This window comes from Synchiropus splendidus, chromosome 14, assembly GCF_027744825.2.
Source record: "Synchiropus splendidus isolate RoL2022-P1 chromosome 14, RoL_Sspl_1.0, whole genome shotgun sequence".
Taxonomy (NCBI): domain Eukaryota; kingdom Metazoa; phylum Chordata; class Actinopteri; order Syngnathiformes; family Callionymidae; genus Synchiropus; species Synchiropus splendidus.
The window spans coordinates 6902729-7016171 of NC_071347.1; the positions used below are offsets into that span (position 1 = coordinate 6902729).

The window sequence follows — 113443 nt, forward strand, 5'->3', positions numbered from 1 at the left end:
TGTAAATCCACCAATCAGAAGTTTCCGTCCAGAAAGTTGTCACTCTTGGAGAATTGAATTGAAAGTATAGCAAAATATGTGGGTTCATTTTTCTGTGTTACTTAGTGAGTAACTTCACTTTAAAAGCCCCCGATATGCCACTGGCTGATCTTGGTAAAACTAGCAAAATAACGGAGGAGTGCGTGTAGTGTAAGGAAAGAGTGAGAGGGAGGTCTGTGCCTTCTGGAAAACAGCATCTTTCCCTCCCGTCTGCTCCTCCCCTCCTCCCTCTCGGCATCTCTCCCACGCCGCGCGGCTCAGCCCTCAGCTCCCAGGATCCTCCCCAATCCTCTCGAGGTACAGCCTGTTTGTGTATGCGAATACTTGACGCTGGACTTTCCGTGTGTTTGTCTCTCTCTACTCCTCTCTCTCTCCATGCAGCTGAGGTGGGCGTGTGGAGCCTCTGACCCTCTCTCGCCCACTCTCTTCCTCCGTCTCTGCCTCTCTGCTGCAGCTCCAGGGGGTTTATTATGGACGGACTGCGTTTACCTCCACTCATCGAGGAGGCTTTGGACTCCACAGGTCTGTGCAGATGTTGTGATCCGGGCGCTTGAGCAGATTGATGTTGTGCGGCTATTTATAGCTCCCACTAGTGATCAGATAAGAGCAGGTAGAGAGAGTCTTTACACCTCAACTGAGGGATGGGTGGTGAACTCAGCAGGGAGGAGGGAGATTGAAGATGATTGTAGAAGCTTTTGTTGATGAGTTTTACTGACAAAGCGTCTGACAAGGGGACATTTCTGCCGGCGATGGCTTCTGTGGACATCTGATGGAGGAGACTCTGCCAGGTAACGGATGATCAGCAGTCAGGGCAGGCAACAGTCAAGCCATTAGTGCTGGATATCTTCTGTTCTTCTCACCCTAGTTGAAATTTAATGAAGCCATGCAGCATGATACTCGCACAGCGTTGATCAATATTTAAGTCTTTGTCTGTGGAGTCTTTTATGATGTGTTCTCCAGCTGAACAGAAGGTTGTTTGGCAACTTCATTCCTCCGAATGTCATCGACACAATTGTGACTCTCACACAGTGATAGCTCTGTGTTGGCAGGAATCTGAGGAATGTTTGTATGACTGAATGAGACAGACATGTTTAGGACGCCCGCGTAGACACAAACGCGCTTGTGAGGATGTTTGTCGGAGAGGAGAGGCGTTGAAAAAAAAAAAACCCTGGGGGTCAGCAGGCTGCTGAACATGCTCCAAGGGTCCAGCTTCCTCTTCCCGTGTGGCGCTGTCCTGAAGCTGAACTTCCAGTCATTTATCAGGACGTCGGGTGAAGCCGCTATGACTTTGACATGCTGCTTTAGATGACTATTGTCAAAGAGAGCGTCATGGGTTGGCGAAACCCAAATATCTGTCAGTCAAAGGAGAATCGTTTCATGAAAATAACATGTTTTAACCGTAGAGGAGAACAAGAATTATTTAAAATAGTTTCATCTCCCGCAGCTTTCTGGCTTCAGACTCATGAGTGTTTACATGTACCGTCTTGGTAACAACTGTAACACGCAGATCTGCTGCATGTCGCTGAACTCCAGCATCTTCTCTATCACCTACGCTTTGTGTGCTGTAATGCTCCAGAGGACTGGATTTTCTCGCAAGAAGATTGGTAAACGTTTCGGTTGCTTCATCTTATATAACCTTGAAACATTGCTGGGGTCAAACTCAAGGCACGGGGGCCAAATACGGACCAAGTGATATAAACACCTATTGCTAGCTTGACATTAAATGTAGAAGTACTTTAATGTTGCGCAACACTAGACCACCCACCTACAGTTCACCAGGGTGGTGGTTATAAATTATAAATGTTGGTCGGATGGAATTTGTTTAAAGCATATGGTTATGAGGAGTATCGTATATGCCTATGTATTTCTCTGTGTTTCCACAAGAAGCACGCCGAACCTTAAATGTGTCATTACATCCTGTTTAAACTGTTACGCACTGTTCAATGTACATCTTGTTCGGCTTTGACATTTCAGCCATATGAGTGATTCAGTTTGACGCCCCAGGCTCACGCGATGCAAACACCAGCTCTTTTATCTGTCTCATTGTGGATAGCAGTGCCTCTTAATGTTCACATAAACTCATGATTCTCATCTGAGGAAAGCTGATTACAACAGTGAGCTCGCTTGATGATTTTATGGTACTGTTTTCATGGTAAATATTCTAGATCTATTTCCATAGAATTGACAGACAAGCAGCTCTTGCATGACGGCATATTAATAAGGTGACTCATATCTCAGTATATAGTTTGCGAGTATGTTTGGCTGACATTTTTTTTTTAAATACTTAGCTCAGCAATATTTGTTTTACACTTCAGGTTAAAACAGCCTTATTTCCAGCAGCACTATGCTGTATGACTCCATTGCTTTTACACTCCTTTAGAATTCTTCATATGCATCAGTCTTTTGCTATGTGAAAAAAACGAGGGTTGTTCTGAGGTTTTAACCATCTCTCACATTTAAGCGTGCAGTACAGAAGCCTTTCTCTCAGGTGCTATGTTTGTGTCATGGTTGAGAGTAGTGAGCTCCATCACAGCTGGCACTGTTAAAAAGAAGTGGCTGCTGATGACATGCTTCACCACCTAGCTAAGCTTGTAGCGCATGATATACTGAAATGGAATTATATATTAAAAAGAAAATATCGAGTGACAATAGATAAAGTGCTTAAGATGCATCCAACATGGATGTTTTCCCAATGGCCCGTAGGATGAGGTGCTGTACCAGACAGGAAGAACAGTAGGAGCCTGTTGGCCCATATGAGAGGTCGATGTGTGTGGAAAACGGCCATTCAATGGATCGATAATGTCAGTATCACAACTGTATCATTTTTTTTTCATATTTAATTTCAGCACACCTATCTCTAAATCATTCATTTGCCAAAGACCTGCTTTGATCTCATTCAGCAACATCTAAAAAGGCAATTAAAGTGTAACCATTGCCATTAAAACCCTTTCACTCTGTCGATCACAACACAGGCAAGCCTTCGCAAAGCTGTCAAGCAAGTTAGTTCCTGCTGTCTGAACTCGGGTCACCTCTAAAAGCAGCCTCATGCGTCAGTATAGAGAGCAGCTAATTTATTGTCAGGAGACATTGTGTGACTTCATTTGCCACAAAGTCCCGACTGTGATAACAAACCTGGGAGCGGAGGGCTGAGCGGAGGGCTGGGCGGAGGCTGCGGTGAGCTCATGGAGTCCAGAGTCATGTCATTTTATTGGATTAAAAAGCATGTATTCTGCTCTGGTGGAGCCCACGTCTGAGGACACAGAGGGATTGTTCAATCGTTCCTGAAACACCAGTATATTTTTCAAATAATCTTTTCACAGGAAATAGTTTACTGATGAGAGTCCAATTGAGAAATCTGTGCAAAGCTGTTCTGCATTATGAACAGATGGATCACGGTGACATCACAGCTGTTGAATGCTCAGTTGAAGTGTAGACATATGTCTTTACACATATTTCATCCTCCTTATGGACGTTTGATATTCATTCATTTTCTTCACTTTTATTCTCTTTTGACGGGGTCATAGGAGCGACAGGTCTGCACTGTATTGGAGGCAGGGGACTCCCTGGACTGGCTCTCTGTCCATCACAGACAACGTTTTGAGAAACATGGGCATTTTTTTCGAGACTGTAGGAGGAAATCAGAGTGCCTAGTGAAAGTCAAAGAGGAGTAGGGAGAAGATGTAATGCAACGCAGAGAGGAGAACTCTCTTCAGAGTTGCCTCAGAGATATATTCATCCTCTCAGTACCACTGTTGATAGGTTGTTCTCCATTGCCCGTCCACTTATTTCCTCTGCTACAGTATGAGGCTGAGGAACCAGCCCATTAAAAACAAGAGCAAATGGCTCCCATTGGTCCCACAACAGAACCCTGCTGATACTACTACTACTACTCTGTAGCAAGCAGGACGATGCTGCCACATCCAAACGCTGCAGGCACAAAAAACCAATATGTCCGTGGAGAAGACAGGTTTCAATAAAAGACAGCTCTTGACCCTCTTCCCAACAGTGACTGAGGGAGTGTGCAACTGAAGAATGACATTATTTGGACGGAGATCTTCTAGTCTGTACGTGCTTATTGGCTTCATTCTTTGGCAGGACTGACAGGAAAGAGGGCAGGGGGTACTCTCTCTGAAGAGCAGTCGTATCTCAGCACTCCTAAACCTAACTCCTTTGTTTTTTTTTACATCGTGGATTGACCTTCGACTTGGTTCAACAATCTGGGTTCTTCAGCATTGCCTTGCTGGGTTGATGGAATTTGTACACTTCAAACAGTTCTCAGTGTGGACAAATATTTCCACCTCTGTTTACATCTGAGCAACTGAGGTGGCTTCCATCTCTCCCGGACCCTGCCAACAACATCAACAGCACGTTTGTGAACATCCAGCATTATTAGTTCTGGCTGGACTCCTAGTCAACATGTAGCACGAAGCTACCTCCTCCTGTCCCGCGCTACTCAAACTGCAGGCTCCAGTTTGAGGCAAACTTTTAGCTTTTAATACATACTTATTTCTACAGGTATTTCCTAAGCATGACATTCATCTGCATACATAGTGCCTAAAAAACATTTCTTATCCCATACTTTTGTTTGTGTTTCACCAATAGATGGCACACCCTCTGACCACTGCTGGGGTGCGTTGTGAACAAAAATAGTATTTCATAACACGAAAGATATATTTTGTCATTACTCTAATTTCTGCTCTGTACTCTACTCTTTTTATACTCTGGATCCTCAGCTATAATATAATGGTTACAGCGGTTCGGCCCCATGGTGGGCCACTTGCAGCTCACCAACCCCTGGACCTCACAAAAGTTCCCTTTCAATCTGGATTGATATTCACCGACATCTTCATAGTGAGCCTGTTTATGCGACACATAATTTTGAAAACAAAAGAAATCACTTAAGATCAAACAAACTTTTGCTTCAAAAGGAGGATGAAACATCAGTCGTGTCTGCACTGGTTCCGTGCCGTAAGCCTTTCACTGAAAACACAACTTTTTGAAATCAGGTTTCAGAGTGGATGGATTTGAAAACACCAGTTTTGCAGCTGCACAACCAAACCGCAAGTTTTTGAAAACAATGTCATAGTCGCATCTGTCCATTATATACAATACGTTATACCATACGATACTTTGTACGATACGTTATTGGACGATTCCAGGTTGCCATTCTCTAATGCCTGTTATTATAGCATTAAATCTGCTGTTGCTGTACACAAATATATCATTGCAGTTCTCATTTTAATGTTCTTCTTCTGGGGTTTTTATACAGCCAGTATCTGCTATAGCACTACAACAGTGAGAGATGATTTGGTGTCAATGAAATGCTTATTTAAAAACAGCAGGGGAAAAATAGGCTTAAGACTTAAAAACATGTCGAAAATATACTGTATATTACTGTAATATAACCCCAGACGTAGTACGTTACTTGGGGGACTGATGTGCTATAATATGGAGTCGAGGTCCACAGGTTGGTAGATTTTATGGTGATGTTTGCAGACAGGGAAAATTCAACACTAAGAAAAGCAGCAAAAAGGAACTAGAAAGTCTAACATGATAGAGTCTTCTTTGTCATGGCTCGACTTCTCCCTGCAGGTTTGATGTTGAAGATATAAATACTACAGTTATTTGACGATGAAACACGATGAAAGTGTGAACGTTTTGACCGCAGCCTGTGGTGCGTCTTCAAAGGAGTCAAGTAACACTTTGATGAACAGAGATAAGACTGCTGAGACCAACCAATCAAAATGGACCTCAATGCATCAAAAAAGAGTGTTTGTCATGTGCTAGGACGTGTGATGCTGCTGGAGACGACTTGTTGTTTCACCGTCCCAGCTTTCCTGGGCGTTCTGTGTGGCTCCCCAAAGGCACAACATTGGAAGTAGAAGCTGCCAAGATGAATTTGGAAAAGCGGCTCAACTCCAGTTAATATCAGAGAGGATGTTCTCACCATCACAAATATGTGTAGCAACAGATCAAGAGCTCTGACTCGCAGGCTTATCTCGGGTCTGGGAAAAAAAAAGTTGGTGACTGAGAGCTGTCCAAGAATTGTTTTCATTTGACTCCAAGTTAAACACCCAGACGAGGATGTTGTTTTTCTCAGAGACTTCTGCAGGTCGCACCAAGTTTGTCTGGGGCGGCGACTCGTCTGTTTATTAGTTCCACGGAGCCGAGAGAAATCCTGTTTGTGCACCCGAGGGGGCTGGCTTCGGTGCTGATGTGAATTTTACAGCAGGAGTCAGTGGAGGGCAGGAAAGGGGGAGCAGGAGAGGCAATATGGTGTAGGATGCTGGGGTGAAAAAGGTGTGCTGGCTCATTACTGTGTGTCAGGTGTGTGCTGGAAGAGCGGGGGCGCTGAGGAGATGAGTAGGACTGATATGTGCAGGGGAAGAGATGCTCAGCGGTAAGAGATACTCTGGTGACTGGTGCATGTGGGAGGGAAAATATGGTGACAGAAAAGACAGCTTGAAAATGTGGCATTCCAACAAGTAATTCAAAATTAGATCGCTTGACGAAATAGTGGCGACTGAAACGGAAACTTGCTGTTGATGAACACGCTTCGCTCCGTCTCTAGTTCAGATGCTTTTCACCTGAATAAACAAGTTTCTAGTTCGGTCATATCCCCGAGCCGCTGCCGGCAACACTGCTCAATCAAAAGTTGTCATGGTGTCGACTGAGAAGGGAAAAAAGTTTTGCAGCTTGTGGTTTGAATAGGGAACAGGAAGCTGAGTGTGAAGGAAGGTCAAGCCTGTCTTTAAGAAGAATTTATATATATCTATATCTATATCTATATCTATCTATCTATCTATCTATCTATCTATCTATCTATCTATCTATATATATATATATATATATATATATATATATATATATATATATATAAAGGTAAACATTAGCTTGCACAAACATATTGTACTGTGCAATCTCTGCAGTGAAACTCAGCAGTTTTAGCACTTTTGTATCATTTAGATAAAGCTAGGAAGTTAAAGCGAGTAATTCCAGACAAAAAATATTTTTCTAATAGCATCCAAAACATCGATGGTGAAGGGGAGTAAATGAAAATGCCAATGGATGGAAATATCAAGTTTAAAATGTTGTGGTAAAAAGTGTTCTGGGCAAAAAGTGTAAAAAGTTGTTGTGATGTTTGCGCTCATGTGTGAAAATTCAACTTCAGTTACATCATTCTGGTATCATTGAAACAAACGCATAACACATCATGGAGGTGGACATTTGCGGAAAGATTACGAAAGAAACATTATAATGACTGAAGTCTGTTGCTCACAGACCTCAAGTTGCGCGTATATGAAGAGTGTGTGTGAGGGCGGCTTGGATTGGAGGCAGATTTACTGCTTGGGTTTTGGCTTTCACCAGTTCAGCAAATGATAAAATGTCCTCTGTTTCTCTGTCAGAGCTTGATCGGCTGACTTCCGTTTTTTTAAAATTTTTTTTGAGGCCCACAGTTTAAAAACAATCCTGGCAGAAACCCTGTTATATAAGCAAACCAAGACATCCTCAATGACTAGCATGCTCACCATGATGTACAATAATGAGAAAATGATTTTAGTTGCTGACTGGAGGACAAGAAAAACATCACAATAATACTTTAATATTCTCTGCATCTGTTCTGTAAGTCACCTGTACAGCGCACAGGAAATCCTATTACAGGCCCTCAAATGATCCATTAACAGCAGTCGTTGATAAGGGGAGAAGAGTGGCGCTTTGCTAACACGGGGACACTTCATATCCTCAGTGGCAGAAGCCAGTGCCGCGAGAGGCTTTTAATTTCATTACAAATGGCCCACTAATCACTTCACCTTTTTCCAGAGTTCTACTTCAAGTCCAGCTACGTGTGGCGCTTCAAGGGAGACAAATTGAAAGTCCTCTCCTCCCGTGAATACTAGATAAGAGTCTCAGTGCTGCATTGTGATTCCTCACAGCCCCACATTTGTCTCCTGTAAGACCTTGAGAAGCCATTGCTTTCAGGTGGGAGCCGCTGATTTGTGATCAAATGGATTATTACACCAGCGCTGGTTTTCGTGCTGCTGCTCCTCACATCCTGCAGCACCACACACATCCCCTCATGAAACACATTCATCCCCGTCAGGATGCGAACAGTGACACAGTTTTTGTGCCTGCTCATTTAATGAGGGGAAATTATACCATGCTGCGATGCATATCCAGCTGACCCACTTTCTCACATTTCCCACAGAATATTACAAACATAGAATTTCCATTTAAATACCAGAGCGCTGCGTTCAGTCAAGCCAAGTCGCTGGTGCTTGTGGTTCCAGTTCTTTTTTCGTCCCCGGCTGCTGTCGTTCATGGCTCCCTTTGGATCCTTCTCGCTGGATAAATGCGAATTAGAGCTCTGAATTCACCAGTGTGATGTAAGAATGGCGCATCATCGGCGCAGGCCAGCAATTCAATCTGCTTCTGCAGTACACAAATTAAAATGGCATTTTTGCCGGATGACTATTTCAATCCAGGAAAACAGGTACAGTGGCACCTCGGTTCTCGACCACAATCCGTTCCAGACGGCCATTCAAGAAGTGATTTGTTCGAAATCGGAATAAATTTTTCCCATTACAATGAATGGAAAAAGAAATAATGCGTTCCAAGCCTTAAAATACGCTTTTGTAGAGTGTAGAGTGTCTGCTGCAGGTGCGCTGTTCCTCTATGTGTGTGGCCGCTGCATGTGGGAGGGGTTGCCGAGTGAGTGACGTCTCTCCAGAAGTGAAGAGGTGCCCGGTGCGTGTCCAGCTCTGAATGTGCGCTTCTGTGCAGTTTGGCTGTGACAAAGTCATAAACCAAGTCACGCTCTGTCCCAGACTCGCCTCATCCCTGTCCCAGCTCCAGCCCACAACAGGACATCAAACCCTGGAGTGAGCTCCAGCCTCGGAGGTGTGGAGAGCGAGCACCTCCCCTGTGACACTCTACCACGGTCCAGTGTGGAGACAGCAAAGGTATTACACCTCAATATGAAGAAAAAAACAGTCAGTAAATGTAGCTAACAGGACACATCTGCATACAGACGCTGCGTTATACACAATAAGGTGGATAAGAGGTACCACTGTATTCATATTGACGGTTGCCAGGTTCCAATGCAGGTTTTGCAAACTCCCGGTGTCACACATGAGGCCCTGGGGCCAAATAACAGTTGAAATGTATATATATACATAAATATATATATATATATATATAGAGAGAGAGAGAGGGAGAGAGAGAGAGAGAGAATTAATATACAATGTACGAGGGAAATCTCCAAAAGACAGGAAAACAGATGAATGTTGGTGACTGAAGAAGAAAACCAGACTGCCTCTTGGCTTGTGAGTCAGTGATGAAGGAAGGCAAGTTGTGTGTTTTGAAACTCACCGCAAGCTTGATGCCAAAATTAGCCTCAGTGATCAAAAGTGACACTGATCCCTGAATCGACTACTTTTTCATCTTGAGGAATTCCATTTACAGACTGTTGAATGAGTATAAATCACCTTCTAGCCTCCTCTGACTTTCAGGCTTCTTTAACAAAACACTTTCACCAGAGTTGAAAAAGACCTCCCCTTGAAGTGCTCAGCACTGTCTAGACCATAGCCGGCAGCCTGATGACGGCAGCACCTCAGTCAAGTGTTGGGTTTGGATGTGCGGAGTGGCAGGAGGCCAGGGTGATCGCATTTGAGGAAGTTGAGGCACAACTACTGTAGCAGATGAACCAGGAAGTGGCAGTAACCTGCAGTATCTGGGACAGAAGCAATGCCACCTTTCGGTTACAACTGTACAGTATGTTTCCGTCTGATCCTCACCAACTCAGAGCAACATGGGCCATTTTAAGGAGAGAGGAATAATGATGGAGGAAGCATCAACTGACCTATGGGTAGACGTTAGTCTGCACACATTTCATTTTAAACCTGGAGACAAATGTTTGTCCAATCTGCACCGTATGATACTCTCTGCCGTGCGTATGCTTCCAGTTATTTATTGCAATGACTGAGTGTTTTTTCATTTGATCTAAGAATACTAAATTAAAGACTGACGATTCAACATACTTGATGGTTTTGTTTCATAGTCCTGAAGATGTTAAGGGTCACTTATCAAGAACGTGCTTGGCTGACAGTCCACGACACAAATGGTGCCAGAAACAGGATGGGTTAAACCTCCATGTAAAGCCATGCTAAAGATACAAGATTCATTTTCCCTCACATTTCATCCAAAGCAGCCAAGTCGTTTTTTACACTCGTTCCACACACTTTGCCCCAGTATTTAAAATAAATAAATAAATCACATGCATTTACAGTCTTGGCTGTTTTGAAGCACCTGAGGAAGAAATTACACTTTTGAATCTTTTTTTGTGATCTTTCACCCTCTATTTGTTGTAGTACCTCTCCAGCACCACCAGTCTGGAGGCATTAGTGTTTTTATATCTCTCCAAAGGATGTTGTGTTGGACGCAGGTTTGGGCACCACCTGGAACACTGGAGTTTGATATCTTGGCTGTGGTTTAGGATTATGTTTCTGTTGGAACAGGAACTGCCACTCGGTTTCATCCAGCATTTGTCTTTCCTTCAGTTGGTTCCTGTCGTTGAAGAAACCTGGGGGGTAGATGCTGGATCCACCATGTCTGAATGGTAGTGGCTGAGAAAAGTTTGTTCAGACTGAGAGTGTGTGAGGAGCCCTTCAGACGAGCAAGGGTTCCTTGTGTTGTCATTTGCGGATGATGCGATTTTTTCTCTGACAACTACAACAATCCCTTGACTTCATGCTTGGTTTGTGCTCAAAGCGAGGGCTTGGAAACCCCATGTCAAAGAAGCACACGCTGTATTGTGTGTAGAATATTGAGGAAAAATGACATGAGTGAGGATGTAGCATAATGAAATGTGGATCAAGTGAAGCACTCACGATGGACTGAATGCTTGTCTGTGTTTTTATACAGACCTCTTTTCATACTGACAAATGATACACAAAACAAATCTGCCTTCACCCCATCATTTTCAAACCGGTCGTCCTAAATCTTTTCTTCTCTCCTCCCTCTCCAGCACATTTCTTTTTTTCCACCCCTGCCCCCCTCCCTGCTCCGTCTGATGTGTTCGAGAGGAAGTGTGTCAGTGTAGAGGAATAGCTACATCAGTTTCGGGCCAGCTTCAAAGCGGGAGAAGGAGCAAACGTGCTGCATTATTCATGATCTCCTACGCAACTCGAGAGATCAGTGGTGTACATGCACATTCTGAACTTCCGGCAGTGTAAACACGACATCAGGCTTGTCAGCGAGCAGATACATATTTACACGGGACCAGCGGTAAAAGCACTATCATTCGAGCCATGCTCGGTGAGGACATGCAGGACATATGAATGCGCACTTTGTTTTATTTGTGGAAACAAAAATACAATAATAAAACAAAAGCATCTGAATTATTTTGCAATTGAAAAGAACTCGAGGCAGAGCAGATCGCCACCAACTGCGTGTGTTTTTCCCACCCAGAATTATTGCCCTACATTTAAAAGGTTTGATACCGTTTTGATGGTGAGGAGCTCAATGGGACTGCAGGTGGAACTAGCTTGCACGCACCTTGGTTGCGAATAATACTGGGAGGTCATGCAGCAGCCTCTTAGTGAGGTCAGCAGGCGGTGCTCTACCTTTTTTACGGCAATCAGTCATTAGCGGAAGCCTAACTTTTCCGTTGCAACTTAGATTGGGAAACATACAGTATATTAATTTCAATAAATAACCAGTAATTATGGTGATATTTTGAGTGTTTTGGTGTATGTTTTAGATTGTTCTGGGCTCAGGCTTAACAAAACCCTGATCAATACTTGGTAATGATGATGATGGTTACTGGCTAATATGCTGATAATACGCATATAAAGTAGGAGTTTACTCTCGGTAGAGTAATATAGTGTATGTCATCTAATCTACTGTGCAACCAGTTTTTCTTCTCTTTGTTCAACGCTTTATTTAACACATTTCTTTCTCTCAGTCCACAACTTGATTTAAATTGCAAAATTGCCAATAATCTCACGTGACATTAGCATCTACTGACGTAACATAAGCGTAACATGACAAAAAAAAGCAGGAGCTTATTGCATCATGTGAGCAACAATTCCGCAAATCATTTCAAATTTCTTCATCTAATTTTTGTCCCATTTGCAACAAGTTGTGCTGACATGTGTTATCCATGTTGCTAGCCGTCAAGCTAATGCTGGGAACCTCAGTGGTGGAGGTGATGAACTTGAAAGGCAGTGACATCATTTATAGTAGTAAAGTCAGATACTATGCTGAAAGTTTGGTTCAACATTTCATAAATACAGCTGCAAAGCTTTGAGGAAAAGAAAAAAATGAAAAATATCACTCATTTACAGACAACTGCTGCATAATAATAGGATCTTAGGATTCAGATAGTGAATGAAACTTTTGCCATTAATGGACTTTAAGTAGTTAAAAAGCACGGATAAACGGATAGTCAGGAGAGTCAAACCAAATAACTAGACTCAAACAGGGCAGACCTATGCTGAACCGTTCATTTACTGCCAGATTTGCTTATTTTAAGCAATACAGTTTCATACCTTCTTTAGCAAATACCACCAAAACAAATGAGCTCAATGGATGCAGTACTGCACAACACACACACACCAAACCAGTAAACCACTGTGTCCGACTTAAGAGAGACAAATACTCTCAAAGATGTCCAGATGGTAAATTGAAGAGAACAAAATGTTTACATTTCTTAAAAATTTAAATTAGCTGATCGGGTTTATGCAAATCTGGTGACAGACTGATAAACAACCTCATTGGGTGATGAGTCCATAAAGTATACTCCTCTTGGACAATAGTGTCATTGTACATTTTACTGACACACATCAGGTGGCTATAACTTGTGGCGGACACCATGGACGACAACAAAACCCAACGTCATGCAACAGGCTTTTTCTAAAGACTGCTGCTCTATAGCCTCGTGACTCCCCCCACTGCAGTGTGATGCTTTCAAAGTCGTTTCGGAGGCCAGAGTCACACATCCTTCCATGCCACCGCTGCTTTGTGTTTGGTTAAAATTTGCAATATGAAAATATCATCTGGCTGCTCTCACCCCACCACTGACACAGAAGTCTCAACAAAGCGCTCGTCGCACCACATTAGCGCTTCAAATTAATTTCAGACAGCTATTCTGAGACACAGAACACTCCAATTCCTGCTGTTGGCTCTGTTCTGCAGTAGCACATTGGCATTGACAATGTGTTCCTCCGCCGTGCCATTACAAAGGCATGTGCTTGGGAGAGATAAAGGCAGTCTGTCCCCTGAGCTGTTACGCTGCTCCCCAAATGACTTTCCCCGCTTCCACCGCTGCTCCCGCATGCCATCGGCGTCCGTGTCGACGGAAGTCAGCGTGACTGAAGAGACGCGCTCCGTGGAGGATTGATCACAGGTGTCTCTGCAGATTTTCTGCCGCACAATTACTTTGACATTCACTCACAAGGTGAGCTGATAATTCAGGGCGACGATTAACAAGCTGCTGAGATGCACACGGGCGAGCAAACAAGGAGAGGAGTTGGGATTGGAGCTGAAGAAAAGGGGCAACAGTGTTTCACTTTATTGTTCCTCCATTGACGCCTAATCTCAAGTCAGGTTAAGAAGCATCCTACTCATCGGGCGGTGGGACTAAGCTACGTCCTTGTGTGAGCACAGTACAAGAAGCATCACCTCAGACGGCTCACGGTGGCTCTTCTTTCTGAGACCAGGAAAGGGATTTCGTCTGATCTTCTCTTCTGCGTATCATTCTTCCAAAGAGCAGTAGTTCTCCAGAACAAGATGCAAATGAAATTCATGTGACTTTCAAGAGGCTGCCTTGAGAAAATAGCAAGTGCTTGAATTACAGCTGGAACACTTGGCATTCACATCAGGGTGTGGAGCTCGTGACATTTCAATGGCATCATTGATTTTTATCGCTTCAAACTGGAAGATCCACCTAACAGTTTCCCACCCAAGATAATGAGCAGACTGAGGCCTGCTCTGGTGCCATGTTTCCATACGGACCATAAAAGATCACAATTATCCGGAATATGAATGTAAATCTCTTTGACTGTCATAGACAACGCAATGCTTTTGATCCCTGACCAATTCTGTCATGTTTTACGTCATTTAGAAGAAGAAATAAAGCCGGGATAGTAAGGAAATGTTCTGTTCTGGTTCTCAATTGATCTGGCTCTGGGAGCCACCGTCACCTTTTAATGACTTCAGAAAGAGATAGAAGGAAAATAAAACTCAGTTCAAACCGCTCACACAGTACAGTGGAACAGTTTTTCCATTGAACTATCAGGAGGTTTTTTCAGAAGATTTTTCAGAAATCTCGTACAACTTACGACCTACTCGACTTACGCCCACCCGTTCTTACGACCACGGGCAGCAGAAGCATATTTTGTTATTCAATGCCTGGCACCGCAGCACGTAGCAGCAAAGCGTACGACAGTTACGGCAGCACAGTATCCCAGCATCTCACTCTCACGCAGTGATCTACCACTACAGTAGCATCTAGAACCCTCGCGTCTGCTATTTTGAACATCATTCGACCCACGTCTGGGTTCCACCCCACCAGTTGAGAACCACTCATCTAAACAAATTTTTGCCAAGTTCAATACATAATCTTCTGTCGGACCTGAATGGTGCCGAAAAAGCACGAGTGGTCCAAAGGATTTTGCAGTGTATTCTAATGTGTTTTCTAAAAGACTAGCTAAGTTTTCATGACACTCCACAATAGCTGATACTTTGTGATGAGAAACAGCCAATAGTCACTCTTCTCTCTTATGATTCTTAAAAATAACATGCAGGATTTGTGGCGGGTGGCAGCCACGTCCCACCAACCATGAGGTTCCATCTAGCCTGTTTTTTTTTTTTTTTACATATGTTTTTAAGGATCACTTATTACGTCTTTCGGCCTTTTTCCTGTGGAGGATTCTGGGCAGCAGGGATGAGATCATGGGCAAGACCCAGACGGAGAAGTGAATGTCATGTTATGTTTTAGTCAGAGAGGAAGTTACTTTGTAAAGAACCCGTGGAAGACGGTGCGATTTGTTTCCACGCTGTTTATTAAAGACAAACATTCCTGGTCGCGAATGGACTTTCACAGTTTGAATTTCCTGCATTCTGCATTAGCCAAGTAAAACTGTTTGTCAAGGGTCAATCGTGGGCCATCTGGAAGGATTAGCTCCTCAGTGGTGTAACGTGGGAAGACTCCTGGAGCAGCTGCTGGCTCTTCTCTGCGTCACACAAGAGCAGCTCATGCGAAGACAAAGTGGCTCCCGCAGGGGCCACGCTTGTCTAATTGAACATTATTATGGGCCCGGAAGCAGCAGAGCTGCGGCCTCGCTGCAAATGTCAGGCATGTATGATGCAAACATGTTGCTGGAGTCTAATTGTGGTGGAAGCAGAGCGGAGAGGGAACGGTGGAGAAATAATTAAGAGCCAGAGCTGGAGACTTCCCCCGAGCCACCATTACACCGGAGAGTGTCACTTTTAATTAGACGCGTCTTTAGTTAATGCTTGACTCCGTTCGCGGGTTCACATCTCCACGGCTTTATCTCACCACCAGCCCTCTCATCTCCCATCACAAGGAGCATCTGAGAAGCCACTGCAGCTGGACTGAAGGGTGCTGATCCTCGTGATAGATAAGTGTTTCCAAAGCTGGGATCCTTGTAGCTCTGACAGAAGACAGGAAGCAGAGGTGAAGAGGGACAGCTCACGCTGAGAGGTTTGGGGACCTGACGCCGATGGAGAGGAGACACTGTGGACGAAGAGTGTTATAAATATATGCTGCAGAGGCAGAGGAGGAAGACCACCGATGGACGTAGTCTATGAAGTTAAAGTGAGTAGAGAGGTTAATGAAAACAGGTTAAAGTGGATAATGTGCAGTGGCAATCCTTGACAGGAAGGAAGAAGATATAGCATACACTTCACTGTAATAGTGGGGTTCAAGTGGGCGCGCAATGAACCACGAGATCTACTAGCACTTCTGAGAGCTTCAGATAAAACGCTAGCCACAAACTTGAATGCATGTTTTGGTTTTTGTCGTCCCTCGTCTTGGCCTATCAGGGTTCAGGTTGTCTGGAATGACTGTGGACTTCAGTGATTCATTCCAATGGTGCTGTGTAATTCACACTAGTTTCAGCTTTGATTTTGATCTCTTTGAGTCACAAGGAACGCCAAGTCTCAGCAAGTACCCCACATATTTAAACAGTTTAAAAGTCAATATAAATCAAAAATAAATAACAGCTTTGTTACTTTTATTATACATTTGATCTTGTTCTTTTAATGATCTATGTGAAGCTCAACAATTGAAATTGCATTTGTCAAGCTAATGATGTGGTTCCATGGGTAGTCATCGTCATACTTGCTTGAATGGTTCATTCAAAGCGATGAATGAATGATGTGAAATGGATTCTTGTACTGTTGGAGACATCGACTGGCTAAATGTGACCAAATTGGAGTCTTTACAAAAAAAAGCAGAGCCAGAATCCAAGTTTCAAATATTCTTTTATTCTGAAGGTTTAACTAGATCGCTGGTAAACTCAATATTTATTCTTTCATTGTACTGCAGAGCACATACCTCTGCCAACCAGTTTACTTATAGAAGAAAGGAGTTTTACCCTGGTATATAAGTAGTACAGGTATATAAGTCCCCTTTCCAAAATATGAAAAAAAAAAAAAAAAAACATAACGTGAGCGGGCCGATCAGCTGACCTACCACGCGCTTTGTTATTGTGTATAATGCAGCCTCTGTATGGAGACGTGTCCCGTTAGCTACATTTACTGACTGTTTCTTCTTCATATTAAGGTGTAAAACCTTCCCTGTCTCCGCACTGGACCATGATAGAGTGACACAGGGCAGGTGCTCACTCGCCACACCTCCCAGGCTGAATGTCCTGTTGTGGGCTGGAGCTGGGACAGGGATGAGGCGAGTCTGGGACAGAGCGATACTTGGTTTATGACTTTGTCACAGCCAAACTGCACAGAAGCGCACATTCAGAGCTGGACACGCACCGGGCACCTCTTCACTTCTGGAGAGACGTCACTCACTCAGCAACCCCTCCCACATGCAGCGGCCACACACATAGAGGAACAGCGCACCTGCAGCAGACTCTACATTCACTCCTACAAAAGCCTATTTTAAGGCTTGGAATGCATTATTTCTTTTTCCATTCATTGTAATGGGAAAAATCGATTCAGATTTGGAACAAATCGCTTCTCAAACGGCCGTCTGGAACGGATTGTGGTCGAGAACCGAGGTGCCACTGTGAATAATAAAATAAAATAGCTTTCATTAGCAACACGAGTTTTCAGTGTATACTGTCTTTTATTAGGTCTTATTTTCTTTCTTTCTTTCTTTTTTTTTTTTTTTAATAAAATTGACCTAAGCGGAGAATAGCGCTTCCCTCATTTAAATCGGGTCTTAACATAACCAGTTAAACCAGACAGATTTTATCAAACACAACACATAACTATGTTGACAAGATGTGGATTTACCTACGTTTTGAAGGTTTTCTCTTCAGCTCCTGCCGAGGAGCCTCTTCTTCACGTCTGTAATAAGTGCGTGAAAGCAACTCTGTGGTGCCACTGCCATCTGCTGCCCGTCTGTTTATGGGGGGGTAAAAATCTGTGGATGCAAATGATTGTTGACAGAAGCCTCCGTTCATCTGACATATTCTAGTGATCTGAGGTGCAATGTTAGGATGTGACAGAAGGACTTGTAACAGCACAAGGGAAATGATATCCTACATTACGCTGGGAGCTAATTACACCTGACTAGTGAGGGAAAAGATTTTCCTCTCAGTCGAAGGTGTTTATCATCCTGGTGAATTACATCTCCCCCTGGTCCACGTTGCCGCAGGCGGCCTGTCACTTGGTGCTGATCTGCAGAGTTCAGAGTCGAAGACAGTCAGTCATCAGGTTCCTACATGATGGTCTTTAGTCCAAACCTGAGCTTGTGTCTTCAGATCCCCAGCAGCTGTGTTATTTGTTACAGGCCCAAGTATGTCACTTTGCTCTTCATTCTTGCTGGTGTTGTTCAGCAGATGCATTACTGGCTGGTGAGTCACAGTGGTTGTTCTTCTACTGTCAGCTCTCTTGCTTCGCCTGCAGGACAGACGTGGAACACCACACAGACAGAATCACTGCAGCTTGGGTCCCATATCACTAAGGTGACGTCCAACTGCAGGATGTAAACAAACAAACAAACAGAAACCAAAAACACAACCACAGGTCCACTTCAATCTAGTCGGTTGCCTGGCTTCATGTTATTGTTGGACAAGTATGGAACTTTATATTAACATAATATTGAGGTTTTTTTTTAGCTCCTCATTTCACGAAACAAGCTCATGGTTTATCGTCATGCTTTATGTATTGGTATTCAAGAAATATCACAGTCAAAGTTATCAATCAACTCAACTGTGGCGTCATGAAGTGAACAGCAGGACATAAATAATACACAGAAAATTTTGACAGTTAGTGAGAAGTCAGCAGATATTTGCTAAATACAGTTTGAATCACAATCAGAATAGAATTTATTGGTCAGTGGTCAGTGCGGGTTCCACCAACTAGGAAAGTGCTTCGAAATAAAATAAAATGAAATAAAATAAAATAACCCACAAACAAAAAGGTGTCAGACAAAAAAAAAAGTATTATTTTCACCAAGTCTCGGAGCGACTTCAGTTCAACAACAAACTATATCGGCGCAAGTGACGTCAAAAAGACAGTACACCGGTCTCAACACTGGAGGGTGCTGTTGAATAAATTTGAAGCTTGACTGACTGTGAGCAACGTCATGAAGGAAGGCCATGAAAGAAAAAGATCACTTTGCGCTGGAGTTGAGAGAAATCAGGTTAAAATGTTGCCTTTTAATCTTGCTTATGTGGTTTACTTTTGAAATTGAGGATAATCCTTTCTGGATTTAGGACAAATGTCTTTGTGCGACCTTTCACCTCCACCTGACATCAGATGGATTTGGTCCACTCCTCACATGACTCAGTTCAGTCCTTGTTGCTGCCTCTTTCTAACTTGGAAATGGATGTGAAACACATGTCTTTACAGTCCACAAAATAACTGCTGAAGTCGGTATGAAGAGGGTGTTTCATGTTCCTCCAGATGAACTGTGCGATCTGAAAGCGGACAGTGGCCCCGGCATGGACGAGATCACAGCCAAAGAGAGAGGAGTCCTGGAGGAGAACAACGAGAAGGAGGAAATGGACCAGGAGAGAGCTCGAGAGGAGGAGGAGAATGAGCTGAAGGAAGAGGAGAAGAGGAAGGAGGAGGAGCCTCTGACGGAGGAGCAGGAACTGGAGGAGCTGAAGGCCCAGGTGCTGCAGCTGCTGCTGGAGCTGGACGACGCCAGAGAGATGTCAAACAAACACCAGGAGACGTTTCATGAGCTTCAAGGTGAGACCTTCGCGTCAATGCTGCATTTCCTTTACAAAGACAAAAACACACTGAAGGTCACTGTGGACACACTCACAGCAGACCTGCTGATGGACAGTCCTCACCTGACCTGATCGATCAGGGGTCAACTCTAGGATGTGTGTGTGTGGTCTCAGGGAGAGTCTGTGTCAAACCCACACAACAGAGACTCACATTGATTTTACAATTTTGGATCTTATAGATCATGATGCGTGTTGAAGCACATTAAAAAAAGACACAGCAGTAAAAGGAGCAGCAGTCGTGCTGTGGAACAGTGACTCACTCTCCTCCATCTGACATCTATAATCCAGTATTGACTTTAAAGTAATGCTTCCATATGTTTCATTCGTTCAGTACAATATCAGCCTTTACATTCACCATGTTTACTCATTCACTCACACACGCGGCTCTGTCTCTATAAGATTAATGTGTGGTTGCGGTGTATCTGCTGCCGGGAAAAACAGTATAATCTCAGATTTATCATCTCATCTTGCTAATAAGGTTAGCATGCTCGGGATGCATACGTCTTGCTTTATGGCTTCCAACTGGAATTCCAACGATTTACTGTGGCACCCGTGACGTCACGCTTCATACGGCTCACACTCATATGTTTGTGAAGTGACGGCAAGCTTCACTTCTTACCCTCCAACTCCCCTGAAAACAGAGGGTTATTTGATCACGCAAAGACGCAGAATTAAGAGAACTCCATATCTGTTATCTGGAAAAGCAGGCGCTTCGGCTTTCATTAATTAGTGGCTTTCCGGGAAGGTTCGCTGCTGCTGTTCAACAAACAGCAAAACTGCGGTGTTTTGGCAGCGTGATTCATGAACGGCAGTGATCTGCTCAGTGTGCGACTTATCATCGTAATTGTCTGTGAAGACGACAGCGAGTGAGAAGCAGCAGGTTGATGAAGGACCGGGGTTTGTTCCTGCATTTAAATGACCTGAATATATAAAAAAAAAGTCTGGGGTCAGATTGTTTCATTTGGATTCAAATGAATCTACACCGGCCTCCGATTAACCCTGTCAGCTCAACACCCGGCAGGAGTTATAACACCGCTCATTTGTAGTCACAGAGTCTCGTCCTTTTTTTCTGTCAGACACTCGTGGTCGTCGCGCTGCATTAGTTCCTGTGCTACGCTCTGGAAGTACAAACAGTTCTCTTCCCTTTCTTATTAACATTTATCCACAAATCCCCGATTTGCACACTACTAAGGCTGAGATTCATCTCATAGTATCACATCAGGTCGACCAGATGTCATGGATTTGGTGATAATGTGGATGGGTGATCTGGTTTGTCCTACAGCAGTCAGTCAACAGCAACTGAACCTCATTGTTTGTTGCTCATTGTACATAAGACGACATTTTGGATCAGACCATCGCTTTGTCCAGGACGATGATCCAAAACACACTACTGCTGGAGCATGCGTGGCATCCGAAGGGATCAACTGGGTCAAAACTCCACCAGCGTCACCAGACTTTAATGAGTGGATCTATTAAAATAAAAATATAAAAATAGAATAATGAAGAAGTCGTCTCATGAACCCAAGGTCGCCACAGACGGCCTCCTCAAGTAACCTATTCCTGAGACATGGGACTCTTTACTGAGTGGAGGGATGATGTGTGGAGCCCTAATCACACTCTGGAGTTGTCTCAAAACACAGTGAAAGTTGGTGTGAGACCAGCTTTCATGAGCCACTCTGGGCTTTGTGTATGAAGAGAAAGCGCCACCTTCAGTTCACACCCCCTAGCGCAATGAGTTGGTGGGGTTTACATCATTCAAAGACACTCCCTCAAGAAGAGGGCGGTCACTCCAGTGGCAGGAACTGTGCTGGAACTGTGCTGGAAGTCGGCTGGAACTGTGCTGGGAGGGAAACTACTGAACTGCTCCTACTGTAGCTTTCCTACTATCCAACTAAGACTCTGCAAATCAGGTCGGAAAACAATCCAAAAATGATCATATTTAGAGAACATGATATTTCGAATAATATAGATAAACAACTACACTTCCTTAGACACTGACAGCTCCGCCTCTCTGAAAGTGAATTTCTTTTTGAGTCAACCTAAGATTGAAGAGCTCTTTATGAAGCAAAAAGAAATATGTCACAATTTTATTAATGCAGATAAGAAAATGAATATTGTTATTTTAACAATAAAATTGTGAGCATTTGGAGAGACTCTGTGGACAATTGTGGCTAATTTAGAGAGTCAGAACAGAGGTCATTTTATTCCATTGCTAAGCTAAAAATAATTGCTCTTGAATTAAAAAAACAAAACACAATTGACGTCAAAATTATGAGCAAAGAAAATACTGAAATTCAGTTGAGTTTCTGTCCAAGAGGAAATTGAGAAAAAGCAGTATTTAAAAGTTACTATCATCTCCACAGTAGCAAAGGAAACCTAACCCAGACAGACATTTACTGCAGAGGGCACGAGCCCATTGTGACACCATTAACTAACCTGCGCTGCAGGTTTGTGCACGTCAGTCTCCAAAAACTGTGGAAAGTGAGTGGAGTCCTCAGGGACCTTAAACAGAGCATCACATCACACCTCAGAAATGATGAGCTTAATGTTCAGGGACACAAGCGGTGACTAAGCCTTTGGGCATGAGGCTGCAGTGAGCTCAGTGTGTGCGTTCGTTTTTACAAGCGTGTGTGTCACAGAAACATGGCGGCGTGAGATCGGTTGTTTGTCTGGCTTCGCTGGAGGAATTCCTCAGTCAGCTGCCTGCGTGCGGAGAGAAACTTCCAGACTCCCGGATCACAGAGAAGTCCCTGGGCCGATCAGCTGTTCACTTTGGCAGGCGAGGGTGGGGGCACTGAAACTACAGTGGGTTAAGGCGAAGGGTCGTCCCTTTGAGTCCGGATGAGATCAGAATTACCAGACCATTCTAGTAAACTGAGACCCGGGGATCTCGGGCCAGTCATAGCCAGAAGACCCGTTCACACTGTGACGGTTCTAAACTTTTTCATGATGACAAACAAGACAGATGACTAGGCATAGCATTCCCTCTACTGGTAACTGGACCCCCAGACCGTGCCAGAGGGAACCTCTAACAAATAGATGACTAAATGCTCTGCCAATGTTCCCGGGTTGTTTGGGGCTCAAGTTAGTCTGTTGTTAACAACTGTCACTCAGAGAACCTTCTTCTGGTAAAAGCTTGCCACCCATGACCCTAAGAGCTCGTATGGTTTCCCAGTTTCCTCCTTAACGCCATGCTTTCCACCCGATTAGTGATCTATATATATATCTATACAGTGACTGTAGACAATAAAACCGTTACATATTCCCCCAACAGAAAGGCTACACTCCCTAGAGCCTTCTGGCATAAGCGTTGAGCTGATTCATTGCGCCACTTTGAGAGTGGAACCTGCCAGAATGCTCTACATGAGGCTCTGTCCATCACCCCCTTTACAGCCGGGTCACATACTGAACTTTACCTTCATTGCTACACAACATTCTTTGTAAAGGCAAGGATTCGATTGTTCAGGTTTTCTCAGTGTTAGGGAGACATAAACAATGTGTTGAACTGTTGTAACTTGTTTAACAACATTTTTACTTCCTGATGCTTTATGTACCTTGGGCTTTTTTAATGTGAAGCTTTTTATTTTAGTTAGTATAGTATGGTTAGTAATATTTTTCCTAAAAGAGAGTAACCATGAAGAAGAGAATGATAAACTCACATTATGAAATACGTTCCTTAAGTCACACTTATTGCACGTGTGACACTCTCCACTATAGTGTAGTGAACTAGGTTCCTCCTTCATCTAGTGCCAACTACAGAAGCCTCAGGGGGACATAAAGCAAATCTCACCAAGCTCTCCGAGGTCTCCAAGCACCACTCTGAATGTACCTATTGCAACCCCATCCATTGCCAGATTTGAGGCCGTACATTATGTTGGATATAGATGCATGGACAAACACCACCTTCACGTGTTCATCACTTCACGTGATTTTTTTTGTCGTGTATTATAGACTAAGAATGTCCATCATTTTCAGAGTAGAAACTGGACTTTTCAAGTAATACAGTAAGAAACGGTAGTTGCTCACTAAAAGTAACTTTTTAAAGCTCTAGTTTTCCAAGAATTTGTCTAGGGGAATAATGTTGTTTGTTAAAGCAAATATCAGACTGAACTGCACATGGTTTTATAAGTTACTCTTGCAAAGTAGCTTCCCCAAGTTTGGCTCTCATCTATTATAAGGTGATGAAATGTTCTTGATACTGCTGATGGATACTTCAAAAGGAGCAACTGCAGATGGAAATCTCAGCAGAATGTTCCTGTTCACAGTTGAAGCCATCACAAATGAATGAACTTGTTACTGAAGCACCAGAAGGGCAGCGACACATTATTATAGACATGTACCTGAGATTCAACTTGAGATTTCCTTCATGTTTGCTCGACAAACCTACTCTCAAATATAAGGCATCAAGTTTGCACTTCTTCTGAAACCAGTTTAATGTTTGATTAAAGCTGCTTTCAGCAGCACTTCTGGATCAAAATGTAAATACATATTATCGCCATCAAATTTGAATTGGAGCAATTTTACTAGCATCCTTTATTCCGCAGCATTTAACATGCAACTGAGCCGTTTCATTTTGGCCGGGTGATTTATGAAAGTCAGCAAGCTGTTTAATGAGCGGCGTATCATTTTAATTGTCTGTGAAGGCGACAGCGAGTGAGAAACAGCAGGTTGATGAAGGAGTGAATTTCACTCTTCAATGCTAATAACAACTGAGAACCCTTAGTAGATAATAGGCCATTTCCATCCACTCTCTCCCCAAATCCTCTTTGCATTGGATTCTTCTATTTAAAGTTCTATTTAGTTTTTGAATTTTTCCCCACACTTTATTTGCCAGTTCACTTTCCACATTACAAAAGGTTGTCAGCTAAGCTTCATTCGGCAAATTCAAAATCTGTCCGGCATCACGATGGCAAGGTTCGCTATCAACAAGTGGTGTAAGAAATGGAATAGCAAGACAATGATGATGATGCAGAAGTGGCATGAAGGTCAACACATTGTTCTACTAACTACTAGTGTAGTCAAGACAGCACCAACCAATGATAATACTGAGGCTAGAGTCTTGAGACCAAGACCAAACCAACACTGCATGTATCAGCGAAACATCATCACAAAATTGTACTCACAGCAAGTATCTTTCTTTTGTCAATTTTTTTATACCCGTTTTTTACATTTTACCTTTACATAGTTTTTATTATCTTAAAATGTGGTAGGCGCCCGCCTACAGATCTGAACCTGTTTCTTTGTCACATATATATATATATATATATATATATATATATATATATATATATATATATATATATATATATATATATATATATATATATATATATATATATATATATATATATATATATAGATAGATAGATAGATAGATATATATAGATATAAAAAAATTGTAAAAAAATTTGCAAAAAACAAACAAAGAGCTTAATTCATGGATAAACTCTGAATATTTTTCGAAACCAAATTTAACAATTGTGATTTTTTTATGACATTTTTCCACCAGGAAGCCAGCTGCCATTTTCTCTTTTAGTCTCGATCAGAAATCCTGAGTCCATCCATTCAGAGACGATGACTAAGTGAAAATGGATTCAATGCCAAGACAAGACAAGAGGTGCTGAGGCCAATCTGGAGACAGTTCTACAACACCACTGCAAAAGTACTTATCTTTAGCATGCAGATAAGCAGGGTGGTGTAGTGGACGAGCACCATATTTAGCCAATAACCATCCAAAGGCGACATCATGCATAAGCACTGGTTGGGTCACTGGATGGCTGCTTGAAGTCTCAAAGGTTGTCATCTAACCATCACTCTTCTAAACTGCGCTGCTCTCCTCTTCTTTTTCCGTGACTTCAGGTCTGTTGGAAGATGAACGTCTGGCCAGCGCTCACCAAGCTGAGGCCTTTACGCGCCAGATCCAAAACCTCCAAGGTATTTCCTCAATGACAACTATGAACATGACTTTACTTTTTGGTCTTTATTGACCGGATATAACCACCTGATGGATCCTTGATGGTGCAGTACAGTATAAAGACGGGATATCGATAATAAGTACACCTTTTTTCTACGATTATTTCGTAAAACCTGAGTGTGGTTTATACTGAAGGGATAGAATGATGACTGAGGGGTGCCAGATGGCAGCGCACGAGCCACATGAGAGGTTCGGCATGTCAGCAGATGGCAACATTTGTTTCATGATTTGTTGAGGAGCTGTTACCTCACACTGATTGCTATTATTAAATGTAAAATAAATGTATGTAAAGTGGAATGTGCTGTGTGCAATGTTTGCATAGTGAAGTAACACACACACACACAGATGTTTGCATTTATTTCATGAGTATGGGTTTTCTAATCCCCTCAAACTAGATTAGGTCGGCGGTTTAAATGATGTATTTTTTTTGTGGCGGCACAGTGAGGACAACGGGAGGAAGTGACTTACAATCTAAACACTAATGAGCGTCAGCGGTGTTCTCAATAAAGGACCAATTACTGGACTGGTGCTGCATCCATCTCACCCCGGCCTCTGCTCTCCACCGCGACAGCCCAGCTGCGCTCGGTGCAGGAGGAGATGGACAGCCTGGAGGAGGAGAAGGAGAGCGAGCTGCTGGAGGCTCAGGAGGACCTGCGAGCGGCTCAGGAAGAGGTTCTCCTTCTGCAGCAGGCGGCTGAGGAGGCGGCAGCGGAGAGGGAGAACGACATCGCCTCCCTGCAGGAGGAGCTGTGTCGCCGGCGAGCCGAGCTCCAGCGTCTGAGCCAGGAGACGCAGGAGTACGAGCTGGAGATCACCACGCTGAGGGCCGAGATCAACATGAAGAGCCAGCGCAGGGAGGTGGAGAGGCGAGAGGGTGAGGCGGGTGGTCGACGGGGGGGACTCACAGGAGCCCTGTTTGACATGCTCACGCTCATATTTATTTATTAAGCCTCATCAATATTTCATCCGGATCAGATCCTCTGCCAACCCTATTGTGTTGACCTCCAGGAACTTTTGACATGCCTGTTGATATTTATCCCACATTGGGATTCCCCCTACAACAGAGGAGACATAGTTCTCAATGAACGTGAAACAAAATAGCAGCTCATGAAAGGTGTGTGGAGCTGTAAGGCCTTAAAGTAAATCCGATTAAAGAAGAAAGAAGATTTCTTTACATCTGCGATGCAAAGCTATTCATTTTCTTCATAACTCAGGCCAAATTTCTCACTTTAGGCTTCAACGTAGATATGTGTATCATCTTTGTTCTGCTTAAATGAGATGTACATTTTATTTCCACGCTCTCTTTGGAACGTGTCCAGAAACCTCAGTCAGAGATAGAGTGGGGAAGTCTGGGAGCACAAGATGAGACTGGAGCAACCTGTGCCTCAATGAATCATACATGCCCGCGCCGTCTAGCGCCATCCTCGTGGGGGCCAATAAGAAAAATGCCAGCCTTGGTTTCAGTCGGTTTGATTCTGGCCGTAACACCAATGACTGCTGCAGCACATACTGGGACGTGTGGTGTGAGTGGTGGGAAGCCAGTAATAAATGACTTTGAAATGATACTGAGGGCCTTTAAAATTAAATATCTTAAAGATGAGACCTAAAGATGAGACACATTTTTATAGTACACCAATATACACCTGCTGTAACTTGTGCTACTACTGCCACTAAATATGCACTTACAGTACCAACGACTGTTTATTATGATTCTATACAAGTCTGTTTGTGTGAGGTGGACTGGTATGGTGTCCAGCTCCACGACACATCAACTATGACAACCACTACTACTGTGTTACAACTGCTGCCAACGCCATTACTAATGTTTCTAGCATGGTAAATTCTTCTATCCTACATGATGGTTTGTTTGCTTAGAAAGTGCTCTTGCTTAGTGACTCATCGACACCCCAACATTCTAGCTAAGCTAGAGACAAAAGTAGTACTATACTGCTGTTACTACTTCCACTAAAAGAACTCGGGCCCTTACAACTTCTTCAACACAACTAGTACTGGTGATACTACCCTTTATCATGTCACCCTACACCTATCTTTGTGAAAAACAACTACAAATAATAATAATAATAATAATAATAATAATAATAATAATAATAATAATAATAATAATAATAATAATAATGCCATTACTTCGACTACAAATTCATCCACTGGAAGTACAAGTATTATGACAACTACAGTACCAATTCTTCTTTGTCTGCTACTACTAAAGTTAAGTTGCTAGAGGGTCGTAATTTTGCCATCACTCTGAGGGATGGTCCCAGATCCCTATCTCCAAAACACTTCTCGGTTACTTCATGTTGGCATCCCAGGCTTGCAGGAGTAAACCATTTGTGGGCCCAATAAATCTCATAAATGTCAGAGGAGTTTTGTGAGTGTGTAGATACCAGGGACATGGAGTCATGAGGGGGGAGGAGCACACACTTATAACGCATGATATCACTCCTGGACGCTGCAGCTGGGGCTCTGGTGGGACTTTGGAACTCCAGCAGACGTCACACCTTGCTTGTTTATTGAGAGAAAAAAAGGCATTTTTATTTAACCCTGAGCCTTCATCAAAAAGCTCTTCTCCATCATTTTCGCTCTCGACTTGTCTGGTCAGGTGACGTGGACCTGCTGAAGGAGGAGTGTCGCCTCCTGAGGGAGGAGTGTCAGACCCTCAAGGAGGACAACCAGCGTCTCTCCGAGAGGCTGCAGCTGCTTCAGAGACAGCGGACATGGTGAGAGGTCAATGGCTGCTCACTCATCAGTTGAAGGGGGACGCCGCCTGGGGGGACACTTACCCTGGTTATGCTCACAGACGTGACTAAGAAAGCACGGCCACCTGTTTAATCACGAGTGTGTCCTGTCATAACGCTGCAGGATTAAAAGATAAGACTGAAAATCAGCCTCCTTCGAGTGAAAGTAGAAGTTTGCTTCTGCCTTTAGTTCTGAGTGACGGTCGATTCTTTCATTCATCTTCTTGTCAGTGTGAACGTGATTTAAAATAGGTGAGAATCCAGGAGGCAAACTCACCTGTCACCCAACGTGTTTTTCACATATCGCTTGTCGTGGAGAGGTGATGAGAGAAGAGTACCATGTCTGTAACAAAAAAAATTAATCAAACATTTAATCTATAAAACACAACACGCAGTCATATCTGTAAAACAACTTTCATGTTGAACAGAAAGAACCTCAACTTTGACCTTAAGAGATGAATGCCCTTGCAATGAAATGCAAAAGTTTCAAATGCATTAAAAAAAAGAAATCATTATTAAACATTAAAATAAATAAAGGATGTCTTTTTTTGGGGGGGATCAGAATGTATGATTTAGTTTACATGAGTGACATATTCAGAATTATTTGAAGCTTCAAAATCCCGAGCCAAAGTCGACTTTGAAATGAGATCTCAAAATCTGTTTGTGTTTTTAGCACAGTATAAAGACAGGTCCAAAATCCGTGTAATGTGAGACAGTGACCAAATTGGAGGTCCTAAATAGACATGCGAATTAAAGATAACAATAGCCACCACGAGACCTCCACCACCAGAGGGGATGAATATTGGAGGCTCCGACACGGACAAGAGAACACAGCCCATATTAGGTATAAATCTCTCGTGGCACCACTTTAGAAGTTGCCCTTCTTTTGTTGTCTCTGTGCCAATTGAAATTTTGGGATAAACGGTGGAGCCTACTCAACATCAGGTAGTCTCCCTTGGAGGTTATTTCTGTGTTCTGAAAGTCACGGCTGAAATATTTACACGATGAAAATGTTCTTCAACTGTAAGGTAACATCAAGGATAAACCTCCATGGAACTTTTTGTGGCAGCGGGAAGCATTTTAATGGAATGCCTCTCCTTCCTCGAGACAGTGAGAATATAAACACTCCGATTTGGTCGTGTTTCTGACAGCTCCAGCGTCTACCTGTCGCTCAAAGAGGAAGACACAGAGGAGAGTGGGGACGTGAAAGAGACGGGAGCGGATGATGTCATGACAGAAAGCTACATGACCATGGACAACCGCCACCTGGTGGACGCCTCAATCCAGAAGAACATCTCGTTCGATGGCAAGCCCATGACCCCGACTAGCTGGAACGGAGGTGTCAGCGAGATCTTTTCACTCAGGGATCAGCTGAAAAAGGCGGAGGAGAAGGCGTCGCAGGTTCAGAGAGAGGTGACATGTTCTGTGAAGCCCTTTATCGAAGACTTTCTGACATAGTGGATTGAAGAGATGAAGCAAAATGATAAGTCTTATGACTTGCAGCGAACGATAGGAAGCATCTTGGAAGTTGTGGTGGCACACTTTACCAGCAGGTTATTGATCACGATGCATACCTTGTGTCATTACCCTTTCAAGTATGAAAAGTATCCCGAAATGTGAGGCATTGTGACTCACTGATGTGAGGGACTCTTAGTTTAGATGAAAGATCCTCCATGCGGCACTTCATCTTTGAAATTTCTATCCCAAAGCAGTGGGATGTGACAGAGGCAATGCTTCCAAGACAATTGTAGTTTCAGATTCCATTTCATCGCGTGGTATTCTCTGCATCCTCCAGTGTGACGGTCTGAAGATGGAGCTGCAGGAGCTGCAGGTTCTGTACGACAGCAGTCAGAGGGAGCGGGCTGAACTGGAGGAAGAGCTGCTGCGCTGCAAGGCGGAGCTGGAGAAGCTGACAGGAGGGTCTCAGGTGAGGTGCTGGAGACTGAAAACAGCAAAGATTTTTTATCTGTTTCTCACAAATATCGAGGACATGATATTGTTGCACTTTGCTTACACGTCACACCCCCTGTACTCTCTGTCCTACTACTGACTTGTCCTGTCAGAACATGTCTGTAAGTGGTCTGTGATCCAGCTTCGATTGTCCCATCCTGGCCTCTCTGTGGAGCTTATGGTTAACTGTTAAAGAGTTAGGGGGGTTGCTTTTGAATAGCAATGCTAGCCACTGGTTACACAAACAGTTATGCACAATTCAGTCATACCTGAAGACAAAATCAGAAAACTTAATTTCTCAATTTTACAAACAAAACACATACTTATGTCTGCGTGTAACAGCTGTGGTTCGATCGTCTCTGCGTTGTGTCCAACTGTCTGCCCGTGCCTGTCTCTCACACCGTCCCTCCATGACCCCTCAGCCTGTGTGGTGACAGAGAAACTCAAAGTTACCAGTGAGGATAGACAGGACTATCACAGCAACTCCCTGTACAGCCTATTTTTGTTGACATTACATCGCGCACAGCTCGTAAATGTCGCACACCACCTCTCGCATTCTCACACTCTTTGTCACTGTCAAGGCCTGACGTTTGTCAGCGGTCCTCCAGCTCATCCTCCGTGATCACATGAGTTTGAGTTCATTTGTGCAGCTTGTGATGGATTCGTGTCTCTATTTGAGTGTTTATGATTTAACTTCATCCATCCATTCATTCCATTCATCCCCACTCTGTGTGCGTGTCTTTGTTTATTCCCTCTTCAGAGACTCATCCATCCATCTGAGCACCCTGTTCTCTCCATCCCCTTCATAGGAATGATTGTGATTGTGGCAGTGGTCTGGTGCTGGTTGTCGGAGCTGGCGTCCCAGAGAGCAAGGTATGGGAGGAGCTTATCTCTTTCATCCACCTCTTCTCCTCATTTACTGCAATATCAGACTATAAACGTCATTGCTTCAAACACGCTGAGTATGAATTATGAGTTCAAGAGTCACATGGATTATTCATCATCACGAAAGTCTAACAGTGGTGGACAGAGCGCTCAACTTTCTTCCTTGACTCGAAGTAAAGATATGAATTCTACTCTACGGAAAGTAAAATAAAGCAAATATTTGAGTGAGAATCAACTCTATTCACTCCTGTAGCCATCATTACTGCTGTTAATCTACTGTAACTACTTAAAGTTCTCCCTGGGCCTTATGTTTTATGGACCGGTACAAGAGTGAAAGTAAAATGAAAGTACTCTGGTTCAGTACTTGTGCACATAGACTTCATTACAGTCCACCACTGCACGACACATTGGTTTAATCTCTTATGCAAGGGTAGCCACAGCAGTACAAGTATCAGCAATACAAGTATCATCCGAGTTACGACTAGTATCGGTTCTGACCAACCGGTCGTAAGTCATATTGGACGTAAGTCAAATGCCATTCAAAATAGCCGACGCAAGGGTTCTAGGTACGACTGTAGTGGTAGATCACTGTGTGAGAGTGAGATGCTGGGATACTGTGCTGCCGTAACTGTTGCACACGTTGTCGGGCTGCTACGTGCTGCGGTGCCAGACATTGACTAAAAAGAAATAAGCATCTGCTGGCTGTGGTCGTACAGGTGGACGTTAGTCGAGCAGGTCGTAAGTCGGGTGTTACTTGTATTTTAGTATTTAAACACACACACCCATTGTATACACCAGTAAACTTGAACCATGAATCTGTATAAATGGTTTTGAAATGCTTAGGGTTCTGTCCGAAAACATATAAGAAGTTCAATGTTCTTGTGGATGAAGACTGTTGACGTGCATTGATGGCGTTCTGCCTCAAGTTTGTTAATTTAAAAAAAGAAAAAGAAATAAATGGTCGACATTATTAGCTTTCAAATTCAGATGTGACAGTAAAAATGTGCTGACTAATGCTTTGCATTACCTTTCCTGGGAATCATAGCATGCAATGTTTCCAGCCTTTAAGTATAAACTTTCATTTTGAAAATCAACCCAGACTCCTCATTGCAAAGCGGAACGTGAAGCACCATTTTGATGATTTCAAATAGAACACAAGGACGGGAACAAAAATAAATGCGTGAAGCGTTGTTAGCATTAGCATTTCCGAGCCATGCTAATCTTCCCACCTTCAAGTAAAAACTATTATTTACTGTAATTCTGGCGATCAACCCTGACTCATCGTCGCAAACTGGAATGTGAAGCACCTTTTTGTTGACGTCTAAGACAGCAGCCTTGGTTTGAGTGACCAAGAGGCGAGTGGTCTCCGTATCTGAATCACCTGAGGCTAGCGTGACATAATCGCAGTTCAATTTCTAATTCCATAACGGAGCCCATCGAGCCCATTAAAAGCTAATCCAAGTGACCGTGCGCTGGATTGGCTCTGATGTCAATGGGTTTATTACGGAGGGAGCTGACTCTTCTGTGTCCGTGTGTTCCCTCAGGGGAGTGAGGTAGATTGGAACTCCGTTTTGACTGTCGCTGCCGCTGCGGCGCTGCTTCTAATGATGACCAGCTTGTTGAGAGCGCTCGTCCGATGCTGACTGGATGGCAACATCTGTAACAGCCAGAGAGAGACATCTGCTTCAGACCAGCCCTGGATCTCTGCTGTCACTTCTGAACTGGGATCATCTAATAACTGAGCAGACATCTGTGTTGGGAACGCCACGTCTCTACGGGGAACAGTACGAGGAGCACGCGGGACCACGGCGGCGCTCCACCGCGTCGAGAGATAATCTGCACACGAGGACGGACCTCGCTTCTCTACACGCCTGCTTGTGTTGTGTTGTTGCTTGTGAATATGATTTCTATTTAATTTAGTGATGCAATTATGTTTTCTTTCTAATTGTTCTGAGGTTCATTTATTTATGAAGTTGAATTGTGTGTTGACTCATGTTTGCGTCATCGCTGAAAAACGAACAATAGCATCAGAACATGAGCTATGACTTCCTTCTTAATTGTTGAGGCACATTTCTTCACGCTTGCTTTGTGTGTAAAACAAAAAAAATGAACATCACCCACGTTGTTTTTCACTTGTCAGCATGGCTGCAGGCTCTGTCACCTCCGCCTGCCACTCAGTGACATGGTTGCATTCGACTCTAAAAAAAATCTGATGACTTCCACCCCGCTCTGTGATCATCACTTCATCAACATGCCAGAAAAAACAAACAAACAAACAAACAAAAAATTCTGTATTTGATGTCCTTTCGTCAAGCCTTGTGTCTGGGAAGAAGAAACTTTTCCACTTAAAACCACTTAAACACAGTTATCCATTGCATGACTCCCCAAGACCTTTTCATTGTGTCGAACGTATTCTGTGAAATAATGAAAAATAAAATATTATTATTAGTACTCTAAAAAAGGTGGGAACACATTAGATTGGGGAACACATGTTAAGTATCAAAGGAATTATTAGCTGTTTATTTATGGTAATGATGGCGTTGTTTAGAGTGAACATTTGCTGATTATTCCAGGGTAAAATCTATCCAGGCTTAACCAGACACTATACATTGACACTTTATCATGATTCATTACTGCTAATTCAGATACAAATATGTCATTTTTTTATGGTAATATATGTTCCCTAATCTAAAGTGTGACCAAAAAAGTTTCAACACCAAACATTAGACTCTCTATATCCTCCATATACAGCTCAAGCTAATGATATTTCAATAATATTTAATCATCCCAGTAAATATTGTTTAAGAAAAAGGTAAACTCTCAACTTCAGATTTATATTTGTTACATCTGTTAAGTAAAAAGTAAAAACAACTTAAACCAAAATGGTTTAAATGTCAAATAACAAATATTTTAAACACTTAAATAAGGCACTTTACAAATAAGCCAAAACCAAAATATGTGATGCAGCTACTTTTAGGCTGTTCAGAATCAAATTTATTGCCATGGTCAATAAAATAAAATAAAATAAAATAAAATAAAATAAAATAAAGGCTTGTTAAGCTTAGCATTAGCATTTCCAAGGTCAAGTCATTCTGAATGGAATATTAAATAAAATAAAAAACAGTTAATAAAAAGGCACTAAAATGAGTAATATTTCTATATATTTGTGAAAACCTGCAGATGCTCATTACTATTTACTGGCGACAGTCAGACTGTTGTTGTTGATTTACTCCTTCGGTCACATGACAAGACATTATGTTGTTGCTAACCCAAAACATGTTTCATATCTACCTTCATCCTTTTAAAGTAGTAAACTCCTCAGTGAAGTGGGATGACTGTAAATACTGTTCGCACTCATAAAACCTCTTTAGGAGAATTAGGTCACTGCTGAGTCAGCATGCTGCACAACGTTACGCTTCCACTTGCGAGTCCTGTACATAGAGTTGACAGACAGTGCTATGGAAAAGTGATTTCTTAAATTCCATTTGTACCAGATTTGTAGAAAGTTTATTCTATTTTGAAAGAGCCTTGTATATTTGATAGCTAAATAAATCTCAGTAAATGTTTATTTAAGGCGAAACTAACCATTGGCTAACGGGTGTGTTGTCTTTGCATGCGTTTCGTTTTTGGCTTTTTTTAAGTGTTAAGAGGTGAACTACAGAGGACTAACAGGTTAATAACAAAGAACAAAGATTCAAACGTCATATATGTTACAGTAGAATCTGTTTGCAATAGACTTTCACTGCCAATGACTGCAAATGAATGTTGAGCAAGATTAGAATGGATTTTGCACATTGTCACTCCACTGCTTCTGTATTGCTCTCTTCTCGGAATATGGATGTTTCATGTTGCTTTTGACAGTTGTGGCTATTTTGTTTACTGGAGGTCTATTTTGTACCGTCAATGACTCAAGGAAATAAATATACTCTCATGATGTCTGAGCGCTGCCCTGGACCTGGGGTTTAAAGTGTCGCACATCCCATTCATGAATCTGGAGCTGAGTGAGAGGTGGCTGTCTGCTGGCGTCGCATTACTGGAGTTGTATAGATATTAATAACTGCTAGGAGTCACACTAACTCTGACTCTGACAGGAAGTGGTGAGACGTTTGCACCGATTTGTGTGATGATCTAAATGGCTTCACTTCTTTCGGAGAAAAATGTGCAGCTCCAAATATCCAAATTAATGTGAAGACGATGAGATCAGTGAATCCTCATGAACTGACTCCGAGCTCCAGGCCATCCTGTCTCAGTGAACCCTCCTCAAATCCCTATTTAAATATTAAAGATATCAAACTGACAGGCTAAAAGGAGAAGGCAATTAAAAAGTTAGGAAGCTGTTCACCAGGACGACGGCTTCTCCTGGGATCTGATGCCAAGTGGATCATTTCCAGGTTAACGGTCAGCCGTTGCCATCCACAGCAAAAACATACTCTTTTTTTAATTCCCAATCGAATTCACCTTCCACATTTCATCCACTACAAAAAAAAAGATGGCGAGCACACACATCTAACTACAGTATATTGGTCTTTCAGGTCATTTATATTATAAATATAAATATTTATTAATAAATAAACCCTGCTCCAGTGCTGCTCCCTGTTGTGTTGCCAAAAGTCCTAACAAGATCACAGAAGGGGTTCAAGCAAGAAATCCTATCTGCACCCCAATATCCACTGAGCACGGAGGCAACAAGGAGGCAGAGTGGAGCAGAGCCACCGTGGGTGGCACCCGACCCGAAGTTTTCTCATTCAGTGGATCATGACAGGACTGACACGTCACATGAAGTATGGTGCATTTAAAGACACCAATAACCTCATCACAGGTGATAGGAGATCACACCACAACAAATCAGAGATCAGCGGTGCGTATGTGTGTGTTGCTACCAAGACATCATGGATATTGGTTATGGATGATCATCACAATACATCACACTGTATACCTGCAGTTAAGATCATGATAATGAGAAACGCTATCTAGCTTGATATGATCCAACTCAGACAAGTGCGTCTGAAAACACATTTGGACCGATGCAAATCTGAGTTCCAGTAGATGCAAATACTACTGTAGCGCTTTATAGAGAGTATAGAACTATGATCAAGAACAGGCATTCAGTCTCTGTGCTGCTTTCTTCTGGCATTAGCTTTCACATGCAGCAGAGCTGGAGACTTTCACAGTAAAATGCAAATCAAGTATCAATGTAGTTTTCTGTTTTCCAGGGCCCCATCACTTTTGTCAGAGTGGCTTCCTGTCTGAATCATCCTCTACAGACCAACTTGAAGTGGTAACATTATGGAGAGCATGGAAAATAGAACGGCGGTATATACAGTACTGTATGTAGCAGAATGATGGGAAACTTTCCTCGAGGAAAACAGCAGTAACTATAAACGTCTTGTGGGCCAGATCTTTGACAACAATGAGGCAGTGTATCAGCAAACCAGTTGGATTGAAATATACTCAGAAATCATGTTGACTTTAAATGACATTGAACTTGAGAATAACTAGCTCCTGTGCTAACTTAATAGCCCCAGTTTGTAACCTACTTTCATTTATCTCAAGTACTGTATGTGCTTTAAATGTTAAGATGCAACTTGATTATCATATCATATTATATATATATATATATACATATATATAGGTGCGCTGTTCGTCTATGTGTGTGGCCGCTGCATGTGGGAGGGGTTGCCGAGTGAGTGACGTCTCTCCAGAAGTGAAGAGGTGCCCGGTGCGTGTCCAGCTCTGAAGTAACGCTCTGTTCCAGACTCGCCTCATCCCTGTCCCAGCTCCAGCCGACAACAGGACATCAAACCCTGGAGTGCGCGGTCGAGACCGACACCTCTCCTGTGACACTCTACCACGGTCCAGTGCGGAGACAGGAAAGGTTTTACACCTCAATATGAAGAAAAAACAGTCAGTAAATGTAGCTAACGGGACACGTCTGCATACAGAGGCTGCGTTATACACAATAACAAAGTGCGTCGTGGGTCAGCTGGTTGGTCCGCGCACGTTATGTTTTTTCCAGCTATTTTCGGGGGCGTTCAAGTTCTGGATTTTCATTCGAAATCAGAAGCAAAAAAATCTCAAAATTTTTCTACCAACTCCGATTCGTTCAAAGTCCGGGACGTTCGAGAACCGAGGTACCACTGTACCTATCTATCTATCTATCTATCTATCTATCTCTCTCTCTCTCTCTCTCTATATATATATATATATATATATATATATATATATATATATATATATATATATATATATACACATACATATATATATATATATATAGATATATACATATACCGATAATAGATATAAATTGAGTCAAGAGCAACAGCTTAAAAAATAATAATAATAATGAATCATCTTACATCTTGCGGTACATACTAAATGACCCCGAACGGGGTTCAGGCGAAAAGAAGTGTGGTATGAATGCTTCCTGTTGTGTCACAGTTATTTTTACATTCTACTACTTCATCATGGCTGCCGCTCCTCAGGCATGCAGTGTCAGAGCTGCTGAGTCACAAGCGACTGGTCAGTGACAAACGAAAAGTACGCACAGATTCTTTTTCAGTCAGGAGTGACAGGTGATTAAAGATATCGATCATCGAGTGTAAAGGTATCTTGGCCATCTCTATATCTATAGTGGCTTTACAGTCTTTCCAAAAGGGTTGCTAACTATTTATTGAACTTAACACAAAGTCTTTTTAGAAGTCAAGTTGGCTCAGGAGTATTTTTTAAAAGCCATTGGAGACAAAGTATATCTCACCGTCTTTTCTTAGCGCAGTTGTTCAGATGCAGGAGTGACACACATTCACAACAATCAGTAAGCCCCCGCCTCTGTCCCCCCCTTGCTCCCAAAAAGGAGCTCCTAAAAAAGGAGCCTGCAGCAACTGTTGCGCCTGCTGCTCTCTGACCAATCGCAGGCCCGTAAACTGACTCCCAGTGTTCTGGTACTTGAGCAAATAGATGATGATCACAGAGGCCGAGTGACGCGTCCCCCAGTCCTTTATAAACCCATCTCTGTCCTCTCCCCACATTCAAGCCAAACTCCGGCAGCAGCTAAACCACAAGAGCCTACGACTTGTCAAGAGGGTGCCAATTAAAAAAGTGCTGCCTCGCACATCGTCCGTCGGAGAGCTTAATCCATCACGAATTGTCTTCTTCACAAGTGCATCTGAAAGTTTTCAAGGCGGCTTGTAAAAGTCCAGCGCCACTCTCCACCAACCTGCCAAAGTTTTTGTGGAGCTCCATTCAACACACCAGTGTCACCGAGGTATAAAAGCAGCCACGGAGAAAACTGTCATGATGAGCAACAACTACAGCGAAGACCAGCCGCCTCCTCAGTACTACCAGGCCACTGACTTTGGAGAAGAAGAGGACGAGGAGATGCCGGCCACAGAGAAGGATCTGGCGGAGGACGCTCCGTGGAAGAAGATCCAGCAGAACACCTTCACCAGGTGGTGCAATGAGCATCTCAAGTGCGTCAACAAGACCATCACCGACCTGCAGAGGGATTTTACCGACGGCCTCAAGCTCATTTCGCTGCTGGAGGTCTTGAGCCAGAAGAAAATGTACCGGAAGCATCACAACAGGCCCAACTTCCGTCAGATGAAACTGGAAAACGTGTCGGTTGCTCTGGAGTTCCTGGACAGGGAGCATATCAAACTTGTCTCTATAGGTAAGTCGCAAAAGTTTGGCATTTCTCAACCCTATCCAAACAAAGCAGCTGTTCTTTTATCCCATTGTGACGCATGGAAACATGGCACTTCAGAAGTGAGGTGTCGGAAAAAGGGCTCCCTGCCATCCGTTCATTATGCTACGATATAAATGGCTCCATGTTAGGTAACACAAACCAGTGTTTTTAATTTACGCACCAGCAGAAGGTCAGATTTGTCAGCACAAAGAGCAACACTTCCACATCCTTGCTAAGCAAACACACTCTACAGCTGTCATGTTGGTATGTTATCAGTCTGAGTGGCAGCCAGCAGTGAGGCATGACTTTCACAAGTACGTGGAGATCGGTGAGCAGTCAGGATCCAGCGGCTCATCGGAAACTTACTGCGCCGGTGCCACCCAGGTCACCAAGTGGCCCTCGAGCCAAAGTCATGTGTAGTGTGCCTTTGCTTCTGAAACAACTTGGCTGGACGTACACCAGGATTTTGCTAATGAGGCCGACACAGTTCAAGTCTGTGGTAGAGGTCACACGGACACGCGTATGCTATAATGTCAAAGGTCACTGGGGTCAATCGCCACCCAGACCTCTCATCAACACCTCTGAGGCGAGAAGGAGAAGCTGCACAGTGATTTGTGAGATGCAGACAAAAACCTTTACAGTACACATCAAATCATTTGAATGTTCTTCGTGGTTTGAACGCATATGCTAATGTAACAGTTCAATGAAACATATTCTGTGATCAAAAAAGCTGCTCATATTCCTCCCCGAATGTGAATGTCCGATCCATTTTAAGCATTTCAAATTCCATTGATAGTAATGGACACGAGCAGACAGCTGGTGGCAGTAGCATTATGAGACTCACTCACAGAGAGAGGGATGAAACTGTCGAAGGTTTTGCTAAAATCTGTCTTTAAAAATCATTCATTAAAATAAAATAAAATAAAATAAAATAAAATAAATCACAAAGGCTTATTACAAATTTAATAGTAATTATCAGTAATTATGGTGTTGTTACGAGTGAGCCATTCAGGGGAAAATATAGTCTGACTTGACATGACGTGCATCACTACGTTATAACAGTTAATAATCGTTGAAATCTGTACGTTGTTTCTTTTTTCGTTACTTATGAACAGACACATTCGTTTAATGGGGTTAACAGGAAATCCAGCCAGCAAAAATGCCATCCGCAAAAACTATTATTACCAATACAGCTCTGTTGTCTTTGGACAAAAGGCAAAGCTACGACTCCATCGTTCTCCAGACTGATACCAGAGCTACCCTTGATGAAGAAACTGGAGAATAAGAGGACGGTGACTCACCCCAGTGCATTCCTCCTGAGGCCGAGGTGTTACTGTCGCGGTGCGGTGACCTGGACATGGAGTGTGTGTCGGCGTGAGTGATGACACTTGTGGAAACACGATCCACAGGAGGTCTGATCATCATAAGGGTCACACTCCTCAGAGGTTGCACAGGTTGCGTCACTATGTTTTAAACTCACCAATATGTATGCAGCCCGCTGCCCACTGCAAGCTGATAATAGATTTATTCAGTCCAAAGACCTTCTCTCTCAACACAGATCGGTGTCATTACAACAGCCAGCAACAATAAAGGCACCACGGGCTCAGTCTGACACGTCTGAGTCCGTTTGATGGATGTCTCTTTGACGGCACAGTTGCCCTTACAGCCTGACACGCCGGGATCAAAACCACGCTGCGACTCTCCCTGCCACCTGCCTGCACCAGTCAAACGCTGACACATCAAACATCCACCTGTGATAAGGGCCGCTGATCAGCGCATCTTAATGGAGCTGCATTGCACTTCAGGGTGTTGTGCATATGATGAGATTAACGTCAAGTGCGCTTCAGAGATGGACTTCTGGATGATAAAACATACTCAGAAGAGGTGATTTGATGAACCTCACCTCTGAGAGCTGCAGGAAATCAACTGCACGCTCGGTGGTGATGAATCTCATCTCCCTGCTTCTGATTTATCTCAGACTGCTGCGACAAGATTTGGAAGTAATTGAAAACCAAGTGGCATTTATGCAGAGAGGCATCTAGTTCTACATATCCTCAGCTGTCACTGTCCTCACAGTACCATTGTGACTGGATGACAGATTGTCAGGGGTCCTCAGCCAGACAGCTGTCTGGTGGAAAGGGGGCACATGGGCGGGAGGCAGCGAGCGGCATGAAATTCCTGTCTCCTCAGCAGTCAATCATGACTGTTTACATCCCTTCTTAGAATAGAAAAAAAAAAAACAAAAACAGGTTTATATGCTTGTGTCTTCTGCGTTATTGGATCAGGATGCAATTTCTAATTTCAAGCCTAGAAGAAGGTCTTCAGGAACCTCAAGAAACTTTGGGATTTCCTGATGAGACAGTGTTGTAACGCGAGAAAAATTTGATGGCATCTGAATCCAGCGATGCCAGTAACGCGGTACTTCGTAACTTAGTAAGTAGCAGAAATCACCGGTTAAAGAGAGCGAAATAAAGTAGCCTCGCAAACGTGTCAAAAGTGGGGACTCAAAAAACAATGTAACATTTTCTTTTTAATTCAACATTGATGATAGATCTGTAGACTTTTATTGATTATTTTTTCTTTGGTGCAGGAAGAAACGGTACTGATGCGAAGTATTGATGTTGCATTTTCTCGGAGTGTAAAGGCGAGTAACAGAAACCACTTAAGTGCAACTACTGCTTCCAGGTGGCCAACAGGAGACGTGACACACTGACACTTAAACTTCTGCCTTGTAGTTAAAAACAGCAAAAAAGTAAAGTAGTAATAAAAATAATGGGGCATTCCCTACATTTTATGATATAAATGACAATATATCACTTTAGTTTTTCATACTTTTTCATACTTACTTTTGTGCGTGCTTTTCGCTCCAATGGGTTTGAGTGTGTCGAGGCAAAACATTGACTGTACATTCATATAACTGAGATTGTGCAAAAAAATGACGCCAAACTTGGAAAAACGCTGGACCCCCAAGATCTCCAACCTAAAAATTGACAAAATATACTGTTCAGGCAATGAGAGCTGTAGTCGGCTGCCAAATGTAACTTGACAAGTAACTTGTGATGTAACTTAGTTACTTTTGAATTCAAGTCATGAGTAAAGTAACTACGTTACTTTTTGAGGGAGAAATCAGTAGTCAGTAGTCAGATTACTTTTTCAAAGTAACTGTGGCAACACTGTATGAATCACACTGCCACAGATCATGTGACTCAGTATAAGAAGGTCCATTTCAAAATGTATGAAGAACCTGAAAAACTGGTGAAAGCATTCAAACTATATGTCAACGGTGTGTTGCAAATAAACTTGATTTGCCTCTCCACAGACAGCAAAGCCATTGTGGATGGGAATCTCAAGCTGATTTTGGGTCTCATCTGGACTCTCATCCTCCACTACTCCATCTCCATGCCAATGTGGGACGACGAAGATGACGAGGAGGCAAAGAAAATGACACCAAAACAGCGCTTGCTGGGCTGGATCCAAAACAAGGTGCCTCAGCTTCCGATCAACAACTTCAATAAGGACTGGAGGGACGGCAAAGCCCTCGGAGCTCTGGTGGACAACTGCGCTCCAGGTAAGTGCTAGCATGCTGTGGCTTTTTTTAAGCTTTGTTGGTTGTTGTTTTTAGTTGCCATGGACGCGTTGTGTGTCAGGGAACGGTATCACCCTCTCCAGAGAAGTTGTCTCCTTTGCTACTCATTTAGAGATGAGAGATATATTTGCGTCTTACTCTCACACGTCCAGAATCAGAATCCGACGTCAGCCAATGTAATCTGTCTCTGGAGAGCAGGTAGTGTCCGTGGGCCGCTGCAGGCTGGAAGACATGCGTGCCAGCTGTCCTACATTGACTGAAGCTTTCACTGACACTGCTTCGAGCCCCCAGGCCTGAGGCTGGCTTCGATGCTCGGTGCCTTTCTGCTACACGGCACATCCAAATTTGGCCACCATTCCAACCCTGCCGTCAAAGAGCTGCTTGGCGGCAAAACAAAAATACAAAGTGTTCTAAATTTCAAGGTGCTTAAGCCACAGATCTGCAAGGTTTGAGGAGCTGCCAGTCTGAGCTTCTGCGTGATAGGGATTCCGCCCCAGGCTAAAAGGTGGAGGAGTAGCCAGGGGAGAATAGAACACCGTGTTCAACTGTGTTTATGTGAGTCATTGATCTGGGCAGGCACATCTTTCAAACACAGCTGCACAACTGTCCTTAGAAGGTTGTGTTGCGGCTGCCAGAGAGCAGCCGGAAAAAAATCTCAATATCAAATGTCAAGATTAAGAATAAATGAATGTCTCAGACGAAAGATCAAACCTACATAATTTAGTGTGCCGTGATGTAAGTGGCTGCAACGTCTGCCACCGTTAATGCGGAATAAACTCCAGGTTCAAGGTGGTTCCAGTGGAAATGTTTGACCTCACACTACAGCAGTGGCAGAAAGTTTTTGCGGCATTGAAAAATCATTGAAATACAAAATGTAAATTCTTTAAAAGAACCCGCCATTGCTTTAGGCGGTGACTTACTGGGGATGCCTTCGGCTGTTTTAGCTCACTAGAATGTGAAGTAAATGATAATTTATAGATCATATAAATAAAACTTCTGCCTCGATCTATTTCAATCATATCCAGTATTCTATTAATATTGAGCATATAATTGTCTAATTTTGTCCAGCATGGGCCTCATACAGAAGCTTGTTAGTGGCCCACCCCACCGCCATCGGTAATCCAATTAACGTATTAGCAGCGTCAGGCTAGTGTTAGCACGTGCATCTATTAAGCTTGTTTTCTAGAGAAGAACTTTCTTGTCACAGATATTCTGCTCCATGGACACTGTTGGCGGTGAGGTCATGTGATGCAGTTGGAATCATAAATAGAGTCTTTTTTTATAGCAATTGTAGCGTAACACAACGTGAGCTAACAGACTCTCTGCATTGCTTCAGGTCTGTGTCCAGACTGGGCGGAGTGGGACCCAAACCAGCCCGTGGAGAATGCCAGAGAAGCCATGCAGCAAGCTGACGACTGGCTGGGTGTGCCTCAGGTAAGAGGATACCTTCACTAAACATGCTTCCCCCCAAAAAGTAACCCAAAACTGTTATCACTCATGCTAACATGCAAGGCAAGTTCACTTCTATAAACACTTAAACAGCATTGGAAAAAATGACAGACTGAGACAGGCATGCGCTCAGACTTTTTGGGCGGCTGGTGCTCAAGCCAGAATATCGCACCATTTCCCTGCACCATCGCAAAAACGATTGTTGTTCTTTCACCAGGGCATGTAGTGTGTTTTTTTCTAACCAGTAAGCAATCCAAAAGGTGGGGAGGATACAAACTCGAATAGATGTCCTGACAGATATGAAACATGCATTTGGGCGGAACTGTAGAAAGATAATAATAAATAAATAAATACTGAACTGAAGAAAGATAATAAAAAATAAGTAAATAAAAAGCTTACAGTTCCCTTGTAAGGATAAATGGCTTGTGTCTGAGCACCACTAGGGGTCGATCATCTTTATATAAACATTATACCATAAACGTTGCCATGCATGACACATGGCCCCTTTCCAACTAAACTATATAGTTGCCTTTAGCAGGAGATATTTCATCATTTGTTTCAGTGATGAAGCATATGGTTTTTAGCGGTGAAGTTTTTGGTACCCAAGAGTTTTATTTGCAAGTAAGGAGTGAGCTCTTATACCTGCATTGTTGTGATGCCAAAAGCACATTTGGAGTCTTTTTTGGTTTCCGCTCATAGACCATTTATTTCACCCCGGACAATAGACCTTTATCACACACCTGATAGCTTAAACTTCACCATCTTCAAATAAGGCAACGAGAAACCCTCATTCGTGCCACCTGAATAAAATAGAGTTTTGTTTTCCAATTGTTTTTAGGCAGGAGATATAAGTATAATACTTACTAGGTTAAGGTGTGGAGATGCGAGTTCATCAATCCGCAAGTTGCTGCTGCCTCCACAGAACATGCAAGTTTCATTTCTCTGGTCGAAAGGCTGCTGGATTTTCCATTTGTACACCTGAATTCTAAGATTTAATAAAACTGTAATGATAGTTTTACAAAAAACAACGTCAGGCCACGATGAACTTCAGTCCGCTATTGACTGCTGATATGGAGGTATGTGTTTTTCAAAGACGTAATGCTGGAGGGTGCCATGGAATATTTATGACCAGACTCACTTCTAATATTGCTTTTTGTCTAATTTGTAGCTCTCAGTAAGTGTGTGTGTGTGGGTGTTTTATTCGTGCATTTGTGGAGGTGTGCGATATCTTAACACCATTGGACCCAGCCATTGGAACAGAGTTGTAAATATGCCACATTAGAATAACAGCGAGAGTGCGGCTATATTTTCAGCGCCATTTGCGAGATACTGCGGTGGTTTGGTAATGAACCCTTTGCTGGTTGTTTACTTGCTTATTGAAGACATACGCAGGTTTTGCTCCATGAGGCTTAGCATTGGCGAGATAGCCCGGGGCTGTATGTCATCTCCCTGTTGGCTCAGGGCGGCTGGATTCCTGCATGGTGGTGCTAAGGAGATGTGGGAGAGGTCGGGCTCAGGCTTAATCCCGCTGGCTGGCTTATTGAGTGCAACAATCCTTAACCTCCCTGTCCCGGGGTTATATATAACCCACCCGCCGCATGGCTTTGTGCCTCTGTGTGATAGATAGTCAAATACATGCTGGGAGGCGGGGAAATGTCATGGCTGGAGATAATAGATTTGTTTCAATCTGTGCACAATTCCGCTGCAATAAGCTTCATGCGGGAACAATTGCAAACGAAATGACATTCATTCATTTGATATTCCAGCAGAAGCAGGCAGATTCTGCCTCAGTGTCCTGGAATCGCTTTTGCTCTACATACTTTAATCATTATTTTTATCTCCTCACGGGAGGAAGGAGCTGTGTTTAACACTTTTTTTTAAAAAGAGTTATGAATCAAGCAATTGATCATCAAGAATCATTTGGAATAGTGCAGACAGGTGAATGTTCCCGGTGAGATATCGTTTCTTACATCATGGTAGCCCCATTCCTCATATGGTGATGACTCATGGTGAGACTTCAGCCTTCCTGAAAAGGTTTCATTCTGACTAGCAGAATTGTTTGTCTTCATTTTGCCTGGTGATAACGGATTAATCCTGCAACATTATGCACCCAAACAATGACACCACCAGATGAATACACTGCAAACCACCATACACCGGGTCAATCCACCAATGGATTTCTTTTTGATCAATCCAGAGCTAGTTCACCTTCAATTGATTCTGTTCAATACAGTAATGAGAACAACCTTCTTTCAACACATGCTTTCTGTCGTTTGTGAGTAGGTTTATCAAATATGATTTATGATCTGAAAAAAAGCAGTGATTTTTATGTTAATGTAATGTAATGACTTTGTCATTGGTTTAATATTCCAAGTATCCGCAACACTACTTCACTACATGACTTTTGTGGGTGTGAAACTCCGTCATGGATGTTTGCTAAAACTTGGCTAACACTACACTCAAGCAACTCAACAGAAGACGTTACAAAGAGGGACACACATTTGCTTGCATCCATCATGAGGTACGCATTCTAAATTTTAACTTTCCAAGGTTAAATATCAATCCAGCCCAATGGGATTAAATCAGCAGTATTGTCTGGAGAGGGGAAGGATTGTCGCCATGCCTTTGCTATGATGTGATGTGATGTTCCCGCTCTGGCTCTGACATTAAACAAATGTTTCAGTGAAAGTCACCAGCCTTCACTTTATTCCTCTTTTAGCTTTACTTTACCTTCATAACGCCTGATGTCCTGTTGAAGCTTGTGCCTCTCTGTCTGTGCTCAAGGTGATCGCACCTGAGGAGATTGTGGACCCTGATGTGGACGAGCACTCGGTGATGACATACCTGTCTCAGTTTCCCAAAGCAAAGTTGAAACCTGGCGCCCCTCTCAGGCCAAAACAGCTTTTCCCAAACAAAGCCAAAGCCTACGGACCTGGTAGGTGGTGCGGCTGTAACAATGCACCACATGTTTTTACGACTATTGTGATGAATGTTTAATGCTGTTCTTTGGATTTAACAGAAACACACAAATACATACTGTTTTTCATTAGTGCAGCAGCAGCCAAATGTTTTATGGTTTCCATCAAGAAGTGGAAAACATCGGGATTTACAAATACTGCCTCATGCATTATTAATCCACATTGTGAATGCATGATGATGAGAGTCAAACAGCAAGTATCCGCGACGTATGTCTCATTATTTACACCATAGGTATCGAGCCCCATGGAAACAAGGTGCTGCACCCAGCTGTGTTCACCGTGGAGACTCTGGAGGCAGGAAGTGGGGAGGTTCTGGTCTATGTGGAGGATCCAGAGGGGCACACAGAAGAGGCAAGTCGCAAATAAAACATTTTTAGTGAAAATCTTAAAGCTAATCCATTGACCTCACTTTTCCGACCAGGCCAAAGTCAAACCCAACAAAGACAAAAGCCGAAGCTACACCGTAACTTATGTCCCGAAGGTTGCTGGTCTGCATAAGGTGGAGTTTTTTTGTTTTTATTCCTGATATCACTCATTTTATTTAGCAATGATATATGAACGGAAGACAATAGAAACCATGCATTTCTAATAGACATGTATGGTATGTAGCAGACTAGCATCACCAAACATGGCAAGTAAAAGTACTTGTTTATAAATTCTTAATAAGCGAATGAATATACTGTTTTACTAACTGATTTTTCAAGGCTACATTTGTAATAAATTAGTAATTACATTTCACCCCCTTCCTCAGGTGAAAGTGCTGTTTGCTGGTCAAGACATTGACAAGAGTCCTTACATGGTCAACGTTGCAAAGGATGTGGGTGACCCGAGCAAAGTCCATGCCAGAGGCCCAGGTTTAGAACCCACAGGAAACGTGGCCAACAAACCCACCTACTTTGACATCTATACCGCCGGTATGTACCTGAGTAAAATGAAATGAGTGAAAAAGCTGAACGTTTGCGACTGTCACGCTCAGGTGCTGGTAATGGCGACGTCAGCGTGGTCATCGTGGACCCACAGGGCAAGAAGGACACGGTGGAACTCATCCTGGAGAACAAGGGCGACAGCGTTTTCCGCTGCACCTACCGTCCTGTGATGGAGGGGCCACACACCATCCACGTTCTGTTCGCAGGCCAGGAGATCCCCAAGAGTCCTTTCGCTGTCAACATCGCGGAGGGTGAGCCATCTGTCTGTGCCCTAAATTACTGTCAGGCAATTTGATTTCTTAACGCGCCGCGTCTGGGTGATCTATTCATCACAATCCACAGTGCTGTTTTTTTTTTTTCTTGTGTAGAAAGCAGCTCTTTGGAGATAATAAACCTTCCTGTCTGTCATCTCTAGCTCCTTCCAATGTTGCTCACGCAGCAACCCCCCCGCAGATAGTCCCTCAATCAGTCCGCACCCCGCCAGCAACTAAGGGTGGACAGGGGGTTCCACCTCAAACACCGGGTCGCCCAAGTTAGTATAGTCTGACTGGAGCATATACCCTTTGCTCAGTCGGATCGTCCAGATTCGTGTCCTGCCGATGACTCTTCGTGCCTTTCTGTGCTTTTGTTCGATTTGAGAAAAGCGGATTTCATGCAGAGCTTGTTGGTGTGCTTGATACTGGCTATGCGCAGCTGGTGGTTTCCCTGTGTCGGTAATTGTTGTCCAGTTTGATTCTCTCAATTTTGTCAATTCGACAACCACACTACTGCGTTTTTGGAGGCGACCCTGTCTTGCAATAGCATCCTCTGGTCATGGTCGACCATTTGAGATATTTTGAAAGAAATCAGAGTGAAGAGTTGAATTCTTCATTTTACCAAGCAGCATTCAGCACAAAAATCTCCGCTCACTTTTCCAAGTTAAAATCAAAAATGTGGTAGTGTGGTTTCCTTGTTTACTTGCTTGCACCGTTGACATGTTTTGTTTCTGTCTCGCATATATTTGCATCGGAAAACATTCAATATGTGCCTGTTGTCAACGTTTCTGAGTGACTGACTCAAACCAAAAAGCTGGATTCGCTGATAAATGTGTCCCTTTCTGTTGTCCATTCTGTGTGATACGGACTGCGATTGCCATCATTCTCAATTCCGGGTCTTGTCGGCTCAACTTTATCGGAGCTCATTTGAATTGAATATCTACTAACGTTGCTGTCGACTGCTGGCTTCTCTGCGTTTCCTCTTGCTAGTCAAAAGCCTCTCTGATTCATGCTGGTTGGTATTCCTTTCAGCTATGAACCCGAACGCCTGCAGAGCTACCGGCAGAGGCCTGCAGCCTAAAGGCGTGAGAGTAAAGGAGGTTGCAGACTTCAAAGTTTTCACCAAGGGAGCTGGCAGCGGAGCGCTGAGCGTCTCAGTCAAAGGACCAAGTGAGTCAGACAGCAAGCGATCGTCTCGCTTATCCCTGCACACTTTTTCAATCATTTCGCCTGTTTATGGTTTTCTCTGAAGGTTTTGCTTGCACACAGGAGGACGATAAATTGAAAATTAGGATGCAGAAAGTGTCTGCTCATACTTGCATCACTTAGGTGTACAGGGTGGCTGAGAAAAAGACTTATAAGTGGCAATTTCCCCTTGCAGCTGGAGCACAGGAGCAGGTGAAAGTAAAGGATGCAGGAAACGGCGTGTACGAATGTGAATATTATCCACTCAAGCCTGGCAAATACATCGTCACCATCACTTGGGGAGGTCAACCAATCCCTCGCAGGTAAGACTTTAATTCACTTTTTTTTTTTTTAATCACCCTCAACTCCAACTTTCTCACGACTTTCTGCAGCCCATTTGAAGTGGAGGTGGGTAAAGAGGCAGGTTTCCAGAAGGTGCGAGCCTGGGGTCCGGGTCTGAAAACTGGCATGGTGGGGAAATCGGCCGACTTTGTCGTGGAGGCCATTGGCACCGATGTAGGGACTCTGGGTAAGTCCAGGCCATGGCTCCTGATCATCCCATCAGATTTTTATTCCTGTACTGACTGACACGTCTCCCAGGATTCTCCATCGAGGGCCCATCCCAAGCTAAAATAGAGTGTGATGACAAAGGGGACGGCTCCTGTGATGTGCGCTATTGGCCCACTGAGCCTGGCGACTACGCAGTCCATGTCATTTGTGATGATGAGGACATCAAGGACAGTCCATTCATGGCTCACATCCTCCCAGCAGCCAATGACGTCTTCCCTGAGAAGGTGATTTGACACAAGCATCTCATGATAGTCCTGTATCTCCTGTTAGTGAGCCGTACCGGAGGTATCAAGAAAAAGAGTAAAGATTATAAGACACATTCAACAATATGTACATTGGACCTTGATAAATTAAGCGCTAAAGGAAGAAGTAGATTTGGCTTCACGCTAGTTTGTGTTTTCCATTTATTGTCAAAAAAATAAAAAACAACCAACACAACAGATATAAACACGAAAAAACAAAAAGTCTAGTAAAGCATTCACCTAAACTATTGTCCAAAAAGGTTTATAAAAAATCAATGAGTCATTCCAAGACGAATTCAAATGAGCTCAGAGGGAACCTAACAGGTGGTTTTACACACACACACACACACACACACACACACACACACACACACACACACACACACACACACACACACACACACACACACACACACACACACACACACACACACACACACAGTGAAGCAAAGAGTAACACTGGACCTCTCCACAGAGGACCTGAGGGTTCAGATGGTTTTCTGGAACATTTTATTGTCTATCCCTTGTCCCATTATCAATGAGAAAAAGGCCAACACATGACCTTCTTGGTGCATTTAATAAATGAACTGGTAGAATAACAACAAAAGTTTTAAAATAAGTGTTGCGTTAAAATATGAAAATAAAGAAGGGGGTCATGACTGTAAACAGAGGGGAAGATTTTTATTTTTTATTTTAAAAAGTTTTATTACTGGTAGCTATGAAATGAAAAGAAAGTATAGTAGTTTATTTCAATCCCATATCAAACGTAGTTTTCATCTCAACTAGAAAACATTAGACATATATATTCAAATATAATATTTGAAATATTGAAAACTGAGGGTTATGGATTAAAGCCATGGGGAAAACATTACTAAAATACACTTTTCCGTCTGCAGGTGAAAGCCTTCGGTCCAGGACTGCAGCCAACAGGCGTCACCGTCAACAAACCCACTGAGTTCACCATCGATGCTCGCATGGCTGGGAAGGGCCACCTGAAGATCTACGCGCAGGTAAATGCCACCCTCAAGGAACGCACAAAAGAAATCCCAAACCTAACAAACAAGCCCTTGTCTGTACTCACTCAGGATGCTGAAGGCGGCATCATCGACATTAGAATCACCGACAAGGGAGACGGCACATTCCTGTGCGTCTACACCCCTGCCAAGCCTATTAAACACACTATCATCATCACCTGGGGAGACGTCAACGTGCCTAACAGTCCCTTTAGGGTGAGCCACAAGGAAATAAACACACACACGAGCAATGACACTTTTCAAGCTCTTCATTAATCTGCCTTCATAATCATGTTAGGCGACAGTCAGTGCAGCAGCTGCCTCCGCCTCATGTGTTCTCTGAATTCATTTCAGGTCCTGGTTGGAGAGGGATGTCATCCAGACAAAGTCAAGGTCTACGGGCCTGGAGTGGAGAAGACGGGGCTAAAGGCTAATGAGCCCACGTACTTCACTGTGGACTGCAGCGAGGCCGGTCAAGGTGAGTCGATGGCCTGCGCGGCTTTATCTGAATGCCAACGCATAGAAGGCACCTGGTGTTTATTGCAGCTAAAAGGCTTATTTACTAGTGAAAGCAAATTTAACATGCAGCCTGATCTGACCTTCAACTGCGATCATTGCTATCCACTATAAGGCGACATCAGCATTGGGATCAAGTGCGCCCCAGGGGTGGTGGGCCCTGCTGAGGCAGACATTGACTTTGACATCATTAAGAACGACAACGACACCTTCACTGTCAAGTACACGCCGCCCGCTGCAGGACGTTACACCATCATGGTGCTGTTTGCTGACCAGGTGAGAGGCAGGAAAAGACACCGCGAGTGAAAAGCGGTTCAATATAAAGATGTTTTTATTCGCATTGTGTTAGGAAATTCCCACCAGTCCCTTCAAAGTCAAAGTGGACCCCTCCCACGATGCTGGCAAAGTCAGAGCAGAAGGTCCTGGACTCAACAAGACAGGTGAGACTTTAGGTTAATCTTTGTGAAGAAATATATTCTTTGGGATTTCAAAGTCTTATTTACTGAATGTGGTTATACAAGAAAAGCAGAATGTGTCTGTGTCTGTGGTGACAGAGGAAACCGTGTGCTATAATACGTTGTGGGAGCATCATTCCACACATTTTACCAAAAATAATAGCATTTTTTTGCATGTCAAAATGAAGCTTTTCTTCTTCTTTGATGTGTATTTCTCTTTATAAGAGTGAAAACGGCAGGACGCCGTGCAAAAACTAACGTTCAGTGTTCAGTCGGACTGATGAAATGTTGTCTTTCAGGAGTGGAGGTGGGAACACCAACCCACTTCACCATCTACACAAAGGGAGCAGGCAAGGCCAAGCCTGACGTGCATTTCGCAGCACCAGGGCCAGGAGAGGCAGTTCGTGACTTTGAGATCATCGATAACCACGACTACTCCTACACGGTCAAATACACTGCGCTCAAGCAGGTGACAACCTCTGTTGCGAGGCTGCATGGCAAATACGGCATCCCTTGTGTAACCATTAGGATTATCTTGGTCTCGCCAGGGTAACATGGCTATTTCAGTCACCCATGGAGGAGATCCGATTCCCAAAAGCCCCTTCCATATTACTGTGGCCCCTCCTCTGGATCTTGGAAAAGTGAAAGTAGAAGGTTTAGACACAAGTAAGTTCAACACATCCCAAACTGCTCGCTGCGTATGATCTCATCTCATCTTTGTTTATTCTTCTTGAAGAGGTGGAGGTTGGAAAGGACCAGGAGTTCACAGTGAACGCCAAGGGTGCAGGTGGACTCGGGAACGTAGGTGTAAAAATGACATCACCCTCTGGTCGACCAATCCCATGCAAGATGGAATCAGACAAAGCCAAAGGAGTTCACAATGTGAAGTATATTCCACCCGAGGAGGGACAGTACAAGGTTGATGTCAGCTATGATGGCAATCCAGTGAAAGGAAGCCCCTTCGGGTTGGAAGCTGTGATGCCAGCTGATCCATCAAAGGTTTGTCTAAGACTCAATCCACTACTAGGTATGACAACAAGACATTGGTGTTAATGTGGTCCAATTGTAGGTTCGTGCCTATGGCCCCGGCCTGAAGGGCGGCGTTGTTGGCAAACCTGCTCCATTCACCATTGACACAAAGGGAGCTGGTGCTGGAGGGCTGGGTCTGACTGTGGAAGGTCCATGTGAAGCTAAAATCGAGTGCCAAGACAACGGCGATGGCACCTGCTCAGTGGCCTACCTGCCCACCGAGCCTGGCGACTACGACATTAACATCCTGTTTGCAGAGAAGCACATCCCTGGCTCGCCCTTCAAAGCCGCAGTACGCCCCGCCTTTGACCCCAGCAAGGTCACAGCAAGCGGTCCTGGCCTCGAGAGGGCCAAAGCGGGTGAGCCAGCCACGTTCACCGTGGACTGCACCCGAGCAGGCGACGGTGAGCTCTCGATCGAGATCGTCTCGGAGACCGGAGCAAAGGCTGAAGTGCACATCCAGAAAACTGCAGAGGGAACTTTCTCTGTCACCTACATCCCCCCTTTTCATGGCACCCACACCATCACTATCAAGTACGGTGGGCACATGATCCCACATTTCCCAAAGGTCCTGCAGGTCGATCCGGCATTGGACACCAGTGGAGTGCACGTTTATGGCCCGGGAGTGGAACCAAGAGGTACAACGAATAAAATACTAATAAAATTAGCGTAAATCGATGCTGAGCTAATGCAAACCATATTGTTTTCAGGAGTGAAATACATTTAAACTCTGCATTCATGAAAAACTCTCTGCTTTGCTGTCTTTGACGGGGGAATTGTGTAGTTGCACAAATAAACTCTATTACGCCTTAATAGCAGTGGTAAAAGATAGGGCCCATAATTGTCTGGTATAGCCTCTCATTAAGGAGTCAAATCCATTCAGCGCACATTCAGTTCTAACAAAGTCACTGGAGTTTCCTCTATTTTGATGGCTCACCATGGGGCTAATTGTGTTTTTCTCTTTTCAAGGTGTGCTGAGAGAAGTCACAACCCACTTCATCGTTGACGCTCGTGCGCTCAACAAGGTGGGAGGTAGTCATGTGAAGGTTCACATCATCAACCCCTCTGGCAGCAACACAGACGCCTACATCACTGACAAGGGTGACGGCACCTACCGAGTGGAGTACACCGCATTCGAGGACGGTAGGAATGAAAGCAAGCGCTGGAGCGACATCAATGGCTAAACTAGTATTTATAAACTTGATAAAAACATTTTTGTGGGGGTGAATGTAACAGGTGACGGCGGAAAAGCAGGAAGAAATCCAGAGAAAGAATAGGGTATAAATACAGGCTGATGCAGTGGAGCAATGATGTGCAGGGCAGAGAGCAGCCGGCAGACAGGCTGTGTTTTATAAATAGTCTGTTCTGGAAGCTCTTAACCAGGCAGGTATGTGTGCTGAAGGCTGCAAGCACACACTAATACAGCAGCAGAATGACAGTGGATATTAATAGAGATCTATAACACAAAGCAAAGAGATCAGAGAGCACTTCTCCACCACCAGGCAGGCTCGGATATCAGAGCCGAGCGGCTGGGAATCTGACACCAAGCCTGATTGAGAGGGAAAATGTTGTAACAGAATAATGAATAGCGAACAGATGTATCGTCTTGTATGCATCAGTCGAGCGTCTGCTCTTTAGATGCTGTCTTTTGGTAAATAAGCAGCTGTTCATTGCCCCAAAAGGCAGTTTGATAGCAACGATAAGCAAGAGGCATTGACAATGCATTGTTGATGACTTTAAAAGGGCATTGCTGAAATGCGCCTCACATAAGAATGGCTTTCACCTCCAAAGTTAGCCATCATCTGACATGCATAAAAGCTAGAGAAACTTTTCTGAGGGATCTAAAGCATGGACACTGACTCAGCCCTTATTGTATCGCCTGCGCCTCTGTCATGACAAAAATAATAGAGGAAGCTCTTTCGTGGCGCTGGGATGCCAACCTCCAAAATATTTATTCCCTGCAGGGATGCATCTGATTGAGGCGTTGTACGATGATGTTCCCGTACCCAAGAGTCCCTTCAGAGTGTCAGTGGTGGAGGGATGTGATCCCACCCGAGTCCGAGCATACGGCCCCGGCCTGGAGGGAGGAATCACCAACAAACCCAATTGCTTTACAGTGGAGACCAGGTAACAGGACACTCGAAGCCTTTAAATTTTTCTTTCTTAAACAAGCATAATCGCATGCTTTATTCCTTGCCAAGGGGTGCCGGTACTGGTGGACTAGGTCTGACTATAGAGGGAGCCTCTGAGTCCAAAATATTTTGCAAAGACAACAAAGATGGCAGTTGCAGCGTGGAGTACGTCCCCTTCACTCCCGGAGACTACGATGTAAACATTAATTACGGGGGTCACCCGATTCCGGGGAGTCCATTCCGGGTGCCGGTGAAGGACCCGGTAGACCCCAGCAAGGTGAAGTGTTCTGGTCCAGGACTTGGCTCTGGAGTGAGAGCACATGTTCCCCAGGCCTTCACCGTTGATTGCAAGCAAGCTGGGCAGGCGCCGCTGGACGTCAAACTGTTTGGACCCACAGGTGACAAGAACAAAGACAATTCCAGCACATTCTCTGATTCAGTACATGGATTAAATGTATGTGTACACTTTGAAGGTAATGTGGAGCCAGTTGGTGTTAAAAATAATGGGGATGGAACACACACGGTTCACTACACCCCAGCACAGGAAGGACCTTACACAGTGGCTGTTAAATATGCCGACCAGCAGGTCCCTCACAGGTAAACCAGCGAGACAATTTGCAACTTCAGAATGTTTGTTTGACTCACATTTAAATTTCTCATCCTGGGTTACAGTCCATTCAAGGTGATGTCCCAGCCCGGGCATGATGCCAGCAAAGTGCGTGCCAGTGGCCCTGGTCTGGACACTAAAGGTGTCCCTGCGAGTCTTCCTGTTGAGTTCACCATAGATGCCCGGGACGCTGGGGAGGGGCTGCTGACAGTGCAGATCCTGGTGGGTGTTCATGTTCATCCATTCACATCAAATACAAAGCTGCAAATCTAAATCACAAGGAATGGTTCCATTGCAGGATCCAGAGGGAAAGCCAAAAAACGCAACCATCCAGGACAACAGGGACGGTACCTACACGGTCTCCTATGTCCCTGACTCAACCGGACCTTACACAATCACCATTAAATATGGAGGAGATGAGATCCCTTATTCTCCCTATCGTATCCAGTCTGTGCCCACGGGAGATGCCAGCAAATGTCAAGTAACAGGTAAGACATCAGCAGGTTATCAGTCACTTCCCATTAGAATAAACATTTTCACAAACTGTTTCTCTCTGTGACTTGCTCCAGTGTCCATCGGCGGCCATGGTGTCTGTAAGTAGCATACTGTTTGAAGGAACGGCAAATGACTATATTTGTATCAAATGCTTCATGGTTTCTTACGTCACAGCAAATCTCCAGAAGCTGCAAACCTCAGAGGACACAGTCATCACAGTGGATGCCAAAGCTGCAGGGAAAGGAAAGGTGACCTGTAAGGTCCTGACCCCACAGGGGATGGAGGTGGACATGGATGTGGTGGAGAATCATGATGGAACTTTTGACATTTACTACACGGCCCCTGAACCCGGGAAGTATGTTATTACCATCCGCTTTGGAGGACAGAACATCCCCAAGAGCCCCTTCCATGTGGTGGTGAGAATTCTGCTGCAGTCGTGGCAATAATAGCCAGTTCAGCTGAAAAGCAAACCAATATGTGTTTATATTTGAAGGCCTCTAATGAACCAGTCGTCCCGAGGGACACCGTGGACCCACTGTTTCGTCCTGTCAACTTCCTCGTCCCATTCACCCCTCAGCAGGGAGAGATTACAGGTAACGCTACACAGACTTTTATACTGCGATTCCAAAAAACAAGATTTGTTCATATATTGTTCAATTGAAAACTTCTCATTTATAAACAACCGAGTGGCTTGTTTAGGACAATGAAACACACAATGAGGAAAGATAAATTTTGCATATTTTAAGGCTAAAATACACTATTTACACATACACACACAAAGAGACACCATTTCAAAGATGGCATTCATTGATAAAATGTTGCGACTGTAATTTAGCAAAACTCTGTTTCATAATCAGTAATGTTAATATTTATGTTTTAAACCTAAAAGATGATTATGTGATCAATGTTGATCCGTGCAGTATTTAAAATATCATTGTTGGCAAAACATGTAACCCACCACTGTGCGTTGTTGACCAGAATTATAGAAAAAAAAAAGAAAACAGAAAATATTCCTTAGCTTAGCTAAACATAAGTATTGCATATAAGTCTAGAATTCACATTCACTTCATGAAGAATATAATTAAATGAGAAAATATAAAAAAATAGATATATAAACTGGACACCAACCGCTGCGATAGCTGATCTTGAATGGCAGTGAGGGATGATGTTATTGTCATTACCAGGTGAGGTGCGCATGCCCTCCGGCAAGACTGCCCGCCCTCATATCACTGACAACAAGGACGGCACCATCACCATCAAGTACCAGCCCACTGAGAGAGGCCTGCATGAGATGGACATCAAATATGACGGAAACCACATTCCAGGTAACAATAACGGAGAGGTCGGAAAATATGTTGCCGTTTACTTGTTTTATACGCCACTTGGTCCATATATTATATTACAAAGACGAAAGCTCAGATTTCATATCCTCTTCCAGGAAGCCCACTGCAGTTTTATGTTGACGCAGTCAACAGCGGAGTGGTAACCGCCTACGGTCCTGGTCTGAGCTACGGCACAGTTAACAAGGCTGCAACTTTCACTGTGGTCACGAAGAATGCAGGAGAAGGTAAAAGATAGTCATTTATTTCTCCTGAATTTGGTTAGTTGACCGAGACTGTGATCTCTCCAAATGCAGGTGGTCTGTCCTTGGCAGTGGAGGGTCCCTCTAAAGCAGAGATCACCTGCAAAGACAACAAAGACGGGACCTGCACCGTGTCCTACCTGCCCACGGCACCAGGAGACTACAACGTTATTGTCAGGTTTGACAACAAGCACATCGCAGGAAGTCCATTCACTGCGAAAATCACTGGTGAGGTGATCAGTTATTTTGCCCTGGCTTTATAGCAGGGATGAAGGCCAACAGTTGCTTTGTTTTTGCGTCAAGGCGATGACGCCATCACCAGGACGTCCCAGCTGAATGTCGGAACAGCAGCTGACGTGTCCCTCAAGATCGCAGAGACTGACCTAAGCTCTTTAACGGCCAGTATCAGAGCTCCGTCTGGCAACGAAGAGCCCTGTTTGCTCAAGAGGCTTCCCAACAGACATCTTGGTGAGAGATTCAAAAAAAACGTTGGAAGGATTTTTTAACAACAGAAACGAACTGCAACTGAGGTCTGTTTTTTTTTAGGTATCTCCTTCACTCCCAAAGAGGTCGGTGAGCATGAAGTGAGTGTCAGGAAGAACGGCATACATGTGGCGAACAGTCCTTTCAAAATAATGGTGGGACAGTCCGAGATTGGAGAGGCCAGCAGAGTCAAGGCATTCGGGAAAGGACTGGTGGAGGCACATACTTTTGAAATGGCCGAATTCTTTGTTGACACAAGAAACGCAGGTACGGTGGGGAGATATTTCCAGAGATTAAGACAATTTGATTTTATTGACTTACATTTTGGACACAATTTCCACAGGATATGGAGGATTAGCTCTGTCAATTGAAGGTCCGAGCAAGGTTGACATCAACTGTGAGGATATGGAGGACGGAACTTGCCGGGTCACCTATTGCCCAACAGAACCTGGAAACTACAACGTGAACATAAAGTTTGCTGAAAAGCACATTCCAGGTTTGATTGTTACACTCATAAATGTTTCCCTAAACTTCAGTCTTCATCCATTTTTCTTTGCATTTTCTCCAGGAAGTCCTTTCACGGTGAAGGTGACTGGAGAAGGAAGAATCAAAGAAAGCATTACTAGAAAGAGGCAGGCGTCTTCAATTGCATCTGTGGGCAGCACATGTGGACTTAACCTCAAAATTCCAGGTCAGTGAATAAGATTTCATTGGCCCTAAAATAAGGTTGAGCACAGCAAGGCCGGCTTTATGACTTATTATTTTTCCTCACTGCAGGAAACTGGTTTCAGATGGTGTCCGCTCAGGAGAGGCTGACTCGGACATTTACCCGCAGCAGCCACACGTACACCCGAACTGAGCGCACAGAGATTAGCAAAACGCGGGGAGGAGAGACAAAAAGGGAGGTGCGGGTGGAAGAGAGCACCCAGGTGGGAGGGAGGGGAAGCCCCTTCAGGGACGTCTTTGGTGACTTTCTGGGAAGGGAGAGCTTGAGCAGCTTTGCAGGGATCACTGCCAGACCTGAAGGTTTGATCCCACTCTGAAAGTTCACACAATTAACAATTTTATCTTGACCGATCTGTGCTCTGCACTCGCAGGTGAGGCTGGCTCTCAGGCCATGACCGCTCAAGTGACCAGTCCTGGAGGGAAGACGGTGGATGCTGACATCGTTGATGGAGGGAACAGCACCTACAGTGTGCGCTTTATCCCTCAGGAAATGGGGCCCCATACTGTTAATGTGAAGTACAGAGGGCAGCATGTCCCAGGCAGCCCCTTCCAGTTTACAGTGGGTCCTATGGGAGAAGGAGGAGCACACAAAGTCAGAGCAGGAGGTCCTGGTTTGGCGAGAGGTGTTGCTGGGGCTCCAAGTAAGTATGCTCTCATTTAGATGGGAGAAGTGCTTGTGATACAGCAGCTACAGTAGCTAAATATTGTCTTCTACTCTCAGCTGAATTTAGCATATGGACTAGAGAAGCTGGTGCTGGTGGGCTGTCCATCGCAGTCGAGGGGCCAAGCAAGGCTGAAATCTCATTTGAGGACAGAAAAGATGGCTCCTGTGGCGTCTCCTACATCGTGAAAGAGCCAGGTAGAAGTTCTGTTACAGCCTTCTGCTCATCTTCTTGGACATTCGTGTCTGTGCCAGCTAACGTCATGCTTCCTCAGGTGACTACGAGGTGTCCATCAAGTTCAACAACGAACACATCCCTGACAGCCCGTTCATTGTTCCGATCGCGACGCTGTCCGACGAGGCCCGCAGGCTCACCGTCACGAGCCTTCAGGTGAGATCACAGAGAAATGGACGACCGTGACTCGGAGTGACTCTGAGCAACTGGACATGTTTGTTGTGTCAAATTGCCCTTGGAGCGTAATCGAATGCCAGTCCTGGACCGCTTTTGTGAGAGGCCACAGAGAAGCTGGCCGGCGCTGAGGAGCTGGATTAACTGTCCTTTACTCATGTTGGCCGCCCTGAGTCGTGGACAATTAATCAATGTGGTCGTGTTGCTGTCTGTGAGAAGATAAAAACTTGTTAGAGGATAAATCTGACATCTAGCCATATTGGCTGCTCACTCTACAAGTGCTAGCTGGATTGGCTCTGGCGCTTTCCATTATAACGGCAGACAACACACAAATGTGTTTTTCTGTTTTAGAAACGGCAGCTCCGTGCGATTTTAGTGGTTGTACGACAAGTCAAGTGTTCACAGAAAATAACATCTTTTACGTGGAGTACCAAATCCCTCTTGATGATAGAAAAACAACGTTTTCACAAAGCAGCTGCGTTAGCACTGTAGTGCTTTCAGCAGCATGCAAATGTTGTGAGACAGTGAGGAAGTACACGACCACCAGGGCCTTTCCTTTCCACCTGCGTCAACCCTTACTACATATAAAATATACCTATATATATATAATCATATAAGAATATTTGCCACCAGAAGCCACATTTTTCAATTTGAATGAACTTGGTATATTACTGAATCAAATGATGGACCCATAAATACATTTAAACAACAAAATATTGTTTATTTTGCATCAGTTTGACAATAGCACAATAAATCACAATGGTGGCTATATTCAAGTTTTATATCACCTCATTTAAACTAAAGCGCATTTAATGTCTTGAAAATATTTGTGTAAGAATTTAAATGTTATAAGAGTTTCAAGTACATTCAGAGTAGTGGAAACCCTGGCCATCGTGTAGTGAAAAACATCCCTGAACAAAAGCAAACAGGTGCTTTTGTTTGCTTTTGTTCAGGGCTTCCTCCATGTTTGTTGTTGTTGTTATCATCCTAGCTGCCACGTGTCTTGTGCATCAGTGTGATCAGTGGACCAGGAACTCTTGCACTTACAAAGGTTCCCTGTTGTCTGGAGAGGAAACTATATAAATTAATTAAAATTAAATTAAATTAAAATGATTAAATGCAATTAAAATATTTTAAAGTCCCTAATATATATATATATATATATATATATATATATATATATATATATATATATATATATATATATATATAAACTGAATGATTCTGTGTGACATATAATACATCAGATTGATCTTATCTCTAACCCTAGCTACCATTGCTATATTAGCATTACAGCTAAATTAGCATTCAATGTTTGGAATGTTTGATTTAGATACGAATGCGTGGATTAAGATGAAATTAACGAAAACATGATGAAGTCATCTTTCCTTAAACAAGTCCATTACTCGTCCAGAACAGCTTTTCACTTGCTGTCTCGAACCCCTGGTCTGAATTTGAACATTATAAATAGGTCAAGAGTCCAATCATTCTGACATTTATGATGGCACACCATCTCTTCATCTCTGAAAGGACATGTCTCCCACCTGCAGGGTAAAAACTTTAACTACTTAACAGTAAACTCTGACCTTTTCTCCCAGCTCATGCGCTCTCCTTCAGGCATGATGAATGACACTCTTTATGAGCACGCAACACGTGCATATATTCTGATCACACCTGTCTTTTCAGGAGAAGGATTTGAAAGTGAGCCAAGAAGCGTCCTTCATGGTGCAGAGGAACGGAGCTCGCGGTGTGGTGGATGCCAAAGTCCACACACCGTCGGGCTCTTCTGAGGAGTGCTACGTCACCGACCTCGACAGTGGTAGGAAAACTCACAGACTGTAACTCTCTAGCTTCCTAATGCTGCTCACCCCTCCACTGTGCTCCTCCAGATAAAAGTTCCATCCGCTTCATCCCCCGGGAGAATGGAGTTCACTCAATAGATGTCAAGTTCAATGGCTGCCATATTCCAGGAAGCCCCTTTAATGTGCGAGTCGGGGACCCGGGACTTATTGGTGACCCAGGCATGGTGACTGCACATGGTCCGGGTCTGAAAGGAGGAACTACAGGTTTGTCCACCTCATGATAAATATTCATGTGTGGCAACAACACCCGCAACAAAAAAGGCAGTTTTATCTCTGATGTCTGACTGTCACACATCTTTCTTTCAGGGATAGCCTTGGAATTTGTAGTCAACACTTGCAACGCAGGCTCTGGCACCTTATCTGTAAACATCGACGGCCCATCGAAGGTCAAGATGGATTGTTGCGAGTCTCCCGAAGGCTACAAAATCACCTACATGCCCATGGCGCCCGGAAACTATCTCATCGCCATCAAATATGGCGGGCCGCAGCACATCGTGGGCAGTCCTTTCAAAGCCAAAGTCACAGGTTTGTCCTCCTGTATGATCGCAGATGACAAGCGTCTCGATTATAAAACAAAAATGTTCCACTGAAAAGACCCAAAACCCAAAGTCTGATGTCATTCTTGTGCTCAGTGAACTTCCTACATAAAACTCTTTTCTGGCTGTATGGCTCTGTCACAATCGTTTTCTCTTTATTAATGTAACTTAGGAATAGTCTCTGAATAAAAGAGCACTCTCCTGAGTGCTCACTGGCAGACTGTCTCAAAATATTTGAAGTTTAAGCTCAGGCCACTTAATAGCTCTCAGTAGAACTAAGTTCTCTCCACGCAGAAGCATCTCATTCTTGTCCCCGTCGACCTTAGTTATGTAGCACTTAGATAACCTGTCTCTCTCTCTCTCTCAGGTGCCCGGCTCTCAGGTGGACACAGCCTCCATGAGACATCCTCAGTTTTGGTCGAGACGGTGACCAAGTCCTCTAAGGTGGGGGGCGCCTACAGCTCCACCTCTTCAGCCTCAAGCGCTTCCACCAAACTGGCATCAGATGCCAGCAAGGTGGTCTGCCGTGGACTGGGACTGAGCAAGGCTTCTGTGGGACAGAAAAACAATTTCACGGTGGACTGCAGCAAAGCAGGTGAGATGGAGTGGTCATCACATCTCAGTGCAGCTAATACATAACTGGTTCTACATATCTGTCCACTTTTAAAGTGCTGATGATGTCAGACTTCATGTGTACTTGAGCGCAAAGTTGAATTCTGTATATTAGCACATGTCTAGTTAGCATAGTTAGCACAGAACAGAGTGAGTTGCTATAAAAAATACACTACAAAAATGACTTGTTTGCATTGATAAGTTCAAATATGTATCTAAATAATCTTGTCAAACCAATACTATTTGAGAAAAAAAACCATTCTTTTATTAAGAAAATTCATCTTTTCTTTCGCAACAAGATATGACAGCTAATGCTAAGCACCATTTGCTTCAAGCAAACCGCAACAAGAGTTTCTGTCAGAACCCAGCTGTACGAAATGACTTGTCTAGTTTTAAATAAATGTTTGAATAATTCCATCCAAGCAAAATACGCTTCCCCTATTGGCACACTTTCTTTACTCAAATCACACCAAGTTTATGAGCTGTATATGGCTTGTTTCTCGAACTGTGTGGATAACAGGTACACTACTTGGGTAGTGTACCTGTTATCCACACAGTTCTTCCACTACTTGTCTGCTCATCGTACAGTAAAAGCAAGGTTATACTCAAAAGCTGAACTTTCAAAGAGTCAAAAAGGCAAAATTTGAATAAAAAAGCAAGCGCGACTTTGCAAGGTTACTATATAAACTTCACCCAGAGGAAGATTCAGTGAACTTAAACAGAGTCTGTGAACTTACAAAAAGGTATGTTACGCAACAGAACACAATGGGGCTGCGAAGAAGAGTGTAAAGAGGAGAATACACTGTTTTGTTGAGGTGAGCTTTGCACAGAGAACCAACTGGTCTCCATCCTTCCCAGGTACCAACATGCTGATGGTGGGCGTGCACGGGCCTCACGCCCCCTGTGAGGAAGTGTACGTGAAGCACATGGGCAACAAGCTCTACAACGTCACCTACACGGTCAAGGACAAGGGCAGCTACACGGTCATTGTTAAATGGGGTGATGACAATGTCCCTGGAAGCCCCTACAAAGTGTCCGCGCCCTGAGATAAACTGCACCAGAGATCCACCTCATTCTCCTCTGCTGACCCCTGTCATTTGCGCGCACCAGCCAAAGTCCATAACTCACTGAGTTAACAGATTACAATTCACCCATGCACTAATTCCTGAAACTGAATAACCATAGAATGTGCCAACGCTGTGTATTAACTGGTATTTCAGCACTGGTGTCACCCACCAGCGCTGAAATACGTTCTCAGACGATAACATTTTTTGGTGTCACCAAATATGTGAATGTTAAAACGGCTTAATGAAGTGTTCTGAATGGTTTTGTATGCTTTGACTTTCTTTCTTATATTAACCTATTTTGGTAAGTCTTTGCTTAATAAAGATTTCATTGCTAACTTTCCGAAATGAAGAATGTTGCTTTATTTAAGGCGCTAAGAGGCACGCGCTTCTTAGAGGAGGAAGGGTGTCTTATTTTTTAAGGTTGTTTCATCATGCGGGTGCTGCTGGTTCTTCCTACTGAGCGGCTGTCAAGATGATATCGCAGATGCCGCAGTCGTGAATGACAAGAGTGGCCAGAAGATAGAGCTGTCATCTGTAGCAAATTGCAAAAACGTATTAGAATATTCACTGACATGGTGCTGAAACACTGGGAAAGTAGGTTTTCAGCACCAACTAGGTTTTGTAAAATTAAGGAGGGACTGAGTCAAAGGTAGTCAGGTATTATTACAGCCCTCTCAGTAGACAAACTACGTTGCTGAGTTTCAGCTTCTTACGCACAATGGACAGGCGCTTCTGAACTAAAACTGTTTTTCGGGTAAAATGACAAGACAAAACTAAATGGACAAACACCTAGACCAGTGTTTTTTTTACCTTTTTAAAGCCACAGTACGCATGGCTCAGCAACAAAGGAACCTCTGCCAAAGCACCATTGTGCTGAGTCGAGTCCTGTAGAAAATCCCTTCAAATTTTTGAAATATTGTTGCTATTCACACTCGGCTAATTTGGCATGATATATGCAGAAACAAATTGCAGAAAATGTATTTGTTTAAAAATGTCTCCTTAAAGAGGTGGGCATGATAGGAAAAATATATCATGATTTATTGATACATTCGTTTTCAATAACAATTTCGATGTCATCACAATCTCTTCTGCATGGTTTTGTTCGACTCCGGATCATTTCCAGACAAATCTTAAACTTGAGTAAAAGTGCATTTATTTGGTCCTGCATAGCCAACTTTTAGACCACGAAGCAAACATTGATGGAGACGTCATGTTAGCCACGAGCTGTGTTGGCTGTCTGGTGCAGACAGGCTTTTGGCGTCCGACAAGGAACAATCCATCATTCTGTCGTGAGGGTGTGTGGTCAAGTTAGAGGCGCATAAGGTTTAAAAACTACTGAGATTTGTGCCAGAGTTTGACCAGCTTTTGTGCATTGTTAGAACAATTATCACAGGGCTGCATTGGTCAACCCAGAGAGCCATGATGTTTTTTTTTTTAACAAGCAAAACGACGATTTAATCTGCATAAGGATTTTAATACACTATTAGACTTGGGTCACGATTCACAGCGGATGAATGAGAAGCAGCGCCAGCACAAACAAGCGCTGATGTTCAACATTATTTCAAACAATGCTTTCTTTTATGATTTCAATTCTTAAATTCTTTTTTATTTTCAAAAGTTTTATTTAATCTTGAAAACATGGAGGGGTGAGTGAATGGTATTGCAGTGACAAGTAATCCTACTTCAAAACACACATATCATACTCCCTGAAAACATCAACATTCTGAGGAGTTTTTTTCTTTTTTCCAGTGTAGATTCTTACGCTACTAAAAATACCTTTAGATAAGGGAGTCAGCGCCACACCAGCGGCATTTCATGACCTTGTTTCCAATCCACTTGCAGCACATTTCTTGACGTCAACATGTCTACCTGGATGATGTTGCCACACACAATAAATCCCTGTCACCAGCCCATCGTGCAGTTGAGCTCCTCAGCTTGCCTTCACACACAAACCTTGTTGTGAGCTGATTTGTTCACCCATATTAATGTTTATTATTGTGTTGTTTGAGTCATTGTATTTCATGAAACAACTTAAACATGGCCCCGGGCACAACTCCAAACAAACCTTGCCGTGAAATGTGTATTTTTTGCATCCATTAGCATCCTGTACAGGTCTTGATACAATCACAAGATGGCAGCATACTCAAGCTGTGCTGGACTAAATCCATTGTTCCCAGTTGAAAGAATGACATTCACCACAGCAGGTTTAAAAGCCATCACCTTTTTTTATTCACGCCATTGTGTCTATAATTAACGTGGATTAATTCGGCAGGTGCAGACTTTTGTGTGTGCGGCTCACCTGTGGCGTCCGTCTGTGCTCTCCATGCCCTCGGCGTCGTCTGCAGGCCTGGTCCCACTGTGAGTCAACCACCCAGCCTCCGCATGCTGACACACACACACACACACACACACACCATTCTTCACCGAGAGGAGCCTATAATTAGGAGCTAATCTTCTCTGGTTCCACTGTGACACGGTGCTGGGGGCCAAGGCGGCGCAAGACAGGATGAGTGGGTGCATCTGATGAACAGCGACCAGAGATCCACCCTGGACCATCTGCCCATGTAGCTGACGTTAGCATGCGGGTGGAGGGACCCATGTCAGTCTGTCCTGACTGACCGGGACCTGCCCACCTCAACATGTCTATCTGGAGCTGTTGCCAAGTGAATGGCAGCCGTGAGGAAGCTCCGGCTCCTGCAGGCTGCGGTGATCCCGCAAGAGAATAAGAGAAAGGCAGGCAATAAAAGAGGAGTGTGGGAGGATGACAGGGGAGAAAGGTGGATTAGAGAATGGGATTAAAATAATCCCGATAGAATAAGAGACAAACAGCAACACAGAGAAGGAGCACAGCGTTTGAGAGCGAATCTGAAGAAAAGAGCAGTGCATGTGGATGTAAGTCTTTGAATTCATTAGGCGCATGCTAATGCAGCGTGCAGCTTAACCTTCAAAGCATTCATACATGTTGGACTTGCTGCATTGGTTGTAGAGTTATTAATTCAACTCTCAAGTGGATCCGTTGTTGAGTGGCGGAGAGACACAAGTCTCATTGCTCTTTCTCACCTACTTTTGCTTCAACTTCAATATTTCTGTTTTTGCTAGTGATGCAAACCCATTAAAATACAGTCCCTCCCTTCAGTGAATACATATTTTAACAAGCACTGTGGCACCAAATGCTGTAGAAACATCAGTCTTCCTGTATATTTTGAGTGTTTGATGCCTCTTGTTGCTGGCCACATTCATCACGCTTCTCAGTGTTTGTATCAAATAGCACAAGAGGTTCCCCACTTTGGAGCGCAACATACATTGTTTTTCCTTCTTCATTTCAAACGGATATTTTTCTCTTTCAGGATATTTTGGGATTGTATTCATAACCCTCTAAAGCCAGAGGCAGCAACTAGTGGATCAAGGATGTCACTTCTCTAAAGACTGAACTGACTTTAAGTCACATGCTGATCTTCTGAACAACACCTCCACATGGCTGATCTCACTGGATTTTCTCCTCTCAAGCTCAATTAGCGCCTTAGTCTTTTTGAAAACAATGCTTATGTCGAAGCACAAGCTCACTGTTACTTGAATATAGCGCTTTCTTTTTCTTGCAGCTAGTAAAGTGTGACGTTTAAATCTGTCAGTCACAGCAATTCCACTGAAAATACCCACGTCAATCTAACTAAACCAATATGTATCTTTCCTGAGGCTTGTAAGAAACATATTTTTAAATTCTGCTAGGATTTCAGGCTTGGTGAGCAGTAGCCCCACCCACTCTCTCAAGCCTCTCTTTCCAGATCAATGCATCAGAGACATTCTAGTATTAAGAATCCATACCATACCATATATTGTGGTTATTGCTGAGCTGAATGCTGAAAGCAATACATGTAATTCATACAAATATAATTCTAGACACTGTCTGAAAGCCTTGTTCCATCTGGCTGTGTCACGTTGGTGTTGTCAAACCAACCGTTGGCACATAGTTAAAACTGAATACAAGTCAGAAAAAAAGATGGAAATGCAGGATTCGCCTAATAATAAACTTTGATCAGAGGCCATACAACAATTACGAAATAAAATGAAAACATTTTTTTAAACCCATAGTTATTGGTGTTCATTTAGAGTATCTATATGCAGTTCTGTATTCCTATTTAGCATTTGACATATCATTGATCACAGTGACACCAAGTGCCAGTATCATTCTGAAACACGTTCACTTGATAATCGAACGAAAGGAACTTGTCCCACAACTAGTGATGGGTAGATGAAGTTTCACTACACAGTATTGAAAGGTCGATGAGGTTTCATGAAACAGTGTCCCGATTCTCAGAAGCCACCAGATGGCACGGTCGGCTGTAAAATGTTTGGACTTAAATAACTAATTTGATGAAACTTCACATCTTTTCTAAACCAAGAGCGCCATCTAGTGCCAACAATTACACTGTGTCATCAACCCTACAAGTAGTGATGGCATGATGAGGCTTCATGAAACAGTGTCCTCATTTTTTTGCGCAGTAGATGACGACGTTGGTTTAAAATTATGTGAGGTTGCATAGAAGTGGTTGTTAAAACATGACAATTTTAAAGCAGAGAATCCCCTCAAGTGGGCTCTGAAAATGAGGACACTGTTTCATGAAGCTTCATAAGCACATCACTACTTGCAATACTGCTTCATCACCCATCACTAGCCGCAATTACTACTGAACAACATCTGAAATGATTCATAGATTCAGATGGCAGTTTTCTAAACCTCCAAAATTCCCTTGTTCTATTATGAACATTACATGGAAATTCCATTGAAGTGTGTACTTGCAAGCAAAGGCACCAAGAGTCACAGAGCAGCACGTTGCATGTGATAGCCAGCGATGATCAACGGTTGCATCTTGTGGAGGTTTAAAGGAAATAAAGGAAGAATCTGAGCAACACAAACTTGAGCCGTCTGTTGTTCACACATCAGTCTATGTTCAAAAAGGGCCCATATTTTTCTTCATTCCTTTTTGTGTTGTTGTACATTACAAATGAAACATTGGCGATCACTGAAAGTTTGAGTCTATGGGGGCAGTGACATTATTTTACACAACAAATCTACAGTAAGGACACAACTGAAGGAAACACGTTGATATTAAAGGTTGAGAGGAAGGATTAATGCAAATAAACATGGAAAGGAATGGTGTGTTTCCATCATCATAAACCGATGAAAGCATTACAACCCAAGGACTGGAATGTTTAAGCTCAGGTAACAATCGTGGAATTGTTTATTTTTCCTCCTCTTCCTCTAAATCCCTATCAGTCTCGGTCACTTCACATTCCGCACTTTATTACTTGTCTGTCTTCCTCTGTCACCCCAATCTGTGTCCCGGAGCCTGCCTTCACATTTGACCTTTGCTTATCAATGCAGCCAGTCTCTTCAACTCCGCATCCATAAAGGTTTCAGCCGATGCCATTGAATGAAGAAGAGGGAGTGCGCTGCCATGGCTGAGCGAGCGCGCAAAACAACAGCTAAACGAATGTTTGCACAAATAAATGGTTGCCCAGCTAGATTAATGAATGGACACATAAAGTGGAGGGGGGATTGTATCCAGTCGGGTAGCATCCCAGCCCCCGGGCCTGGCTGTGTAATTGCTTCATGCATAGTTGATACACTGCATAATCAAGCAAATCCAGTTTATGTAGACAAATGCATTTGCCGGCCCATTATGAAGTTGAAATTTATGGGACATTTCATTGGAACTGCTCATTCATATCTGAGTGCTTATCTTCCCTTTTGAATGGCCACGTACACAGGGGAGCACTGAAAGGTACTCTGGTGTCGAGTCAGGGCCACGTTGTGTTTTATTCATATAGAAGCTGATGAAATATTAATATGTTTGCGTTGCTGTGCTGTCGTCTGTGTATCTCACCCCTTGTATACAAATGAAGCGTGATTAGACCGGGCTGGACGCTGGCTGCCGATTGGCTGCCTGCGCCTGAGAGTGGTAAAACAATGGAAATGGGTGGAAGGAGTTCCCACTAGGCGTCAACAGATTGTGTTCATGCGGCATGCAAATGCAGAAGGCATGACGCGTTCCAAGCCATCTCAATTCCGTACAGATGAGTGCAACATGCTGCTCTGGTGAGACGGATAGAAGCCTTGGATGAGGGATGAATGCCAAAGGCGAGTCGTGATAGTGTTTCCGTGCGAGCCGCAAAAAAAAAAAAATCACACACTTCCTTTGACAAACATCAGCGGAGCCAGACACCGAGGCTGGAATCGCACACTTGAAAGGCAACAGCGGGAGCGGAGTGATTCGGCTTTACAAGGTGAATGAAGAGCAACAGCCCAGGGCAGCGGAGACGGCAGGTAAAGCTGTATGAGCGGAGTGTGCCGGCGCTCCTTTTGTGGAACAGCGGGGACATGTCAGGGGCAAAGTCCCCATGTCTCCATCTCTAATTGGAGCATATCCCTCTGCCCTACCCCTCTCACACAATGATGGAGGCAGACTGCGCTGCTAATGGACAGGCCTCCTGCGGAGGGCTCGTCCTTGATGTGCACGGCTGACGGTGGCCCACGCTGAGCTTAGACTACAGATTAGAGGCAAATCACAAGATTTGTTTGTCCCCTCTATGCGGGGCGGGACATTCAAGGAGAGGAACCAGGCAGAGCCATGATGGAGTGGGTGGCAACTAGGCAGCAGATGTACGTTAATGTGACGGATGGATTCTGGGTGAGCGAGCGGTAACGGGTCGGCAACACCTGGTGGAAGAACACCAAGGAACGGCCGAGTCCACCGCTGCCCTATTTGTTTTCATCAGCCTCCAGGTGAATAAACAGTGCAGGGGTAGATTTTGGAGGTGAGGATTTAGGAGCTAATGACAATGTTGTAATTATCCAGGCTAAATTGGCGCCATGAATGCTCAATGAGCTATAAACAAGGTTACTCTGCCCCCCTCGGGGAATCGTTTCAAAAGCCTGCGCGAGCCCGGTCCAGTGATGGCGAAATTGGAAGGGGAGGTGTCCTGTAATTTCCCAGACCACTGAAGCGTGGCCATCGTGTGGCCTGGAACTGGAAATGGACGTATAACTTTTTGTTCTCTGTTGCTGCAAGAGTCAAAGTCACTGCTCTCTATCAGCTTCTAGCTTGAAGATGACAGCCACCCGCGCGTCATGGCCCGACACCGCCCACTGCACCTCCGCAACTACGTCCGCTTCCATTTCCACGGTGCCTCCATTAAACCCATACCTGGGTGGGATGTATGAACAGGTGGTGAAATCAATGTCCCACCTGTTAGAAGTAGCCGTGGCGAACAGAGGTACTTCCTATTGGAATTTACTTGCAGATGGTTGGTCTGTTAATATTTGCATAATGAAATTCCGAGCACACGCAAAGGAAATTCACTAATTCATCACAGCAGCCGGCCGAGCTTAATACGTCGGCAGCCCTGGAGAAAAGGCGACGTGTTTCAAAATATTAACGCAGACCAACAATTCTCAGCCCAAACATGCACTGGACATTACGGTGGAATTCTAATAGGCACAGCCCTGCAGGGAGGGGACGCTGTGGCTGTCATACAGGCTCCCTCGAGAGAGGCTGACGAATGAAGGGATATCTATTGGATTTGCGAAGCAGTCGGCTGATAGGAGGAAAAGAAGCGTTCAGGAACTGACTGTTTTTGTTCTACTGGATAGTTCATTTAAATTCATGCCAGATTAGACTGCAACACTGAAAGATTACGACTGTTCCATCGCTGAACCTGAGTCATGGTAGGAGTGGAGATGTTATTCTGATAAGCAGTCGAGGTTGTGCCCATGCTAAAAAACTGTGAAGTTGAGGACAAACTAACTGAATCAACAGGCTATGAAGCGACGGCGCCTCAGACTATAACACCATGAGTGACCTCTTGTCTGTCTGATAAGATTGCTGGTTTCAGCGGGGATTATTTTTGTCTTTAATATGAGGAGCGATAAGCAAACATTCTTCCAGCTTTCCTTCTCTTTTGTTTCAGCAGTGAGGCAAAGCTCACTCCTCCCGGCCGCAGCTGTCCGATTCAATTTCCTCAGTTTCCACTGCTATCAGAATATTGACCATATTATGCCACCTTCTGCTGACAGCATTAGAAAGTATATAGCAGAGAGGCAGGCGATGTGGATATTAAGAGGCCAGACTCAGATGCTTTGGACACATAAAGTGTGTTGACATGATGGATAAAGGATGCAAGAAATCGTAGTAGTATAGTAGTCTGTGTGGCAAGGGAAGACAGGTTTAAGGTGGGGGAGGCTGACTTCCTATGTCAACCCTGGAGGGATACGCTGAGAGTCTGACAGACTGTTCCTATTTTTTTCCCCAACTATAATTGAGACAGACTGAAATGGACAATAGACGTTTAAATACTCAAATGATGTGAGAGTTTTCAAAAAATGTATCTGACAAAAACGTCCAGACTACTTGTGAAAACAAAATTAGTATTGTTGGTGTTCAGACTATGTTCATTTGTATTAAGACTATTGTCAACAGATTAAAAATTATTCACACATTATGCATCTGTTCTTTATGTAACTTAAAGGAAGATTTTATCAACACAAGAGTGGCCAATAGGATTGACAGTCAGTGGCACAGATATTTTGTGGGTCGTGCGGTGGAAAGTTTGAGATTCTATTCTGCAGAGACAAAGATCAGGAGCAACTGAACAGAAGTCACATTGCAAAAAGGACATGACAAAAAAGTTAAAAGTCAAAAGCAGAGCTGTTTCATTTCGGACCACTCCAGGGCATAAAAAAGATGAAAACACCGAGGAGGCAGGAGTCGCAGGAGTCATGGTGGAATAAATGAGTGTGTCACAGATTTTAACTTAACAGACACCCGAGTCAAAGAAAGAGTCAAAGAAAACACATTTCGTACAGTGGCATTGATGCTTTAGCGATTTCATATTCTGCCTAAAATACAGCCATCACACTGTGGAGGGTGGAAAATGATTATTTTGGGTTTTATTATTTAGCTAGGGGAAATTTTTAGCATTCCAACCTCTCACATTGTCTACACAGGCAGCTGCCTGTCTGGGATGGTGTCTTCTTGCAGGGTACAGTTTATATTTTGGTCACCACCTTTGTTCCACCGTTTTTAAATCTGTAGATGGGACACTATTTTAAATAATGAACAAGTATGAATTTCTATTGCTAAAATAAATGCAGTACAATATCATTGGGGAAAAAGAAGAGTTAAATGATCATCTTGCTGGAGGTCTGCGCTCTCATTGTGCTTTTCTCATTCCTATTCATTCATTTATCACTGTAATTGTTGTAGGTTCGGCATGTTGGTCTCTCCATGTCATGAACTGTTTTCTTTACACTGCAGTCAAACATGGTTCCCTGGACGCTCCCTGCAGTGAAAAGAAGCGCGTAAAAGCAGCACTCACAGAACTGACGCTGGGGTCGCCACTTTGAAGTGAAACCAAACAACATGTCGGTCCAATTTGTGTCAAAGAGGACAGTATCAGTCATGTTTATTTCCTCTGAATCTGCGAATGCTTTTCCTCCAAACCCAACATGCAGAGAGCCGCAGTGGTTATCAATAATCCACCATCCCTGCTTCCCCAGCCAGCTTCTCTGCATTACGCTTCCCTCCTGCCTTGCAGTTCATTCACTGAAGTTCATCACAGTTGGGAGGATCAGAATTTCAGATGGACCAGTGATAAAGACAGGTAGCAACAGTGAATGTCCCTGGCAGCTGCAGCAGGAGTAGACACGGAACAGCCAGACCTCCAGAGTCTGAAGCGAACCTGCTGACGCAAGGAAGACGCAGCCATGGGTTCAGATGAATGCAACACTCACTTCCCCGTTCTGATTCTTCACATCATTTACGCGTCAGGCTGTCTGCTGTTTTGTCTTGTGTGTAGAGCTCCGAGCTTAATCTCTGTTAGACAATCATTCTGCATTTTAAAATTCTGACATGGTGTCTGACTTAGGGGCTTGTTCTTTTGATACAAGAGTTTGGCACTCCGAGGCAATTAAAAAAAGAAGCGCATTCCTGCACTCGATATATGGATCCAAGGTGTCTCACAGTGAAGGGGAGATGCCATAGGTCTGTCCTCACTGCAGATGCAAGGCGTCATTTTCACACTCCTGCTATGATGCTGTAGCTGCTGAAGGAATTTGAAATTCAAAGTGCTGTATCTTCTAGAAAGCTAGTGACCCCGAGGAAATTCAGAAAACTGCAGGGAACCAGGGCTTCTCGTGTCATTATGGTAACCCACAAAGCCGCCTATGCTAGCATGCACAGAATAATCGGACTGCCAGATTAAGATCAACTGTCCCATTGCTGTCTGATGTCTCAATCTACATGTTGGTGGAAAAGTTGAATCAAACAGAGAGCAATGTCAGTTAATAATCGATGGGCTGCAGAGTCCATCCATCAAACAAGAAGCTCAGAACTGAGACATGACCATTGCCTCTGTGTTGTAGTCCAGACTGTGTGGAGACCGGAGGACACAGAGACCAATGAGGAGGGCGAGACCGAGACCAAACTGAATACAGAACAAACTACGAGTTTGTTGTTCCAATGAAAGCATTTCATTTCTTGATTTATTAAAAAAAAAAAAAAGACTTTTCATTTGAAGTCAGTAATAAATCTGTCTGTAGGACGAATAGTCTTGGTTTCTATATGGAACAGTCTCGGTAACAGGTAAGATAGTCTTTCACCCGATGGGTTTGAGCCTCTGCCGCTGGTTAACAGAAATGTGTTTCATAATCAGCTTATGCTCTTTTAATATGAAAATGTACTCATCCACGTTGACTTCTGCTCCTAATGATCCATTGTGTCCAAAGCTGACACTATTCCGGAGTGTCCACTATCCAAAAATCAATAAATAAATAATATGTGATCAGACCCAGGTGCAATGTGTGCTGGCTGACAGAAGGCTCAGAGACGAGAATAACTTTTTTAAATAGTTATACACAGACAAACAGAGACAATGAACCAAGGGCGCAGAAACCAGAACACAGACCGGAAATGCTGGGGATAAAATCTGGATCAGAAAAGAGGCAAATTATAATCAAGCCTGACTAACGGGGAGAACACAAACGCACTCGGAAATCAACTTGCGAGGCCCAATCAACAGAAAACGCTCGGTGGTGGAAAACACACACACACACACGACTAACACAAATAACGCTATCTATCAGAAAACAAAAGTGAGATTTACACACTGACGCACTCACACATAGATCTACCGGAGAATAATCGTGAAAACAGAAACTGAAGCGAGAAAAACGAGAACGAAGGAAGCGGCTGAAAAGGGAATCAAGTACGCACAGAATTTATAATATTCAGAGAAGCAAATGAGAGAGTGGAGACTAGGGAGAGATTACCATAGGAACACGAAGTAACCATCTGGCGACATGATCTGGCACCAAAGTGTTGATATCAATGAAGACGTGATTAGCCGATAAATGCCAGCCGTGTCGCTCGGAAAGCTGGGGAAAAAACAAGGAAATGGAAACGAGACACAACCGGGAATCACAAAAATAAAAGCATGAAGAACGCGGTCATGACAAATGGCAGTGAATGGAGCTGCCTATGGACTAGATATGAAGTGGAATAGCTCATAAAAATATTAAATAGTTTTATTATAGGGTCACCTCTCACCAAGGTGGATACATTTTGTTTTGAATGTCTTGGTCGATGTAAAAATGGCATGTTACCAGGCGTTTACCACCTTGTATATCAAGAAACTGCCCATAATAGTGAACTCATCGATACATAGCTCTGTTTGTCTGGAGTTGCTACTATATAGTATTCAGTTATATATCAGTTCATTTTGAAATGCAGAAAATACTTCTAAAACATCAAAATGGTCTTTCACCAGGTTGATAAATAATAAATGGCACTTCTTCTGACCTCATGGAAAACAGTGAAATTCACTTCCCAAATAGCGATGTTAGAAGTCTTTGGTTAACAACATGATCTTTTTAGATATTCCAGGGGCGTATTTTCAGAGCACTCATTCGCTGATCATCTTGAAGTTTTGCTCAGTCAAGGCTTTATTTAATCAGACCCACCCTTCACCTCGACATCCATAACGGCGCAAATTCGCAACAGTTTGGCAAAACACTTCTCGGAGTGTCCTCTGGATGACTCGCCTTGCTACGTTAAATACATGCACAAAGAGGGAGCGACCGGTTTGCAACGAAGTTTGATTACACCGCGGTCACCTTCCCTGCGAGCCTCCCGTCTCAACACATGCCTCAGTGGAAACTTGAAAGAAGAAGGGAATCACTGCAGATTTGCTGCAGCAGAATGTGATGCTGCGGAGGGCTTTTTTTGACTGCTGAGCGAGAAAACCTGGTGTAATGCGTCGCCGCTCCGTGTGACAGTCACGGTGCACATGCATTAGCCAGCCTGCGCACACACAAACGTCAGGAAGTGCATGCGTGGCAGGCACTTTGTCCAACCTAATCCATGATTAATATCGTGTTGCGTACATTATTTAGGATCTTTAAACTAGATGCCTCTTTATTAACATGCATATTACATTATCGGGAGGGTTCAGGCCACATTACTGTCACGAGGGCCCATCGTGAATTTAATTAAGCATGTTGTCTTTATGGGGGGAAGGGTGGGTGGGAGGAGGGGTCGCTGGCATGCAGCTCATGAGGACATCACGTCCAGGCACGTCATTCACATGATATATGCATTAGACATCCTGCATCACCATTGGATATACACCGTGGAGCTGTCAGCACTGACGCGCAGGAAGATAAAGGTGAGAGGATGGATGGATGGACTTCTGAGCAAGATTGAAGGGCACATTGGTCGACGGAGATAGCCATCATTTTAGGATATCATTTCATGACGGCTTAAATAAAATGATCGCTGATCCATATCTGCAGTGCTGTAGTAGATGTATTAGATTTGACAAGGTGACATTTTCATGGAGACAAAAGTGGAGGGTTTTATGGGAAAATACAGACGCGGGCTGATTTAAACCCTTAACTGGAATGAACACACGGAAGCGAAGCCGCCATCCCTAAGGAAGTGGCTGGCCAAACTTATACTTCATTACTTCAGTCTCAGTGTGAAAACCCGATAAAATCTGTTTTTAATTTGTAACAAATTGCTTTTCTTACTTGAAGATGATTAAAAATAATGTATGATGCTCCCCTGAAGGCGAATCTGGAAGTGCAAATACTGCTACTACTTCATCTTCCTGAGGTCTCTGAGGAAGAACCAGCTGTCCTCAGACACCCTGGTGGACTTCTATCACCAAGCCATCGAGACCCACTGCATCACAGTTTGGTTTGGGAACTACTCTAACTTGCTGCAGAGGGTCGTGACAGCTGCCTAGCGCATTGCCAGACTACCACATCCTGCCATCGAGGACATCTACAGGAGGCAGTGTTAAAAGGGTGTGGGAAATCATCATATTCTCCAGTCACCCAGCACAGGGACTGTTCACCCTCCAGTGCTGTGAGAGGCACTGCAGAAGCCTCCAGAATAAGAGCACCAGTAGTGATGGGTAGATGAGGTATCATGAAACAGTATTGCAGGGTTGATGAAACTGTGCCCTAGTTCTCAGAGACCACTAGATGGACCTCTTGGTTCAGAAGTCGTGTGAGGTTTCACTGAATTAGTTGTTGAAAGCCACATTCTAGAGCATACAGCGCCATCTGGTGGCCTCTGAAAGCCTCATGACACCTCATCAACCCAACAACCTGGCACCAGAACCACTTCTTCACCCGCAACTATCCGACGCCTGAACCTGGACATCCCGACACATATTACCTGCACTTCATATCTTCTCATTGCATTACCATAAATAGTGAATATACTTATATTTTTTCTCATGTAGCATACTTTTTTAATATACTGTACTCTGCTAAAACTGGATGCAAGAGGATGGTTGTGAACTGCTTTTCATTCCTCTGTACCTGTGAAATTTGCAATGACAATTCAGTTGAATTTATTCTTTACTATTCCACTACTACTACTACTAATAATAATAATAATAATAATTACCATTATTAATAATAATCAATTCAACCAAACAATACACATTAATTGAATGTCTGCCAGTGTTATGATAATTTCCTAAGAATTTGAACTAGGATTTCGAGTTTTTGTGCACATAATGGAAGACAATACAGACAAGAAATGAAACACTACACTTTGCATCAATAAATGTAGTGATGGGTAGATGAGGTATCATGAAACAGTATTGCAGGGTGGATGAAACACAGTTCTAATTTTCAGAGAGCACTAGATGGCGCTCTTGGTTTAGACATGATGCAAGACTTCTTTAAATTCGTTGTTCAAGTCCAAACATTTAACATCTGAAAATCAGCACGCTGTTTCATGAAACCTCATCAATCAAACGGCACATAAATGGTACAGAAACAATCTGAATCAAGTCATGCCTCTGAGGAGCTGTTTCATTTCCACGCGGATTTTGTTGTAGTATTATTTCCCCACACATGTTATTGATTTAATGAGACAGCTTATGGAATGATCATTGAACTCAATGAGCTCAATCGGACAGGAGGCGGCGGAGCGTTGGTGAATCCTGATGAAACTATCACTGAAATCTAATCGCTTCACTTCATGCTGTATCATGATATTTCAACATTGTCTCTCAGCAGCAATGAGACCGAAAGATGCTGCGATGCAGTGCACAGCAATGTTTCTTGGTTGGTGGTCATCCACTGCGGCTGTCGAGTCCACGACTATAATTTCCTCTTTAATTTTGGCGAATGACGGGCAAAACTGCAGGAAAAGGTTGTGCCTCTGAGACCCACTGTCTTTTTAACTGAATAAATAAAGTCCTCAGCGGATGACCTGGTGTTTGTAAATAAGCAGCCACTTGGGAAATAGAACACCAATTTGTTCCGGACAGAGAGAGGAATAAACCAGCCGACCAAAACAAGAAAAATCCCTTCACTTTCCCAGGGTTGTTGAAAATTGAACCTTATTCAAAGGCAAGTGACCTTCAGCTCGAAGCTGCTGTTCAGTTTGCAGAGACAAAATATTTCACAACATCATTGCTAATAATAATAATAATATCAATACTACTACTAAAAAACATATTAATCCACTGTAGCCACTATAATCCACGTTATATTGTCATGCAAACTCGAGGTTATTGGATTATAGGTGGCCACCTGAATAGATGTCCGGTCAGTCACGTAGCCAACACAAAGAAATGACCATCTGCTCCACTGGAGTATTCACATCACTGACAGGCATGGAATTCAAATGATCCTGTGTGAGTTCCATGAGCAGACACACACACACCTTTTGATACCAGTATATATATATATATATATATATATACCTTCACCTTCACCTTCTTCTGCCGCTTATCCGGGGTCGGGTCGCGGAGGCAGCATTCGGAGCAAGGAAGCCCAAACTTCCCGGTCCGCACAAACCTCCTCCAGCTCCTCCCGGGGGATCCCGAGGCGTTCCCAGGCCAGACCGGCTGAGATATATATATATATATATATATATATATATATATATATATATATATATATATATATATATATATATGAAAAGCATATTCATGGCGGATGGCGTCCAAGCTGCAGCATGGCAAATCTGATTTGAGCTCTTCCTCATATTATCACCTCCTCCCTCCTCCTCTCTTGACCAACAGATGTAACAATGCTACGACGCCCCCCATTGACCTCGCCGACTAATCTTCTGCAGCTGCTGAACAATTCACTGCAAAAAAATTACACTGTCAATCGAATTAGTAAATTCACTGAGTTGAACAAAAGCAATTCGTCATAATGACATGATCATCATATGTTACTTTGATATGTAGCACCTGTAAACACCCCCCACATGGAGATGCAGGGAGAATAAAAGGATTTATCTTAAATTGAAACTGTCAGTTGATGCAAGTTTGGATAGTCTGTTCTGTCACACACCCTGGGAGCTTAGCAACAGTTTCATAGTGACAGCAGACAGCATCCTCACCTGGGGGTATGGCAACAACCTGTGGACCAATGTGTTTAATTTTGAGGAATAAAATGCACATTTACAATATGAGTTAAAATTTCAAGTACGACTGTGGCACTGGGTCAAGGTAACAATAGCAATACAGCATGGTTAATGCAAAAGTATCCAAAGAATCTGAATAGTGAAGAAAATCTCCAAGTATTTATTGACTTGGAGCCAATATGAGGAGCAGCAGAATAGTTTTCTTTAGGGTATGAAATAATAACTGAGCAAAACTGAGCATAAGTTATTAAACTCGAGGGAGAATAGTGATCACATATGTTAGGTAGATAACATAATGCTAAGTATGCTCATCTGGAACAACACCATTGTTGAATAAATATATTTATAAAACCTGAAATACACAATAAAATGTGTGGTTTGTTATGTTTACTTTCATCTGTTAAACTGGCCAACTGTTCACGGTGTCCCCAACTCATGGTACTTAGTAGCTAGCTTTAGCAGCTAGCTTTAGTAGCTGAACACAGCTAAGGGAATACATGGAAGGTGGCGAATGAATGTAAACTGTCATGCACTTTATTTAGTTTTGCTCAAGATTAATGTCAGAAGTTTGTTTTTATCTGCTGAAAAACACATTTTCCTGAGAATATAAACTGGACCATTTGAAGCTGAAAGATCATTTATCAGTCTTGTCTACTAAAAATGTATCATGTGGCATTATCTGTTCTCTGTCGTTATTTTTTGTCAACAGTGTATATGAAAAACCCACCAGAACTCTGTACTTCAGCTTTTCTTCTTTACACTGTATGATAGTGTCAAATATTTGAGCTCTTTTGTTTCTCAATTTTACTCCTTCACCTTCTCCCATTACACTCTTGAATTACAGTCTTCACCACCATGTTTGCCTAATTCTTGGAAAACAAATCACTATATCGTCTCTAACATCATGGTCGCAGGTGACTCCTCCCCATCCTCATCTTTCAGTCTATCTCTATCAACAGAACAAGACCTGCCCTGAGAGCTGATCCCTGATGTAAGCCTAGTCTCATCCCTCCGCCACTCCTAACCTTCCTTATACAGTCGGTGTTCTGCGCAACCCTCACAAACGTCTTACTCTCAGGGGTCTGACTGCGCTATAGCAATTCACACAAATATGATCCATATCTGAGACCAAAAAAAGCATATTTATAATCCTGTCATTATGCTGTTCTCAAATGTGCTTCTTCACGTCGCACACATGCTTTATAATGATGCATAGCGTTGCCTGGGTAGCAGTGCGACGATGGGAGGGGAGTCACAGAGAAGAGCATCAGGTAAGCGAGTGTCTCACAGCTGTTCTTAATTAAAGCAATCACTTTTCACCTCTAAATATGGGCGCAGCACTCTGGGCCCTTGGTCATCGGGGAGAAGCTGACCTGAAAAAGAACAGCTGATACAGTCTCAACTTTCACACAGCGGCTTTGACTCACCACATGGATGATGTGAGGCAGCCTGATCAGACAGAAGAGTTAGAGTGGAAGTGAAGCTAAAACTTCATGATGTCATTGACTTGGTGTGATGATGTTAATTCAGTAGCATTTTAAAAACACGGTGAATGGTAAGGGGATTTTGAAGTACAACCTTGTTTACACAAAGGAGCTTGCAAAGTGAGGTTCTGTGGGATGGTACTTGCTGGTGGTAACCTCTGCTGGTTACCACATATTTGTAATCAATGACACATTTTGACTTGTAACCAGACCCAAAGTACAGGTTGCACAGTGGTGCACTCACTGTCATTATTGGAGAATTCAGTCCCTGCACTTCCTTTTGCATTTATGATATAATATAATACAGTGGTACCTCAGTTTTCGAACTTCCCGGACTTCGAACAAAAATTTCCAACGAAAATCCAGAACTCAAACGCCCCCGATAAAAGCCGGAAGAAACATAACATGCGCGGACCGATCAGCTGACCCACGACATGCTTTGTTATTGTGTATAACGCAGCCTCTGTATGCAGACGTGTCCCGTCAGCTACATTTACTGACTGTTTTTTCCTCATATTGAGATGTAAAACCTTTCCTGTCTCCACACTGGACCGTGGTAGAGTGTCACAGGGGAGGTGCTCCAGTGACACGGCATTCCAGGGTTTGATGTCCTGTTGTCAGCTGGAGCTTGTGAGGCGAGTCTGGGACAGAGCGTTACTTGGTTTATGACTTTGTCACAGCCAAACTGCAGAAGCGCACATTCAGAGCTGGACACGCACCGGGCACCTCTTCACTTCTGGAGAGACGTCACTCACTCGGCAACCCCTCCCACATGCAGCGGCCACACACATAGAGGAACAGCGCACCTGCAGCAGACACTCTACATTCACTCCTACAAAAGACTATTTTAAGGTTTGGAACGCATTCTTTCTTTTCCCATTATACAAAATCGATTCAGATTTCGAACAATTCGCTTCTTTAACGGGCATCTGGAACGGATTGTGGTCGAGAACTGAGGTACCACAATATAATATAATATAATATAATATAATATAATATAATATAATATAATATAATATAATATAATATAATATAATATAATATATTTGAATTTTTGCTGGTGTCTTTGTTTTACAGTGTTGATTTGTGTTGTTGTTTGGTTTTGCATATGTCACTGTAAGTCTTTAATGTTTTGTTTTTATGTTCAGTGTAATGCTTAATGTTAATGTTTAATGTTCAGTGTAATTTGCCGCTGTGACAAGCCAAATATCCCCATTGTCAGACAAATAAACCATTATCTTACCTCTCTTCTTTTCTCTTCTCTTATCTAACTCCCTTCTCCTTGTACACCCCATCAACCTTCTCTGCTCAAAAGACAGCATCCCAGCTATATTTTTCTGCAAATAAAAGATGAAGATTGGAGATAAACCCACTTAAAATAGTTCATTTTTGTTTCCTGCTCAAGGTCAGCCTGTGTCTTACAGCAGTTCACTGTTTACATCACTGTGTCTGAGCCGAAACCTTCTCACAGCCAGGAATGGACACTGTGATGTGGGTGTACAATATTGTCAGGACGGGACAGTGTGTTCCAGAATTATCATCCATTGAGAGGAAAAAAAGAAAGGAAAATAAATGTGTAGTGGAATGTGATAAAAGGCAATTGTAGAAAGACTTGCGCATAAGCCTCTGCTATATAACTCAGTGGCAGTTTATGAGTCACAAACAGTGACGCTCGGCATAGAGGGAGGAGCAGGTAAACCCCATGAGAGGGAGAATCTGAATGGGAGATTCAGTCAGTTGGGTCCGTCCCAATCCTGAATTATGTTTTGACTTGGGTCCTCTCTGTTTTTCGGCCTTTTCTGCGCTCGTGTGCGAGAGACTAAATGATGATACATCATCTTGGGAGTGGGTGACTTTCGAAGGGGACCAGTCCAGGGTCTCCCAATGTGACCTCCAGTAATTCTATCCAGCAACTCAAGAAGAAGATTAAAAAAAAAACAAAAAAAAAAACCGCAGTCCACAGTCACATCAATAAATCAAATTCCACGATTCTGGAATTGTGTTGGCTCACGGCAAAAGTACTCGGGCCAGCTGGATGTCATCATGTGAACAAGTGCCAACATTTTTTGTAAAGTGGATATGTCAAAGCTAAAGAGACTTGATCATCGAACCCCATCAACGGTAACTTTCATGCGTGTAGACTGGAGCATAATCCAAACGATCAAGGATTAACTTGTTAAAGATTGAATCGACCTTAAAAATCCATTTAGGAAATGAGAAGCCACGTGCGTGCGCTGACCACGTCCCTTCGACCGGCTTCAGTGGCAGAGGAGGTGTTAGCCAGAGCTTACACGTGTGCCATTATTCCCAGTGTCTTGTTAGGCTAAATACTTCAAATCCAGCGGTTAAGACGTGAATTAATCTTGTCCGTTCAAACAGGATAATAAAGCCGGCGTAATAAGCGTGATGTGGACAGAGTGGCAGCCGGTCGCTCTGCCTGTAGGTGTGTGTTCCAGAAGACCATGAAGCAGATGTGTGCATGTCTCGCTTGTTCGTGGATTTGCAACTGGGAGGGGCTTACTTTTTTTTTTTTTTTTTTTTTTTTTGCGATCCAGTCCCAGCTGCGTCTCATTAACTGCTGTCATTTTAATCCTCTTAGTCAAATCCCATAATTTCGTCCATCAACAAAAACACATGCAACAGGGTGATGCCGACCCAGCTCCAGCCATTCAAAATGGAGGACCAGCTCCTGCTCTCATGGCCAGCAGCTGGAAAAAAAAACCAACGACTTTTCAGATTTCATCGACTGCTCGGAGCAGGGCTTTTGGTAATCTTTTCTGGACTCTTTAGATTTCTGGGAACTGAACAGATTTGCCATTTGCTTGCTTTACTCTCATCATGATTGGATCCTCTGGGGATGATGAGCGGAGCAGACTCCCAGGATTCCTGCCGTCAAACTCTCCTACCCTCGTGAATGCATTTGGAAATGTTTGACTGATTCAGTCGGCGCCTCCCTGTGGCCCCGCAGTCCTCACCCCTGTGTGATGAAAGCTATTTTCTTCTCCTTCCCCGCACTGACAGCTGGTGTGTGCTCTTCACCAGCAACACTTCGGCTCAGACCAGCTCTATCTATAGATCCCCGTCGCTGGGAGGACTATTTCAGTCGCGCTCGCTGCTATGAATACAACGTTCACATTAACTAGCGGCGTGATGATCTGTTGGCGCAAATGAGCTCAATGCTGCCGCGGTGCTGTTGATGGAACTTGCGTGTTTGTGATAAGAATCTCAACATGAAAGTCCAAATGTCAAGCAGCCCCCTGAGAGCGTTTGTAATGTACACAGAGCTGCTGGTTGGTTTTAATTGGGACATTTATGAGCTATGGGAGACCAACGTTTGTGTCGCAACCCGACGGATTCCTCCTCACCGGGAGACGAGGTGGTCCGTTAATTGCTGCTACCAGTGAATCGATCTGTCAGGTAGTATTTTCCTGAGCCACAAATTAGTTCGCCTGGAAGCTCTTTGACTCGGCTCGGGTGTCTGGCATGAGCGCTGGTGTTGCTATAGCAGCCGGAGATGCTAACAAACACTTGAACGTCAGATCGGAAATTTGTAACAGCATTGGCAAAGACACTTTGTTGTGTGTGATCGCATTAATATTAATGCTATTCTGGATGACACAGATGTTGCTCCCACCCAGCTATTTTTGCTTCCCACGAGTCATATGAGTAGCGCGTATTCTGGATCTGTCAAGGAAGTCACGTCAGCCCATGAGATGTTTACAGTCCAAGGGTCGGGCACATTCTTATAACTTGCATGTGTTACGAACACTCAATCATGCAACTTAGAGGGAGTCACTCAGATGCGTTCACAATGACACGGCATCTATTCTTATCCAGTAACTTGAGACCCAGGGACTCGCTCAGACATGCGACTCCGTGAGTCACTGTCTCACGAAGTGAGTCTCATTGACTGAGTGAGTCAGATCAACTTCTGGAGAAAGGAATATTTAAAGTACTGTTTAACATTAGGCAACTGTTCTTCACTCCCATGGTGAAGCGACTTTTGGACACATGGACACAGGAAGAAAGGGGAGGAATAAGAAAGAAACTCTTGAGTTGGCGGCCATGGTACACCTGGCTACACATTCCTCTGCAGTGTCACTCGATGGTCAATGTTTTCATGCGTGAGAAATGCCACGTCTTGCGTGTGTTTGTGTAAAATGGTACCCATGTGTGTGTCGAGCTGTCAAGCTGTGAAGCCTCCACTAAACACCAAATCCACAATGGTCTGAACTCCATCTCTGTTTGTTCTCAGACGTCCTCTAGCTTTCAAAGATGATCAAACCATAACAATGCTGTTTCAAGAGTTCCAATATGGTGGTTCTACTCTGACTCAGTGGTAGAGACATGCTGATGCACCACTCCACTGGCCAATCAAACTGCCCTGGAGCTCACCACCGCTGTTCTCTGCTTGGCACTTGAAGATCCTTGTGGGCTGGTGTTGGGGGTGGGGGAGCACAGTGCAGTGCAGGGGCAGTGGGAAAGGGCCATGAAGTGGATGTGTGGGTCTCTCGCTGTGTGACCCAATGACTCTGAAAGTCAGAGTATCATGTAACACCAATACACAAATACATTTTAGTAGCAAACACCATTTATTATTTGTGCTGTCATTCGCAGGTTCATATACAGATGTGGATCCATTTCTGGAAGCCTTCAACCCACTGCACAGCTGCAACCTCAACCTCAGCTGCCTATAGAGGCGGCTTCACCGGGAGAGTCAGGATCAGCTTCACTGCTTTATGCCATCCATTAAGTGCTTCTGCTCAAATGTCTGCTGTCAGTGAATGGCGCAGCCTCTGAGCCAAAAAAAAAAAAAGAATGGCATGCAGTGAAATATGTGAGCAAACATTTCCTCGCACACAAAATAAAATGAGCACCCTGGCACTCGTGCTCACACGCGCAAGGGAGCAGATGCAAATCTGCATGCACTCTATTTTGCTCCGACTTAAACCAACCACGGAAATTGAAACGCAGGTTCATAACACAGCAATTTACTCATGTTTAGGCTGGAAAATAAAATTGCGCAGGGCCTGATATGAGTGGCAATGATAGCGTGCTGAACTGAAACATCCACAGAGGTGATAGCATCAGATTCACTATGATTCGTCTTGAGTGCTTTGGGATCCTTTTATGAGTGAGCCAGAGATAGGTGTGCAGCCTATCACAGGGGTTTCAAGTCGTATGTTCTCTCACCACAGAGAGCTTCTTGATCTGATCTACTACTACTACTACTACTGCTACTACTCAGAAAGACTTTTTTTTCTTTCCGAGTGGTTCTTAATTTTTCATACACGATTGCATCTGATCGTATTATTCATTATTTTTCTGGAGATATGTGCAAATTGTGAGGGTACCGTAACCCGACCTGAAAGACAACCAAAACAAACTACACGCACAAACTATTTAATACAATAGTCTCTACATTCTAAAGTCCGGAAAACCAAAATGTCCACCAGGTTGGGATGGCATGTCCCACCTGTGTGCCATCAGTGAAACTCAAAAATGGAGAAGATGCCTAAGTGTGGAGGGTGACAAGAAGGAATACACACAACACAGTGAGAACAAAAGGACAATTTTAATGAATTAACTACATAACTTTTCATACCAAGTTCTTTTTTCAAGTTCACTTTATTCATATGATATGTCTTTTTAACTCAAAAAAACATTTTGCCTGAGCTACATATATTCTTTAATACATCTTTATTTGGAATATTATTAACAACAACAACAACAACAATAATAATAATGATAATAATAACCCCTCATTCTGAATGGACTCTAGATTTATTTTGCTTAAAAGTACTCTTCTTAAATAATTCACATGTAATAATATCAGGACTCGTTCTATTTATATTTCATACACATTTTTTTGTGAGATTATTCTAGCGCACTCTCAGCTGATGTTCGAACTATGCACACAACTGAAGTGAGTTTACTACGTGTGCTATACAAGTGACCGCCACCATTTTGAACTCTCCTGGCTTTCACTTTCTGGCTTTCAAACCAACTGTGAGTCTTTAACGCGGACGCGGCAATATGTTGAGCGTTTGGAACAATAATTCAAGCAAGCTGTTATAAAAGCTGGAGCGTGGAGAGCCCAGAGAAGAGCAAAAATGTGTTTCATCAGCAAGTTTAAAGTCCATAAAACGTGTGAGAGCAGCCCAAATCTGCATCCGAGAAGGCAAAACAGAGAGAAATATTGTGCATAAGAGGTGGATTTATAGTGCAGAAATCATACTTAAAATCCTGCTCTTGATTAAAGTCAGTAAAACATCCAGACAGATGAGCAGATCTCATGTCCACGGCAGGCTTGGACCAGAATGTAATTTTTGAAACTCCTCTTTCATGGTACAGCACTTTTAAAATATGCTGGAGCTGGTTGCAGTGTGATGGACAGAATTGTTTCCCCATAAAAAATGAATCTGACTCATTTCGCTCTGAACGGTCTGAACTCCTGTGAGTGTGCTTCTGAACTGGTTCTTCGAACAGCAGAAATTGGACACTTTTTCCTCGAAGACTGCAGCAGGATATGAATTCAGCAGAGAGGATGATTGGCATGCCTCTTTCATCCCTCCACGACCTGTATGTCCAGGACACATCCAGGGGTCCAGGTAGAATTGCAGCTGCCCCTTTCAACTGTGGACATCACATGTTGCAGTCTTTTTCTTTTTCACATTTGCTGCCTGCCCAGTTGCTTTATCCTCGAGGACTGTGTATTTCAGCCCCACTCTCACGACCGGTGGAAAATAACTATCTGCATGAGGAGAAGGTTGGAGCTTCACAAGTGCTGAATTCCATCCCCTGGAATAGTCATTACAAAGTACGCACTGGATAAGTACAAAGACGAGGTGGCACACCTGGAAAATGTAGCGTAAGCCTGGTTTATATGGGAACAAACAATATCCATTTCCCACAGCTGTCAGGCGGTTGGTCCTGCTCTAGAGCCTCACTCCAATTACTTGTTAATTACACTGCATTGCTGATGATCTGCTTATCTGCTGAACTGTTCAATGAATCCTGCTGCCATCACCTCAGTAAATTAAATTCCAACTGAACAGGGACACCGATAAATACCAACTGAATTGGAGTTGTTTTAGGTAGAGCTTCTTTACGGTCTGCTCAACACAACTCTAATATGAGTTGAAAAAGTGCGCCTGTATTGATCCTTTTGTCGGGTCTTCCCCCGCTCGTGGTCTCCCCTCCTTTGTTCTGGAACACCGCTGGTGGGGATCGTATCAAATCGCGCACACCTGCAATAGCTCGGTGCTCATTCACGCCACCACGCCTCCTATCTATTCCCCGTAACTCAGGTGGGTTGTAGGTGACGATCTCTCTCACACTGCTTCACACGTGTCAAGTCATATACCACTGCAGAAAACCCCAGCTGTGGACAAGACTGAGTGATAGCGCTATTACGGTGGCACACGCCGAGTAAGTCTTATTAATACCAGTGATGATACCAGAAGCGACCTGTCAGCCTCTATATGTCCCTGTGTCAGTCGGGAGGAGCAGGGCTTCTGGAATCACAAAGCTGGTCAACTCCTTCTGAGACTAATCAGATATCAGATTTGTCTCCAGCTGGCTCTGAATGATGTCATCCTCATTCCCCACTAGGATTGGTAATCTGCCCAGATTGAGTTTTTTTTTCTTCTTTTTTTAAACAGCGCACATGGTATTTCAGGAGTAGTTGGCTTGGTTTTGACAACTGTCACACAAGCATGCAGGTACGAGTGCCTGGCTTGAACCCTCACTCTCTGTGGCTATAGAGAAGGACTTATTGATGGACCACGCTGAAAAAGTTATTGAAGCGTCCCTGAACAAAGACGGGGGATGGATTTTGTCTGTTGATCATTATCTCTTGTGAGTGTTGTTTTATTTAATTGTTGGTGTGCAGGGCGGCAAGGAGACACCAGGGAGCGTATTTAGAAACTCTTGGACACCGTGAGGTTTCTGTGAAATTCAAGACACAAAGAGTCTGAAAATTCTTTAATAAATGGATGCATTTGTTGAGCAGGGGTGCTCCCGGGGGGAAATTATTTATGAATCTCTGTATGTCAACACGTACTTGAAAAGGTGAAAAGCTTGTTCATTGATGGATATTGTTCGTTATAAATGACTGAAAGTATCTTTGGTGGAGCTTGATTGTCTACCGAGAGGGCTGGTTATTGGAATGCTGAGCTATGAGACAGTAATGTGTGACCACGAGATAGTCATGTGTGACAACAAAATTATATTGTGTGGCCATGAGATAGTAATGTGTGACCACGAGATAGTATTGCTTGGCCACAAGATTAAAATGGGTGACCAAAACGTTACATTGCGTTGCCACAAGATAGTAATGTGTGACGACAAGAGAGTAATGTGTGACCACAAAATTATATTGTGTGGCCACGAGATAGTAATGTGTGGCCACAAAAGATTAATGTGTGGCCACAAGACAGTAATGTGTGGCCACAAGATAGTAATGTGTGACCACAAGATAGTAATGTGTGGCCACAAGACAGTAACGTGTGGCCACAAGATAGTAATGTGTGGCCAGGAGATAGTAATGTGTGGCCACAAGATAGTAATGTGTGACCACAAGATAGTAATGTGTGGCCACAAGATAGTAATGTGGGGCCACAAGATAGTAATGTGTGACCACAAGACAGTAATGTGTGACCACAAGATAGTAATGTGTGGCCACAAGACAGTAATATGTGACCACAAGATAGTAATGTGTGGCCACGAGACAGTAATGTGTGACCACAAGATAGTAATGTGTGGCCACGAGACAGTAATGTGTGGCCACGAGATAGTAATGTGTGACCACAAGATAGTAATGTGTGGCCACGAGATAGTAATGTGTGACCACCAGACAGTAATGTGTGGCCACGAGATAGTAATGTGTGGCCACAAGATAGTAATGTGTGGCCACAAGATAGTAATGTGTGACCACAAGATAGTAATGTGTGACCACAAGATAGTAATGTGTGGACACAAGAGAGTAATGTGTGACCACAAGATAGTAATGTGTGGCCACAAGATAGTAATGTGTGGCCACGAGATAGTAATGTGTGACCACAAGATAGTAATGTGTGACCACAAGATAGTAATGTGTGGCCAGGAGATAGTAATGTGTGACCACAAGATAGTAATGTGTGGCCACAAGATAGTAATGTGTGACCACAAGATAGTAATGTGTGGCCACAAAATAGTAATGTGTGACCACAAGATAGTAATGTGTGGCCACAAGATAGTAATGTGTGACCACAAGATAGTAATGTGTGGCCAGGAGATAGTAATATGTGACCACAAGATAGTAATGTGTGGCCAGGAGATAGTAATGTGTGGCCACAAGACAGTAATGTGTGGCCACGAGATAGTAATGTGTGGCCACAAGATAGTAATGTGTGACCACAAGATAGTAATGTGTGGCCACAAGATAGTAATGTGTGACCACAAGATAGTAATGTGTGACCACAAGACAGTAATGTGTGACCACAAGATAGTAATGTGTGGCCACAAGATAGTAATGTGTGGCCAGGAGATAGTAATGTGTGACCACAAGATAGTAATGTGTGGCCAGGAGATAGTAATGTGTGGCCACAAGACAGTAATGTGTGGCCACGAGATAGTAATGTGTGGCCACAAGATAGTAATGTGTGGCCACAAGATAGTAATGTGTGGCCACAAGATAGTAATGTGTGGCCAGGAGATAGTAATGTGTGACCACAAGATAGTAATGTGTGGCCAGGAGATAGTAATGTGTGGCCACAAGACAGTAATGTGTGGCCACGAGACAGTAATGTGTGGCCACAAGATAGTAATGTGTGGCCACAAGATAGTAATGTGTGGCCACAAGATAGTAATGTGGGACCACAAGACAGTAATGTGTGAGCACAAGATAGTAATGTGTGGCCACAAGATAGTAATGTGTGACCACAAGACAGTAATGTGTGACCACAAGATAGTAATGTGTGGCCACCAGATAGTAATGTGTGACCACAAGATAGTAATGTGTGGCCACGAGATAGTAATGTGTGACCACCAGACAGTAATGTGTGGCCACGAGATAGTAATGTGTGACCACCAGATAGTAATGTGTGGCCACAAGATAGTAATGTGTGACCACAAGACAGTAATGTGTGACCACAAGATAGTAATGTGTGGCCAGGAGATAGTAATGTGTGACCACAAGATAGTAATGTGTGGCCAGGAGATAGTAATGTGTGACCACAAGATAGTAATGTGTGACCACAAGATAGTAATGTGTGGCCACAAAATAGTAATGTGTGGCCACAAGACAGTAATATGTGACCACAAGATAGTAATGTGTGGCCACGAGATAGTAATGTGTGACCACAAGATAGTAATGTGTGACCACAAGATAGTAATGTGTGGCCACGAGATAGCAATGTGTGACCACCAGACAGTAATGTGTGGCCACGAGATAGTAATGTGTGGCCACAAGATAGTAATGTGTGGCCACGAGATAGTAATGTGTGACCACCAGACAGTAATGTGTGGCCACGAGATAGTAATGTGTGGCCACAAGATAGTAATGTGGGGCCACAAGATAGTAATGTGTGACCACAAGACAGTAATGTGTGACCACAAGATAGTAATGTGTGGCCACAAGACAGTAATATGTGACCACAAGATAGTAATGTGTGGCCACGAGACAGTAATGTGTGACCACAAGATAGTAATGTGTGGCCACGAGACAGTAATGTGTGGCCACGAGATAGTAATGTGTGACCACAAGATAGTAATGTGTGGCCACGAGATAGTAATGTGTGACCACCAGACAGTAATGTGTGGCCACGAGATAGTAATGTGTGGCCACAAGATAGTAATGTGTGGCCACAAGATAGTAATGTGTGACCACAAGATAGTAATGTGTGACCACAAGATAGTAATGTGTGGACACAAGAGAGTAATGTGTGACCACAAGATAGTAATGTGTGGCCACAAGATAGTAATGTGTGGCCACGAGATAGTAATGTGTGACCACAAGATAGTAATGTGTGACCACAAGATAGTAATGTGTGGCCAGGAGATAGTAATGTGTGACCACAAGATAGTAATGTGTGGCCACAAGATAGTAATGTGTGACCACAAGATAGTAATGTGTGGCCACAAAATAGTAATGTGTGACCACAAGATAGTAATGTGTGGCCACAAGATAGTAATGTGTGACCACAAGATAGTAATGTGTGGCCAGGAGATAGTAATATGTGACCACAAGATAGTAATGTGTGGCCAGGAGATAGTAATGTGTGGCCACAAGACAGTAATGTGTGGCCACGAGATAGTAATGTGTGGCCACAAGATAGTAATGTGTGACCACAAGATAGTAATGTGTGGCCACAAGATAGTAATGTGTGACCACAAGATAGTAATGTGTGACCACAAGACAGTAATGTGTGACCACAAGATAGTAATGTGTGGCCACAAGATAGTAATGTGTGGCCAGGAGATAGTAATGTGTGACCACAAGATAGTAATGTGTGGCCAGGAGATAGTAATGTGTGGCCACAAGACAGTAATGTGTGGCCACGAGATAGTAATGTGTGGCCACAAGATAGTAATGTGTGGCCACAAGATAGTAATGTGTGGCCACAAGATAGTAATGTGTGGCCAGGAGATAGTAATGTGTGACCACAAGATAGTAATGTGTGGCCAGGAGATAGTAATGTGTGGCCACAAGACAGTAATGTGTGGCCACGAGATAGTAATGTGTGGCCACAAGATAGTAATGTGTGGCCACAAGATAGTAATGTGTGGCCACAAGATAGTAATGTGGGACCACAAGACAGTAATGTGTGAGCACAAGATAGTAATGTGTGGCCACAAGATAGTAATGTGTGACCACAAGACAGTAATGTGTGACCACAAGATAGTAATGTGTGGCCACGAGATAGTAATGTGTGGCCACCAGACAGTAATGTGTGACCACAAGACAGTAATATGTCACCACAAGATAGTAATGTGTGACCACAAGACAGTAATATGTGACCACATGACAGTAATGTGTGACCACAAGATAGTAATGTGTGGCCACGAGATAGTAATGTGTGACCACCAGACAGTAATGTGTGGCCACGAGATAGTAATGTGTGACCACCAGATAGTAATGTGTGGCCACAAGATAGTAATGTGTGACCACAAGACAGTAATGTGTGACCACAAGATAGTAATGTGTGGCCAGGAGATAGTAATGTGTGACCACAAGATAGTAATGTGTGGCCAGGAGATAGTAATGTGTGACCACAAGATAGTAATGTGTGACCACAAGATAGTAATGTGTGGCCACAAAATAGTAATGTGTGGCCACAAGACAGTAATATGTGACCACAAGATAGTAATGTGTGGCCACGAGATAGTAATGTGTAACCACAAGATAGTAATGTGTGACCACAAGATAGTAATGTGTGGCCACGAGATAGTAATGTGTGACCACCAGACAGTAATGTGTGGCCACGAGATAGTAATGTGTGGCCACAAGATAGTAATGTGTGGCCACAAGATAGTAATGTGTGACCACAAGACAGTAATGTGTGACCACAAGATAGTAATGTGTGGCCACAAGACAGTAATATGTGACCACAAGATAGTAATGTGTGGCCACGAGATAGTAATGTGTGACCACAAGATAGTAATTTGTGGCCACAAGATAGTAATGTGTGGCCACGAGATAGTAATGTGTGGCCAGGAGATAGTAATGTGTGGCCACGAGATAGTAATGTGTGGCCACAAGATAGTAATGTGTGGCCACAAGATAGTAATGTGTGACCACAAGATAGTAATGTGTGACCACAAGATAGTAATGTGTGGCCACAAGAGAGTAATGTGTGACCACAAGATAGTAATGTGTGGCCACAAGATAGTAATGTGTGGCCAGGAGATAGTAATGTGTGACCACAAGATAGTAATGTGTGGCCAGGAGATAGTAATGTGTGACCACAAGATAGTAATGTGTGACCACAAGATAGTAATGTGTGCCCACAAAATAGTAATGTGTGACCACAAGATAGTAATGTGTGGCCACAAGATAGTAATGTGTGACCACAAGATAGTAATGTGTGACCACAAGATAGTAATGTGTGGCCACAAGATAGTAATGTGTGACCACAAGATAGTAATGTGTGGCCACAAGACAGTAATGTGTGACCACAAGATAGTAATCTGTGGCCACAAGATAGTAATGTGTGGCCAGGAGATAGTAATGTGTGACCACAAGATAGTAATGTGTGGCCAGGAGATAGTAATGTGTGGCCACAAGACAGTAATGTGTGACCACAAGATAGTAATCTGTGGCCAGGAGATAGTAATGTGTGGCCACAAGATAGTAATGTGTGGCCACAAGATAGTAATGTGTGACCACAAGATAGTAATGTGTGGCCACAAGATAGTAATGTGTGGCCACAAGATAGTAATGTGTGGCCACAAGATAGTAATGTGTGACCACAAGACAGTAATGTGTGACCACGAGATAGTAATGTGTGGCCACAAGATAGTAATGTGTGGCCACAAGATAGTAATGTGTGGCCACAAGACAGTAATGTGTGACCACAAGACAGTAATGTGTGGCCACAAGACAGTAATGTGTGACCACAAGATAGTAATGTGTGGCCACAAGATAGTAATGTGTGACCACAAGATAGTAATGTGTGGCCACAAGACAGTAATGTGTGACCACAAGATAGTAATGTGTGACCACAAGATAGTAATGTGTGGCCACGAGATAGTAATGTGTGGCCACGAGATAGTAATGTGTGACCACAAGATAGTAATGTGTGACCACAAGATAGTAATGTGTGGCCACAAGATAGTAATGTGTGGCCACAAGACAGTAATGTGTGACCACAAGATAGTAATGTGTGACCACAAGATAGTAATGTGTGGCCACAAGACAGTAATGTGTGACCACAAGATAGTAATGTGTGACCACAAGATAGTAATGTGTGACCACCATCACTAACGCTGATGTCTTTAGAGTGATACAGACGGTTCAGTGTCATTACAGACAAGTTTGAAATAATTTCATTTTTATTTTAATAATAGGATTAATTCTAATGGCATTCTTCAGACACTGGCAGAATGGCACCACAACACAGACGCCCACTTGGCTGTCAGTTCCCTCTGGTCACGTCTTGGGTCCTCAACCATTGAGTAGCTCCTAGCAGTCACTCCATAGTTTAGGTCCGCAGTCAAGTTACTTGGATATTGGATATTCGACGGACATTCGCTCCAGGCAGTGGCAGTGTCCTCCTCCGCTGCTTCCCCAGATGGTTTCACTGAACGCAGCTACACTGACTCACCACTAGTGCTGACGCTGGCACACAGCTGGAGAGGGAATCATGGAATTCTTTGAACAAACTAGAAAAATGATCATTTATATAATTCTGTTGAGAATACATTCTGGATGATTTATTATTGGGTCATATTTTACAAATATTTCTTCAATAACACACAGGAAATGTTACCAGTTGAGTGCAAAGTTATTGTGAGAGTGAGAGGACATGATACACATGCTATTGAAGGAATATTAGAAATATATGAATGTATTATAACAATGAAATCCATAACAGCATTATAGTGTAAAAAAAAAAGTGTTTGTGCTCCTGATGTTGCTGGTGAGTCAGTAACAATGTCGCCCCAAAGTCACCAGAAGGGCTGTGTAGGAATGGCAGGTTGGTGTGCTACACTACATTTTTGCTAACAGGACGTCAGCCTTCAAATACTTTGTCCCGTAATCCAACATCCAATATGTGGAGTCCACAGGCTTTATTTGGCATTTTGATAGATCAGGTCTACAGCTCTGGTGGTTTGCCCACACTCCTGAACAAACACAATCTCTGTTAAAAAAAAAAAAAAAAAAAAAGACCACACAGTCAAACATTAGCTTCGTGTCAGAAGTCTGTCATTACTTATTTGGAAGACGTGAACGCGTGGGCTGGTTTGGTGACCTTTGTTGCGACTGTGTGTCGTGCCTCTCTCTCCGGAGAAGATGATTAATATCTGTTATTTACATTCCTGCCCTGAAGGCTTCTTCAATAGGCTTTCATGCATTCGTCATCTGCGCTGCACCGTTTGTCAAATGAAAACAAAATGGAATACACAGCCTCGCGGCTCTGTCGCGCCAAGGCTCTTTAAAGAAGAGAGGGAAAAACCAAGGGTTTGCTTTTAATAAAAAAAAAGCTGTGTCAACATGGCGTCGCTACAGTCACACAGCGCGAAAGTGTTTCGGCGAGAGTAAACAACAGTACGTTCTGGGGACGATAATGTGCGACACTCTCACGTGGCGCTCGCTTAATTAGACCAGTGACTGGATGGGCACAGTCCATAAAGCCAGCCACAATTCGGGTCCCCTCCAGCTGCCGATCGGTGCCGCGTCTTTACTATTGGTTTATCGCCTGCAGGTTCATGACGTCCCCAGGCGGCGTATTCAAAGCCACACACACATATTTTCATGTTCACTTCTCACTTCCTTCTCTCCGTCTCTCATCCGTTCACGGCTTATTTCTTTCTCCTCTTGAGACTGTGGCAGTGGATTTAAAAAAAAAAAAAAGTGAGAAGAAGAAATGGAGCTGAGGGGAAAAGTGAGGAAGGTGTCCTGAGAGCACTTTTGCTTCATGGCAAACTGCTGGTGTTAATCCTGCCAGTGTCACTGCGCTCTCTGCATCCTAAATAAGACGGAGAACCGCCGCAGACGCTTTCCTGCTTGGCTCCTCTATCTGTCTTGCGTTTGGCCATTGAACAGCTAATAACACGGACCGCACGGCCTCTGCTTCATCATCACCATTAGCCACAGCAGTATATATATATATATATATATATATATATATATATATATATATATATATATATATTGTGAGCAGAAAAAATGAAGTAGCCATCATTAGGGTTCATTTCCCAAACAGCATGATTGGTAAACAACAGCCACCGATGAGCCGTAAATGAGTTATTGTGGCTGGTGCAAATCGAAGCAGCACATTACACTCTGCGCCTGGTTTCACGTCCCACCAACACTTCATTTTCCCAAAGTGCAGGGCCCGCTTTGCTCCCGGGGGTTGCATTACTGCAGCGGGCCGGCAGCTACGATCATAACTTAGCGCCTGGCGTAATGGGCCGGGCTCTCCGCGCAAGCTGACCTGTGAAGGCGCCGGGCTGCTTGACAGCGCTAATCACACCTGTGAGCCATTTCAATGAGCGTGATTAGCTGGTAACAAGCGGCACGAGTGAAAGGCGGCGATTAGACAATTGTGCGTCGATTCACCCACCGGAGGCAGTTACCAAATCACCACAGTATGAGTCGCTCCATGCCATGTCAGCAGCTGAAGCTGCCTCAGACTATTCAGCTCAGACTGGCAAAACCTATTCAAGCTGTGGCAGCGGTTAAAAAAAAAAAGTTGTATTCAATATTTATATAGCAAAAGGCCAGAGTGAAGAATAATTAAATCTGTCTGTCAGCTAGCAAAATGACTCTAAAATGGATGAACAGATCATTCAGAGCTGGGGATTATCACCTGGATCCTGTCATGATTTCGGAGGAATGGACCCAAGTGCAGGAAGTGCTGGTCGACAGAAGGCACAGAAGACTAGATTAAATGACAAAGATTTAATCAAGAATAAACAAAGAACAAATAACTAAAAGCGCCGGAACCAGAATGCGGACCGGGAACAAAACGCAGGGAGTGGGGAAGAATCTGAAAACACAAGAGAGGCGAATTAGAATTCAAAGCCTAAAACTGGGAGAACACAAAACACACTCGGAGTTAAGCTCACAAGGTGGCAATAAACAGAAAGCGCTCGGTGGTGGAGAAACACACACATGGAATAAACTACGCCGGAGATATAAATGAAAAGTGAGACTCTAAAACCGCTCACACACTGACTGAATGGCTTTAAGGAGAAACGAAAGCGAAGCGAGGAAGAGCGACGAACTCAGGATATGGTACAGCATGAAAAAAAATCTAGAAAAGGTCAGGGAGGAAAACAAGAGCATGGAAGTCTTGTATGAGTTACCGTAAAGGAGCGAGAAGCAACCATCTGGCAACTCGAGCTGGCGTTGACGGGTAGATATCCACGGAAGGATTGATGAGGAGATGAACGCCAGCTGTGTCGCCCGTGAAGCTAGAGAGAGAGGAGCAACAGGAAACGAGGACAATCGCGGATAAAAAAAAATAAACGCACGACACAGAAACACAGAGAAAAGTACAAAAAGGAACTGACGATTAAAGTGCAGACGTGACAGATCCGGGCGCAATGTTCGATCGGGACCCAAATGCCTTAATGAAAATTCTCACAGGAGATCAAACAAACAATATCAACAATAGCATCAAACAATAGTATTTTATCAAAACTAAGAATACACGATAATCAAACAAAAGGTCTCAAAATCCAAACAGAAAACGCCACCGAACCGGGAGATCAAAAGAAAGTCGAAAGTCCAAAAACTGAAGGCGTCATTGAACTGGGAGAAGTACACAAAACAAAAATAAGTTCAACCAAAAGCGTCACCGAACCGGGAGATCACGAGCAAGGAATCTGAAAATACAGACACGATGATCAGGAAACAACAAAATTACAAACAAACTGACGCGGGATAAGGACTAAATCAGAGGAAACAAGAAACACGCAGAGATTGGAAGCAAACTAAGATTAGAAATAACACAAACTCAGGCGCCAGAGGAAAAACCAAGAGATCAGAAAACACAAGAGCGAGCGGATGAGGAAAAGGATACGCGGAAGCCAGTTACCTAAGAATGAGTAGATTCGATCTGGCACCCATTGCTGGAACTGCTTAAGAAAGAGCGGTGGATGATCTGTGGATTAGCTCCAGCTGTGTGCCATAACCAAGAGTGAAGCTCCAACACAACAGAGCAGAGGAAGGAGATGAAAACGGAAGTAATACAAAATAAAAGCGAATCATGACACCAGGGCTCTTTTGAACTGTGCTCAAGTGAGTTTGGGAAGGATATCGCCACCTAAACTCTTTAAAAGATTCAAGTTCACTTCACTGCCGAACTGTGAGAATCACCACTGAGAAATTCCGTCCAAAAAAAGGAAGTGATGGATACAATGAAAGAGCGATTCCCTTATCGCACAGCTGAAACAGGAGTGTGGGCAGCACCATGAGATCACAATCTAACACACTGTGAGAGTCAAATGAATTTGTGAGCATCATCAGAGTAGATACACATATGCAGTCAGTCTACATAAAATGACTGAGTGATGTCCCACTTAAATATTAAACACATCAAGCCTTCCACATTAGATAAAAGGTCCATCCGTCAATCTTTCCAGGTTAAGTTGCAACTTCGTAAAGTGCGTCTTGTGATTTAATCTCCAGCACAAGTCCTTACTCAAGCTCCCAGGTGATCCAGTTCCTGGCATCTTGATGTGCTCCAGGGCCGGCCGACTCACCAGAAAGGCGAGGTAATGCAGGGGCCCAGTGCTCCCAGTCACCTCAGCTCAGTGTCAGAAATTGTAACAGGTCATGACAGACTCCTTCCTGCAAAGTTTGCCATGCTGTACATGACACTCAACTCAGTCTCGAGCCAGCGTAAGTCAGAGTGAAAGTCTGTAGCTGCAGGCTCTTTTTTCTTTCGTGTAAATCTCCGTAGTAGACCTTAAAGTTTTCATATTTCTTTCTTTATTTTTTAACTGACAACCATCTTTTTATTAGCGCTAGCCACTCTCTCCTGAGATGACATACTTGACAGAGACGTTTTAAATGCCCCCTCCCACTTTAAACATACTGTTATTGGTCAATTCAGTTCGGTGGAGTGTCCAAATAATCTCTGGCAACACATTTTGACTCCCAACGCGCTAAAAGCCGTGTCAGCCTTCTGGGTAGCATGTTCAAATATAGGTGTTTTGATGGAGGTAAATGTGGCTCCAAAATGTCCCTCAAGTGACTCGATTGATTATTCAGAGTGACACAAGTGTCATCCATAACTCAACCTCCATCTTTCTTTTGTGTGACTCGCAGCCCACAGCGTCCGGAATTGCAGCAGTAAGTGAAACACAGCTGAACACCCAGCGCATCAACACGCCATGCAGACGGCTGACTTGGGAGTCACTCTGGAACGCAAATGTCCACGAGATAGTCACTGTTTACTGTTTAGTCTACATTCTGTTCCTTGTCACATTTCAAGTCGTGAGTGTTTGGCTCTTCACACACATGCCGAGAGTTTTGACCAATGTTCCCTCTAAAATGGGCGTGTTTGGTCAAATGTGCATATGGACTGAGCCAATTGGGGCGGCGGAGTTCCGCAAAGGAGAGAGAATCGTTGCAGCGCAGGTTTCTGTCTACAATACACAGAGTACACGCTACTCAGGTGAGGAAATTAACTGTGTAGTCAGTGAAAGAAACCTGTTCCTTCTTCATTTTACCCTGATCCACACAGCCTCACTATTCCATGACCAGTGGACACAGAATACAGTGGCCAAAAAAGTGGCCAAAATTCTCACAACAGACAGATACATGAGCCTTATCAATCTGTTTTGAAAGGATAAATGTTTGTAAAAGTTGCTTGAAGTTGTATGTAAAAAATCTATACAATTCAAAGACAACTGAACGGCTTTCTATCTTCAACACTTATATTTATATATTTATATACAATGTGTACTTTTACATTATCTGTGGCCAGCAGGAGTTTAAAATACGCATCTATGTTTCTATGATGCTCTTCTCGCTTTACTATCATATATTATATATCGATCGATTTTCGACATCATACTGTAGTTCTTTCCTGAAGGCTAGGTTGCGGCTCTACCTACTACTCTATTGTTGTCTGATGCTAACCGTGGGCACATCACTCATCCAGTGTCAATGAAAGTCCACTTGATGCGAAGTGGTTCTCTGAAACCACCAACAATATTGTTTGTCAAATGAGAACTATGATTAGAAATTATACTCTATTATTAAAGGAAGTACTAAATTACTAGTACAGCATTAGTATGTTTTTAAAATAGGTACTAGAAGTATCAAATCATGCATTTTTGTCATTTAGTCAGTTTAGTTTTGGCTGAAAACTGCTTGTAGTTTTCTGCATGTATTTGTGTGCTTGATCGACAACTAATGATGACTCATTGAATTCCTTTCCTGTATTTACTTTTAAGTCAGAAATCTGCCTGCCCAATGCTCCACTTACAAACGGTGAATATTTTTCTTATTACTCTGTTCCACTCCGCAGATGTCACTCAAGTCTGGCAGCTAAGCCACAAGGAAGATTCCACCAGTTTCCAAAGAGCGCATGGCTTAAAAACAAATGTTAGGCAATACATCTGCTCGGAAAAGAAAGATTTAGAATGGGTGGATTCATTTTAAAGCTTCGGTTCTCAAACAATGTCATGTCTGGGACAGGACGAGGCCATCAGGGGTCAAACATCTGCTACATGTATTATCCCTGACGCAGAATAAATAACAGTCATAATCGCTCTTGTTGATGTCCATTCAACCATGACCTGCAACTAAAACAAAACAAAGTCACTGTAATGCATCCAACATTTGTCTTTTTCACTTTTCCTTTGCTACGAGACAATTGACAATCTGTCATAATGCAGGGTGTGAAAGAAGCTGTCCCAACAATTCTGCACCATGTGTTGCACCATTTCTCTGCCGCATGTGTAGATGTGGACTTCCCTGGATTATTTCTTCATCTATACATATTGGGCAGGATGATGTCGATGGGTAGAGGAAAATATGGGTCATGACCGGCTCTCAAACCTGGATCTACTGCAGGAAAAAAAGACACATTGGGATGGCAGAACGGAGAATGCAATTGTTCTTATGGGGAAGAACACAAGACAATGGTTCCCCTGAATTAGCAATACTTTTGTCTTTTCATGTCTCAACAACCTCCTGAAATAGTGAAGAAACTCGTGCAACAAAAACAGACATGAGAACCTCAGTTCCACTGGCTCCGGGAACCGTGACAATATTCAAGATTGGTGGAAGGAAAAACGTGCACCAGTGAAGTGAGGAAAGTAATTGAAAGTTACCGTACAATACAGTAGCTGTAAGATGAGTCACCTGTAACCTTTGTCCATTCACGCAACACCGTGTTCGCTCTTCTGGTGTCCACACAAGGCTATATCCAACAAATTCATCAGACAAGACAGCAATCCCAAATTTCCCCAATACTCCTGCTGTGATGGTCACATCTGTCACGATGCATGGTTTGGACACCATTCATGACAATAGCTTGGCCACTGACTTTCCACGACGGAGCTGACCCATTGGTCGAGCTGTTGTTGTTCAATTTAGCTTCTTCTGTTTATTTAGTACAGTAAGCTGTCTCTTTAACCAGTTATTACAAATTAAAATTTTTTCATGATAAAGAACAATAAAAAAAGCGAAAAAAAAAAAAAAATGAAAACAAAGCAATCAAATAGCAATCTGTTTTGAGTTGAATGGTTACGAAATCCAACTTCTAAAATCTCACCCTGAACTTTTTTTTTTTTTTGACTCAAACTCCTTCCACACCATTGCCACCTTAGACAAATCTGCTATTTCTGCCTATTTTTCCATTTAAGAATGGATGATACTACAGTAGTTTACAAGTCATCTTTAAATCCCATCTTTCTGTGGAAGCCATGTACGCAAAGGACATCATATGAACATGAACATGAGGCGAAACGTTTCCTTTGACAATTACTAGTCCGGTTGACCTGATTCAAATGTTTGCTGCGTGATGACCCGGATAACTGAGCACTCTCACAAATATAAACAACAATTATTACTGATAATAAACAGTAAATAAGCAAGTACAGTGGTACCTCGGTTCTCGATCACAATCCGTTCCAGACGGCCGTTCGAGAAGCGATTTGTACAAAATCTGAATCGATCTTTTTCCTATTACAATGAATGGAAAAAGAATGAATGTGTTCCAAGCCTTAAAATAGTCTTTTGTAGGAGTGAATGTAGAGTGTCTGCTGCAGGTGCGCTGTTCCTCTATGTGTGTGGCCGCTGCATGTGGGAGGGGTTGCTGAGTGAGTGACGTCTCTCCAGAAGTGAAGAGGTGCCCGGTGCGTGTCCAGCTCTGAATGTGTGCTTCTGTGCAGTTTGGCTGTGACAAAGTCATAAACCAAGTAACGCTCTGTCCCAGACTCGCCTCATCCCTGTCCCAGCTCCAGCCCACAACAGGACATCAAACCCTGGAGTAGAGGTGTGGAGAGCGAGCACCTCCCCTGTGACACTCTACCACGGTCCAGTGTGGAGACAGGAAAGGTTTTACACCTCAATATGAAGAAAAAACAGTCAGTAAATGTAGCTATTGGGACACGTCTGCATACAGAGGCTGGGTTATACACAATAACCAAGTGCGTCGTGGGTCAGCTGATCGGTCCGCGCACGTTATGTTTTGTTCTGGCTTTTTTCAGGGGTGTTGGAGTTCTGGATTTTTTTTCGAAATCCGAAGCAAAAATTGATTGATTTGGTCGAAGTCTGAGACGTTCGAAAACCGAGGTACCACTGTAATTTGTGTAATTTTAATAATAAGTCATATCCATTCCCAAAAACTAAAGTATTACAGTAAAATTAGTATGAGATTTTCACTCCTGTTAATACAGTAGCTCCAATTTCAAATCTCCATATCCACTATAATTCAGTGTCATTATAATCACCTTGTCTATCTTTTCTTGCTTGTTGTGTTGACACTGTAAAGCAAACATATTTTTGCCAAACATGCAGCTCCCTTAAAGCTATTCCCACCCACGCAAACTCCCCTCAGTAAGTCCCAGTTGTTAGCAACAACTCACTTTGTCATACTGTAGGATCCAGTCTGGGCGTTTTGGCACACTCCCTTTTGATGCGTGAGATTCGTGTTGAAATGAGGCGCTAATGAGGTTCTGCTTTTCTGCAATCCAAATACATTAAAAGCCTCATTATCAACCCAACCAAAGTAAGTATGGTGCTTTCGCTCTGCACATTATTTTAAATGCGACTCGGCGCTTAGCGGCCAGAGAGCGGGTCAGTGTTTAAGCAGAGCGCGTCATCAGTATCTGAGCTCTCCGACGCACAAACCGGAGGGCGAATACATGTTCCGTAATGATCCTTCAGTCTGCGTCAGAAATACAGAAAAAAACTTGTGAGCCGGGACCAGCCGCCGTTTGCCATTAATATGACATTAACAGCGTATGTCTGCTTTGAAATCATAATATTTTTGCAGGGTCTCATTTCGGAATCCATCACGGGTGTGGGTTACTCATTACCAGTATGTACTCCAGGAATTATCCGCCGCTGCCTGTCTGTCATTACGACACTGTCAGATGTGCTTCGGCTGGGGAGGGGGGAGCACGGGGACTTATCTGCTCAGCTGTAAAATGATTTTCTGTCTCTCGAAGAGATGGCGAGCGTGTGCGGGGGGTATCAGTGATCTGAGAGTAATTAAGATATGCGCTCACATCACACCGAGCGGTGCATGTGGGAGTCGAGCAGATAAAATTGAACGTGAAAGAGTTTAGTTTAAAGGGGGGACTTTGATTAATTGCAAAACTCTCAAAGGACGGTCCACCCCCTCTGAGTTTGAACTGCCATCCAACGGCGCCGACGACCTCAACACCTCGGCTTTATCTTTAATAGGCAGGTCATCTTGTTATTCAGCGCACATGGCTTGTTCGTGGCTACAGTGGTCCTTGAGCAAGACTGAAATACATCATTATCTTCAGATCAAGCCGTTACATGTAAAGATTTTCCGAAGCGGCTGAGCTGAATTTCAATTGAGTTTGTGACACAACTCACATCCACGCTTGTCGTTCCACGTACTCTCGAACATACTTTAATAGCTCCAGATACCTGTTTGGCATTTCTTTTGTCGCCTCCTCCGACTGTCATTTCTCCGTGAGAGCCGCAGGTATGTTCCTGGAAAACGGTTCAGTAAATTCAAAGGGGACACATTTTTAGGCTCAAGACCTGAAGCCAAAGTTAAGCAAATTGGACAAACTTTAAACCTGTAAACCTTCAAGAGATGGCTGTTCTATCCACGTGATTGACCTTTCAGTTACCTCTTGACCCGCGGTACTATAGCGTCCATTACCCGACCCGATAGTTGGAACCCAGTACTCTGTGTAATTTAATCTCGTATGCCCAAAGTTAATAACCGCTCTCTGAAATCTGCTGTTACAATTCTGACACAGAGAGCAGACAATTTAGCGTCCACTGAAATGCCTTTGTTTCACAATAGCGTGGTACACGTTATCTATCAAATTTCAACATGACAGAAACGCATCTGCTGCTGGCAGAACATGTGTCGGAGACACTGGCGGAAGGGAGTTTGTTTCCTTGTAGTTCAGTCAAAAGGATGGTGAGTTCTCCCAACACACACAAGACTTGTTTTCATTGAAAATATTGCATGTTTAACATGGGGGTGCAAGACAATATTGATTCGCTCAACTACTCTGATATTGTATCGATATTTTTGGTTACATATCACAACACTTGATTGTGTGATATTGTTTTTTTAAGTTGTTCATAATACATTGCTACCTGGATATGCTGCATTTATGCAGTGTTTACTACAAGTGTTTTCTCTGTGTTATTTGTTGATTGAGGTAGCGATTCATTCCTGGACTGTGAGATTAAACTAAAGGTGTAACTGGACTGATGTCATGACTTTACTTGTTTACATAACTTGTTTTCATACACGTGATACTGTACCGCAGTATCGGATTTCCCCCTATAGAATGATGGTTCTTATTACAATATATTACTGAGCTTACAGATCGCAATATATCACAATGTATCCTGTATTGGAATATGTATCATACCACAAGATACATGCCAATACAGATCATATAGTTTAACATTTACCATTGTCAGCATGCAGCGTTTTTGGAGCCGGTTATTGGGAGAAATTCACAGACCACAGATTTGCCTCATCCTTGGTTAGAAATGTACCGAACTGGGACAGAAACAATCAATGTCTTTCTAAAGTTCTTGTTATTTCTCCCTTAAATGTTCTCATCTAAAGAAGAAAAAAAGGTAAATAGTCTAAAAGGCATATTAATGAGTGACAATAATGGGATGTGATCTCACTATTCTCAGCTCACCATCACTGCAAGTGAGAAAATCTACATTTTGACAATTTCTGAGACAATTACTTTGTTAGAATCCATTGTTGATTTCTATATTAACTGCCATGTCGTAGAGTAGACTGGTTTTAGTCCTCACTCTGCATCTGGATAATAAACAGAAAGTGATTCTCACTTGAGGAAATACATATCTCAACACAAAGCAGGTCAGACAAATACGATCATTAATTCTCATGCATTTGTGTTCCTCTCTTTGACTCGCATTGCTGGACAGGAAGTGGTTTAGAGTGGATGGATGGCTCAAATGCATGCATGTATCAGAGTCTTTCAGAGGCTGGCAGCATCACCACAAGAACAAGACAAATGGCTTCTTAAGCAGAATAAAGCATTCACTTCATGGTTACAGGAATTAATACTCAAAATAATAATAATAAAAAAAATATTATTTTAAGTCAGCAATTATTTTGGTGGAGATCTTAAACCCTTGGATCATCAGAGAGACACGTATCTATATTTAAATATGAAAAGGGAATTCATCATTCATGCGATATGGAACATTACTCACCATCTTTCTAGGCACTTGGGAATGAGACCTGCGTCGTCGCTAAGAAACCAGGCTGGATTATTTCTTCACTTTTACCTTAAATAGTTCAGCGTCAAAAGGCATTTCCAACCTTAAATATTGATCATAATACAGACTGAAACTATCTGGATATGATGAGTTAATTATCGGGGGTTTAAGGTTCTGCACATTTTCTTATCGCAGCAAAGCCACTTTCCACCTCCGGTCGTGACGCTTAAGCTAAGCAACCAGCTTATTTCTAATAGACAGCCGTATCAATCTTCCGGTAGAACTGTGCCAGGAAGCCAAAGTGTGCTTAGTGGGTTTGAGCTCTGGCTGGTGGAAACATCAACCCCCCTGTGGGATTCTGTGTGCATTAATTTGGCCAGGTTTTTGTATCGCTTGAGCTCCATTTTCCATAATTGTTCATTCATTACAAGGCACTGCATAACAAACACAGTGGGACTTGGACGTGGGAATAATGAAATATGCAAACAGACTCAGGTTTTTATTCAGGATTGATCATCCTGCCATTTCTCGTCATGGCCTCTCTCTCCTCTTTAACTGGGCCATGCCTTGGCTTTAAAACTCAAAGGAGCTTTTGTATAAAGCGCTGGATGTTATTTGGGCGTAGTGATATGATGTATTTGGAAAAGGCACTTCTTTAATTTTCTTCACCTCCAAGCTGCGATGTTCATGATTGATAAAACATCCCCAGACTCTTTAAGGCTCACCGAGTATCGAGTCGCCTTAAATCTCCTTGTGCCGCTCGACGACAAGCGATCTAATCCATTGACAATCTCAAGTTCGGTGGACGTCGGACTGACCACAGGTGACAGAGAATTTCTTCATGTGGGATCAAACGCTGGAGGGAAAAAAAGACGCGGGAGGTGCAGAGAAAGTAATTTTGCAGCAAGATAAAGGGGAGGAGGGGAAGGTGTGTGCCATGCCTTCCTGATGATATTTCACCCTGAACAAACAAGCCCAACCTCACAGAGAGAGGGACCCATCGATCTAGCCGCCTCCAATCATAATACATCCACTTTCCCACAAGTTTACTTTCTGGCAATTCCATCAGGGCTTTATAAATTATTTTTGTGTGACAAATTGATCGTCTCCTTCGCCCCCCTACAGCTGATGAGTGAAAGGAAATTTGACTCTGAGCGTGTGTGTGTGCTTATGTAAATGTATGCTAGCTATGCCTGTGTGTGCCCAGTCAGGATCAGTGTGTGTTGTCTGCTTTGGAGGCATCATCTGCCATCTGGCCTCAAAGTACAGGGGCCACATGGTGGGAAAGCAAATGTCACCGGTCAGGCCAGCGAATGCCAAGTCCCGACAAATGACGTCAGGAGAAGTGGAGACTGTCAGCGCGCAAACAAACAACCCAGCAAAAGACTTTGGCCACCGCATGACTCCTGCCTGCCTTTCAAAGCCTCTCACTAAGTCATACATTGGCTATAACACGGTGCGTGTGTCATTTGTCCCGCAGTGGATTCATTTCTGTCCCCCTTGAAACGACCAGCAGACCCCCTCGTACCTTATTAACCCCCCAATAAACCTGCACTCCCGAGCTCACGCTCCTGTTCATACCACAAAGGACCGAGCGCCGCATGTGGTGACAGATCCTTTTCCATCGCTGTCCTCTCCCTCTGGGACTCGGTGTCCAACTACTTCAAAGGCTCTACTGACCTGACCCTTTTCAAATACCAACTAAAACCAACATGGTGGCAGCCACTTGTGATGTTTGAATAGCTGTAATTTTTCTACCCACAGTGTTTGTAACTAGGCTTTTGGATACGTCAGATAATTTTGTTAGTTACATTTATTCATTGTTAGCTTTTCATACTGTCCTCTGTTGGACTTTGCTACATCATCATTTACGCTTTTATTTCTTTAGTTGTCCTTTTCACTTCCTGTGTTTTCCCCTCTGTTTCAGTGAGCTTGACTCCTGCTAGCGGCACACACCTGGAGCTTATTACCATCAACCAGCATTTGCTTATTTGATGAAAACCTTCAATTGTATTGATCTAAGGCAAATTCATAAATGAATGAACTAAATAATTTTAATAAAAAATAACACTGTGATAAATAATATTCAGTATGATCTCATGGTCAAGGACAAAAGAACAGATATTTTATGACTCATTACAGTCTGTTACAGAACATGGGTCTGAACTGTGCTGCTGGATGCTTCAGCTTTCTTGATGCTACGCACAACGTACAACTGCTTACTCTGCACGGTTTACTCAGAATACACTGTATATATATATATATATATATATATATATATATATATATATATATATATATATATATGCTGTATATTTACTAGTGGTGGGACTTTAATGGGTTCATTATGATTAATTAATTACAACATTATTACGATGAATTAATTACAACAACAAAAAATAATAATTGAATTTAATTGAACAGTTTGCTCTCCAGACAACAGGGAACCTTTGTAAGTGCAGGAGTTCCTGGTCCACTGATCACACTGATGCACAAGACACGTGGCAGCTAGGATGATAACAACAACAACAAACATGGAGGAATCTCTGAACAAAAGCAAACAAAAGCATCTGTTTGCTTTGGTTCAGGGATGTTTTTCACTACACGATGGCCAGGGTTTCCACTACACTCAATGTACTTGAAATTCTTGAAATTGAAATTCTGGTACAAATATTTTCAAGACATTAAAAGAGCTTTAGTTTAAATAAGGTTGTATGAAAAAAAAATGAAAAATGTGGCTTCTTGTGGCAAGTATTCTTATACCATTAAACTGCGATTAATTGAGATAAATTAATCACAAATTCTCTAATTAACTAGATTAATTTTTTGATTTTTTAGTTTTTATAAGGTCCTGTAATGTCTCAAGATTTATTCCCTATGCATGTGCAAACTTATGGAGAAGCCTATGTCCACTGCTATGGCCCATGTATGTGGAAGGAGGAGGAGAAGGAGCGCCTGAAGGCACAGAGCATGTTGATATTTTCAAACAGACATCAAAGACCTGTCTCTCTTGACACATATATTGAACTGAATTTATTTGAATAATTTTAGGATGAGTTCATGACGTTTTTGCTAATGCATTCTTTATGTCAAAATACTGCTTCCATCGCTAGTGTTTCCACAAAAGAGGCCGTCCAACCTATAACCAACCAAACTATAACCTTAGCGAATCACTGCTAATGGCGTTTGCCGTTTTGCTAGATGTCCAGCTGTTCTCTGAAGAGCCCTGAGGAGGCATGGGTCAGTCAGAAATGTCAAGACAAAGTGATCACTAACAGTAACACTTAAGTCTGCAGCCAATGTGTTGGGAGAGTGGACCTTTCCGGTTTCATGAAGCCGTATCAACGTTCCCTATGTCAGTTCCCGGGGAAACATCCACCAATAACCTGCTTGCATGTACGAATCCCTTTCTAGAGAGGATTGTCACCTCCCGAATGGATGTTATACCATTCCATAATGAGAACCTGTATGTGAAGATTAACTGTGACTTTCCGTGTGTACAGTTTTCTCACCGACTTTGGTTAACTGGCTTCTTGAAACGGGGCCCTGATGTGCTTCAAGCAGCGTAAATAAACAGAGCTGTCCCACTCTGTTTTCATGGAGCCACTTCTCCCTACCCATCTCACAGCTTGGAGTTTGGCAAAAAAAAAAATCAAGGCACCAAACAGCGAGACCAGCCAGGCTGACATGCCGCATCCCCCCAAATACGAGTGAAAGGCTCCCAAACAGAGCCTTCGTCTGGATGAAGCTTCTGCTGAAGCTGACGCAGTCAGCCTCGGAAATAAATGCAGAAAATCAGCGACACATTCATGTTCATGTTCACAATGACGATATGTGGTGTTAAGGTGAGTTAAAATGATGAGTCTGGAGTCTATTCATTTGGAATTTATATTTCACGCATCAGTAATCATAACTGGTCAAAACTTTACTTTGTAATGTTTACACTATTTCCCGTCAAACGTGTTGCATGTATATTGTCTACAGGAAGCTCATACCTACCTGCTGGGTAGCTGACTGTTTTGCCACGACATTTGCGCTCCAACTTCATGCCTGTTGTGAACACTTAAAAGTGTTTTCAGGGTGGAGGTATTATGTATGTTTTTCTTGCGTCACGCTAATCTCCATGAGTCAGCCGGCAGTTGAATGATGTAGGTTTAATTTCCCACAGCAACACTGCCTTGCGCTGTCCTCAAACTGCACTCTTTACACCCAATTACATCTGGCAGCCTTGGCCTGAGTTTTGGCTTAGAGAGGATTAATATAGAATATAACCTTAACTTACCTTTAACTGTTCTTAATTTCAGCCCTTGAAGAACGGCAAGGGACACCCTTTGTTTGGCTGAAAACTGTGTCAGAGAGGTCAGCATGAGCCGAACTTGGGTGGTATTTTTAGCGCACCACCATGGGAGGTCTTGTAAAACGCACCGACGGAAAGCAGATCCAATAGCAGAGGATTAAATAAGGGCGTCTGAGCCAATTGTAATGATGATAGTGGGATTTAGGGAATCGAGTTAAATCATATCCAGAAAAAAAAAACTATCTCAGCATCTGTTTGAAAGATGCAGGGTAAAGCAGGGCTGATCATATTTGCCCTCTTACAAACTCCCGCACCCATCATGCAGATTTATGTGAATCACTTATGGCTTGTAGTGATCTCAGAATGTGCTGTTTCATGTTCAGTCTCGCCCTCAGCCCAGCGTTTGCCTCGCATTATTCCTGTATTCTCTCATATGGTTTTCAACACAGACAGAGCCAGGTTGCTGAAATCCTTGCGTTGAAATAGTCACATCTGTTCAGCACCTCAGCGCGGCGGATCATGTTCAACAGATGCAGAGGAGTAAACACTGCCATGTCCTTGAAAAAAGAATTACTATAATAGTGAGGGCGTGCTCGCAGGGTACCTCGCCGTCTTTGGTTCTTAATTACACACGAGCCAGATAAACACACATCCGGATTTTGCCGCAATGCTTCAAGGCCTTAAGAAATAGAAGTCTGAACTGACAGGACAAGGTGAGGGGGAATTGTGGCTTGGTGTAGTTTCACGGTCGCGCGTAGCATTTCCCAGCTGAGGTGTCCTTGTACAGTTAAGGGACTGGTGGATGATCCTGCGGTGATATACTGTATTCAGGGAGTTCTTCCTGACACATGCTGCGGTGTATATGTGCTTCAACCGTCGGGCCAAGCATTCACAGCGACAGCTTCCTCCCTCTCTCATCTAATCCCTTCTACACCTCTTCACCAGATGACAAGAGCTGTTCTCCCTACAGACCCGGGGAGGCAGAGAGAGGCAGAGAATTGGGTGAAAAACAATTACAAACGTGCTCGTGGGAGGAACACTTGTCCCTATCTGACTGTTTCCCATCCAGAGCATACGGTACATAAATAATTTATTGATGTAATGAGTAAAACCATATTTAAACAGCTATTCAGGCTATTTTTGTCTGCATGTGATGGCAGCAGTAACATGGACATTGTCTGCGTTGGAAGCAGAAACCAGTCTGCTTTGACTGAGAGGAGATGAAGGGGCCTTTATGACTGATGCGAGCATTACTCACCCTCCCGGGGGAGCGTTACTCTCAGGTACTGGAGAGGATGAACCCACCCATTGTTGAACTTTAGATGTAAAAAGAACCGCGTCTGTGTGGAGCTGAGGTTCATGTCTTTACTGTGGAAGCGAGCCAGAAGGTGCTGATGTGTCTATATCCAATAGGTGGACGACTAGAGGAGAATTTTATTGAGAACTATTCCCCACATGCCTGCAGTGGTCAATCAGTCCTGACCCCTGGGAGTGAGCAGTGATTGCTGCTTGTGCTTCTGAATACTCTCCATGAGTGAATGGTTTCTGATCCAAATGCAGATGATGCAGCCAGCAACCATCAGCAGTCGGTCAGAGGACTTTCAGGTGCCCGTTTTATTCTTTTAATTTATTAGTATTTTTGCTGGAATTGTGTGTATGTATATTGGTTACCTTTTTTTGTAAAAAAAAAATCCACACAAACAAAATTTATATTTGAATCGTACATTTTTTGCTACTTCTTGTTTACCCCCCATTGTTGGACTTTAATGTACTGCACTCATTGCTCACCGTACCTGCTCTGTTAGAGTCACCTTTAGTTGTCATTTATCTTGGCTGCATCCCATTTGTGTTTTACTCTGGTGAATTTATTTATGAAATACTCTTCTCAGTTATTTTCACACCGCCTTTCTTTACTTCCTGATCTTCTTTGTCTGAACCATCATAAGTTGATTCCACAATGTACATTAATTTTTACCAGAGAGGAGGACACACAATTAAATTGGA

General features: G+C 43.3%; 2 protein-coding genes across 8 annotated transcripts; both read left to right on the forward strand.

The window, feature by feature from the left end:
- Positions 1-239: 239 nt before the first annotated feature.
- On the forward strand, positions 240-35006 carry LOC128770900 (coiled-coil domain-containing protein 136-like). 6 transcript variants are annotated; one of them, XM_053885881.1, is made up of 10 exons: positions 240-336; positions 421-561; positions 19153-19443; positions 25344-25418; positions 26030-26332; positions 28076-28193; positions 29363-29624; positions 30007-30138; positions 30922-31034; positions 32591-35005. In XM_053885881.1, the coding sequence occupies exons 2-10, from the start codon at positions 510-512 to the stop codon at positions 32601-32603; spliced, it is 1359 nt and encodes a 452-aa protein (XP_053741856.1). In that variant the 5' UTR covers positions 240-336; positions 421-509; the 3' UTR covers positions 32604-35005. The 6 variants fall into 6 exon arrangements, 5 of the variants coding, with proteins under 5 accessions (XP_053741856.1, XP_053741859.1, XP_053741855.1 ...); XM_053885884.1 differs by lacking the exon at positions 421-561 and having other exon boundaries at positions 283-336; positions 32591-35006; XR_008416558.1 differs by lacking the exon at positions 240-336 and having other exon boundaries at positions 346-561; positions 30971-31034; positions 32591-32673.
- Positions 35007-38088: 3082 nt separating this feature from the next.
- LOC128770893 (filamin-C-like) lies at positions 38089-64441 on the forward strand. 2 transcript variants are annotated; one of them, XM_053885859.1, is made up of 46 exons: positions 38089-38715; positions 42050-42298; positions 43653-43750; positions 46550-46700; positions 46976-47094; positions 47165-47242; positions 47495-47657; positions 47720-47920; positions 48956-49093; positions 49305-49431; positions 49501-49637; positions 49709-49902; positions 50817-50930; positions 51006-51149; positions 51288-51411; positions 51565-51725; positions 51799-51889; positions 52204-52373; positions 52453-52570; positions 52641-52903; positions 52974-53571; positions 53903-54076; positions 54898-55060; positions 55135-55463; positions 55539-55662; positions 55738-55894; positions 55971-56160; positions 56242-56265; positions 56342-56583; positions 56661-56760; positions 57352-57492; positions 57606-57734; positions 57804-57977; positions 58053-58217; positions 58296-58499; positions 58576-58728; positions 58801-58923; positions 59010-59258; positions 59330-59599; positions 59680-59817; positions 59895-60010; positions 61715-61847; positions 61918-62094; positions 62197-62415; positions 62794-63021; positions 63897-64441. In XM_053885859.1, exons 1-46 carry the CDS (start codon positions 38340-38342, stop codon positions 64082-64084), a joined length of 8124 nt encoding a protein of 2707 aa, XP_053741834.1. In that variant the 5' UTR covers positions 38089-38339; the 3' UTR covers positions 64085-64441. The 2 variants fall into 2 exon arrangements, with proteins under 2 accessions (XP_053741834.1, XP_053741833.1); XM_053885858.1 differs by having other exon boundaries at positions 55135-55662.
- The last annotated feature ends 49002 nt before the right edge of the window (positions 64442-113443 follow it).

Coding starts and splice junctions, on each gene's coding strand:
- LOC128770900 (XM_053885881.1), top strand. CDS start 510: ATGGACGGACTGCGTTTACCTCCACTCATCGAGGAGGCTTTGGACTCC. Junction 19,444..25,343: donor GACGTTTCATGAGCTTCAAG/GTGAGACCTTCG, acceptor CCGTGACTTCAG/GTCTGTTGGAAGATGAACGT. Junction 25,419..26,029: donor CCAGATCCAAAACCTCCAAG/GTATTTCCTCAA, acceptor CCACCGCGACAG/CCCAGCTGCGCTCGGTGCAG.
- LOC128770893 (XM_053885858.1), top strand. CDS start 38,340: ATGATGAGCAACAACTACAGCGAAGACCAGCCGCCTCCTCAGTACTAC. Junction 47,658..47,719: donor CTTTGACATCTATACCGCCG/GTATGTACCTGA, acceptor TGTCACGCTCAG/GTGCTGGTAATGGCGACGTC. Junction 57,735..57,803: donor CACGAAGAATGCAGGAGAAG/GTAAAAGATAGT, acceptor CTCCAAATGCAG/GTGGTCTGTCCTTGGCAGTG.